At 40.0% G+C, this 119,905-nt stretch overlaps 1 protein-coding gene and 1 non-coding gene across 4 annotated transcripts; both read left to right on the forward strand.

Moving 5' to 3' along the window:
- The first annotated feature begins 31,513 nt into the window (after positions 1–31,513).
- Positions 31,514–31,620, forward strand: LOC117803926. The gene has a single exon (XR_004628041.1). It is a non-coding gene; the product is annotated as a U6 spliceosomal RNA (small nuclear RNA).
- A 3,084-nt stretch (positions 31,621–34,704) lies between these two features.
- On the forward strand, positions 34,705–113,573 carry GABRA5 (gamma-aminobutyric acid type A receptor subunit alpha5). 3 transcript variants are annotated; one of them, XM_019802399.2, is made up of 11 exons: positions 34,705–34,767; positions 36,314–36,373; positions 36,756–36,915; positions 50,469–50,590; positions 52,382–52,449; positions 52,559–52,779; positions 83,578–83,660; positions 101,947–102,090; positions 105,200–105,352; positions 108,087–108,298; positions 112,298–113,573. In XM_019802399.2, the coding sequence occupies exons 3-11, from the start codon at positions 36,830–36,832 to the stop codon at positions 112,598–112,600; spliced, it is 1,392 nt and encodes a 463-aa protein (XP_019657958.1). In that variant the 5' UTR covers positions 34,705–34,767; positions 36,314–36,373; positions 36,756–36,829; the 3' UTR covers positions 112,601–113,573. The 3 variants fall into 3 exon arrangements, with proteins under 3 accessions (XP_019657958.1, XP_002921879.1, XP_034523877.1); XM_002921833.4 differs by lacking the exon at positions 34,705–34,767 and adding an exon at positions 34,807–35,039; XM_034667986.1 differs by lacking the exon at positions 34,705–34,767 and adding an exon at positions 35,531–35,547.
- Positions 113,574–119,905: the final 6,332 nt, after the last annotated feature.

Here is a 119,905-nt window from a genome sequence, read left to right on the forward strand (position 1 = left end):
ATATAATACACACATATAATGTAAAATATATATTAAATATATACCATATATAAATATATATGGAGTTTGTGTGTGTGTGTTTGTGTGTGTGTGTGTATATATATATATATAATGGAATAGTATTCAACCATAAAAAAGAGTGAACTCTTGCCATTGCAATGACATGGATGGAGCTAGAGGGTATTATGCTAAGTGAAATAAGTCAGAAAAAAACAAATACCAGATGATTTCATTCATATGTGGAATTAAAGAAACAAAACAAATGAGCAAAAGGAAATAAAACAAAGAGAGAGGCAAACCAAGGAGCTGACTCTTAACTATAGAGAGCCAACTGATGGTTAAATAGGTGATAGGGATTAAGGAATGCACTTGCTGCAATGAGCCCTGGGTTTGTATGGAAATGTTGAATCACTATTTTGTACTCCTGAAACTAATATTCACTGGAGTTTACTTATTTTATTTATTTTATTTTTATTTTTTTATTTAAATTAAATTGACCCACACATAATACATCATTAATTTTTCGTCAAGTGTTCAATGATTCGTGAATTTAAATAAAAGTTTTTAAAAAAATGGCAGTGACCTTTGAAATCTCCTGGAAGTTACTTCAGCCAGAGGAACAGGGATTTGAAACAATAAGGGCAGTGCAAAAGCTATGGCCTCTACTTTTTTATTGGCACCTCTGTGATCAGAAGCAGCAATCAAGATCAGAGTACTATCCTCAATATTTGGAGGACATGGTACTCTTTGCCCATCATGGCTCTTGCACGCTGCGTGCAAGCTACGACTGGAATATGCGCTTATGCATGCCATGTGGCTGAGGGATGGGAGATGAAATCTCCTTCTGTGCTAAGAGATGGATTGACCAAAATTAACCAATATACCAACCAAGTTTTTCCCTAGAAATTGCAAGTCTTCAATCAACTCCAGAGTTCCAGAATAGTTACATCAGACAGACTCTGTCAGTTCTTTTGAGTATCTGCAAAGAAAGATTTCTGGTACTTCCTACTCTGTCATTTTCCCAGAATCTTCTTCCCTTAACTGAATCTTTTAGAATCAGTTCTCAAGTCACATACATGCACACAGCCTGTTGGCATTTTGATTGGGATTGCATCGAATTCTAAAGTACTTTGGATAGAATTACTCTTTTACAATGTTGACTCTTCCAATCTATAAACATGGTTTATTCCTATGCTTATTTGTGTCTTCTAAAATTTGCACGAATAATATTTTATCACTTCTATATGAAGGCTTTACACATCTGCTATGTTGATTATTGAGTATTGGAAAAAGAATTTTCTTTTTAAATTTTGTTTTTTAAATTGTATTGCTGACATATGGAAATGAAAGCTAGATTTGTCTTTTACTTAGCAAATTTTTAAACACATTTATAAATTATAATAATTAATATTTAGATATTTTGGATTGTCTATGGACAGATAAGTAATGACAGTTTTATTTTGTATTTTCTAACATTTTAATTTTATATTCTTGCCTTATTGCATAATGTTTAACAGAAGTGAGAACAATGACAATTCTTTTATTACCCCTCAATTTGAAGGAACTATTTTTATCTAAATATGAAGTTTTCTACTGTTTTTAAAGAGTTTACTTCAAGTTAAGTAAATTAACTGTTTTGTTTTCTCTATTCATTGAGATAATCATATAATTTTCCCACTTTCTCTATTATGAAGTGAATTACACATTGACTGATTTTCAAATGATATGCCCAGTTAAATTCTAGAATGTTTCAACATTCAGTATTATATTGAGTTATCAAAGTCTAAAAATAATTGGTATATTTGCTTTTTTCCAGGCTGATGTCTACGGGCCTGGATTGACTGTAGGATGACCTCCTACCCCAGATTTACCTTGTATTCTTCAATTCTTCTTTATCTCCTTTAACTTTGCTATTGATACTGCACTATTAGTACCTTACTGCATACTACTTTATCCTTTGTCTGTTCCAGCTCTTTATTAGATAATTCTGTTATTTATAGTAGCCTCTAATTTAGGTGTGTGTGTGTATGAACAGGTTCATGATTTTTTTAATAATTAAAATGATGACATTAATGATAGGTACCAGTTGTTGAGTGCTTTCCATGCACGTGCCACATTTCTCAGAACCTTCCAAAAACATTATCCTGTTTGCCTTAATTTGGTCATTGAGATAATTTATTAGATCCTCTCATATTACTTTTTTTTAAAGATTATTTATTTATTTATTTGACAGAGATAGAGACAGTGAGAGAGGGAACACAAGCAGGGGGAGTGGGAAAGGAAGAAGCAGGCTCATAGCGGAGGAGCCTGATGTGGGGCTCGATCCCGTAACGCCGGGATCATGCCCTGAGCTGTAGGCGGACGCTTAACAACGCCGCCACCCAGGCGCCCCTCATATTACTTTTTGATAAGATAATTTAGAAAGCTGACAATTTATCTCCTTAACCAGGAAAGAAAATATGTTTTAGAACTGTGAAATGCTTTGCTTGCTTTTTGAAACCACTGTGGAAATTTTTATTTTAATTGGGATAGGATTACTCTATACAACCTTTTATCAACACAATTTTAAACATAAAAATAAGGCTATGAATTAAACTAAAATAATTTTCTTCCAAAATGGAACTAAATTAAAATAATTATATCTTAAACTGTTGCTTCAAACACACACACACACACACACACACACACACACCCCAAAATGGAACTAAAGTAAAAATAAGGTACAAAACTATTCCCAGGAAGCAAAGATCTGAACTCTGCTGTAGATGGAGCAACACCAGTCTTGGATAACTGAGTGACACCAGGACAGTTCTGTGTCACAGCAAATGTTTTCTGATGGTGTAAAATAGGAAAGGCCTTCTGCTCTCCACTGCCTTTACCTGCATGACTTTGTTGTTGCTGCTCCTTCCTCACTCGCTGAAAACAGGGGATCTGAGAAGGCAGATGGTATAAGAACTGTAAGGATTCATGACTGAGAAATGAATCTTACTCACCATGCCAGTTCTATAACCTGAGACCATGCAAGCACTCTTTCAAGAGTGTGCCACTTTGACCTGGCCACTGTTCAATAATAATTTAATAATAATTTAATTTCCAAAGAAGCATAATGCTTGGAAGGGCTGAAAAGAGCTTTTTTACAGAATAAAGAGCAACTAATTTTCTTCCTATATATTTTGTTAAAAAATAACAAGGTCTTTGTCTTCAAGGTTTTGTTTTCAACTCACTGCTGTGTATGAAAGCATGATAAATGTTTTCCTTTTGTTGTTAAGACTAACCAGAGAAAAGGATTTTGTCAATTTATGTCATAATTTTTCATCTTGTAACTTGAAAATATTTATTTGGTATTTTCTTTATCTGTAATAGTTATAGACAATTAAATGCTTTATTTCTCTTAATATTACAGGGAATCTTTACTCAAAGATGTATTCTCACAGCCCAAAGTGATCAAAGACCTTACTTTTGTTTTTTTTAAATAAGATCTTGCACCAATGATTTTAATTTAAATCTAATCCTCAACGTCTCTAGAAGTCAAAGTTGGGCATCTCTAAAGCTATGGTAAAGGAGGGTCTGCTGAATACCTGTTACTCTGGGGAATAAGGGAATTCTATGAAGTATGTTGCTGCAATGCAAAGAGGGCTTAAATCTCCAGGAGAGCGCAGAGCACCAAAATTGGAGAAGAGATAGGATGCCAATCACAAGATTTCCAGGGATTGCCCTTGGGCTTTATCTCTACAATCATAAGCCTGAGTATGTTGAGTGCAAGCATGCAAAGCATGTCAAAGGGTACACAAACTCACAGAGCCATGTTTTAATAAAACTAGACACAGAAAGGGCAGCTTGTCCAACTGGCAGCAATCACCATTGGTAGTGACACAAGATGGGGTCACCAGAGGGCACAGGGAAGTCAGAGAGGGGAAGTGGAAAATGGTAGATTATCTGATTGATGAGGAGCCACATAAGGGTCTCCAGATATGGGCAGTGGTGCTAGTGGTCAAAGTCAGAGCCAAGAAAAGACTTGGTGACTGTTCCTGGACACTCTTTTGACCCAGGGTAAGAACAGCCTGTGAAAATGTGCATGACAGCCTGCTTTGTCCCAAACTGTATTATCTTTATTTGTGTATTATAACATTTTACTCCTCAGAGAATGGCTCTGAAAGTAATTTAATGATTTCTTAATGTAGGCATTCCTCTCAGCTAATTTCTTGTGTAGCACTTTTTTTTAAAATCAAAATGTATCACTATTCCCCATAATAGAAGAGTGTACATAGAAGTCCCCAAGAGAAAATGAATTAGTAACCAGAAGCTTAATCAAGTGCTAAGAAAAGACTACCGTTCTATTTGGTATATTGTTGTGTCTATTTCTCTCAATCTGTTCCTCAGTCCTAAACCCATTCAGAGTTTGTTAACCATCCTTATTTCATAGCTACAATTCCTTTATGGCATGGGGTTAGTGATGTTATTCAGTTCACCAAGGCACTGTCCAGCAAATGCTTATTCAAAACACTTGTCATTAATACCCATAATTTTACAGTTATATGGAATTCACTATATTTTCTAGCAGAGAACTGTGTTGCTTCTACACAATTATAGTTACATGTAATTATTTCCAATAATAAGTAAATGGTTTTCGGAAGGCACATCCAAGAATAGACTCTTCAAGCCAAAAGGAGCCCTGAGTTAGAACAAGGATGCATTCACCTTTGCCACATAACTCTTGTCCTCTTCTGCCTGCAAAGCAACTAGCCTATGCCCACATATGGGTAGTGCTTCAAAAGTTAAGGATTTATAAAGATTACAAATATTGTTATTTTTAAACACAGCTTCATATCAGTGGACTTATATAAAATTTGGGAGGAATTATTATTTCAGTGGTAGTAGACATTAAGATCCAGCACCAGCTCATGTCCATAAAAAGATGTAATAAATTAGCATGATCTATGAGAAACTCATTTGCTCCTCATAGAGAAATTTAACCTCCTCCCCAATTCTTACTACTTAATCATGTTTCCAGTCAAAAATTATGTAAAGTTCACTGGTACTTTATCTCATTGTCGGTTTTATGCATTTGTTGTATTATTTATTTTTATACCTTCCCCTCTCCCAGTAAAATTTTTGAGGTAGGGTCCAAATTATGTTATAAATTCCTATTTAATATTGATCATCTTCACTTTGGAAGTCAGATTTCATCTATGATACTATATGTGACATTCATCACAATGTATACCATGCTTTATTGACCTTAATCTAAGAGTTTTTCTAATCCTAATAAATGAGCATTTGAAAACTGAGAATGCTTCTCTTTTAAGTAGGTAAGTAACATAAACAGATCAATACAGGCATCTTTTATTCACATTTTAAAAGACACAACTTCTGGGAAAGATGACCAAAAAACACTAAAAGAACATATGGAAGACCAGGCTTTGGATCTGATCAAAGGTTTCCTGAGTCTTTTAGTTTCTTCTGTGTTTAGTATTTCTCAAGCATTTTTAGGTGGGAATTGCTTGGAAGGGGAGCTAAGATGGTGGTATAGGAGGAGGACCCTAGGCTTGTCTCATTCCTCGGACACAACTAGATAACTATCAAATCATTCTGAATACTCAAGAAATTGACTTGAAGACTGACAGAACAAACTCCATAGCTAGCAGGAGAGGAGAGGCCACATAGAGGAAGGTAGGAAGTATGAAGATATGGTTTGGGGGAGATAACAGGTGGATAACAGGTGCTGCAGAGGGAGGAAGCCATAGTAGTGGAAAAATATGAGAGAGAAAGAGGAGCACACAGGGAATGCACAAGGAGAACACTTCTCCAAAGCCTTTGGCTGGGAAAATGACAGGGGCTGATTTTCACGAGTTTTTGCAACCAGTGAGCAGGGCTTGAAGACTGAAGTTTTGGGGCACCTGGGTGGCACAGTCGTTAAGCGTCTGCCTTCAGCTCAGGGCATGATCCTGGCGTTATGGGATCGAACCCCACATCAGGCTCCTCTGCTATGAGCCTGCTTCTTCCTCTCCCACTCCCCCTGCCTGTGTTCCCTCTCTCACTGGCTGTCTCTATCTCTGTCAAACAAATAAATAAAATCTTAAAAAAAAAAAAAAAGAAGACTGAAGTTTTAAACGTTGGCAGGCTTGCCTGGGATAGAGCCCTGAGTGTGCAGCCCCACTTCTGGAGAGAAGGCAGGCAAATCAACCCTGGGCAGACAGCACAATCTGAGGAATGCTTAAGACACACAGGGGAGAGATTGTTCGCTCTTCTTGGAGTGCATCTGTGAGAGATGGCATTCACAGGGATGCCTCTTCTGGGATAAAAGAACCAGCGGACACCATTTCCCCCTACCACCCCTCAGCATATATGCAGAGCCACCAGCTGAGGGTGGCTTTCCCTAACACCGGCTGCCTAATCTGCTTGCTCCAAGTCCCACACCCCTGCAGTCTGGCACAACTGCTCTTCTTGATCAAACCTGCATCAGTTTCAGCACGGTGAGACCATTCCCCAGAAGACCCGCACTGACCCCCCATACACCACATCCTTAAAGTCTGGAGTTTTAAAAGTCAGCAGGTGTGCCTGGGATAAAGCCTGTAATATGCTGTGCTGCTCCTGGAGACAAGGCAGGCAAACAACATGGAGACAGATAGCATGAACATGAAGGTCTGAAAAATGCCTGGGATGCAAAGAGGGAGATTATTCACTCTTCTGGGAGGGCTTCCCTGAAAGCAGTAAGCACAGAAAACCCTCTCTGGGGTCAAAGTAGCTGGCTGGTGCCATTTCTTTCCCCTACCCCTTAGCATAAACACAGAGCTACCTACCTGCAGTAAATAGCATAGCACTGACACTGTCTGCCTAACCTGCTTACACCAAGTCCTGCCTCCTCGCACTCTGCCAGTACTGCCCTTCTTGGGCAAGTGTGCCCAGGTCCCAACACAACGGGCCCCTTTCCCGGAAGATCAGTGGAAACCCCTGCCCACACCATGTCTCCTGACCAGAGTTCTGCAAGGCTTCAGTTCTAGCGGAAATAGCATCAGGTCTCATTTAACAAGCAGACTGGAGCACATCCGTTAAAACTGGCAACACTCTAGCCAAGGTCCAAACAATGCCCACTGTAGGCAAGGAGAGCCTCTGCAGGTGATCTGGGTTGGAGGATAGAGCAGGCAAAACACAGTAGAAAAGTGCATGCAGCACACACCAGAGACCCTTCCTGAAGCTCCAGGCCCTAGACATTCTATGACCTCTTCTTCATAAAGCCATTAATCTCAAAGCAGGAAACACACAGAAGAAGACAGAGACTTAGATGAAATGCCAAGACAGAGGAATTCATCCTAAATGAAACAAGATGAGGTCACAGCCAGAGATCTAATATCTATCGATAGATAGATAGATAGATAGATATAATATGCCTGATGGAAAATTTAAAGCAGCAATCATAAGGATACTTGCTAAGCTTAGAAAAGCATGGGAGACACCAGGGAGACGCTTACCATAGAGATAAAAGAGTCAAAACAGTCAGAAATGAAAAATGCAATAATTGAGATTTGAAACAGACTGGATGTAATGAACACAAGGGTGGAAGAACAAGAGTAATGAATAAGTGATATAGAAGAAGAAATAATGGAAAATAAGGAAGCTAACAAAAGAGAGAAAGGAGAATTATGGATCATGAAAGTAGACAGGGAATTCAGTAACTCCATTAAATGTAATAACATTTGTGTCATAGGAGTCACAGAAGAGAGAAAAAGGGGCAGAAAATTTATTTGAGGAAATCATAGCTGAACACTTCCCTAATTTGGGGAAGGAAACAGACATCCAGATCCAGGAAGCACACAGAACTCCCATCAAAATCCACAAAAACCAGCCAACACCAAGACATATTGTAATTAAGTTTGTAAAATATAATTATAAAGATAGGAATTTGTTGGGAATTTGCAAATTTCCCTACCAACTACTTGACAGATTTTTAAAAATGTATTTAAATATTTGTTAAAGTAACAGGAAGTTGTATACATTTATAGAATTGCTCATTAAGTGAAATATGTATTTTCATTAATAAAGTAGGGATTTTATAACCCATTTAGTTATTTTAGTGGCATTTATTCTAAAAGGGTTTAGAGTTGAGCAAACTCAGGAAGATGGCAGGGCAGAAGGACATGAGCTCATCTTGTCCCATGTTTACAACTACATATCATCTACATCCAAGTCAATAAAGCAGAGAGCAATCCAACACTGGCAGAACAAACCCCACAACTAAATGTAGAGAAGATGCATCTGAAAGATTAGGAAGGTCAGAAAGGGGAAAGGACTTTGCCCATAGGAGGGAGGGAGCTATGACTGCAGAGAGGGTAGAGGAACAAGCCCTTGCACCCGGGAGCTTATATGAAGAAAACTAATCCTCACTGGCTTTAAAAACCAGAGGGGTTGAATTCTGTAAGTTTGTAAAACCAGTGGGACATGGAGCCTGGAGCTTTCAAAGTCAGCTGACTTAGCACTGGGTGATCTGGACGGCAAAAAGACAGCAGCCAGCATGGACAGGGTACACAAAAATGGCAATTCACACAATGCCAGGGGCAAATGGGAGATAGATCTGTTCATACTGATTTTGGAGTGTGTTGGGGGACTTCTTTGAAAATGAGAGAGCTGGCAGCTGCCTTTTTCACCCCCCATTCCCCAGGATAAGCGCAGAGCCACCTGCAGGAGGCAGGGCTGTGCAAGCACTTGAAGCTTCAACCCAGGGCCCAGAGCAAATTGTGTTAAAACTGTGAGCACATCCTGCCCAGCTGCAACACAGAGCCTGTCTGCACACCCCCAGCCATTGTAGTGCACCATGCCCAGCCACCAGGTGGAGAGCTGCCGTTATGTGCCATGTACAGCCAAGCACCACAGTCACCATCCCATGCTAGAATCATTCGCACTCAGCCATCACTCATGCTGCACACAGCCTCATACTCCCAGCCACCCCAGTGCAGAGCTTCCAGCTGCCGCAGTGCTTTGGGGAGCCCAGCATAGAACTAGTGGCCCAATGCAAATTTTGCTAACACTGCTGCTCTGCTCCCAAGCTCCCCAGTGGTTATACCCACTCAGAGCTGGCCTCCCTGGGTCCCACTAACACCACAGACAGCAAGCACAAACCACAACATGCAGACTGTCAGTGCAGAAGACTGCACTGAAAGGAAAACTGACTCAGACACCACAGCAGGGCATAAGAAACACACATAGGATACTCCCCTGATATGCCAGTTACTGGTGTACAGGGGACATGACACGGCAGGGCACTCCAAGACTTCTTCATAAAGTTACTATTTTCAGAGAAGACACGCCTGACTTTCTTAACACAAAGAAACAGATGCAGAGAGGTAGACAAAATGAGGAGACAGAGAAATTTATCTCAGAAGAAAGAACATGCCAAGGCCATGGCTAGAGATCTTAGTGAAAGAGATATTAAGTAACATGTCTGATTGAAAACTTAAAGCAATGATCATAAGGATACTCACTGGGCTTGAGAAAAGAGTGGAAGACATGAGTGAGACCCTTAACATGTGGATAAGGAATAACATAGCAGAGATAAAGGGACACAAAGGGCTTAATGAATGAAATGAGAAACATGCTTGATGGAATGAATAGCAGAATAGAAGAAGCAGAGGAATTAGTGACTTGGAGAAATGGAAAACAGTCTGTTGAAAAGAGAGAACAAAGAATTACACAAAAGGAGAATAGACTTAGGGAACTCAGTCATTCCATCAAACATAATAACATTCATATCATAGTAGTCCCAAAAGAAAAAGAGAAAGAAAAGGGAGTAAAAAATTTACTTGAAGAAATAATAGCTGAAAATTTTCCTAACCTGGGGAAGAAAACAGATATCTAGATCCAGGAGGCACAGAGAACTCCCACAAGAATCAACAAAAGTAGACACACACCAAGACATATTGTAATTAAATTGGCAAAGTATTGCAGTAAAGAAAAAAACCTTACAGGCAGCAAGACAAAGAGGAGAGCAACTTCTTTTTTTTTTTTAAAGATTTTATTTATTTATGTGACAGAGAGACAGCCAGCGAGAGAGGGAACACAGCAGGGGGAGTGGGAGAGGAAGAAGCAGGCTCCCAATGGAGGAGCCCGCTGTGGGACTCGATCCCAGCGGCCGAAGGCAGATGCTTAACAACTGCGCTACCAAGGCGCCCCAGGAGAACAACTTCTAAGGGAAAACCCATAAGACGGTTAGGAGATTTTTCAATAGAAACATGATAAGCCAAAAGGGAGTTGCATAATACATTCAAAGTGCAGAATGGGAAAAATTTGCAGCCAGGAATACTCTATTCAGCAAGGTTGTCATTCAGAATAGACAGAGATAAACAGTTTCCCAGATAAACAAAAACTAAAGGAGTTAATGACTGCTAAACCAATCTTGCAAGAAATATTTAAGGGGACTATTTGAATGGAAAGGAGAGACCAAAACTCATAATATAAATTTGGGAAACACAAAAGCAGTAAAAATGAATATTTCTCTAAAAAACCAAAGAACTCACAGGAAAAATAATGTAAAATATGACATGACACCGTATACCTGTAATGTGGTGAAGAGAAAAAAGTAAAGAATGGGTTCAAACTTTAATTATCATAAACTTAATATGCACTGCTATGCAGAAGAGGTTACATACAAATCTAACGGTACCCATATACCAAAAACCACCAATAAGCATTCAAAAAATAAAGAGAAAGAAATCCAAATATATCACTAAAGAAAATCAGCAAACCATGAAAGAGAGAAAGACAAAAAAGGATCAGAGAAAATCTTCAGAAACAGCCACAAAACAAGTAATAAAATAAATAAATACATATCTATGAATTATTACTTTGAATGTAAATGAACTAAATGCCTCAATCAAAAGACAAAGGATGAAAGAATGGATTAATTAAAACAAGACCCACCTATATCTTCCTTATAAGAGACTCATTTTAGACTAACAGATGCCAGCAGATTGAAAGAGATTAATTGGAGCAACACCTATCATTCAAATGGATGTCAAAAGAAAGCCAGAGTAGCAAAACTTATATTGGACAAAATACATATTAAAACAAAATACTGTGACAAGAGGCAAAGAAGGACACTATATAATAATAAAGGGAACAATCCAACAAGAAGATATAATAATTGTAAATATTTATGCATCCAACACAGGAGCACCTAAATACATAAAACAGTTAATAACAAGCATAAAGGAACTAATCAACAGTCATACAATAATTGTAGGGGACTTTAATGCCTCACTTACATCAATGGACAGATCATCCAAACAGAAAATCAAAAAAGAAACAATGGCTTTGAATGACACACTTGACCAGACGGACTTAACAAATATATTCAGAACATTCCATCCTAAAGCAGAGAATACACATTCTTTTCAAGGGCACATGGAACATTCTCCAGACTATATCACATGTTACACCACAAAACAAGCCTCAACAAATACAGGAAGATCAAAGTCATACCATGCATCTTTTCTGACCACAATGCTATGAAACTAGAAGTCAACCACAAGAAAAAAATCTGGAAACAGCACAAATACATGGAGTATTAAACAATACTACTAAACAATAAATGGCCCAATCAACAAATCAAAGAAGAAATAAAAAATACATAGAAACAAATGAAAAGGAAAACAATGATCTTAAACCTCTGGAATGCAGCAAGAGTGGTTCTAAGAGGGAAGTGTATAGTAATACAGGCTTCCCTTGAGAAGCAATAAAAATCTCAAATAAAAATCTAACCTTACACCTAAAAGAGCTAGAAAAAGAACAACAAACAAAACCTAAAAGCAGAAGAAGCAAGGAAATCATAAAGATTAGAGCAGACATAAATAATATAGAAACTAAAACAAACAGACAAACAAAAAACCACAATAGGTCAATAAGCCCAGGAGCCGGATCTTTGAAAAATCCCTAAAATTAATAAACCTCTCACCAGACTTATCAAGAAAAAAGAGAAAGGACTCAAATGAAATCACAAATGAGAGAGGAGAAACAACAACCAACACCACAGAAGTACAAACAATTCTAAGATAATATTATGAAAAACTATATGCCAACAAATTAGACAACGTAGATGAAATGGGTAAATTCCTAGAAACATATAAACTGCCAAAACTGAACCAGGAAAAAATAGAAAATTTGAACAGACCATAATCAGCACTGAAAGTGAATAAGAAATAAAAAAACTCCCAACAAACAAAAGTCCAGGACCAGATGGCTTCGCAAGTCAAGTCTACCAAACATTTAAAGTTCGTTAGTACCTACTTTCAAACTACTTCAAAAAACAGAAAAGGAAGGAAAAGTTCCAAATTCATTCTATGAGGCCAACATTACTCTGATACCAAAATCAGATAAAAACATCACACACAAAAAGAGAACTACAGGGTGATATTCCTAATGAACACAGATGTAAAAATCCTCAACAAAATACTAGGGAACTGAATCCAACAACACAGTTAAAAAAAAAAAATCATTCACTATAATCAAGTGGGATTTATTTCCAGGTTGGTGGTTCAATATTCCCAAATCAATTACTGTGATACATCCACCAATAAGAGAAAAGATAAGAACCATATGATCATTTCAATACATGAAGAAAAACCATTTGACTAAGTACAACATGCATTCATGATCAAAATCTTCAACAAAGTAGGTTTAGAGGGAAAATACCTCAACATAATAAAGGCCATATAAGAAAACCGACAGCTAACATCATACTCAATGGTGAAAAACTTAGAGCTTTTCCCCTAAGGTCAGGAACAAGACAAGAATGTCCACTATCACTATTTTTATTCAACATAGTACTGGAAGTCCTAGCTATAGCAATCAGACAACAAAAAGAAATAAAACGCATCTAAATTGGTAAAGAAGAAGTCAAACTATCACTATTTTCAGATGACATGATACTATATATAGAAAACTCAAGACTCCATCAAATAACTCCTAGAACTGATTAAAAAAATTAGTAAATTCACAGGATACAAAATCAATGTAGATAAATCTGTTGCCTTTCTGTACACTAATAATGAAGTGGCAGAAAGAGAAATATAGAAAACAATCCCATTTACAAAGGCACCCAAAATAAAATCATACCTAAGGATAAACCTAACCAAAGAGGTGAAGGACCTATACTCTGAAAACTATAAGACACTGATGAAAGGCATTGAAGAAGACACAAAGAAATGGAAAAACGTTCCATTCTCATGCACTGGAAGAACAAATATTGTTGAAATGTGTATACTACTCAAAGCAATCTATAGACTTAATGCAATCCTTATCAAAATACCAACAGCATTCTTCACAGAACTAGAAAAAACAATCTTAAAATGTGTACGGAACCACGAAAGACCCCGAATAGCTGAAGCAATCTTGAAAAAGAAAAGCAAGGCTGGAGACATCACAATTCCAGACTTAAGTTATATTAATCAAAACAGTATGGTACTGCCACAAAAATAGACACATAAATCAATAGATCTAAATAGAAAACCCAGAAATGAACCCAGAACTATATGGTCAATTAAACTTTGACAAAGCAGGAAAGAATATCCAATGGGAAATGGACAGTCTCTTCAACAGAAGGTGTTCGGAAAACTGGACAACAACATGCAAAAGAATGAAACTGGAACACTTTCTTACACCATACACAAAAATAAACTCATGGGTGTTTGGGTGGTGCAGTGGTTCAGTGTTTGATTCTTGGTTTTGGCTCAGGTTGTGATCCCAGGGTTTTAGGATCAGGCCCCATGTGGGGCTCTGCGTTCAGCATGCAGTCTGCTTGAGAGTCTCTCTCCCTCTCCCAGCCCCTCCTGCCTGTGTGCACACTCTCTCTCTCTCTCTAAAAGAAATAAATCAATCTTAAAAAAAAAACTAAAATGGATTAATGACCTAAATGTGGGACCTGAAATCATAAAAATTAGAAAAGAACACAGGCAGTAACTTCCTTGACATCAGCAGTAGCAACTTCTTTCTGGGTAAGTCTCCTGAGGCAAGGGAAAGAAAAGCAAAAATAAACTACATCAAACTGAAAAGCTTCTGCACAGTGAAGGAAGCAATCAACAAAATAAAAGGCAACCTACAGAATGGGAGAAGTTATTTGCAAATGGCATATCTGATAAAAGGTTAGTACCCAAAGTATATTAAGAATTTTTACATCTCGACATCCAAAAAACAAATAATCCAATTAAAAAATGGCAGAAGACATCAATAGACATACAAATGGCCAACAGACACATGAAAAGGTGCTCAACATCACTCATTATCAGGGAAATACAAATCAAAACTACAATGAGATACCACCTTACACCTGTCTGAATGGCTAAATCAGCATCATAAAAAATGACAGGTGTTGGCAAGGACGTGACAAAAAAAGAACACTTGTGCACTGGTGGTGGGAATACAAACTGGTGCAGCCACTGTGGAAAATGATATGGAGGTTTCTCAAAAAGTTAAAAATATAACTTCCTTAAGATTCAGCAATTTGCACTACCGGGTATCTCCTGGAAGAATACAAAAACACTAATTCAAAAAGATACATGGACCCCTATGTTTATAGCAGCATTATTTACAATAGACAAGACATGGAAGCATCCCAAGTATCCATTGATAGATCTATGGATAAAGAAGATATCTTATATATATACACAATGGAATATTATTCAGTCATAAGAAAGAATGAAATCTTGTCATTTTCAACAACATGGATGGAGCTAGAGAGTATATGCTAAGAGAAATAAGTCAGTCAAGAAAAGATAAATATACCATATGATTTCACCTATATGTGGAATTTAAGAAACAAAATAAACAAGCAAGAGGAAAAAAAAAAACAGAAGAGAGAGGAGACAAACCAAGAAACAAGCTTAATTATAGAGAACAAACTGATGGTTACCAGAGGGGAGGTAGCTCGGGGGATGGCTTAAATAGGTGATGAGAATTAAGGAGTGTACATGTTGTTATGAGCACCGGGTGAAGGACATAAGTGTTGAATCACTAAATTCTATACCTGAAAATAATATAACAGTGTATGTTAACTGGAATTAAAATAACAGTTTTAAATAATAAAAAAATAAAAGGATTTAGAATTGTAGTTACCCTTTATATAGTTGGAAAGTGACCTCCAGTCAGATTCAAAGTATTAATACTAAGTCCTGGGCAATTCGTTAGATAGAATTTTCATTCTACAGATGAGAATAACCCTTAATAAAATGTTGGTTTGTGTGCAAAATAGAAACACAGTTGTTGGGGCGCCTGGGTGGCGCAGTCCTTATGCGTCTGCCTCCGGCTCAGGGCTCAGGGCGTGATCCCGGCATTGTGGGATCGAGCCCCACATCAGGTTCCTCCGCTGGGAGCCTGCTTCTTCCTCTCCCACTCCCCCTGCTTGTGTTCCCTCTCTCGCTGGCTGTGTCTCTCTGTGTCAAATAAATAAATAAAATCTTAAAAAAAAAAAAAGAAAGAAACACAGTTGTTGAGGTTTCTGTCTTGCTTTTTTTTTTTTTCTGTTTTAAATTAGCATTCTGGGCTAATAAGAAGCAAACTTTATCTGTGTGCTACCTGCTAACTGTCAGGCGATGAACAGTGAGAGAACTGTCACCTGTTTGGGCACAGGATGGATTGGACACATGAAAGCAATTCTGTGATGTCACAGCTTAAGATTACAGATGGTCAGGGCTCCTCACAGAGGGTCCATGTTTGGTCTGCCCTTTGCTTGTTAGGTGATTGTGATTTTTGGTGATTAGACAACACTCAAAGTACAAAAAGATAATAAATTAACAGAGTACATATTGATGACCAGTGGTTTAAATTCACAAATATATTTCATGATTTTGAATACTATAGCAAGTTATTAGTTATGAAAACCCCCAAATAATCCAAGATAAAATGGTCTATGAACATGAATGGGTGCTGTGAGTTTGACAGCAATGTCTTTACGTTTATATTTTGCCGTATAACCTGTGAAAGGGCTTTCATATACAATATTACATTTGATCTTCTAGGAACCTGTATGGAACAGGTGTGCCTTTCACTTTTACAGAAGAGGTGGTGGAAAAATAGAGAAATTAAGTAATATGTTCGAGTTTTTGAGGTTAATTATCGGGGGGAAAGCCTGCACTAAAACCTGGGTTTTTCTTTGCAAATCAAGCGATCTCTCTACTACCTTATTTTAAATGACTTCTTCAGACTAGGTATAATAGAAATACTACCTGAATTAATTTATTATCCAACATTCTGAATTCACGAAATATGCTCCCCTCCCGGGCCCCTCAAATAAGACAAAGAAAATGAATCTTGAACATTTTATATAATTAAATGAGGATTGTCAAAAATTCTGTATTTCCCCCAGCATATCTGGGTAATATCAGAGATGAATCCACTACACAGAGAGCAAATACGTACAAACTTTTATCTATTAGAACAATTCAAACTCAAGCTCACCCCCAACCCGTAGGCATGTATGTACAACTTTGTTTTAGTTTTATCATTTATTTTGTTGATGAGCCAGTTTGACTTGGGGATAAAACAATAAACTTAGATGTCACCAGATTTATTTTCACTAAATAAAAAGGAAAAGAAAGTTTTCCTTTTTTTATTTTTCTATAGCATAGAATCATAAATGTAGTCCCTGCACTTGAAATGGCATTCCAGGGGTTTCAAGACCCAGACTTCCCGATCTTTTCAAGGTAATTCTGATAATGGGTTATTTTAGTTTCCAACACCTAACGTACTTATATGGTAAACTGCTGAATTTGCCATTCCACCAAAAACTATCTTACAGTCAAAATTTAAACTTCAAGCATTAAAAGAAAAAAGAATTTATCTAGTGTTTATGTCAGACAGGAATGCATTTAATCCTTCCAATCACCTTACAGTAAAATATACTTAATCCAATTTTAACAAATTGAGTACAAGAATCTGAAGGCGGTAAGACCACCTGCCCCAAGGCACATAGCTGTCACTGGCTTTGGAGTCCTTCCCTCTTGTGCTACATCTAGTCCACGCTCCTGTGGGAACAGACTCACAGTGACTATGGCAGGTCCAGGGTCTGAAACTTAAATGCAATGGGTTTGGATCACAAATTGCTGACACTGGGGAAGAGACAGAGTCTGAGAAGGAAACAGCAACCCATCAGGTCAGGGTAGATACCGACTGAGAATCAGACTAGTACACATATCCAAGAGCAATCACTGCCCGGCTGGGTGATGATTCTCCCAAACAGACTTTCTGAGCCAAAATTTTAGCAAATGTATTCTTCCCTTCATATTTACCTGAATTTTAAAATGTAATTGCAAAATTCACTGGGGAATTCAGCAGCAAAGCTATCTTCCAATAACAACCTCCACAACGTCATGGGCATGTACTGAAGAGAATTCCACTAGAGCAGGCCTTTATAAATGTGCAAAACTATCTTTCTGAAGCTCAAATGTGGCAGTCTAATATTTTTAAACATTCATATAAATGTATACCCATAAGAGAGAAAAGTGCACAAATCAAAAGCATATAGGATGATCACATCACGAAATAAAAAAAGAAAAATACCATGCAACCACCATCCAGACAAATAAGTAAAGTGTTAACAACCTGCAAAAGTCCTCCGGGACCTTTGCCAATCACTAATCCTTCCTCCCCAAAGGAAACCACTATGGTGACTTCTAAAATTGTGTTTCACATTTGTCTGTTTTTGAACTTTATGAAAATAGCATCACACAATAAATATTGTTTTGTGCCTGGTGATTGTGCAGACGATTTTTGCATGCTGTTACATGGAGCAGTTAGTCATGGCTGTATGGTATTTGACTGCATGAATATACCATAATTTATTTATTCAACCTTTTATAGATGGACATTTGTTTCCAGATTTGTCTATTATAAATAATGTTAGGAATATTTTTGTGCCTGTCCTTTGGGGCAAGATGCACCCATTTATATTGAGTATTGAAAGTATTGGGTCATAGAGTGTACAGGTGTTCAATTTTGGTAAATTTTAGTAAATAATGTCAAGCAGTTTCCCAAAGTAATTATACGAATTTATATTTCAATTAGTATATAAGAGTTTCAACTGAAACACATCCTTGTTGATGTTTAAGATTGCCAGTATTTCTAGTGTAAGTCATTCTCAGGCTATAGAGTGGTCTCTCACTGAGGTTCCATGTGTATTTCCCTGGCTACTAGCGAGAGACACAGAACATCTTACCAGATCTTTACTGACCATTCAGATTCCATCGGTGGTAAACAAACAAAGACCTCCAAAAACCAAAAAACCTAAACCTGTTATAACTGTTACTGTTTTTTTTCTATTAATTTTAGGAATCTTTAATGTATTTTCCACATAAGGCTTTTGACAGCTAAAATTATTGTGAATATTTTTCCTACTCTTTGACTTTTCATAAACAAAAGTTCTACATTTTAATATAGTTCAATTTATTGGTCTTTTGTGCCTTGGATATACAACTTATCTGGAATTGATTTTTGTGAGTGCTATGAAGTAGGGAGCAAGTTTCTTTCAATATGAATGTCAAATCAAACCAGCAACACTTACTGAAAAAGACCCTTTTCTCCACTGCACTACAGTGACCCTTTGTTACATACGAGGTGATTGTGTATCTCGGTTCCCACTTGTCTGTTTCTCTGCCCTTGTGTCAATACCCTATTATATAAGTTACTCCATTAGGGGTTGGGGTTCAAGATGGTGAGGTAGGAAGATCCTGAATTTACCTCCTCCCATGAACACACCGAATCTACAGCTATATAAAGGACAAGTTCCTCTAGGAAAACACACACACACACACACACACACACACACACATACGCACAAACTGGCAGAACAACCTCTTTACATCAGGCAAAAGAGAGGGAAACCACTCTGAAGTAGGAAAGGTAGGAAAGGCTGAGTCACAATCTTGCTAACCTTCACCCCCCACACACACACGATAACCCACAATCTGAAGGAAACTCATAAAACCAGAGCTTCTCTCTGAGGAATGAAAGGTTTGTACACCACATCAGACACCCCAACTTTTAAGACCAGTACCTGAAATAGAACCCTGAAACATCTGTCTTTGAAGATCACAGGGTTGTGCTGAACTGAGCAAAAGCTCTTAAAGGGCCAAAGGGGCAGTCTAACCTGCCCCAGGGCACAATGCAGAATCAGCACTTTGAAAAGCACCCAGACTCCCTGTGAAAGAGAGCATTGGTCTGAGGGGCAGAGGCCTGCTGGGATATTCTCTGGGATCTGGGGTCAATGTGCAACATCTTCCTTATGTCCCTCTGACTTGCTAAAACTGGTGGGCACCATTTTTTCCCCCTGTCTCTTCTTTTTAATTTCCCCTTTTCCTTTTTTCTTTTCTTCTTCTTTTCCTTTCTTTGTCAGTTGCCATCTTGGTACTCTTCCTCTGCCTCACTCCAGCCGCTAAGCGCCACCTTTGTACATTCCCTCTGTTGCACTCCAGAGCTGAAGTTATCTCCCAGAGGGGAGCTTCTACACATGTCTGGAACCCTGGTTTTTATGTCTGGTGACCCAGTTTTTATGGCTGTTCCTCAGAGGACACCTCTTGATTGTCTGACTCTGGAGGCCAAGCAGTCTTGCATTCCCTGTCCTACGACTGCAACAATCAGAGAGACAGTTCTTGGCAGACTCCCACTCCCAGGGCACTACACAGACAGCAGACTGAAATACACACCAGTATTTCTGAGAAAGAGGCCTATTTGTCTGTATAGGAGCTTTGACCTCAAGGGCAGGCTTCCAGTTTGGCAAACTTCCAGGAGCTCCTGGAGGGGCTCTAACAGAACGAAGACCAGTGGCCATATCTTTGCACTGTCCTTCTGCCTCACGTTAGCTCATTGGCATCTTCCAGAAAGGAGCGTATGCCTTTGACTGGTGCCATGATTTTTGTGGCTATCGCCGAAGTAAACGTCTGCATTGTCTGGTTCTGGTGGTTAGTGGGCTTATGTTTGTGGGTCCATAAGTCTGTCGCCTACAGAATAAAAGTTCTGTAAGTGGTTACCAACCCAGGGAAGAGCAAGCAGCAACAAACCCAACAGCTCAATCTTTCTGTGAAAGAGGCCTATTCACTTATCATCATGGCTGCAGCCTGAGGGACAGGCTTCTCGTTAAGCACACATCTAAGGGTCGCCTACAAGCCTTCCCTGAGAACATGGAGGGTGGGCATTATCTTCACTAGCTCCTTCTGCCATGTTCCAGAGAGCCACTGTCTCCTAAAGGGGATCTCTTATATGTGCCTGGTACTCAAGTTTTTATACCTGGTGCCCTGGTTTTTGTGGCTGCTGCCCCGGGGAATATTCCTTGATCTTGTGGCTCTGATGGCCAGGAGGTGAGCTTGCAATCCTGGGTCCCACAAGACTGTAACAACTGGAGAAGCAGTTGGCAGGCTACTACCCCCAGGGCATTGCGGAGACAGCAGACTAAAATACACTTCCAGCATTTCTGTGAAAGAGGCCTACTTGCAGGTCCTGGAGTTTGGGCCTTAGGGGCAGGCTTCAGGTTTGGCACACATCTAGGTGTTACAAAAGTGCTCTCAGGAAATGTAGGCTGAGGATGCCACCTTTGCATTTTCTCTCTGCCTCACTACAGCTCACTGGTATATCCAAAAAAGGAGCTCGTACTCATCTGGAGGCCCATTTTTTGTGGCTGTCACTCAGAGGACAACTCCAGATTGCCTGGTTCTGGGGTCTAATGGGACTTACGCTTGTGCTCCTACTGGACTGCATATACTTGCATTCTTTAAAAGCCGCTGCCTGAGGGTTGGGCTTCCAGTCAGCCCGAATCTAGGTGCTCACTGAGATCTTTCCTTTTCAGACACCAACTGGTCTTGGTACACCTGAACTACTCAGAGGTATTAAAAATGAAACAGGCTGCTTGGACAAGCACAGGGTTTAAGAGACAACCAAGAGCTAAGGCAGGGTTGAATGAGAAGTTTCATCTTCTACACAAGGCTAACACTTCAAGACTAGGAGCCGTGGTTGTTTCATCTAATGCATAAAAACCAACACAGAGAGCCATGCAAAATGAAGAAATAGAGGAGTATGTTACAAATGAAAGAACAAGATAAAACCTCAGGGAAAAAACTAGAAATGGAGATAAAGAGTTCAATGTAATGGTCACATAGATGTTTACTGAACTCAGGAGAGGAACAGATGAACACAGTAAGAATTTCAACAAAGAGATAGAAAATATAAGAAAGTTCCAAACAGAAGCCACATTACTGAGAGATACAATAACTGAAATTAAAAAAAAAAAAAAGCGACAACAAACACTAGGGAGATTCAGCAGCAGACTAAATAAAGCAGAGAAAAGAATCAGTGAACCAAGGACAGGGACTCACTCAACCAGAGTAGCAAGAAAAAAAAAATGGAAAAAGAAGAAAGTCAGCTTAAGAGGCTTATGGGACATTATGCGTACTAATAGTCACATTATAGGGATCTTAGAAGAAGAGAGTGAGAAAGGGGCAAAAATGTATTTGAAGAAATAATGGCTAAGATTTTGCCTGATATGGGGAAAGAAACAGACATCCTGATCTAGAAATCCCAGAGAGTCCCAAATAAGGTGACTCCAAGGATACCCACACCAAGATATATGATAATTATTTTCGTCAAAAGTTAAAGACAAAGAGAGAGTCTTAAAAGAAGCAAGAGGGGAAAACAACTTTTTATGTACTAGGGAACCCAAATAAGACTATCAGCAAATTAAAAAAAATATTTTTATTATGTTATGTTAGTCACCATACAGTACTTCATTAATTTTTGATCAGCAAATTTTTAAGCAGAAACTTTACAAGCCAGAAGGGAGTGGCATGATATGGTCGAAGTTCTGAAGAAAAACATAACTCCAACTAAGAATATTCTACCTAGAAGAATTATCACTCAGAATTGGAGAAGAAATAGTTTTCCAGAAAAGCAAAAGCTAAAGAAGTTCATTACCACTAAACCAGTTTTACAAGAAAAGTTAAAGGACCATCTTTAAGTTGAAAAGAAATGGCACTAATTATCAACAAGAAAACATGTGAAAGTATAAATTGCACTTGTAAAGGTAAATATACTAAAGGTAGTGGATTACCCAGTTATAAAGCTAGTATGAAGATTAAATGACAAAAGTAGTAAAAATAACCTTAACTATAATAATCAATCAAGGGATACTCACAAGTTAATAATAAATAAAATGTGACATTGAAAATGTAAAACATGGAGCAGGACAAGGAAAAATGTAAGACTTTAGAATGCATTCACATTTAAGTTGTTATCAATTTAAAACAGACTATTATAAATATAAGTTGTTATATGTAAGCTTCATGGTCACCATCAGGCAAAAACTTAGAGTAGACACACAAAAAGTAATGAGGAAGAAATCTTTACAATTCATACCATAGAAATGAAAGGATCATAAGAGATTACTATGAACAATTATACACCAAGTTGGAAAACCTAGAAGAAATTGATAAATGTCAAAAAAACCATACAACCTTCCAAGACTGAATCATGAAGAAATAAAATACTCACAGACCCATTACTAGTAAGGATATTGGATCTTAATAATAATAGTCCAGGACCGAACAGCTTCAGTTGATTTCTACCAAATACTCAAGGAAGAGTTAATACCAATCCTTCTTACACTATTCCAAAAAACAGAAGAGAAGAAAACACATCCAAACTTATTTTTGAGGCCAGCATTACCCCGATGCCAGAACCAGAAAGGACACAAAAAAGGAAAACCACAGATCAATATCCCTGATGAATATAGATGAAAAAAATCCTCAACAAAATATTAACAAATCAAATTTAACAACACATTAAAAGGATCATCCACCATGATCAAATGAGATTTATTCTAGACTTGCAAGGATGGATCAAAATCTACAAATCAATCCATGTGATGCGCCACATTAACAAAATGAAGAATAAAAAACTTATGGTATCTAAGGATTCAGAAATAGCATTTGACAAAATTCAACATTCATTTATGATAAAAACTCTCACCAGAGTGAATTTAAAGAGAACATTCCTCAACATAATAAAGGACATGTATGTCAAGTTCACAACTAACATAATACTCAACAATAAAAAGCTGAAACCTTTTCCTCTATGATCAGGAACAAGACAAAGATGCCTACTCTCACCAATTTTATTCAACATAGTATTAGACGTCCTGCCATAGCAAATAGGACAGAAAAATAAATAAAGGCATCCAAATTAGAAAAGAAGAAGTAAAACTCACTATTTGCAGATAACATAATACTATGTATAGAAAACCCTAGGGGCGCCTGGGTGGCTCCATCATTAAATGTCTGCCTTCAGTTCAGGGCCTGATCCCAGAGCCCTGGGATGAAGCCCCGCATCGTGCTCCTCCGCTGGGAGCCTGCTTCTTCCTGTCTCACTCCCCCTGCTTATGTTCCCTCTCTCACTGGCTGTCTCTCTCTCTGTCAAATAAATAAATAAAATCTTATATATATAAAAAAACACCTAAAAACTTTACCAAAAAAAAATCCAGTTAGAATTAATGAATAAATTCAGCAAAGTTATAGGACAAAAAATCAATATACAGAAATCAGTTGCATTTCTACACATTAACGATGAGCTATCAGAAAGAAAAGTTGTTTTTTTTAAATCCATCTACAATCACATCAAAAAGAATAAAATACCCAGAAATAAATTTAATCAAGGAGATTAAAAACCTATACACTGAAAAATATAAGACATTGATGAAAGTAATTGAAGACACAAATAAATGGAAAGGTGTTCTATGCTTACAGATTGGGAGAATTAATATTGTTAAAATGTCCATACTATCCAAACTAATCTTCAGTGTAGAGTCAATGCAATCCCTATCAAAAGTCCAATGGCATTTTTCACAGAACTAAAGGAAATTATTATAAAATTTGTATGGAACCACAAAAGTACCCTAAGCAATCTTGAAAGAGAAGAACAAAGCTGGAGGTATCACACACCCTGATTTCAAACTATATTATAGACCTATGTATTCAAAACAGTATGGTATTGGCATAAAAACAGACTCATAGATTGGTGGAACAGAATAGACAACACACAAAGAAACCCATGCATCTGTGGTCAACAAATTTATGACAAAGTATCCAAGAATAAACAATGGGGAAAGGAGAGTTTCTTCAATAAATGGTCTTGGGGAAACTGGACAGTAATATGCAGAAGAATGAAACTGGAAAACTATGTCCATACGCAAAAATTAACTCAAAATGGATTAAACAATTGAATGTAAGACTTGAAACCATAATGGGAATAGATGTTTTCTTGTTTTTTTCCTTGTCTGATTTTCTAATTTTTTTATAATAATTTATTATGTTATGTTAGTCACCATACAGTATATCCTTAGTTTTTGATGTAATGTTCCATAATGCATTATTTGCATATAACACCCAGTGCACCATGCAATATGTGCCCTCCTTAATACCCATCACCAGCCTATCCCAAGAAAACATCTATTCCCGTCAGGCAGAAATTACCACCATCAACCATTTGGTAAATCTCATTTTAGACCTTTTTTTTCTGCACATGTTTTTATGCAAACATGTCATTTTTTTAAAAAAAAAATTTATTATGTTATGTTAGTCAATATACACTAGCAAACATGTCATTTTCTAATCAAATAAAAGAACAGTGTACATATTATTTGGAAAAGTAAATAAATTCTGTCTGGCAAAAAAAAAAAAGAAAAAAAAAGACTTGAAACCATGAAATTTCTAAAAGAAACATAGGCAGTAAACTTGTTGATATTAGTCTTGGTTATGAGTTTTGGGATTTATACAAAAACAAAGTCAATAAAAGCAAAAATAAACAAGTGGATCCATATCAAATTAGAAGGCTTCTTCACAGCAGAGGAAGCCATCAACGAAATGAAAAAGCGACCTCCCAAATAGGAGAAGATATTTGCAAATCATATAACCAATAAGTGGATAATCCATTAAGTGGATGATCTGAACAGACACTTTTTCCCAAAGAATACATACAGAAGGACAACAAGTACATGAAAAGATGCTCAACAGCACTAATCATCAGAGAAATGCAAATCAAAACCATAATAAGATATCACCTCACACTTAGAATGGCTATTATCAAAAAGGCAAGATAACAAGTGTTGTTGAGGATATGGAGAAAAAGGAACCCTGTGCACTGTTGGTGAGAATGTAAATTGGTGCAGCCACTATGGAAAACAGTATGGAGTTCCTCGAAAAATTAAAAACAGAACTACCATAGGATCCAGCAATTCCACTTCTAGGTATTTATCTGAAGAAAACAAAAAGACTAACTCCAAAAGAGAGCTGCACCCCATGTTCATTCCAGCATTATTTACAATAGCCAAGATACGGAAATAAACTAAGGGTCCATCAACGAATGGATAAAGAAAATGTGTATATGTATACACACACACACACACACACACACACACACAGCAGAATATTATTTAGTCCTAAAAAAGAATGAAATCTTGCCATTCGCAACAGGATGGATGAAAATAGTAATGTATCTTCTCTTTCTTATGATTTCCTTTAAAGCATTTTCTTTTCTTTAGCTTACATTATTATAAGAATACAGTATATAATACATTATCACACAAAATATGTGTATTACTTTTTCTATATACATTAATTAAACCTTCTAATCGAAAGACAGAGACAGAATAGGTAGAACATATAAAAACATGATTCAACTATATAGTGGCTACAAGGGACTCATTTTAGACTCAAAGACACAAATAGGTTGAAAATGAAAGGATGGAAAAAGACATTCTATGAAATAGTAAACAAAAGAGAGCTGAGGTGGCTATATTAACATTAGAAAAAATATACTCTAAATTAAAAAAAGTTATGAGACAAACAAGGTCACTATATATTAATACAAAGTTAAATACAACATGAAGATAAAATAATTAAAAACATTTATGAACCTAATAACAGATCCTCAGAGTATAAAAAGAAAAAATGATGGTATCGTAAGGGGAAAAAAGACAGTTCTTCAATAATAATTGGAGATTTCAATACCCACTTTTAATAACAGATGCAACAACTAGATGTTGGAAAGGAAACAGTTTTTCCAAAACTTTAAGATTCGTCTAGCTAGTCTAATAATTAAATTGACTGAATTAAATAGATTAAATTAAATGGGACAAATTAACAGGAGAAAAAAACAAAGTTTAATTACATACACACAGGGAACTAACAGTGAAATTGAGACCCAAAGAAATAACCAATGCAGGTAGTTTTTATTCTTTCTAGACAAACAGATAGTACATTTGTGACAAGTTGACAGGAAAAAAATATATACATATGTCTAGGAGCTTCAATTGGTAAGGAATTCTAAACAGAATTTGGGTTGGGGTAGTAAATTACTAAAAAGTTACAAGGGTTGTTTATACAACCTTCTTAAATCTAATTTCCTATCTCTGGTGATAAGGATGTCCCTTTACCCCCTGGTACAGGGAGGGTATCTTTCACATGGGAGATTTATTTCCTGCTTTCTGGAGACAGAGGCAGGAAAGTCAGAGTATTCTTCTTGCACTGGCTTTTTCTTTTGTAACTTTTAACTCAAAATAATCAATATACCAAAGTGGGACATTTGGGGCAGCCTGCCCTTGGCCTCTACATACACAGCACATAAGTAAGAAAATAGAGGACTTAACACAATAAATCAACTACATCTAACAGCAATATACAGAACACTCTACCCAACAACAGATTGTCTCCTGTATATGGGCATTCTTCAGGATAGACCACAAATCAGGTTAAGCCACAAATCAAGGCTCAATAGATTTTAAAAAGATAGATGTCATAAAAAGTATCTTCTCTGACCATAACTGGATGAAATTAGAAATCAATAATAGAAGGAAAATTGGAGAAGTAAGATACGTGTGGAAATTAAACAACACACCTTAAAACAACCGATGGTTGAAAAATAAATCACAGGGGGCGCCTGGGTAACGCAGTCCCTAAGCGTCTGCCTTCGGCTCAGGGCGTGATCCCGGTGTTACAGGATCGAGTCCCACATCGGGCTCCTCTGCTGGGAGCCTGCTTCTTCCTCTTCCACTCCCCCTGCTTGTGTTCCCTCTCTCGCTGGCTGTCTGTCTGTCACATAAATAAATAAAATCTTTAAAAAAAAATCACAAGGAAATTTGAAAATATTTAGAGAAAAAATAAAATGGAAGCACAATATCTCTAAATTTATGGGATGCAATGGATACAATACTGACATGAAAATTGATAGTCCCAAACACTTACTTTAAAGATTTTTTTTTTTATTTGACAGAGATAGAGACAGCCAGAGAGAGAGAGGGAACACAAGCAGGGGGAGTGGGAGAGGAAGAAGCAGGCTCATAGCAGAAGAGCCTGATGTGGGGCTCGATCCCAGAATGCCAGGATCACGCCCTGAGCCGAAGGCAGACGCTTAACCACTGTGCCACCCAGGCGCCCCCCAAACACTTACTTTAAAAGAGAAGAAAGATCTCAAATCAACATGCTAATTTCACAGCTTAAGAAATTTGAAGAACAGACTACCCACAAAACTAGTAGAAGAGAAGAAATAAAGATTAGAGCAGCGATAAATGAAATAGAAAACAGAAAAACAGAAAACAATCAACACAACCAAAAGTTGACTCTTTGAAAAGATTAACAAATTCGATGAACTATTAGTTAGACAGACTTTTAAAAAATTAGAGAAAGGGAGAACTTAAATTACTAAAATCAGAAATGAATATCATATGATTTCTCTCATCTATGGAACATAAGAACTAGGAGGATCAGTAGGGGAAGAAAGGGATAAAGAAAAGGGGGGTAATCAGAGGGGGGAATGAAACATGAGAGACTATGGACTGTGAGAGGCAAACTGAGGACTTCAGAGGGGAGGGGGTGGGGGAAGGGGATAGACTGGTGATGGGTAGTAGGGAGGGCACGTATTGCATGGTGCACTGGGTGTTATACACAACTAATGAAGCATCAAACTTTACATCGGAATCTGGGGATGTACTGTATGGTGATTAACACAATATAATAAAATAAAATTAAAAAAAAAAAGAAATGAAATGGAGACATTGCTACCAATTTTAAAGAAATAAAAATGATTATAAAAGGGCATTATAAACTATTGTATATCAACAATTGGATAATTAAATGAAATTGTCAAATTCCTAGAAACACAAAATCTACTGAGACTGAATCACAAGAAATAGAAAATCTGAATAGATCTATAAGCAGTATGGGGATCAAATCAGAAATCAAAAACTTCTAAAAAAAATAAAAAAGAGCAACTCAGGATCAGATAGCTACTCTGGTAAAATATAGCACACACTTAAAGAACTAACAACAATCCTTTCCAAAATGTTCCAAAAAGTTGAAGAGGAAGGAACACATTCTGTGAGGCCAGCTTTACCTTAATACCAAAACCAGATAAAATCCCTAAAAGAAAATAAACTATAGACCAATATTCCTTATGAATATTGATGCAAAAATTCTGAACAATATACTAACAAACCAAATTCAGGTGCATATTAAAAAGGATCATATACATGACCAAGTGGGATTTATTCCTGGAATGCAAGGATGGTTGACATCAATCAATGCAGCACACTAAATTATCAGAATGTATAAAACAAAAACAAAACAAAACCCCGTTGGTCATCTCAATTGATGTAGAAAAAGCATTTGACAAAATTCAACATCTTTTCATGATAAAAATACTCAACAAACTAGGAATAGAAAGAAACTACTGCAACAAAATAATGGCCATAGATGAAAAACCCAGTTACCATCATACTCAGAGATGAAAGACTAAAACTGTTTTTCTAAGATTAGAAACAAAACAATGATATTTACTTTTGCCCCTTCTTTTCAGCATAGTATTGAAAATTATAGCCAGAGAAATTAGGAAAGAAAAATAAAAGGCATCTAATTGGAAAGGAAGAAGTAAAATTATCTCTGCTCACAGATGATATCATCTTATATTAGAAATACTAAAGGTTACACACACACACACAGATAAATTGACAAAAATATTCATCAGAGTTGCAGGACATAAAAATCAACACTCCAAAATCAGTTGCATTTCTATACAATAACAATGAAAAATCTGAAGAAGAAATTTTTTAAAATTCCATTTACAATCCTAACAAAAATAATAAAACATTTAGAAATTAACCTAATCAAAGGTGTAAAAGACTTTACAAAGAAAACTACAAAATACAGATGAAAGAAATTACAGTGGACTTAAATCAAGGGAGAAACATTCCCTGTTCAGTGATTGGAAGACTTAATATTGTTATGCTGTCAATTCTACTCAAAGGGATATGCAAATTTAATGCAATCCTTATCAAAATCCCAATGACATTATTTTGCAGAAACAGAAAAACATTTTCTCAAATTCACATGAATCTCAAGGAGCACTGATTAGCTAAAACAATCTCGAAAAAGAAGAATGAAGTTGGAGGACTCACACTGATTTGTGAACTTACTACAGAGCTACAGTAAACAAAATAGTGTGGTATCGGCATTAAAAAAAAAAATCCTTAAAAAGCCCAGAAATAAATCCCTGCATATATGGTCAAATGACTTACCAAAGGGTGCCGAGACCATTGAGTGAGAGAAAAAAATACTTTTCCACAAATAGTGTTTGGAAAACTGGACATTCACATGCAAAGGAACGAATTTAAAACTTTACCTAACACCATAAGCAAATATGAACACAACATACATTAAAGATGTAAATGTAAGAGCTAAAACTATCAAACTTAAAGAAAAAAACATAAAGGAAAGCTTCACGAGTTTGAATTTTACATTGATTACTTGGAGATGACACCAAAAGCATAGGCAACAGCAACAAAAAACAGACAAATAGAATTTCATCAAAATTTAAAATTTTATGCATCAAAAGGCACTATCAACAGAGTAGAGAAGCAACAGAAATAATGGGAGAAAATATTTTCAAATCATATATCTGGTAAGGGATTAATATCCATAATATATTTAAAAAACTCCTATTCAAAAATGAAAAAAAGAACCCATTTCAAAACAGGTCAAATCTGTGTAGACATTTCTTGAAAGAAGGTATACAAATGGCCAATAAGCACATTATGTGATGCTCAACATCGCTAATCATTAGAGAAATGCAAATTAAAACAACAGTGACTATTATAGAAAACAAAACAAAAGTTGGAAATAGGTGTTGTTGAGGGTGTGGAGAAATTGGAACTCTTGCTCTTAGGAATGCAGAATGCTGCAGTCACTGTGGAAAGCAGTATGCCGGTTCCTCGGAAAATTAAACATATAATTACCCTATGATCCAAAAATTCTACTTTTGGGTAAACACAGAAAAGAATTGAAAGCAGGGGCCTGAACAGGTATTTGTACACCAATGTTCATAGCAACATTATTCACAGAAGTTAAAAGGTGGAAACAACCAAAATGTCCATAGACACATGAATGCATAAGCAAATTTTGGCATATACATAAAATGGAATGTTATTCTGCCTTAAAAAGCAATGAAATACTAATTATAGGCTACAGCATGTATGAACCTTGGAAACATTATGATAAGTAAAACAAGGCAGACACAAAGGGAGAAATATTATATGACTCCACTGATATGAAGTATCTAGAACAGTCAAATCCTTTAGTGACACAAAGTAGAGCCGTAGTTACCAGGAGCTAGGGGTAGGGAGAGTTATTTAATAGTTACAGAGTTTCAGTTGGGGATGATGAAAAAATTCTGGAGATGAATAGTGATGATTGTTGCACAACAACATGAGTGAACTTAATGCTACAGAATTATATACTTAAACAAGGTTAAATGTAAATTTTATATTATGCATATTTTACCACAATTAAAAAAGGATAATTCATTGTTAATTTAAGGGATAATTGAGTAACAATCAACCTATGTAGAATTAACGTGTGACAACAACAGTAAATAGGATATGAAAAAAAATAGAAGTATATTGTAAGGTTCATATACCATACATGAAATGGTGTAACGTTACTTAAAGGTAGACTATGTAATACTTTAAAGGTGTCTATTTTAAACTCTAGAACAACTAGTAAGAACAAAATAAAATAGATATAACTAACAACCCAGTAATACAGAAAAAAATGAAATCAGAATAAAAAATTGTAAATCTTTTTAAAAATCTCATTGCTTCAATTGCTGAGTAATGTAAGTGAAGGGGTCAGGTAAGTGTAAAAATAGACTACATTGTTCAAAGAAGCTCATTCCCAATGTTAGTGGAGTGGGGTAGGGTGAGAGGATGGGAATGTATGCCTCTTATTGCTAAATCTGCTTTCAATTGTTTTCTCTTTTAAGAAAAGCCAGAAATCTAGAGTACTTACTCATTCCTTTGTTTACTTACTCATTTATTTATGTGAAACCTGGTTTTAATTGTTGTCTCTAATTTATTTTAAAATGGTCCTGGCCAATTAAAACATGGTCATAGTCTATATGTAGTCTTCAGATGACTACTATGAGAGTTCTAATTTAAATATGGTGAGGGCTCTATTCAGCAGCACATATACCAAAATTGGAATGATACAGAGAAGATTAGCATGGCCCCTACACAATGATCATACACAAATTCATGAAGTGTTCCATATTTAAGAATAAATAAATAAATAAATAATTATGTAAGTAAAAATAAAAGAAATAAATGATGAATTAAAATTCAGAGTATGCTTTCTGTGAATGGAGCATTTATTACATAGCACACCCTGTTCCTTCTACCCTTATTCCTACTCTTTCTTTTGTTTTTTTGATATTTTCTGTCCAAATACTTTTTCAGAGTCCAAATCAAGTGCCGTCTTTCCCTAGGAATTGTCCTTCTTTTTCTAGTCAGACTTGACCTTTCTGTTTTCTTAACAATCAAGACTCTCTTGTTTCTCTTTGGGCAAAGCACTTTAAAATCTGCTTTGAATACCTGAGAATCAATCAGTTTATAGTTCCATTAATGAAATAACTCAAACATTTGTTAAATTCCTGCCATGGGCTGGCACTGCAATGTTCTTGTCAGCTTTTAGCCTGGATTTGCTTCCTCCCAAGACTCTTTTTCTATACAGTTAGCAGGGTGAATCTCTTCTGGAATCATGTCCTTCCCCTGACCAACAAAACTATTCAGTAGCTGCTTCTTGTTTGTAGGAGGAAGTTAACTCTTTCTCCATATTCCCTGTCTTCTTGTACCTGGCCCCTGTATATCTGCCTCATCTTACCTCTTGCTTTCTTTAGCCTGATTCTTCATAAATACAAAATCACGTACAGTCCCACAAAATTGCCTTATTCTATACAAGTGGGCTCTTGGTTTAGGACATCCTCCACTCAACTTCTCAGGTTCTGCTTCCTCATGGTTTCCCTTCTAGCCATCTCTACTACACCTACCCACATGAACAGAGCCTCCCTTCTCGGTCTCTGTTTTGGATGGCACAGAGTGGGTGTTATTAGGGCAAGTGCTCCACCCATTGCCCAGTTTCCCCAAGTTCAGCTATTTTAGGCTCTAATACTGCAAACTAAATTTTTATGGAGACTGGTTAACCCTGAGGTTATGTGGAACTGGGGTGCCCTCTACTGCTTTGCAGAACTGGAACTATTTTGCTTTATGTCATTCGATAAAAGGGAAAATGCTAATGGAACAAATGGGAATTCAGCTGATAGACCACTATTTTTCAGGGCAAACACTGAATTCTATATCAAAACAAACAAACAGTATTAAAATGGTAATAAATATTCTTCTAAATATGAATTTCTATATAATTTTGATATGTCATTATTTCACTATCCCTTCAGGTCCATCTAACCTAAGGCTCTGTTATATGCTCATAAAAATTAAGAAGAGAGTAAATACAATTTTAAAGATCAGATTTTATTTAAGATAATTTCCATATGTTCAATAACATGCATTAAAATTAAACTGACAGAAAACTTACTCAAAACACGGAAATTTTAAAATTAATTCACCAAAAGAACATAAATTCACTTACAGTGGATATTTCATTATCTGTCAATGATACCTTGAAAAAGTATTACTGTGAAGATTTAATGTCCATAACTCTCACTAATCCAAAAGTAATCTCTGACTTGTCCACATTTTCTTTTTTTGCAAAAATTTCTGAATGACTTTGTCTCATAATGTGAAAGGCTTTAAATTCACTAGTTGTTTGAACTCCTTCATTTGCCTTATGCTGTTTAATCCTGAGAGAAAAGTAGTTGTCATGGGTATGTCTAAATCTAGAATTTTAACACCTAAAAGGTGAAAATTACATTAAGTTGATTCTGATTGTTTTTAATTTAATGATTTCGACTGTCAACAAGCCTTATCTCAGTGATAGGTCTTTTGAAAAATTAGAAAATGAAGAAAGGTATGTGTTCAAGTTAACCAGTTTGGAATCAGAAAAGCCTTTCAAATGAGCATCTTATCTAATTTATATTTCATGCAGAACCACTAAAATTAGAGTTATTTAATATTGTGGCTAAATGTATATCCAGAGTAACACCTCCTGTATATTTGCAACATTCATACATTTTTTATGTCCTGTTCAGAAATATATTTACAGTTATTCATTTTTGGAGAATCTCAGACTTTTTGAGATATGCAAAAGTACCAGCAGGTAACTTAGATTTGGAATACACGGTATTAGGCACAACTGAAGAATAGAGTAACTTCACACACTGAAATATTAAAGATCCTTTCTGTAACAGAGGTAGAGATTTGCCTTTCCCCACAATTATTCTGTTGAAAGTGACTATGAACAATGCAGTGTCACAAAAGCTGTGGAACAAAAGTATAAGGCTCATCATTTTCTTGGTGGTTTAACTTTAAATCTTGATCATTTTTTTCCCGGATGTCTTCATAGTCAAGACGCATCCACCTCCTGAGGAAACAAGATGCTGCAAGCTTAAAATTAAGGACTGCGCTTGCTTTTGCATCCAGCTTGTTTGTGCTCCTTGAAAGGGACCCTATTTCCTTCCAGTTGTCGTTAGTGCCACCTCTCAGGATCTGCACCACTGAGACAGAGACAGACAACCCCAGAACCCCAGTACTGAAACCCACGTGTGCATGGGTACCAGCGGCAGTGCAGCGCACCGATGTCGATGTCTTGGTCCCAGGAGCTCTCCCTGGGGGAGCTTCTGCCGCTTAACCCCAGAGCTGCTCTCAGGTCATCAGACCCACAGCCCCTTGCTATGGACACACGGTTTCTTGCAAGAAATAACACTTCAGGAAAAAAAAAAAACAAAAAAACAAAAAAACCCCAAATGCATATTGCGATTAGGTAAGGGTTTAATTCTAATCTAATCCAGTTTTGCTCTTTCCCTCCCTTAGCAATGAATTACAGGTAAAAAAGAAGCCTCATAAAGTAGTTTCTTCCTTAAGAGAATAGGAGATGAGGGCATGCAGGAGTGTGTTGAGGACTGAGCAAGAACACCGGGTTAGGGAGGTACTCAAGGTTGGACCTAAAGAGAAAAACTCAGAGCAACGGCCTCTGGCTACCGCTTTGCTGACAGTCCCCCTCCACCTTTGCTGTAAAAAAAGGAAACCAGTGGTTATTACGAGAGCCACCAAATATGCTCCTGAAGGCCATCAAGAAACTTCAGATCTATGGCCTATCCCAAACCAGGCCAAGCCGCGGGCCCTGAGCCCTCCCCCTCTGCTGAGCCGGCCCGAGGGCGCATTTGGTGAGAGTCTGGCGGCCTCTACCGGAGCGCCTCTGCAGAGGAACGTTCCTCAAACCCAGAGACGACATGTGGCGCTCAGGAGAGGTGAGAGCGAGCGCGCGAGGCACTGGGGGCGCGGGGGGATCTGCAGCGGGGCAGCGCGCGGCCTCGGGCGCGGCGCAGAGCGGAGCCGCAGGGCGGCGGCGGGAGCGCGGGGCGGCGGATCCGCTCGGCCGGGGAGAACTGGGCAAGTTCGCGCTGGCAGCATGTGGCGGTGACGCCGCACCGGCCTTCCGCGCCTGCCAGCCAGGCGAGAGCAGGCGGCGGAGGAGGAGGACGATGCACCCTCGCCGACGGCTCGCCTCCCTGGCAGTGGGGTAAGAAGATGCGGGCGAGGGTGAGAGGAAGGGCGGCCCCGGCCCGGCGCGAACCCCTCCCCTCGGGGCTCTGGAGCCGCGAACTGCATGGCCCCGGAGGGGAGGTGGAGAGCGGGCGGGGCGCCGCGGGCGGCCGGGAGCGCAAACTTTCCCCCGGCGGCTGCGGGGGCAAAGCCAGCGCGGGAGGGCAGGGACGGCCTGAGCGGTACAGCCCGGCCGGACGGGGCACCAGGGCTCACCGCGGGCCGCCTGGTAGGACTTGGGGTGGGGGACACCCGCCGCCGCCTTCCCCGGAGCCAGAGGGGAGAAATCGCCCACCTGGGGGCCCCGCCAGCCCCGGGGCTTTGAGGCGCGCGGCGTCCCAGCGCTGCTTGCGGGGTGGGCGCGGACTCCGCGGAGGTGTCGCGGGTAGGTTGGGCGGGCTGCTCGAGGCCGGGGGTCTCGGAGCCGCCGCTGCACGGCGCGCTCCTCGCGGAGGAGGTTCAGACCTGAGGCTGGAGCAGTGGAGGTGTGTGAGGGCCAGAAGCGAGCGGGGAAGGGTCGGCGAGCGGGAGGCGCTGGTTGCGCTGCTGCGGACAGGGCGGGAGGCCGACGCTGCCCGCCCGCCGGCGCCAGGTTGGTCAGGCTGCGGCTCCGCAATGCCGCCCCCGCGCCCACCTGCGTCCGCAAGCCCCCGCAGTGGTCAGGGGGCGGTGGGAGCGGAGCCTCTTTTGGGGGGTCCTGGCTCAGGGCTGAGGGCAGCAGGAGGCGCCGCCCTGGCTTCCCGCATGCAGCGCCGAGGTCTCGCCTCCCGGAGTACGACCCGGGTCAGGCGACAAGCCCCAGGACGCGCCCAGGCGACCACCGCATGGCACCCTGCCCTTCCTGACTTGAGGGCTTTAGCTTCTGAGGTGGAAGTACCTGTTGTATGTTTTCCAATCCCGGAGTTTGCCTGGGGTCTCCTTGGCAAAATGTTCCTTGTGAACACGCGGTGTTCCTGTATCATGTGCACCTATTTGCGTTATGCGCATATTGAGAAATATGTGCCTTCGCTAAGGTTAGTTGCAGAGCCCAGGGACTATGCCTGCCTGGACTTCAGATGCATTAATTAGGGCCCAGCACAGAGATGAGAGACTTCCCCAAATGCGGTGATTATTAAGTTATTTAGTTATGGGGACAGAATGCTGAGAAAGTGGCAATCCTCTCTTACAAGCAGTTCTTGTATTATCGTGATCCTGTAGATTTGTTTCTTAAATGTGCCTTTTTTTCCCCTCTTTCCTCATACTTTCTCTCAGCACCTTGCAGAACAAGGAGTAGCTTGCTGGCTTTGAACGCGTGGCAAATATTTCAGAAAGGTAAAATGATTCCACTTGTGGATTTGACAGATGGAAAAAAAAGTTAATCAGATAACTTCAAACATTTATTCTAATAATAGGACTAATGGATCATTTGATAATATGCTGAAAAGTAAAATAAAGTATTTAAAACGTGTAAAAAATAAATTAGAATGAGTCTGCATTCTGAGTAAAAGCGGAAATTAAGCCGTATTGTAACTCCTTTTCATGCCCCAACTTACTGCCCAGTGGACATAGATAACGTGATGTGGACCTGTGCTGGGGAAGGACTGCCAGGTTCCTTTTTTTGTAAATTGTGCGTGCTGGCAGTATAATTTGATTTCAGAAACTGTGACTCAAAAACATTCATGTTACATGCTTTCCCCCTTTGTGTACCTTTCAGCTTCAAGATCAAGTTGGAGAAAGGAACAGTAATTCTTCCAAATTCATCTGCTTCAACTATTATTCTCATTGGGAATGGACAATGGAATGTTTTCTAGCTTTATCATGATAAAAAACCTCCTTCTCTTTTGTATTTCCATGAACTTAGCCAGTCACTTTGGGTGAGTTACCATCTATGCTTTTATTTTATGGGTTTGGTGCACAAGTGCCTCTAAGAAACTTTGCTGACTTGTATGTACATCAGCAAACCCTCACTTGCATCTTTGCAGTCCCTTGGCCTTCCATTTGTTGTATATAAACAGAGTCCTTGCCCTACCCCACACTCTCATTTTGAGCAGGGCTGTGCCACGTGTGGGGTCTCTGAAGTGAGTCAGAGGAAAGAGGCAGATTACATTTTCAGAAATGGAAACAGAGGTGGTTTCAGAGTCAGCTGTATTTTTTCCTACTCAGGTTAAAACAAGATTCCTGAGTTTGCATGCATGAAGGACAGTGACTGATTGTTAGACAAGACTGTTCAATGTTTTGGTTGCCCTCCTTGGTTCCATTATGCAAAGGAATTGCCTTGAAAGCCAAATCCACACTATGTGTCACTGACGAGGACTTGCAGTGGTCCTGGCCTGAGCCAAAGGACTTGAACAGTGGCCATCTGAATGCAGGAGCAGATACTAGGAACTACACGTGTCTGAAAATCTGCAAGACACATCTGGGCATCAGGCGTTATCGACTCCTTTGAGCTCTTTCACACTGATATTTAGTATCAGTGTACTGATTCTAATCTTTTGTGTTGTTTTGTTTTCATCAAACTAGGGATAACCAACATTCCAGGCAAATGTTCTTGTAGGTGCTGATGTTCCTCCTCTCCTCCTTCCTCCCCACAATTGTTCTGGCTAATCAAAAGGATTATAACTTGAAGTTGATGGAGTATAATTAAGAAATTAAATTTCATGACAAAAGTTGCCAACACTTGTTCTGTAAAAATCGGTTCCAGAAGTTCCACAGTGTACTCCATGCTCATGTAAATCATGGAGGAATCTTGTGCACACAGTGGATCTCCTACCACCCAGAGACCCCGTCTTTCTGGCCAGTAAGGAGGACCCTCCCAGGTACATGACATTCTCTGTCCTGTGGACATTTTCTGCTCTTCTGACCTTTCCAGGTCTCTACAGAGGAGAGAGACTGTGACCATCCCCAGGTGCCATGGCTGGTAAATGCCCACACTGGGACTGTAACCCAGGTCAGCAGGGGCATGCCCATACCTCCGCACTGTGAGGGGGACGGCACGTGCATGCTGACATGCACAGCCAGAGTAGTCCCTTGGGACAGAGCATTCATTGTACTCTTGCCTTGCTGATCATCTTGACTTGACACCCTATCCTGCCTTCAGTTTTTATCTGTTCAATGAAAATTTTCCATTCCAAAGTCTGTCTCCCAGCCGTCAAATCCTGTGAACTATGATGTTCTTGGTGTTCCCCTGAATGAAAACTTTGTAATTGAACTCATACACAGTATTCACATTTCCAAGTTAATACCTTAGGTAGTCAGTATGTTTACTGACATACTGCATCTATTTAGCAATATTTCAGAGGTGAGGAATATGCTAGGATTGGAAACATTTTCTTTTTGAGATTTTGGTCGAATATATTATCGTGAATTTGCATTCTGTAGGCATGAAGTTTCTACACTCCCTGGTGGCTGCAAGTCTGAAATACGAAGTAATGTGTATATATGGAGGTTAGCCATTAGGCACAGCTATGCTTTATTTCTTATTTAATTTGGTGGATTGCTGAGGTCAACTTCAAAACAGAGAGATAATTGTTAGTTTCCAGAAGCTAACAAGGAACAAGTGATATAAGACCCTTCAACCTCTCTAGAGAATTAGCCATGGGAGAAGTTTTGAATTTTAGATATATGCTCAACAGTCCGTCCTAAAACAATGCCTACTAACTGCAGAAAATCTGTGAGACACAGAATATCACATAAAAAAAGAAAATGTCCTTAATTCCACCACACAGAAACAATCATCTTTTATATTTTGGTGTCTTCTTCCATTTGCTTCTATGCATATTTTTATACAGTTGGGATCATATTGCACCTTCAGTTTTGTACTGTGCTTTTTTCATGCTTTTTTTGTTATTACAGTTTCTTTAAAATATATGATTTAAAAATGGATGAATATTATTACAGTGCATGAATTCTTCATCATCTGCTACTCCTCTAATTTGGGGTGTTTACATTCTTTCTGATTATGCTGTTATAAATTTTCCTATAGCGAACATATTTGGCTTTAACTGTTTTAAGTATTTGAGACCATTTCTATTAGAAGATATTCCTATAAGTGGATTTTACATTAGGTTCCCTGAGTGCTTTTTAACTCATGACCCTCTGTGTCCAGTTGCATTCAGTGAAGTAGGGTCTCTAGCAAAGTGGAAAGCTGGGTTTCAAAAAGCCTGGCCAGCCACAAAAGCCATTTTAACATCTGGGAGCACAAGTTTCTATTGATTTTCCTTCTTATACAAGGCTCCTCTCACTTGCTTATTACTTTAAATGTACTTAAGAATGACTTTGTTAAATTGCAAAGAAAGTTTCACAACACTCATTTGGCTTAAAATCTTGACAAAATAATAGCTCTTGCAATATGGAGCACTTATTGCTAGTTATCTGTTTTAGGTAAATCCTAGGAGGAACCTTATGAGCTAAGCACCATTAGCCCAGTTTTAGAGTCTGGGAAGGTAAGAGGGAGGGACAACGAACCCAGCCAGGAACTGCTGGGGTTTCTTACTTAGCACTCCTCAGTGATTCAGCCCTGGTGGTCCTTGGCTACATAGAGCTTGCTGGGCAGGTCTGAGTCAGATCAATCTACAGAGGAGAGGAACATAATTCTGGAAGGCATTCTTTGCGTTGGGGTAGAGAGTTTTCTGTTCTGAGATTAGGGGAAAAAAGAGTGGTGGTAAGCTCTGTCTTTTCCCCCTACAGAAAGAATTTGTTTGATTGGGTTTCAGAGAAAGATGAAAGGGGAAGCATGCAAGGCCCTAAATTTGAACATTTCGGGGCAAGAGAAATACTGACTCCTGCATTATGTATAAAAGAAACCAGACAACTGGTGGAGGGTAAAAAGGGTTACAGAAGACTAGTCAGGGAGCAAAAGGAAAGAGGCAAATGTGAGCTTTTGTGCATATACTCAGTGTTTGTGACAAGTCTGTGGATTTGGCAATCAGAAAATTTATAAATGTGATAAGTAAAATATATTTTGTGATTACATAAGATAATTAATGTGAAATTGCTTGAAAATATACTAGTATTGTTTCTTTTGCTTCTCCCGATTTGATCAGAGTCACCAGCAGCTCATTTTCAATAGCCTTTATAATTCTTTTATTAGTTTTGAGTTACATAACAGAGCATGAGTCAAACATATAATAGGACAGAGGCCTTATTTGACTGTCAGCCTTATGCTATGTCATGTTCAAAGACATGGTATTATTTGAAGCATTATAATTATTTTAACAAGACCAGTAATCAGAAGTACACAGTATCGAAAAACCAGCACAGAAGCAATATTTGAATCAATGTAATGTCCAAATACATGATATTAAATTTAAACTGGAATTAACTTACTATGATTTGAAAAATCACACTTTATCGGACTTGACTGACCAGTGATAATTATAAAATAAATTTGAGGATTATCAACTTAATAATAAGGTAAAATCTGTTTCCATTCATTTATTTGTATTAATATTTTAGGGCTTTATCTATTGGAAAAGAAAAACTGCATTAGAATTTTATTACATGGGAGCTACAATTCAAATATACTTTAGAAACCATGTTTTATAATTAGCAGTTAAAAGCAGATTCTTGTAGAAGTAACTTATGAACGCGAACAGGTAAAGTTATTCTTTATCTGTCCATATGAGTGTGCTAACCTGGGCCTTTGGTTTCACGAAGAGAGCTTTCTCATACACAGTCTCAAGGACGGTTCTTTTCTTTTAACTGGAGCAGAAAGTACGTTCTCTCTGAATCATTCAAGTACTCACAATGTCTTTTTAAATGGCAAGTTCTCATTGTGAATCCCCAGATGGCAAGTTCTTCCTGCACTGTAGCTGCAGGTTCATGAGGCCCAGGACAAACGGTCATTGTAACAATTATAAAAACACACGGAAGCACCGCCTAAGTAGTCAGAACGCCTGCAGGTGGTGGGACATCTAGGTGGAGGCCACAGGAATGGCCAGAGATCAGAAAGGTAGTTCTCACTTAGAGCAAAAATTTTAGGTGACTAGGACCCTGCTACAGAGTAATACCCAACATTTTTTTAAGGTACCAAAAGAAAATACTTTCAAATTGCATGCTTTAGAGAGGAAACTTTTTGCATGTTTGTCATGCCAACAGGCAGTGAGCTAAGCAAAGCTTAGAAGGACAGTCGGCCAGCGCCGACCCAGCCGACCAGGTCTGGCGATCAGCTCCAAGATGAGTCACTGGCTTGGTTCAAGGGGAGAAGGAGAATGTAGGCTTTTGGATTTTTACAAAGGCGTAATTGCATAACATGCATATTTTAATTGGTGTGAAATTTCAGAGGAAAATATTAGAATCAAAAGTAAAAAGAAATCTTAAAGAACTCTGTTGGTATAGTAATTAACAATGTTTATATGGGTATATCTCCTTCATTTCTAGAAGGCCATTGTAAAAAAATGCACTATTTAATTTTCTACTACGAGAAACTCCTTTGTAGGTGAAAAGAGTTCAGGCTGATGAGCATAGGAAAATGTGTCTAAATTTCATGGGAAAGTGGCAGAATCAGGATCCATATCCGGGGTCAGGGCCTGGGCCAGTGCTGTCTGTCGTAGGACCTTCTCCAGAATGTCCTGATTTGTAAGGTGCAGTCTAAAGGGAAGGAATGGGGGTGGAAACCTACACATCAGAAACAAAAGAATGTCCTAATCTAGAACTCAAATAACACTGTTCTAAAGATAGTGTGTCTACCATTGCTCGAATAAAATCAAACACAAAATATGTCCTATGAAATAAAATATTATAGAGAAGCGATCATATGAGGAAAAGAAAGATATGCTAGGAAACAGGTTTTAGTGGTTTGTTGAAAACTCTATTTTACTTGTATTTATTTAACAATTCATTTTGAGATCCAAAAGCAAATCTAAAAATAAATTAAATCCAGGACCAGATTATTTTCAATTTTAACAAACAAAAAATTGGGCCATCACTCTACAATAGAATTGGTTCCTGTTTTAGGACCCCTGTCAAGTGTGTAGGGATAGCGCTAGGTATCACTTTGACAGAGAGCAGTTAGGCTGCTCTGATCTCTGTTGCTGCACACTTGCTGTGTGGCTGCAGAATTTCTAAACCTGCCTGTAACTCAGTTTCCTAGTCTCAAAGTGGAGTTAATAATGGATCCCACGTCACAGGGCTGATGTGAAGGGTATATTGCTGAATGTATGCGAAATGCTGAAACAAGGCCAGGTAGGGAGCGGGTCTAAGTATGGGCTAGCTATCTTTTCGGGTGTTGTGACCAGGAGGCACCCAAGTTTTATTAGACCTATGGGGCAAGCATGATGCTGGGCCTGGGACAGAGCATGGGAAAGTCAATAACGTTAATTGCGTCTGCAGAGCCTCCCTTGCCATGTAGAGTAACACATCCACAGTCACAGACTGGGATTAGAGTGTGAGCATCACAGAGGACATCGCCTTGCTGCTGCATCAGTGTGCCAGGCACTGTTCTAGGTGCTGAGATCCTGCAGTCGGCAGAGTAGAGCCTGCCTTCAAGGAGGGTGCCTTCTCCTATGCAGGCAACAAATACATGTCCATTAGGACACAATTGCTATGAAGAATCATTCAGAGTAAGAGACAGTGAATGTGCTGGAGACAGATGCCTTAGCAAACATCTGAGGGAGTGAGGACATGAGCAGTGCTGTGTGGAGAAGGTTGAACAGGTGAGAGGAGCAGCGAATGCACCGACATGCTTGGCATGGAAGGGACAACAAGAGCCGTGTAAGGAAGGGGAGGATAGGTAGGAGGCATAATCAGAGAGGCAGTGGGGAGGGGAGAGGGTCAGATAGTAAAAGACCTTGTAGGCCATGCTGGGTAATACCAGGAAGAACAGTTGGCTGTTATTTTGTAGGTCAAAGAGGGTCTTTGAGTGGTTTTAAGTCAGAGTGAATTATGATCCAATTGAGATGTGACAATAATGTGACTTAAAGTTTAAAGTTTGCTATAGCTGCTGAGTGGAGGATAGAATAGAATCTGGAGTGGGGGTGGTTAGTAAAGGAAGGAGCAGTGAAGGCAGTTGAGAGGAGAATGCAGTGACCCAGGGGAGGGATGATTTCAGACAGCAGGATTTGTTGATGGGTTGATATGGGGATGAAAGAAAGAAGTCAAGGGTGACACCCCCTGCCCCCAGGTATTTGACCTAAAAACATGATGGGTTCAATTGCCTATCATTGATCTGGAGAAGACAGCAGGACTGAAAGTTTTAGCAAATATCCTGAGTGCAGTTACGGACATGTTAAGCCCTGTTAGATATCCAAGCGTCCAGACAAACTTTTGGACATAGAAGTCCAGAGGTAAGAAAAAACCTGGGCCTGGAAACATGAATTTCAAGTGTTCCATCTATGGGGAATATTTAAAGCCATTAGATTGGGTGAGATGAATTAGGATTGACTGTAAACTGAATAAAGTTCCCTGGACTGTGCCCTGTCTAAGTTTAGGAAGGCAAGGGGGTGAGGGCAAGCAAGAGGAGGAGGCCAGTGAAGATAGGAAGAGCGAAGAGGGTGGTATCCTGAGGCCAGGTGGAGGAAGTGGTGTAAGAAGGGAGACGTGGTCAGATGAGAACTGAGACTCTTGGATTTGGCAGGTTCAGTAGCCTCCAAAAGAGAGGCTTCATTGGGATGTAGGCAGTGAAAGCCAGACTGGAGTGGGTCCAAGAGAAGGGAGGAGAGGCAGCAGAGGTTTCTAGTGTAGACAACTCTTCAGCGAGTTTTGAGAAGAGGGACAAAAATGGAAAAATAACTGGAAGGGAATATAAGGTGAATGAGAGATGTTTTAAAGATCTGCTATGTTACAGCAGATGTAATTACTGATGGGATTTGATTAGGAAGGGAGAGAAAGCTATGTGAGATAAACACCAGGATGGTTTGTGTGCAGCATAATCACACATATGGGGCTTTCAGTGTGGTTGGGAGAATCTAGGGGAATGGGTAGGGTTAGATAAGGCGGGTGTGGTCTGCAAGATGGGACACCTGTGTTTTACCTTGTAGGCTGTAGGATTCTGAGCTGGGCTGCAGTGATAGGGACAAGAGTAGAGGCTATATGAAAGGTGCAAGCAGGGGTAGGCTGGAGCACTATGTAGGGAGGTGACAGGCAGGACTGGAAAGTGAGACCCATGGCAGTGGGAGCATGCTAAGAGTTCTGGCATACTGTTCCATGGGCATGACTTTGTCCACATGAGACACATATCAAGTCCACGTTTCCACCGCAAGAGGGGATAACTCTTATTTGGAAACTTGGAATTGCCTTTCATTGTCTAGCTAGTGTCCACCATGTTTGTTATTTTATTTACGTAGTTTTTGAAACGGTTTAAGTGGTGTACAATGGAAATTTCAGAAAAACATCACAAAATGGTGCCACTTAGAGGTACTTATTCAATGAACTGAAAGTGACAAGCAAATAACCTGAAGATCTATTTCTCAGAAGTAATTAAATACGGGGGAAAGAATGCAGAAATGCAGTTTAAGAAGATGGAGAAGCTGCCACTTAAAAGCAATCTAGTTCAGTTCCCAAAGTTAGTTCATTGCCATTATTGATCCCGTTTTATGTAAATCAAAAATGGCTGTCAACATAAGCAGAGATAATATTACAAAGAAATGCATCACACCTCGCCCTAAGTAGCAAAGGATTTGTGGTATAGCTCTCAACAGATGTTTCTAAACCCCAGAAATGATGACATAACTGTTGAACTTGTACTCTTTTAAATGCCAAAATTAGATGCCATCAGGCATCATCTGATAAAATGAAGTACCTTTAAAGCTGGAATCAGCAGCAAATTGTGATTACTATAATTATTATCATTAGAAATTATAATATTGATAGATAAATAGATAAAGTTACGTTGGAGTAAAATCCTTCACAGTTCCTCAAAAGAAGCTTACTCTGAGATTGAACTAATAATACAACTCCCCTTTCAGAGTAATGCATAGATTCTACTGTGGGGTTAACTCTGTGTGGTAACTGGCTAATTTGGGGGATAGCTTGCTTGGGATTCCCTATCCTGCTGTACTCAGGCTCCTCCCTGCATCCCCCCTCAGAAACCTTGCTAATGGCCCCATCCATCTCCACCTCTGTTACCATTGCCATGGCTGGAGTAACTGGCTTCTATGCCTCCAGCCTTGCCCCTGCCAACTCCATCATCCACAAAGTGCCCAAGGGCCACAAGGAAAGAAAGTGCCCCTGTTTAAATGCTTTGAAGCTCCCACTACCTTTAAGACTGACCCTAGGAGTGCAGCATGGCATATGAAGTCCTTTGTGTTTTGATGTGTGCTGTCTCTCCACTGGCAATGCATTACTTTACTTACCGAGGTTCGTTCTTAACCTCGGCCAACATCATTGCTTCCTTTCCCAAGGCCACTGCTCACAACCCCTTCAACTTCCCCTTCATTGGCTTGTGACTCAGCCCTCAGGCTTGAAAGCTCAGGTCAGTTCTCCTTTCCACTAGCCCCAGAGAGAGCTCCATCTCTTTCCTTTGGGTTCCTAGAATGTCTTGTGTATCCCATAGATCTCTACACTTAGCATGTTCTATTGAAATACTCTGAATATGACTGATTCTTTTAGAACACAACTATGCCCTACAGGTTGGGGATACTATCTTTGTCATCTTCACTTACCCAGTACTCACCACAATACCAGATACATACATGGTTGACATTCAAAATACAATTGTTGAGCTGAGCTGATGGAAAAAGCACTATGCCCAATCATATAGCTTCTTGAAGACATAATGGAGGAGAGAAGCTCTCTGATGTCATTTAGTCACTCTGGCAGTTGGCTACAGAGCAGCCTTTCCATTTCTAACCTAGATAGGCTTAGAATCACCATGGCTGGGTATGAGGATCACTGAGGTACCTTAAAAAAATACCAGTCCCTATTTCTCCTGGATCAATTAAAGCCAAGTCTCTGGGGCCGAGAAATCAGAAAGAAGTTAATGTAGGAGTCCAGAATCAAATGCCTTGAAGAAGCCAGATACAAGACAACAGGGAGGGGTGGGAAGTTCACACAATTGCAAGAGTTTACTCTTTCTGAAGACATTCATACTGATTTTTCTTAAAAACTCTGTTAAATCCATTAGTGGACCAACTTTCTTGAGCTTCTCATTCCCCACTCCACCTTATCAGAAGTCCCTGAATGGCCCAGAACATCAAGTCTGATGGAGTGCCATTGCTTAGCTTTTTTGAGAGGCCCTTCCATACCTCCAAGCTTCGCTCCTCTGCCCTACTGCCCACCCATGTCCCTGCACATTTCACAGCCACCACCTTCCTTTCCCAGCTTAGAATATGGGGCTCAGTGGCCTTATTTCCTTATTTTTCAAACTAAAATCATTGTAAAAGAGTTTAAGTTTAGTGATTAAGTCCTTGTGTCTTTTGTATGGACCAATATTTGAGCAAAGAAATCTCAGGATGTTTTAAGAAGAGTGTTTGGTTCTACATTTCCATTTCCTTTATTTTATTTTTCAAAATTTTTAAAAGATTTTATTTATTCATTTGAAAGAGAGAGAGAGATCAGGAGCAGGGTGAGGGGCAGAGGGAGAAGCAGACTCCCCACTGAACAGGGAGTCCAATGTGGGAATTGGTCCCAGGACTCCGGGATCATGACTTGAACTGAAGGAAGATGCTTAACCGATGGAGCCACCCAGGCACCCTGTACATTTCCTTTATGATCCCCTTTCTGGAACATCAGTAATCTGGCAGTGTTGGAACTATTCACATGGACTAGATGTGACATGTTTTTGTAGACAAAATGCACTAAATATAAGGAAACAGTTCATATTTTAAGAGAACCTCATTAATTTGGATTAATACTGAAGGGTCAGCCACCAAACTTTTCACATATTTCTAACATGTTCAAGGCTATTGTCAGTAATAATGGGGATCTGGCCTCAGCTCACAAAAATCCACTGCCCCAGAGAGCTGAGCCTGGGGCTTATCCTTGAAGCAATTGTGGACTCACAGTTGACCTAAGGATCAGCAGAGCTCCTTGATTATAGTCCATACAGTCAAGAAAAACCGAACTGGAATGTTGGCAAGCTGGAGCCTGCCTTCTGAACCTAAATGGAGTGAGCGTTCAAAGAGATGAGGGCATCTGTGCTTCCATCTGCAGGCTTCATGGATGTCGCTGTGCATTATTGCTCACTGAAGGCACAGCCCGGTGTTTCTGTATTGTTTTGTTTTTCAAGTGGTTTCAACTAACCAAAATGGAACAAAGCAAGCTGAAGTTACTCTGTACCTTAGAGTTACTTCTGCCCTCAGCATCCTGCAGCCCTTAACGACTATGCACCTTGAGAGAGGCACACGTAAGTCTGCCAAACATCTGTGAAATCTCCTGTGTGCAGGCACATCACGTGCATTCTCCGTGGCTGTGGAGATGGTGCATTTCATAACCACATGCTGCAAATTAACCATTTTTGAGGATGATCTGTGACCTCGTAGGGCTTCCCACTTGTTCCTGAGAGAAAACCTCAACTCCTGCCCTGAAAGCATTTTCAGAGATTCTTTTCAAAATTTGTTTCCCGCCTCCTAGGACCTAAGTTCTGTAAATACAGAGAAGTCACAGCAAATCCCCAGGCATGGCCTCTATTGTAAATAGGCCCACAAATAATTACAAGAAGCAGCTATGGCAGAACAGGGTAGATATTGAAATTGATCGATAAATGGAAGGTGAGATTTGGAATTCTTGAGCCTTGCATTCATTGCATTGCTATTGGCAATGATTTGGGTACTTGTGAAATAGGATTCAGAGCCAGATGGTATGGTGTTTCTTTGAAATCGTGGTGAAGCCGAGCACCAGGGGCCAAGGGAAGCAGTGGTCATGAGGTGACCCCTGCAAGTGCACAGTGTCCGGAACATCTTGGATGGTCAGTGTTGTAGTCAAGGTTTGTCTCCTAACAGCCAGCCCTGTTCAGATCAAGTGTGACTTAAGAACACTTCACAACACATAATAAATAGCTTAGAAATATACTTGAAACATTGATATGCTTTTTCTTTTCTCTTTTTCTGATTCATAGTGATATTTTTATTTTTTAATTGAAAAATTGAGATGTAATTGTATAATGTGTTGATTTGATACATTTATATATTGCAATATGATTACCACTGTAGCCTTAGCTAACACCTCCATCATTTCACATAATTACCATTTCTTTTGGGGCTCCTGAGTAGTTCAGTCAGTTAAGTGTCTGCCTTCAGCTCAGGTCATGATCCCAGGGTCCTGGGATGGAGCCCCGTGTCAGGCTCCTGGCAGGGAGTCTGCTTCTCCCTCTCCCTCTGCCTGCTGCTCCTCCTGCTTGTGTTCTCTCTCTCTCTGTCTAATGAAATAATTAAAAAATAATAATCATTTCTTTTTTGTGGTGAGAACATTTAAGATCGAATCTTTTAGCAGATTTGAAGTTTATAATATGGTACTATTGACTATAATCACTATGCTGTGCATTAGATTTCCAGAATTTATCCATCTTCTAGTTACCAGTTTATACTCCTTGACCAACATCCCTAGAATTCTCCACCCCTAACCCCTGCTGACTGCCATTCTACTTTCTTTTTCTGCAAGTTTGTCTTTTTTAGATTGCACAAGGAAGTGATATGCTTTTTCTGCTAGTGTGTATGCTCTCCCCTCTATTCTAAGTTAAAGAAGCAGTGAAGCGCCCCCAAACCAGACACTTAAACACTTAAGCCTAGAATTAAGTAACCAAACTTATTGTTAAGAGTTGTGAACACCATAAGAAGTGGACAGTGAGGCCAGATTTAGTTTGAGCAGTTTACTCAGCTGGGCAAGTACAAAATGTCAGTGTTTCTTTCTCTCACAAACCCAGGGGACAGTGTTAAGGCCTTTTGTCCTGGTATTAGGTCTGTGAGGCTGAGTCCTTCATCGTTCTAAAGTGTGAAACTACAGTGAATGTCAGAGAAAAGGGAATTTAATATTTTTAAACACTAAGTCACAGAGTAAAAAAATTGTGTCTGTGGGCTGCATACGAACAGGACTGAATTTTAGCTTATTAGAGTTTCCACTATATGCTTTATTATGATGTGAAAATTAGATCAAAAGAACTTTATACTCTCTCATTCAAAAGAGAATAGCTTTAGAGCAGTAAAGAATTGATCTGTTTAGATGCAATCAATACAGATGCCCAAGTTTCAAGAACTGGGTGGGGCAGGCATACATCGATTCTGCCCTCAGCATCCAACTGCTGATGGCCGGTCTCACTCTCATTTCAGACAATTTATACCCCATTAGTAGAGCTGGCACACCGTAGGAGGGACTTCAGGGGAATTCCAGGGATCTCCTGTTCTTCTCCCAAGTGCCCAGGGTGCTAACTTCTTGGGACCCACTGTTGGCTTTCAGCTACATAAGTTCTACTTGAAGCCAAGCCGTATGTATAGGTCAAGTTCTTGGTAATTCCAAACGTCTTGCTTTTTGCAACATTTGAAAGCAGCTGTAGAAACTTGTGGTGGGATACATGTTCTTGAGGCGTATTACCGTCTTCTAGACTTAGGACTTTCTTTCCCTCCCAAATAACTTCCTCAGTTTGCCCGCATATCCTCAGGGCAGTTTCTCATTTCCGTCTGCTCCAGATCACCTACAGAAAATTTGGGGCCTGGATAACTGCACTGAATTGGACAAACCAGGACTGGTCTTGGTTTTTCTTTGAAGGTTCAGCCTACTCTTCTTGGGGTTTTACTGTAAGTCTGACATGCTTGGTCATTCAGAATACTGTGCTTCCTGAGTCCCTGATCTGAGGTGATGCTGAGTAAATCCTAATAAGGTTTTCAGATTGGTCTTTACAATTCATGGCCCCTGGGTCATGTCTCTTGGTTGGAGCTGAATGTGCCAGCAAGAAGCAGTGTTGATGAGTGAGGAAGCCCAGAGACATTTCTCAAACTTGATTGTTTCTATCACCATATGCTCTCATTCTGGCATACTACTCATGGCACAAATGCTTCCAATTAGGGATGCGGTGAAATTTGGGCCCACCAGTCTTTCACATTGCAGCATCTTTGAACATCCTCTCCACACCCCACTACTGCTCATTACAGGTGATTCGTTAATAATATGAAGACTCAGTTTTTCTGTGTTTAAACCAAACTTCTGAACTCCCCTAAGAGTGGATTAGGCTCTGCTAGTCTATGTGTAGTGGCTAACGTTTTTTAAATGGCTATAATCTTAATATAAACTGTGCCTCAGAATTAGGGAAAGACAGAGTTTGAGCATCACGTTAGGTTGATGGATGACCAGCCCAGAGCCAGCACACTCTATGGAAATTCAAGAATTAAGGCTTGTCTATGAACAACAGTAGCGTAGATTAGTAGAGGAGATTGTTTTCAGGTGCCCTCCCTCCAAGACAAGTCACCATATTATTTTCTGGTTTCTATATTTTGAGAAGAATTTGTAAAAAAAAGAAAAAATATGCAATGCAAGTTCAAATTCTTGTTTCTCTGTTAAAAAGCTTTTCACAGATGCCAACCAGTTCAGTAAAAGATGAGACTAATGACAACATCACAATATTTACCAGGATCTTGGATGGCCTTTTGGACGGGTATGACAATAGACTGCGGCCTGGCCTTGGTGGTAAGTAGGTTCTCCTCAGCTGCAGCCCACCAGGTACAGGCTTAAACTCAGTCTCAGGCTCATGTCTGCTGTGATTCAGACAATTCATTCAAGAGCTTCCTTGCCAGGAGTGTGAACTGACGTTGTTGCAAGGCGTCCTGCATCCTTTATTGTCATTTCCCAGGTACAAGAAGCTGGGGGATGTGGTCTCTCTGCAAACTCCCTTTTCCTCAGATCATCCATCCATTCTGCTTCGCTTAGGGAGGAACCAATTCTTAGGTGTTACTAAAGCCAAGATTACCTTCTGTTAAATAATGCATCATCAACTTCCTGCTTTTGTATTGATGCAAATCCTTTTCACAATCCACTGTTTAATGCAATTGCTCTTTATATCTTTATATATTATGTTTAATTTTTTCACTAGGACCATAATCATTGTATTTACTTTAACCTCATGGAAGTTGATAAAAAATAAGTGGATAGCAAAATGCGCTTTCAGGGCGCAATTAGAACAGCTTAGTTTTGTGCTGAGACTCATGTGCTGTTTCCAGGCATGTGTAGTGCCCTTGGCTCTAGCTGATTTAGATGTGGTGCATTTGAACTTGCTCCATTAGGTAAGTTAGAGACCCTCTAGCAACTACATTCCTAGGGGAAAAAGTTATTTTCCATTATTGCATTTTTAACAGGGTGATTCACTTGAAGCATGAATTGCCATTCTCTACCTTTTTGGCAAGGAAAGTCCACAGAGCCTCCTTGACTGTCTTACTCCACCCTCTGAGCCTGGGTCTCTAATGTCCAGCAGCCCTTGTCCCTTTGAACACATCCACAAGGATCAAAGAATGTAGAGATGAGTTGCTGCTATACAATATTCTCTCATCCACCTGGCATGTGGCACACTTCTGTGGGGCAGGATCCTGTGAACACCACAGACAGCCAAAGGGGCTGCCTGCTGGGGCTGGCACCTCAGCGGGCACCGAAAGCACACAGCATCATACTAACACCTGCATACACATAAACACACACCATGCATGTATATGATTACCACGCAATGAGATGTCCAGGGAGAAAAGTCCCCGCCGCCCCCCCCCCCACTCCCCGGCTGTGACTCAGCAATGCTACCAGTCGTGTGGCCTTATTTATAGTGAACTGTAGTATACTGTGAATGGTCCCCGTTCATGACCACAGGGGGTAGCTAATTTTATTGCTTTATAAATTTAATAATCGTAACTGATATAATAGTCTGTCATGATAAAAATTTCTAACAAAATGCAACATAAAGTGAGATGTGTCTTCTCAAACGGTCCTGTCCCAAGCCACACTGTGGACACTTTCTCATACAGCCTTTTGCCAGAGACCACCCAGTGCTGCAGTTTTGATTAGACATTCCTTCAGCTCTTATCCCCTCATCAGAACTGCCTAACCGTTTTAAAGCCGGTGATTGTGGGGGAGCGGGTTATGCGTTGTGAGGCTAGAGTATTGTTCCAGGTTTAGGGAGGAGGAAACTAAAGCCCACCCGAGGTCCCACAGCCAGGACCCCTTTCTGCTGTGTTCATGACTGATCCTCACGGGGCAAGAAGTACAATGAGAGCCAACACCCTCTCCTTACACGATGGGCATTTTATTTCCTGCTATAGTTTGGAGCAGTTTGGCTTCATTTGGTATTTCTCAAGTTTTCCAAATTCAACAGACATTATTAAAGCCCTGTGATTGCCAAGAGTGAAATTGGTTCCTAGACTAAGGACATAAAGACGCTGCCATGGGTGGCTCCCCGTGAGCTCCGTGCCCAGGCAGGAACCTGTGTCTGTGTTTCAGAACGAATCACTCAGGTGAGGACGGACATCTACGTCACCAGCTTCGGCCCTGTGTCCGACACGGAAATGGTAGGTCTCAGGGCATGGACCCACCCAGACCCTTCTAAATAGGCACTGAACCAACTCCATAAGGGCCTTCTCTACTGACACATCATCTGGTTGCCTTCCTTTGCATTAGGAATATACCATAGATGTGTTTTTCCGACAAAGCTGGAAAGATGAAAGGCTTCGGTTTAAAGGGCCCATGCAGCGCCTCCCTCTCAACAATCTTCTTGCCAGCAAAATCTGGACCCCAGACACATTCTTCCACAACGGGAAAAAGTCCATCGCCCACAACATGACCACACCCAACAAGCTGCTGAGGCTGGAGGACGACGGCACTTTGCTCTACACCATGCGGTGAGCACGCACAGCTGTGGGGAGAGGGCGCAGCGCCCAGGGCGGTCGCACCGGGTGCGCACTGCGGCAGAGGTGGGGCGGCCATCTCCGCGACTGGCCAGGGGCGCAGCGCAGGCCGCATGCCGCCACTGTCTGTCCTGCCCTGAGGGTCCTACGGCCTAATGGGTTCAAAGATTGCTTCGTGTGTGTGAGCACATGCGTGTTGGGGGGTAGTTTTTACCTTTTGACCTGTCCATACCGATGTCCATGTAGATTATTTACCTGAGCTGCTATAGGCCCACGTGTTTGCTATCTATACTTGTTGGTTCAAGACAGAAAGCATCTTTGGAATAGTGACCTAGATAATGTTAAGTTACAGAAAATTTATTTTATACAAAAATTTATTTAAAAAGCTCTAAGGGAATCCTTTCTTTTATTGCAGTTGTGCACCCTTGTAAATTTTAAGCCCATTTCTCATGTGTTTGTGTGTATGTATGTTTTTTTTAAGATTTTATTTATTTATTTATTTATTTATTTATTTGACAGAGAGAGAGGCAGTGAGAGAGGGAACACAAGAAGGGGGAGTGGGAGACGAAGAGGCAGGCTCCCAGCGGAGCAGGGAGCCTGATGGGGGCTCAATCCCAGAACGCTGGGATCGCGCCCTGAGCCTAAGGCAGACGCTTAATGACTGAGCCACCCAGGCGCCCCCATTTCTCATATGTTTTGGTAACCGTCCAATGCTGAGGTTAAATTTTAGTATTTCTATTTTTAAATGATCGGTAGTCATTTCTTTTTAAATTCTGAATTATTCATTGCATTTGAGTAAATCAATACATTGACTCGCGAGAAAGGCCTTTATAGCTTTTCAGTTTCCATGGTGGGCCTAAGTATTTTTCAAGAAAGATTTTTTTTTTAAATAAAAAAAAGCACTAAAGCTAAGTTAAATTTAAAAAGCAACATGTATTTGTATGGGCATTATGGGAATTTTTCTCTCCACCTAACATGATTCTTTAGAATAAACTATGTTTGAAAGAAGTAATCATAGTGGAAATAACATTGATGCTGTCATCTTCTGAGGCTACATGCCCTAACATATGGTCTGAGGAACGTTTTGATACATGTGTCCCAAACCTATTTGACAATAGATCTCAATTTTTCTCATAACAGCCCAATAAGGATTCTGATAAATGAACCTATAATACACACCTAAGCATTTTGTGCTATTTCTCCTTCCTTTTCCCTACATTGGTCTTGAATATGTTTTGCCAGTAGATGGAAACATGAGTTGTGAACATCAGTGCTCTGGGTCAGCACATTCTCCATTCTCCATGCAGAGAAGTATTTTGAAAAGCTACAAAAGATCTCAAGTGTTGAAAACTAGCCCTTGGTCATCATTCTTGTAAAAGGGAGTCAGTCTGTGCATTGAATCTAAGGGTACTTTGTTCAGGCTTGTGAGCAGAGAATGGGGAGAGTCCCAGGTCTTAGAAGATGCTGGTTGGGGTGAATGATTGGACGCCATTAACGTGGGGGCACCGTGTGAGTCTGCTGTGTGCCTTCGTTCTGTTCAAAGAGTAAAAATATCCCTAGTCCCCACAGATTATTGACCTTGATTCACATCTGGTTTCTAACACTAAAAGAGTGTATTTAGGCCCAAGACAGTGGGATGCTTTAATCTTGGTGCATGATTGTTCGAACAGGGTTAAGTAGGCCTTGTTTAGAAGGGGAAGGGACGGCAGAGGGGCCTCTTACTGAGTATCTATGTACCTGGAAACTTCACAAACAGCCTGGCCACTACGTGATACCATTTCCATTAACCAACGAAGAGAATGAGGCTCAGAGAGGTTTGGTGATCAGCCCAAGGTCACACAGCTAGTGTGAAAGGCAGTAGGAATTTGAATTCAGGTCTAAGCAGTTTCCTTGTTTAATCCACCACACTTGAAAATTGGAGGATGCAGCCTTACTAGACATATACTAGCCTTTTTCTTACTCTTCTCAGATGTTACACCCTGAAGGAAGATGGTGAGAACCAGAGCATTGTCAGCAGTAATTTGTCCTTGTTTATTTATGCAGAGGAAGTCTGCTAATGATTTGCAAAATTGATAATGAGTTTTCTCTTGCAGTCATATGCATTTGGGAAGTGTACATAGTTCCACTTGAAAGTGTTGTGAATTTTATGTGGTAGAACTATAGCTATAATTTGATAGCATTTTACCTATTGATTTAGCAAAGATAGTATATGATAGGACTAATCGCACAGCCATTGGTGTCTCAGCGCCCCCACCCTGTCATTGTTAGAGCCTTTCTGTTTAGCATCTGGGTCATTCCTGTCAAGCCTTGGAAAAACAATGATAGACGTAGATCTGGTAATTCCCATGTGATGTCTGTCTTAAGGAAATAATTAGGAATATAGACTAAGCTTTATGTACAAAGATTTCTATTATTATGTTACTTACGGTACCAATCATTGGAAGGAATCTAAAAAATTCACATTTTCCAACCAAGACTGTATTTTTACATTTTTTAAAGAGAGAGAGTGTGAACGTGCAGGGGCAAGGGGGGACAGAGGGAAAGGGAGAGAGAGAATGTTAAGTAGGCTCCATGCCCAGCACAGCGCCTGATTTTATGACCCTGAGATCACGACCTGAGCCAAAACCAAGAGTTGGATGCTTAACTGAATGAACCAATCAGGCGCCCCTATTTTTACATTTTTATCCAAACTTTGGACTTAATGAAAAAGATGGAATATGAAAGTATAGAACAAACTAGGGTTCATGTGATGCACTGAGACAAATGTCTAATAAAATACTGTTACCAACTTCGAAAAAGTAATTCCATAAAGATTATGGTACAAGGATGGGGTTTATTTGTGTAAAATCCTCACCATCTCCAGAGATCATTTAAAGTAGCGTTCAAAGATACACACCATTCTTAAGATGGAATTCTTTAAATAAGTGATTCCAAAAAAGCCAAGGGAACATAAGCTATTGCTGTCATTTGCTCCCGAAATGTCTGCCAAAAAGTCTTAGGTGCTTGCCTGGAAGTCATTGCCAATTTGGCTCTGAAGAACTTTCTGCTACCAGTGGGTCATCGGCTTATAGGATGTAAAGAAAATCACCAGCTGCCCGAGATAATTCCATAGAGAGCAACAGACATTTCCGGTTGGACCCTTAAGGAGATGAGACTTACGGAGTACGGAACAATTTGTTGAGGACAGTCTTCCAGCAAACAGAGTGATACATTTGACAGAACCGTCTCCAGAGTTGTGCTTCAGACATTAGACAGGTAGCCAGGAAACCTCACAGGGAAACTCAACACAGCAATTTCCTGGGCCTTCCCTTGAAGGGCTGGAGAGAGGAGGTGCAGAGCCCAGACACTGACATCTGTCCATCTAGGGACCGAAAGACTTGTCCTTCTGGACAGCCTTGCTAATTGTTTGTTTGTTTGTTTGTTTGTTTTTACTGGGTGGAACTTGTGGTTGTCATCACATAGCAATGGTCCCAATTTCATGCCCAGGCAAGGCCAGGTGGTATAGGATGACCATGTCTCTAAGGGAGCATGCCAAATCAGATGATCCATTTTCCTTTATGAGCACGTGAGCTGGGATACAATGCCCTCCTCTCACCTCCCTGTTCCCCACATCTTCTAATAGTGCAAACTCTTGTGAGACCCACAGTGAGGACCACTTTAGGGCATATTTCCCTGGTCTTTGGGCCTCTAGCAGAAGAGCAAGTCTCTCTCAGTGTCTTGTGTAGGAAACCACTCTAGGCAAGAAAGATCTTTCTAGAAGGCAGGCTCTGCTAGAACCACACAGTTCTGTCTGTCTCAGAAAACCTGGCTGCCATTCTATCCAAGATCATCTTGCAATAGACCTGTAATAGAGATGTCCAGGCAAATATTTTACAGTGCTATTGGGCCATTGGAGGGGTCATAGAATGCACTGTATGTAGTAAAAATACTGGACAGATTCATGCACTGCATGCCACTCTACATTGTCGCTTTCACACAGCAAGTATTTGCCTGTGCTATTTTTATTTGAGAAAGGCGTATTTTTTTACAACTTTTATAAACATCTTTATTACGTGTGTTTTTTAATACTACTCTAAATGCATTTAAAAATGGCAAACACATCTCTTCACTTAAAAAAAAAAAACGCTGTTCTTTTCCTACCAAGCAAGTACAGAACTTTTAAATTTAGTTATTACAATTGTTTTTAAACACTTCTTCACATGCATTATGGAAGATCTGTCATCTGTTCTGTGAAATAACACTGTTCTCAAAGTTTATCTCATAATCATCTTTATTACATGTGCTTTTAGCACTTGTCTTAATCGAAAGGGGTATCTTTATCATTGCTTACACCCCATTTAGATTGTCATCGGTGGACAGCACTACTTTGAGTTGGGGACTATGATGTAGTGAAAAGAGCACGTGCTTTAGGGTTCAAGTCCTGACTCTGTCACTTAGTAGTCATGAGTCCTTGGTCATTTTTATCTCTTAAGGCCATTTTCTGTTGTTGCTTTTCATTTCTTTTCTTCCTAAGCAGCATAGCTGTAGTGTCTGAGAATGTAGGTTTGAAAACTGGTAGTGTAGACACTTATTCCTGGAATGGCCACTGGGAGGCAGCATAGTCACATTTTTGCATAGTCATTGGCCACCTCCGTTAAAGTTAGAAGACAATAACGAAGGAAGTTGTATGTATATTATACATGTTTGACTTGTGGATAACCTATTTAAAGGAAATTATACATTTATAAATAGAAGTTTTTCACAGGGTACTGATATGTATACGTACCCCTATATACACATACAGTCATCTATATATCTGTATTTATACACACATACACTACACCAGGGTCTAGATAAAAATGTGTTTCATACCAACAGATATGTTGGCTAAATCTTGCAATATTTAAGATAACATTTATTTTAATGACAAGGATAAAAATATGATTTAAAAATTTGTAAAACATAGAAAATCACCAAGTATGGAATACAGCTATGATAACACTCAGACCAAAGAGAATCAGCGTTAGAAGTTTGAAGTGATCAATTACATGTGTTTGTGTGTGTAGACATGTGTGCACACCTGTGTATATCTGTGTATGTCTGCACACATACTTTCCTGTAGCTTTTGAGTGGTCTTACTCTCTGAAAAGTGTTTTGTAAATGGCTTTTATGATTTAAAATATATTGAAACCCCCTCATATCATTAAACATCATTCTGAAACTTCATGGTCCATCACATTCCATCTTGTGGATATCCTGTCATTATATGGTGTCTAACAAAAATTCATGTCATTTCCATTTTTCCTCTGTCATAAGCAACATTGCCATGCAAACTCATAATTATATCTTTGGGGTAAATTCCAAGAACTGGCCAAAAGATGAGACTTTTGATACCCACTTCCAAGTTGTTCTTTAGAAAAACTACCAATTTCCCTTTTACCAGAAGTGGGAGTGGAAATCCTCTCTATCACTTCCTCCTTCACACTTTATATGCAAAGATGAAGACAGACTGTTGCCCCTTTTGGTACACAAGATGTGATTAGCAACCAATGTCTAAAAGTTGACTCAGCCTGAGATTTCTAGTAGCATTGGCTTTCTTCTTTCCCTTTGGGAAATGACTCCCACAGAACAGCATGTGCACTGTCTTGACTGAAAACGATCTAAATCTGGGGACGTGCAACCTGACCTATGCACCACGCTCTGATCTTCATCGTCCCATCACACACATATCCACACCCTCCCTCAGTTTCCTCAGCCACGGAAAACCGAGACTTCCCCAGGACTTCTTCCCGAAGTCTCCTCCTCTCCATCAGCCTGTTGCACCCTGACTCACCTGTGGGTTCTCTGTGTGTTGTGGCATCCTGAGTAATCTCGTTGCCTGCGCCTGGCACCTGGGCTGGCCCTCAAGAGGAATATCCTGCATGTTTATGCAGGGACAGTGATAGAGGAATGCATGACACTGCCTTCTCTTAATTGAGGGCCTCCTAATTCTCAGACCTTAGTCTGAGGAATTGAGACAGGAGACCTGCAGAATTCCTCTTTCACAACCGTGCTCAGTGCATAGGTTTCCACCAGTTTATAAAGATTCAAGTTGATGTTTGGCTAACAATTTGTACTTGTGGGATACAAGTGAGGATATTTTAATACATATTTCTTGCATATTTGGTTTGAAAACATGACTGAAATTATCCTGGGTCAATTCAATCCAGTTTGGACTGCTAGGCACATACTTCATGAAGGACCATCTCATCCTTTGCAAGTGGGCCATCTCCAGCACATTTTTGTCTTCTGAGGTCCTGACCCCACAGAGGCTGTCAGACACTGTCTACTAGTGAGAGAGAAGCCAACCTCCTGGTGCAGCTCTTCACTTTCCTGTCCAGGCAGGGACCTTCTTGGAAATGAGCAACCTGCAAGCTCAGGGCCACGTCTTCAAAAGGTCTCCAGGAATCTCTAATGACTACTCTTTGGAGGTGATGGTTGCAGGCTCTGGGTGGAAAGCCCCAGGCAGCTGCTGGCTGGGGTCTTGGCTCCAGGCCCCCAGCCCCAGGTCCCCAGCCTCACAAAGGTAATACCTGAAAAGAAAGAATCACTTAGGCTGGTCTGCTAATTACTTTTCAAAAACATATGTGCTGTGCTTCAGAAACGTAGACTCCTAACACCCTAAGAATTTAGGACCATTTTATGCCCATTGATAGATGAGGTATTAGACTATCACTAAAGCCCAAATGCCAAATCCATCTGCCTGTATCCATTTTAATATAATATCTAAGAAGTAGACAATCAGAAGCTAGGCACGCATTTCTGCCAACGCGTGTGAAAATAATGTCCACCAGGTGGTGCTATGCCAATTTAGGATAGAGAGTTGCTGAGTGCCCTGCTAATTCACAGATTCAAGTAAAACACTGGTTTCACTAAAACACTGTCAGGGGAAAATAAACTGTTGCATTTCTGGGATGTGTTGCCGTGGAAATGTAGTTGGCATATCTGCAACAGATCTGAGGATGCTCAGAGCCAAGAAATCCACCCTTAGCCCCACACTTTCCCCAAGGGGTAATCAGATTGAATCTACCACCAAGTCATTGGGTCACCAGAGTGCTGACTTAACTTCAAGGGGATGCTGAAAAAGTCCTTCCCTCCCTTCACCTGGAAAAAGTTAATAACCAGCCCTCCTATTATCAACTAAGATTATGGTCAACCGATGCTGAAATTGGTCATCTCATCTCATGCACACTCTCTCCATGTTTTCAGCTTGAGATGATCCATAAATACTAGCCAAATATCTTGGGTAGTATTAAATTCAGAGGAGTCACTGTCTTGGTAATATGGCTAATGCAGTGAGGATTTCTGTATTTACCCTGAAAATAATTAGGAATTTGCCTGATGCATATGGAAAGGAAGGAAAAGTGATGCTTATGGAAAAGAAGGAAAAATACTTAAACTTCTGACACTTAAAATATTTCCCAAGTAGCCTGGAGTCATGAGTTTTTTGTTTTTGTTTTTCCTATAATGTGTGTTGTCCAATACCATAGCCTATAAACACATATGGCATGTTAAACTTAAATAAAATTTGAAATTCTGTTCCTCAGTTGTATTAGTCTATGTCAAGAGGCCAGTGGCTAGAAGTGGAGTAGCTTCTGTATTGGACAGAACAGATATAGGACATTTAGGTTATCATGGAAATTTCCATTGCAATCAGCCTGGTTTAAGAGAAGCAAAAACATTTTCCAGTGGTCATCTTTATCCACTGGCCCTGATCATATTTGCACACACAGCACTGTAAGCCAATAGGGATGAAGAAAAGACAATGGTCAGAGGATGCCGGGACTTCTCAGACTCCAATAACATTTTAAAAGAGTTTAAGGGTAGTTAAAGCATTTATGCTACAATTTTTTTACTTACATATTTATTTTTCAGGCTTTCTGAGATATAATTGACACATAACCCAGTGTAAGTTTAAGCCTACAGCATGTTGAGATGATACACTTACATATTGCAAAATGGTTGTCACCTCCATCTTACCACATGCCTACCTTTTTTTTTTGAGAATGTTTAAGACCTACTCTCTTAGCAACCTCTGAGTATATAATACAGCATTATTAACTGTAATCGCTATGCTGCATGTCAGACTCCCAGAACTTATTCATCTTATAAGTCTATACCCTTGACCAAATCTTCCCATTTTGTACACCAGCCAGCCCCTGGCAACCACCAACCTACTCTCTATTTTTATGAGTTCAGATCTTTCAGATTCTGCATCTAAGTGATATCATATAGTATGTGTCTTCTCTCACTTATTTCATGTAGCATAATGCCCTCAAAGTTCTTTTATGATAACCTCAAATGGCAGGATTTCCATTTTTTCTCATGGAAAATATTCTATTTTATAAATATGCCACATTGTCTTTGTCCATTCATCCATAGAAGGGCACTTAGACAGCTTCCGTGTCTTGGCTATTGTGAATAATGCTGCACTGACTATGGGAGTGCTGTTATCTCCTTGAGATCTTAGTTATATTTTATATTTTATTTGGATATATACTGAGAAGTGCGATTGTGGGATCATACGGTAGTTCTGTTTTTAATTTTTTTGAGGAACCTCCATACTGTTTCCATAGTGGCTGTACCAGTTTGCATTCCCACTGACAGTGCACAAGGGTTCCCTTTTCTCCACATCCTTGTCAACACTTTTTATCTCTTGTCTTTCTGATGATAGCCATCCTGACAGGTGTGAAGCGATATCTCATTGTGGTTTTGATTTGCATTTTCCTGATTATTAGCAATGCTGAGTACATTTTCATATATCTGTTAACCATTTGTATGTCTTCTTTGGAAAAACACCTTTTCAGTGCCTTTGCATATTTTTTTTAAATTGATTTTTTTGGTATTGAATTATATGAGTTCTTTATATATTTTGGAAATTAATATCTTACCACATATGTGATTTGCAAATTTTTTCTCCAGTTCCAAGGTTGCCTTTTCATATTGATGAGTATTTATTTTGATGTGCAGAAGCTTTTTGGTTTAATATAGTCCCACTTATTAATTTTTTCTTTTGTTGCTTGTGCTGTTTGTTGCCAAAAATCATTGCCAAGACCAGTGTCAAGGAGCTTTTCCCATGTGTTTTCTTCTAGGAGTTTTATGGTTTCAAGTCTTATATTTAAGTCTTTAATCCATTTCAAGTTATTTTTTGTGAATGGTAAAAGATGGGGTTCCAATTTCATTTGTCTGCTATTTTCCCAACACTATTAAAGAGACTATTTTTTTCCCAATGAGCTTGTTTGGCTCCTTTGTCAAACATTAATTGATTATAATATGAGGATTTCTTTCTGGGCTCTTGATTCTGTTCCATGGGTCTCTGTGATTATATTTAAGTCAGTATACCGTAGTGCTTTGATTGCTACACCTTCACAATATTGTTGAAATCTGGACGTGTGGTCTTCCAGCTCTGCTCTTCTTTCCAAGGACAACTTTGGTTATTTAGGGTCCTTGGTGATTCCATATGAATTTTAGGATTGTTTTTTCTACTTATGTGAATAATGCCATTAGAATTCTGGTAGGGATTACATTGAATGCATAGATGGCTTTGGGTAATACGGACATTTTAACAAGGTTCATTCTTCGATCCATGAACACAGGATTGTGTTTGTTCTCATTTTTTATTCATTGTTTCTTTCATCAAAGTCATGTAGTTTTCAGCGTACACATCTTTAACATCCTTAGTTAAATTTATTTTTAAGTCTTTTATTGTTTCTGAATACTATTGTAAATGGAATTGGTTTCTTTATTTCATTTTCAAATGTCCAATTGTTAGTGTAGAGAAACAACTAATTTCTGTGTGTTGATGTTGTATCCCGCAGCTTTACTGAATCTGTTGATTCTAACAGTTTCTTGGTTGGGTCTTTAGGATTCTGTCTATATAAGATCATATCATCTGCAAACAAAGAGGAGTTTTACTTTTTTATTTCTAATTTGGATACTTTTTATTTATTTTTCTTCACTGATTGCTCTGGGCAGCACTCCAGTACTGTGTTGAATAGGAGAGGTGAGGGTGGCCACTATTGCCTCGTCCCTGATTTAGAGGAAAAGCTTTTAAACTTTCACCATTGAGTATAATGTTAGCTGTGGGTTTGTCATATGACCTCTTTATGTTATGTTCCTTTTATTCCAAATTTGTTCAGTGTTTTTATCATGAAAGGATGTTGTATTTTGTTAGTGTTTTGCCTCTATCAAGATGATCATATGATTTTTATCTTTTATTCTATTAATGTGGTGTTTCATATTTATTGATTTCTGTATATTGAAACATCCTTGAATCCCAGGAATAAATCCTGCTTGATCATGATGTATGGGCCTTATTTTTTAAGTTTTTATTTAAATTCTAGTTTGTTAACATTTCAGTGTAATTTTAATTTCAGGTGTACAATATAGTGATTCAACACTTCCATACATCACCCAGGGCTCATCACAGCAAGTGCCCTCCTTAATCTCCATCACCTATGTAACCCCTCCCACCACACTCCCCTCTGGTAGCCATCAGTTTGTTCTCTGTAGTTAAGAGTCTGTTTCTTGGTTTGCCTCTCTCTCTCTCTTTCCCCTATGTGCCTTTGCTTTGTTTGTTAAATTCCACATATAAGTGAAATCATAGTATTGTTTTTCCCTCACTGACTTATTTTGTTTAGCATAATACTGTAGAGCTCCATCCATGTCAGTGCAAATGACAGGATTTGATTCTTTATAGCTGCGTAATATTCTAGTGTGTGTGTGTGTGTGTGTGTGTGTGGTGTGTGTGTTTAACACACATCTTTTTGTCCATTCATCAATCAGTGGACACATGGATTGATTCCATAATTTGGCAATTGTAGACAATGCTGCTATAACCCTTGGGGTGCATGTATGCCTTTGAATTAGTGGTTTTGTATTCTTTGGGTAAATACCTGGTAGTGCAATTGCTGGGTCATAGGGTAGTTATATTTTTAACTTTTTGAGGAAACTGCATAATGTTTTCCAGAGTGGATGCACCAGTTTACATTCCCACCAACAAGGCAAGAGGTTCCCCTTTGTCCACATCCCTCACCAACACCTGTCGTTTCTTATGTTGCTGAGTTTAGCTATTGTGACAAGTGTGAGGTGGTTTTGATTTGTATTTCCCTGATGATCAGTGATGTTGGGCATCTTTCATGTGTTTGTTGGCCATCTGTATGTCTTCTTTGGAGAATGTCTGTTCAAGTCTTCAGTCCATGTTTTAATTGGATTATTCTTTTTTGGGGTGTTGAGTTTTGTAAGTTCTTTATATATTTTGGGTGCTAACCCATATGTCATTTGCAAGTATCTTCTCTTATTCCATAGGCTGCCTTTTAGCTTTGTTGATTGTTTCTTTTGCTGTGGAGAAACTTTTTATTTTCATATAGTCCCAATAGCTTTTTATTGCTTTTTGTTTGCCTTGCCTTAAGAGACATATCTAGGGGCACCTAGGTGGCTCAGTTGTTAAGCGCCTGCCTTTGGCTCAGGGTGTGATCCCAGGGTCCTGGGATCGAGCCCCACATCAGGCTCCCTGCTCCGCTGGGAAGCCTGCTTCTTCCTCTCCCACTCCCTCTGCTTGTGTTCCCTCTCTTGCTGGCTGTCTCTCTCTCTGCCAAATAAATAAATAAATAAAATCTTTTAAAAAAAAAAAGGAGACATATCTAGAAGGAAGTTGCTAAGGCTGATGTCAAAGAAGTTACTGCCTGTGTTCTAGTCTAGGATTTTTATGGTTTCATGTCTCACATTTAGGTCTTTCATCCATTTTTAATTTATTTATGTATATGGTGTAAGAAAGTGGTCCACTTTCATTCTTTTGCATGTTGCTGTCCAGTTTTCTCAACACCATTTGTTGAAGAGACAGTCTTTTTCCCACTGGATATTTTTCCCTACTTTGTTGAAGATTAATTGACCATATAATTGTGGGTTTATTTCTGGGTTTTCTATTTTGTTCTAGTGATCTATGTGTTTATTTTTATGCCAGTATCATACTGTTTTGATTGCTACAGGTTTGTAAATATAACTTGAAGTCTGGAATTTTGATGCCTCCAGCTTTGCTTTTCTTTTTTGAGATTGCTTTGGCTATTCAGGGGTTTTGTGGTTCTGTACTGTGGCCCTTTTACTATAGTTTTGAATTGAACTAATGTTTTTTTTTGTGTTTGAATTTTTACATCTGTATTCATCAGGGACATTTATCTGCTCTTTTCCTTTCTTATGGTGCCATTGTCTAGCCTTGATATCAGGATAATGCTGGCCTTGTAAAATGAATTTTGCAGTGTTCTTTCCTCTAAGATTTTTGGAAGAGTTTGAGAAGGATTGGTGCTAATTCTTCTTTAAATGTTGGCAGATTTCACCACTGAAATCATCAGGTCTTGGGCTTTTCTTTTTGGAGGTTTTGATAGGTGATTCAATCTCCTTATTCCTCATTCATCTGTTTAGATTTTCTTTCTTTCTGATTCAGTCTTGGTAGTTTGTATGTATCTAGGTTTTTATTTATCTCTTCTAGGTTATCCAATTTCTTGGCAAATAGTTATTATGTCTGTTGGGTCCATTTGGTCTAAAGACGTTCAATGTTTCCTTATTGATTTTCTGTCTGGATCATGTATCCATTGTTGAAAGTGAGGTATTCAGTCCTCTACTTTTATTTTTATTTTCTATTTCCCCTTTCAGATCTGTTAGTATTCAATTTAGGTTTTACATGTAGTATTACAGTTAGCTTTTCTAGTGTTGAGTGCATATATATTTATGATTGTTATCTTCTTGATGTATTGACCTCTTCATCATATAATGACCTTCTTTATCTCTTGTTAGGTTTTTTTTTTTTTTGCCTTAAAATCTATTTTGTCATATATAAGTATAGCTACTCCTCCTCTCTTTTTGTTTCCACTTTCATGGACTTTTTTTTTTTTTCATCTCTTCACTCAGAGTCCATGTATGTCCTTAAGTCAAACTGAGTCCCTTGTAGGCTGCATGTAATTGGGTCTACTTTTGTTATCCAGACAGCCAGTCTATGTCTTTTGATTGGAGAATTTAATCCATTTGTATTGAGTAATTATTGACAGGTAAGAACTTACTAATGCCATTTTATTAATTGTTTTCTTGTTGTTTTGCAGTTCCCTTGTTCCTTTCTACCTCTCTTGTTCTTTTCCTTTGTGAATTGATATTTACATGAGGCTTCCATAAAACACCTTATAGATATCACAATCTATTTTATGCTGGTAACATTGTATCCTCAATCATATACAAAATCTCTACCCTTTTATTTCCCCCTTTTATGTTTTTAATGTGAAGACTGATCTTTTTATATTGTATGTCTATTAATGAATTATTGTAGCAACAGTTATTTTTAATACTTTTTTTCCCTTTAGCTTTTATTAACACACCACTGTATTACAGTATTATAGTGTATTCTGAATTTGGCTATATACTTACTTTTATTGGTTTGTTATATATTTTCATATTTTTTTATATTATTAATCAGTGTCCCTTAATTTCAGCTTGAAGAACTCTTTTCAACCTTTCTTGTAAGACAGGACTACTAGTGATGAACTCCTTCAGCTTTTGTTTGCTAGGGGAAGTCTTTAGGACACCTTCATTTCTGAAGGACAGCTTTACCTGGTAAGGTAGCCTACATTGGCATTTTTTTGTGTTTTGTTTTTTGATTTAGTGCTTTAGGTATATCATCTCGTTCTTTTCTGGCCTGCAAGGTCTTTGCTGAAAAATCCACTGATAGCCTTGAATGAGAGAAGCTTTTTTCTTGCTTCTTTTAAAATTCTGTGTCTTTGATATTAGAGAGTTTCATTATAATTTGTCTTGGAGAAGGTTATTTGGAATTGAAATTTTGGGGTGACTTATTAGCTTCATGAATTTGGATATCCAAATTTCTTTTTTTTTTAAGATTTTTATTTATTTACTTGAGAGAGAGAGAGAGAGCAACAGAAAGAGAGCACAAGCAGGGAATGGACAGAGGGAGAAGCAGGCTCCCACTGAGCGGGGAGCCTGATGCGGGGCTCTGTCCCAGGACCCTGGGACCATGACCTGAGCCACAGGCACTTGCTTAACCGACTGTGCCACCCTGGCATCCCTGGATATCCAAATTTCTCCCCAACTTTAGGACATTCTCAGGTATTATTTCTTTAAATAAGCTTTCCACTCCCTTCTCCCTCTCTTCTCCTCTTTGATTATAGTACATTTTCCCCTTCATAGTGTCCTATAAATTCCATAGGTTTTCTTCATTCCTTTTCATTCTTTTTTATTTTAACTTCTCTGATTGGATAATTTCAACTGATTTATCTTCTAACTCACTGATAATCTCTTTTGCTTGGTAAGTCTGCTGTTGTAGCTCTCCATTGAATTCTTCAGTGTAGTCATTGTCTTCTTCCGCTCCGGTGGTTCTGTTTTTGATTCTTTTCCCCCCTATGTCTTTGCTGATCTCCTCATTATGATCTTGTATAATTTCCCTGAAGTCGTTCAGTTATTTATCTGTGTTCTCCTGTAACTCTCAGAGTATGCTTAGAACAATTATTTTGAATTCTTTGTTGGACAAATCCTGGATCTTTGGGGCCAGTTACAAGAGGTTTACTGTGTTCCTTTGGTGGAGTCATATTTCACTGATTCTTTATGAATTCTGTGGCAAGCACTACCACAAGCGGCTGTAATGGCTATTGGGTCCTTAGCGGCATCTCTGTGGTCTGCAGCTAGGGACCAAGGCAGGTGGCTATGGTGGCTAGAACCAGTGCTGTGCACCCTTGGTTATAGAAGCCAGCTGCAGGTGCCTGTGTCGTGGCAGCGGCTGGCTGCAGGCAGTCAGGAGCCAGGGCCAGCTGTGGGCTCACTGGCAGCACAGGCGCCCTGACTGTCTGTGTGCACCACCGTGGTTGCTGGGTTACACCACAGCCACATGGTAGTGGAGACTGGTGACAGGGTCCGGGCTGGGGCATGCTTGTGCACATCCAGAAGGGCTAGCTGCAGTTCCTGTGTTCAGGTGGGGGCGCCGTGGGGAGGGACTCCGGCAGCTGGCATCAGTGACTGTGACTACCTGTGGGGCAAAAGCTGGCAGAATCCGCAGGGGTTCCATGGTGTCTGGGCTAGCCGTTGGTTTCTTTGGTAGTAAAATCTGCTGGGTTTGTCTGGACAGCGGATTACTATGAAGGCTCTTGCTCCTGCTGTGTGGCTGCTTCTGGCAGCCCCTGTGTTTGTTCCTTGCTCTTCATCACCTCTTTCTGTGTCAGCTCTGCCAGTCTTGGTTGGGTATAACCTGAGCGGGAACTTAATATGGTGCCTTGAAAGGCCAGGGAAGCTGGTCACTCACTCAGCTCTTCCTCTCCTGGGGGGTCCTCTTTCTACCTGGGGAGTGTCCTCTTGGCTCTGAGTGCTGATATCGTTGTGGGGGAGGGATGACGGAGCAAAGGGAAGCTGTCTTCCTTTCCTTTCCGCGTGGTTATCTGCAGGCTTTTGTTCCACGGTGTCACTAAGGTTTAAGTGGACTCCAGTTCTGTAGAGCTGTTTTTGTTCGTGGATAGCTAATTGTTGATCTCTGTGGGGTTACAGACGCTGGGCTCTCCTAAGTTGCCTTTTTGGGGATAGTACTTCCTTACAATCTTTTAATTGGGGTGATTTTTTTTGAAAAGCATTTTAAAAGTATGAATAACCAAATAAACTATAAATATTTTAATAGACTTCTAATAAGAAAATAGTAAACATTGCTAATCTAGTTTTTATTATTGAAATTATTTTTGTTTAAAATTGAACCTAAATTTTTTTCCATAATGCTTTAGGCAATATTAATAAGGTCAATAAATACACACTATTAAATGTAAGCCTAGGAAATGTTATTTTTCTGTTAGCATTGAGACACAAAGAAGAAAAGAAGAAAAGAACATGGGAGAATAATAGGAGGGGATCTTTAAGTCACTTTGCAATTGTGGCTAGAAGGATGAGGCAGCATTGGGTGGGTAAGAAAAGGGCTGTGAGTAGATGTGCAGAGCTCAGTATTTTTAAGGAAGCAAGGGAAGGCTAATGTGGGGAGTGAGGTCCATTCTAATGCATTGGGGACTTCTATTGTGGTTTAAGCTTAGGAATCTACTGCCTTGTGAAAAAATATGGCTTAAAGAAATCAGGCTTCCAAGTGGCATCAAGGAGCTGTTTTGGGGTGCTTGCCATACCCAGGTAGGAGATAAGGACAACTCTGCCAGAGGCAGAAGCCATGGGGAAAAAAATGGACAGAGTTCTTTTGGAGGGAGAACTGACAGGATTTGCTGATGGAACTGAGATAGAGTGATGTATGAGAGGTGTCCGAAGTGATTCCCAGATCCGTCTTGCAGAAGTTGTGCTATTCCTCAAGATAACAGTTTGAAGGAATGAATGAATGGGAACACTTGAAGGGCACCAGGGTTTCTTGAGAAGGTCAGAGAAAGGTTGAATTATGTTTTAAATAGCTTGAGCTGTGTAGTCTCTGAGACCGCTAAGTGAAGATATGTAGTGCAGACAAAATGCAGTCAAATGAGATGTTTTATGTTTGGCTCTCAGCATATTACTAAACCCTTCCCCTGTGTGTGTGGGGCAGCAGAGACCAAGCTCCAGGCAGCAGGCAGTCAGTGCGCCGGTGCTCATGCCTGGGGGGATGGCAGAGAGACATGAACCTTTCCTGGAAGGCTCTGGGTGGTGTCCACTGCATTGTGTTCACCTGCGTCTGGTGCTCTGTTAGGCCCCAAGCATACAAGCTATACTTTGCTTACCTGAATAACTGAGAACCTCAGATGCTTCTGAAGGACCTATTCCTTCTCCCTCCCTGCTCTGCTTTCTTGATGCACAACTGAACTCGTGGGAACATCCTTACTGAAGATGTCGGTGCTGAAGTTGGAGCAATGTGTGGGCACATGTGTGTTGAGGGGCGGGAGTAAGGGGATAGGCCTTAATCTCCCAGCTGAAAGTATGTTATTAAACAGGGAGAGGAGAGTCAAGACAGATCTGTTTGGACAGATCTCCCTGAGTGTTAATTTAAATAACTAAGCAGTGACCCCAGGAGCTGACCCATAGTCTGACTCCTTCCCTGCCTTCGCTCAACCCTTCACTTAACCATCATTTTCTCTCTACTTGCTGCTTCCCTTCATCGATATAAAATTCCTTGCAAAAACTGTGCATTGAACACCATCCATAGAACCTGGATGTCACCGAGATGGAGGCTGGCAAATTTGGGAATACAGCAGTGAGTGAGGGGAAGCCCGGCTTTGTAAGGGAGGGGGGTGGGGGGGATAGGCTCACTGAAGTCGTACCTGAGCTGAGTCTTGAGGAGATGCAACAGTTGGGGTGCGGGGCGGATTTGCAAGGCTGTTCCAGACATAGGGATGAACATGTACAAGTGTGAAAGTAGCAGTTGAAAAGTGTGTCCTGCAGCAGGAATAATACCTAAATGGTGGACAGGGACTGATTCAAAAGATCCCTGTATTCAGAGCTCATTACTTTTGCTTTGGGCTGCGGGAAGTTTTAGGAAAAAGATCAGAAGAACCTTTCCTGACCACCCACATAGGCCACATGTCTACTTTCCTCCTCAGATGTTTGTGGAGTAGTAGGAATCACTGTTTCCGTTTAACAGGAGAGGACATCATGAGGTCAGAGGCCACGTCAAAGCCACCAAGTGAGAAAGTCCTGCCCCACACACCAGGGTGCAAGAGGCCTGGACACCTGGCCTGGGGACCGCCATGAACACAGCTACGGCATTCACTTGGAAAAAAAAAGTTTAAAAACCTTCTGGAAGGGATCCATGTCTCCACGTAATGCCTACAATTCTCTCCAAACACTTGGACTACTTAAGGAGAGACTAGCCATGTGTCTGGGGCATAAACCTTGTTCACCAGACCGGCTGGCAGGGGTCTGGCTCTGCCACTTCACCAGGTGCTGTCATCTCTCAGTCTCAGCTCCCATCAGGGAGACGAGAACCATCACTGTAGCATCTCCTCGACCTGGGGGATCGTCAGTGAGATGGTGCAGGCAAGGCTCCTGGCACAGCACCCCCATGGGCTGCAGCCTCACACAGAAGGTGCTTCTGTCTACACTCCCGTCCTACACGTGGCAATATATGTTTTCTCATGGCTTTGGACTGTTGCACTTTCTTTGTCACCTACTTATAATAGCTGGTCCAAGGCTGGCACACATCTTCTCCTGCTCACATCCAGTTTTCCAGGTTTTCCTTCATCTTCATCTCCTGGCCTCCCAAACACTGGGACACTAAAGCATTTGTTGTCCTTCACTGCATGAGCCTTTCTTTTCCTGTAACCTCCACTCACCTGCAGCGTTCCTTTCCTCACTCACGAGCAAGGATGCTAAAACGTGATATTTGTGGCCACTCAAGGTATGTTGTGTGTGCTCTTGAAAGGTGGTTGGGGATATATTTTGCCCTGTGTTGTACATGATTGAACTGGGACTTGGCCACATGGATCTAAGACAGAATAGGGTTCCTCCCATGTTTTGTCTTCTGGCATCACTCTTGGGTTTCTTCTCTGAAAATTCGTCTGCTTCTTTGGGTCCAACTACTGTCTGTCTACCCATATGCTTTAAAACACAGTCAAGCCCTGATTAATGGCATACAGGACATCTCCTCATGCACATTTCACCAAGGTTTGAAACTCATCCCAGTGTTCTCAAATAGTGACTGCTTCTCTAGTTCTTCGTTAACCGTCTGGTTTTGAACATACTGCCTGCTTTTTATTATTTCTCTACCATATGGCACTGGCCCTTCCGGGGGCCACCATCAACCCAGCTAGCACGGTGCAGACCAGTCATCACCACTTGCAGGGCATCCGCTATGTACTGGGGACATGACTGACCCATGGAGGAGATTTTACTGCTTTTTTTTTTTTTTATCATACTACTGAAAATAATGCACCATTTCTAAGTTGATGACCCTTTTCTGAGTAGCCTTGAGCTCAGTAATTTGAAGAATAGTGAGAGAAACCTGAAACCTTTCCTGATTCACAGAAACTCCAGATAGTCTAGCCTATTTGTCTGGCTTTGTGGGAATGATGGGCTGCCACAAAATGAGTTGCTATGGATTCCACATGTAAGTGAAATCATATGGCATTTGTTTTTTTCTGTCTTACTCATTTCACTTAGCACAATACCCTCTGGGTCCATCCATGTTGGCACCAATGGAAAGATTTCATTTTTTGTTTATGACTGAGTAATTAATATTCCCTGATTCTTTATCCACTAAAAAAAAAAAAAACAAATAAACAAAACAGAAACAAACTCTAAATACAGACAACAAACTGGTGGTTGCCAGAGGGGAGGTAGGTGGGGGAATGGGTGAAATAGATAAAGAGGATTAAGAAGTACAAACTTCCTGTCATAGAATCATGGAGATGAAAAGTACAGCATAGGGAATAAAATGAATAATATTATGATAGCTTTTTATGCTAACAAATGGTAACTACATTCATTGTGGTGAGCATTTCATAATGTATAGAATTGTTGAATCATTATGTTATGCACTTGAAACTAATAAAATATTGTATGTCAACCATACTTCACTAAAATAAGGAGGTCGCCATAGTAGAAAATAGAGCATTTTGAAATGTCAAGTGTAAGGAAGAGATTGAGAGTCAAACCATAGTCATGGAAATTGAGAGCAATGATGCTGATTGGCAGTTCTAGATAGAAAATCACTGTCAAGTCTCTGAGTATTGAAAAGGAAATCCTCTCTGCTCAGAGAATAAAGGACAACAGAAAACTCAGTGCAAGTCCTTGCATTATGGAGAATGCAGGCTGCCACTCTGATGTGTCTGCCCTTGGGTCAGTTTTCTCAGCATCACTTAGTACATCAAATATCTGTGTACCCACCTGCTACAACAGGTGTCATCATTTGAAAGATTCTGGGTTGTTAAAACATGTTAAATAAAAATCTAAAGCCAGCTAAAATTTCCCATTATTTATAGCATTCGGAAATCTGGGAGAAGAAGAAATTCGGGAATTGAAAACAGCACCATCTGTAGTGTGGAAGACTGGCAGTGGGATTGGGGACCCTGAGGGCTTTCACATCACTACTTAGCATGCCCTATGCCTTAAGACTTCTTTGTAAGCCCAGTGGGCTATTGTTTTTTCTGTTCTTTATATAATTTATCCTGTCTAATATTTCTTTACTTCAATTAGTTTCAGGTTTAATTTGCTTTTCTTAATATATGAAATTAGGTTGTTTCTTCTTTTTTAATGAAGGCATTTATAGCTCTAAATTTCAATCTAGGGGCTGTTTTTGTTGCATCCCATAAGTTTTGGTATGCTGTGTTTTTCATTTTCATTCATCTCAAAGTTATTTTCTGATTTCTCTTGTGATTTAGATTCATTTGTTACTTAGGAATGTGGTTTAATTTCCACATGTTTATGAAGTTTTCACTTTTCCTTCTGTTACTGATTTTTAGTTTTATTCCACTGTGGTCAGAGGAGATACTCTGTGTGATTTCAATATTTTTAAATTTATTGAAACTTGCTTTGTAGCTGATACATGGTCTACCCTGGATAATGTTCCATGTGCCCTTAAAAAAATGTATATTCTGCTGTTGTTGGATGGAGTGTTCTGTATATGGTTGTGTGGTCTGGTTGGTTTACAGTGTCTTCTGTTTAAGTCTTCTATTTTCTGATTAATATTCTGTCCAGTTTTTCTAGCCATTATTGAAAGTGAGGTATTGAAGTGTGATTAATGTATGTATATAATTTCTATATATTCTTGATACTTTGAGCCTTTTATCATTATATAGTATCCTTCTTTGTCTCTTATAACAAATTTTGTCTTAAGTTCTCATCTGGTTATGGTTTGAATAGAATGTCTTTTTCTGTCTTTTCACTTTCAGCTTCTTGTGTTTTTGGAACTAAAGTGAATCTGCTGTAGACAGTAAGGTTCATATTTCTGTATTGATTCTACCAGTCTCTGCCTGTTAATTGAAGTTTTATTCCATTTATATTTAATACAATTACTGACAAGAAAATACTGCCTTTTTTTCTATTCACCTTCTATATGACTTATTTCTTTTTCGTTCCTTAATTCTTCCATTAGTACCTTCTTTTGTGTTCAATTGATTTTTTTCCTAGTGGAACATTTCAATTCCATCTCATTTCTTTTACTGTATATATCTTTAGTTATTTTCTTAGTGCTTACTCTGGGTATTTAAATTAACATCTAAGTTCATGACAATCAAGTTTGAATTAATACCAACTTAGTTTCAGTGGTATACAAAAACTGCTTGGATAACTCTGTTCCCTTATATTGTTATTGTCACAAATCACATCTTTTTACATAGTGTTGCCACTAGCGTAGATTAATAATTCTCATCTTATGCATTTGTCCTTTAAATCATATAGGATAAGAGAGGGGTTATAAACCAAAAATATAATAATACTGGCATTTATATGTATCTATGTTGTTAAAATCTGGAACAGTTCCCTAAAAATGAAAACTCAGTCTTTGCGGATAAGTTCTGTGTGTGTTGGGGTGCTCCTTCAGTGCTTAGCCAGGCAGTTTACAACTTCCATAGCTTTTGTGTCCTGCTTTTGCAGTGCTTTTAGCTCAGCTGGAGATGAGAACTTAGTCTTCTTGGGACTTTTCTGAGCATGCATCCAGCCCTGGGCATGCACATATTTTTCTAGATTTTCTGGACTATGTGGAGCTTTCAGCCCTTACTTCCCCATTATCTCTTTCCCTAGCTTGTCCTTCCTAGACTTTTCTGTCTGTTTGTTGCTTGCCCCAGCTGTGTCCATTGCCCCATGGCTGTGGTGAATATATTTGTGTTTAAATGTTTTGAACAAATGGTCCCTTAGAGGACATCTCAGCCTTAGAAAACTCTGAGTCAGTTGAAACTAAAGCAAACCCTGAGTCAGTCCTTCAGGGATCCACCTTCAGCTCCTTCAGTAACCTGCAGCAGGAATATGGGCTGTCATTTTCGAGGTCACTGCAGAGCTAGAGAATGGGGACTGATAACAGTGTAAGTTCAAATGCCACAGAGCTTGCTCACTGAAATTCACATATTCTTTGTCTTCACTAAGCATTCTCCTGGCTGTTATAACTTCTTTATTAGATTCCAATTCTAAAAAAAAAAAAAAGATGCTGACAGTTTTTGTGAGCTTATTCATTGCTTTTGTGGATGTTTCCTAATTCGCCACTTTCACTGATGTCACCTTTATTTCTTCCCTAGCATTTTCATTTTTAAAGCATCTATAATGTGTTAGGTATTGCATTACACATTTATATTCAGGACTTAAAACAGCACTGTAAAATAAGCTTTAGATCCCCTTTAGAGGATAGTTTGGGCCCAGGAATGCTGAGTAACACAGCAAGTACACAGAGCCTGAGATGAGAGTTGAAACAGGGTCTATTTGATTCTAGTGCCTCTTCTCTCTGCTTTCTCCTGTATTACAGTATTGATTGCCCTATGTTTTATGATTAAAGACATACTTGAATTTCATTTTGAGAAAGGAACATATTCGCATATTTGTGCTGTTCCTTTTTTGCAGCATTTTTTTTTTTTTTAGTTCAGTCTTGTCTTTATTTTCGTACATTTGATCTAATAAGAATTATTGCTGGGCATGTGAATACATATAAAAATTTAAACAAAATATTTCCACTCTCAGGTAAATCATTATAATACCTTCCTGAGAAACATAAGTATTAAGAATAGATACAGCCATGTTAATCACAATAGATCAATAAAGTTTATGTTCCCTTTTGATAAGAAGTATGCCGACTTTGGGAAGAATTATCACACATACACTAAATTTCTCAAAATAAATGAGAATTGCTGACATCTTTCCAATAGCTGAGGAGGAATGCAAAGTTCAGAGAATATTTTTAGCCTAGCATAATTCCAGTGGGTGGTCTCATGTACATTCTTATTACAATAAGAGTACAAAATGAATTAATTAGCTTTCAACTAACTGTTGAAATCTGTAATTCAAGCTTGAAGTAAGTTGTAGAATTTGGCTCCATTGCTAAAAAGAAGACATTCATTCTGTTAAAACACATTTTTTTTAAAGCGTGGAACTCTAGATTGCATAAATCAGAACATTCATCATTTTAGTATATTCTTATTTGAACTTTCAGATAGTTTCCTAATTTCTGCTTCTTACAAGGTTGCCCTTCACTGAATTTAAATTCGATTACATTTTAAGCAGATCACTGCACACTTTATTCTTTTAGATCTCCGTTGACTACTCCCCATTCCCCTACCTCACTAACTCCTGAACTTGGTATTTCATCTATTCATGATCACAGGCAAAACCCCTTCCTGTGATTTGGGTAGGGCCAGGGTTAGTGCTATGGGGAAGATCCCTTAGGAGGTTGGCTAACCAGAACAAGCACAATGGCCAGGTGCTGAAATTAACAAGGCTTGAAGTTCTTGCCTGGACCACACACAATTGCAGGGACCAGTACACACATTACAGTTAATAAAAAGGCAGGGGAATGGATGAGCCTGGCATCAGGAACCTTTGGGTTCCAACATACACTGTTCCCAACTTGACAATGTTTAGATTCAAAAAGTTCAGTTTTTATATAGTTGACTGAGTTTTAGAATACATTTTTCCTCAAAACATTGTTATAAATTATAGTTAGGTTCCCAAGAACTGGTAATTCCTAACTAACCAGTAGTATGCATGGTATCATGTTAGTGATTGTTCATAACAAGACAAATGCTTTGTTGCATTCTTTTATTTAATGAAAAAGTTTACAGTTTTTTTCCTGAATGCAGGCATACAAGGGAGAAAGCTCCAGTGGGGCAGGGTTTTAGCATCAGGAAGGTATCAAAAAGAAAGTTCTGAAGGAGAAGGACGGCTAAGTGTATTCCTAGCACTAGTAAATTATTAAATGTACATAATTTATACTTATAATAATATATTTACATATTTGTATTAATAATAATGCCAGTTCTTTGTAATTGAATACATGAATAAACTTCTCTTCATTTGCCAATCTAGAGGTGAGTCAAATATAGGAAGAGGAGGCATATACTCCTCAGAGCTGGGCTTCCTTTCAGACACCCCCTCACAGTAGAAAAGCTACTCCTCACATGCAGTGTCAATCTACAGTTCCATCAACAAAGAGGATGTGATTTAGCTACAGAGAAGGGAGAACTCTCCAGCAGCATCCCTACTGAAGGGTTGGAGGAGCCCTTCATGCGCCCATGCAGGTGGGAATAAGCCAGAGGCATCCCAGCGAGGGTACAGTACAATAACAATGCTGCCTATGGGAATGGCAGATCAGCTGCACCAGCTTTGTTCTGTCTCGAAACCCTGCAGCCTTTCAGATGGGAGCAGGTGTGGTAAGTAGAAAGTTGTCTGCATTACGCATTCATCTGTTCCGTACAAGGACTCATAGGGTTAGAAGCCTATCGTGACCAAGTTAAGCCTTCTTTCTTTCCCATAACACCAATCATTAGATGCTATGTTAATGTTTAATTCTTAGAGTTCCCAAATAAATTTCATATATTGCCTGAGAGTCACTGTAACATCTTTAAAGAGAGATTGTTTCCACGAGTGAATCTAGCTGAGGCATGGTGTATGGCTCACAAACTGACCAAGGCAGGACACTTAGCTAGAGATGCTATTTCATTAGCAAGGTCTGAATTTTCATTGTGGCTAACGCTTCGTGAGCTGTTTATAAATTGGCTAATATTACCAAATTTCTTTCTTAACTTTGGGAAATGATTTCAACATATACATGGGCCTGTTATTCAGCACACTAACAACTGACCATTTGACTTCTAATACTATTTTTTTAAGGGAAACTACTGTATTATTTTTCTATTGCTGCTGTAACAAATTACCACAAATTTTCTGACTTAAGACAACATACATTTATTATTCACTGCTCTGGAGACTAGGAGTGTGAAGCTTTTGGTAAGATTGTGTCTCTTTCAGATTCTCTAGGGAAGAATATTTTCTTGCCTTTTCCAGCTTCTAGAGGATGTGTGCATTCCTTGGCTCATGGCCCTGCCATCACTCCTTCCATCATCACATCTCTTTTTCTCTGACTCTGACACTCCTGTTTTTCTTCTTATAAGTAGCCTTATGATTACATTGGGCTCAGCCAGATAACCCAGGATAATCTTCCCATTTTAAGAGCCTTAATCCTGTCCTAATCTGAAAAGTTCCTTTTACTGTGGTAGGTAGAAAGGATTAGGACATGACCATCTTTAGAAGTTATTATTTTGCCTACCACAATCTGTCTTCTGGTCCTCCCCAAAACTCATGTCTTTCCCACATACAAAATATATTAACCCCATTCCAGTATCTCCAAATGTCACAACTCATTACAGCATTGAATTAAAGTCCATAATCTCAGCTAAATCTCAGCAGCTCAAAAGTTTCGAATATCATTATCTAGATCAGCTATGTAAGATGATCGGGGTCTGATCTACCCTGAGGCACAATTCCTTCCCATCTGTGAATTTGTGGAACTCAAGAAACAAGTTTCTGCTCCCCAAATCAAATGGTTGGACAGGCATATGATAACAGTTACAGATATTTCCATTTGAAAGGTGAGAAAATTTCAGGAAAAAAATGAAGCACTATTCCCTCTCTCTGTCCTTTTCAGTCCAAATTGGCATTGTGTCTGCTGGTATAAAATTCTCAAAAATTTTGTAGGTCTCCTATGTGTCTCAAGAATTCACACCACTAGACAAGAAGCTCCTACTTAAATCTTTCATGGATAATCTAATCTTTATTCCTGGCTTTTGCTTACATGGTTGAGGGGTGCCATGAGTCACACACCTAATCTCAGAGAGTCTAATGTGTAACTGAATACTCTGACCCTTTGATACTTTTGAGGAGTTAGCAAAAGTTTGTCCAACCACACCTTTGTCTTTATTTTAAGAGCATTCTTTCCTGACAGTTAATCTCCTAATTACAGCATCTTTTGCAACCTGAAAAGGCAGAATTTCCCAGATGAAGTCCTGGTCCTTCATCCTATCTTTTTCTTCTCACATTTTACTATAAGCAGTAGGAAGAAAACAGGCCACAACTACAACACTCTGCTTGGAAACCTCATCTAAGTATCCAATTTCATCATCATATCAGGTGCATATAACACCCAGAATTCTTTCTGGATTCTCTAGGAGAGAATCTGTTCCCTGCCTCTTCCACCTTCTAGAAGCTACCCACATTCCTGAGTTCATGGCCACACTGCGCTGATCTCTGCTTCTGTCATCACATCTCCTTTTCTGACCCTGATACTCCTGCCTCTCTCTCATAAGAACCCTTGTGATTACAATTACACTGGGCCCATCTGTATAAACCAGGATAATCTCCCCTATCCCAAGGGCCCTAATTTAATCACATCTGTAAAGTTCCTTTGCCACTTAAAGTAACATATCTAATAGTTTGGAAGTGTGGGGAGTTAGGACATGGGCATCTCTGTAGGACCATTTTTCTACCTGCCACCACTATACCTTCTGCTGCACTGATGCAGTATTTTCATGTAAGTGAAGAAGGCTCCAATCGGAAGAAATTATTAGGTAGACATCTGGAGACTAACCCCCTTTGCACACTTATCAACTTTTTTTCCCCAGAAAATAAAAGCAACTGTTATTATCTTTCTTCTTCAGAGGGGAAACTGGACCAGAAAAGTTAGGCAGTTTTACAAACTGTTCATTAGTTAGTTAGTTTATAGTTAGTTAATAGCAAAGCGACCCTAGAATTTGGCTGTTTTAACCATCTTAAAGTGATCTCCACTGTGAGCTACCCACTGGTCAAGCAGAGACTTCTGTAATGAGTTTAGGACCCTAAACCCTTGATTAGTATGATATAAATCCAAGTTGAAGGAAGTAGTTTATCTCACAAAATGCCCTTTCCTGACCCCAAAAATAAAATGTTGTTGAAAATTGGGACATTTGTTTCAGTAAGTAATGCTTGAATGTCTTAACAGAAATGGGAAGAAAAATAGAAAATTGACCTCTGGGGGGGAAAATGCTGGATTCTTCATCTACCAGTAATTCAGTGAAGTTTTTCCATAAGGGACATTTCTTAACCTTTTAGATTTCATTTCCTTCATCTGAAAAGTGAAAGTTTCTAGTAGGTAGCCTGGCTGGCTCCTTTGAGCTATGACAATCTATTATTCCTTAGAGTGCTTTGATCTCAGTTCTGTATGAAGGAGGTTGGTTATATATCAAGGCATTCTACATTTCAGGGAACCCATCAATGGAAGGTTTCCTCTTATCTAGAGATATTTTTTGAGGATTATAAAAGCATTGCCATTTTTGAAATGTTCAAAGAGATCAAAAATTTAAATGTTGTTCCCCTACTGAGGCTGAAACATTTGCTTTTAGGGGAGTTAGCTGAATAATACATTCATCCTTTAGAAGAAAGTTGCTATCATAGATGTATATTTTTCCAGTGTTTGGAATTCTACTTCTAAGGAGGTCTGTTAAAATGGGGGAACAATCCATGAGGCTTTAATGATAGCACTTATTGAGATGGTAATTGCAGAATTACTATTTTTTTAATGTTTTTACTGGAATTATTTCTTCTTTAAACATATTCTTCTTTTTAGATCCAGCTAAATTCTGTCCACCGGTCTCTTCCCACCATCACTAAACCCTCTGTTCCTGCAGCTTTATGCGGAAAGCAGACTCCTTAGTGTATAATCCTTACCATCTTTAAATGTCAGTGCAGTAGCTTTCAAAAGGTAACCAGTTCTCAGGGCCAAACAGCCATAATAAAGCAGGACATGAGATGAACTGAGCAGGTAAGAAAGACCACCAAGACAGAAAGGAAGACTTCTCGTCTCTCTTATAAATACATGGTGTTGGCCAAGAAAGAAGGAGGGCATGAGGAAAAGGGGGGAAAGCCAGGAGTGGGCAGTGTGTCCAAGATGGGAGTTCCAGTCTCCTTGAGGGGATGTTCTCTGACAAGTAGGGGCAAACAATAGAAACGTCAGGTGGTGGTGCCTCCTCCAGTGGCCATGGAGATGGAAGGAAAGTACCACATGGAGCACAGAGAGAAGAGGAATTAACCATGATTCACGACACTGCCAAGGACTCAGCCAGCACATCTGGCTTCAAGTCAGCCTCCACACCCAGTGAGCAGTAGAGTGTTTTCTGGGGTCAGAAGCTCAGTTATATGAGCTGGCAGACATGGCTGTGTCTAGAGAGAAGATTCCTCCATGGAGAGACCATCTCCATGTCACCCTCATGATGGGAGTGGGGCCTATAAAGTTGTCAGCATTTTGGGAGGGCAGCTTGAAAACTGCAGTGCTGGTTCAAGTGTGCAGTGCTGGTTCAAGTGTGCAGCTGGTTCAAGTGCTGCACACTTGAAGCATCCCTGCTTACTCCCTACCTCACACTGCTCCCACTGACTGAGCCCAGGGTCTTCCATATACCTGCATCCATAAACTGTTTGAACAGAGGCTGTAGACCAGCACAGAATCTCCTAATCTCCTAATCAAAACTATTCTCCTTTAAGCTCCTACAGCACTGTTATTTTGCGTGCTTATTCTCACGTTTATTGCTTTGTACCTGGCATTGCAGCTTTATATATACTTCCTATCTTCCTACTAAAAATTTGCTTCTGAAGAAAATTTTAGATTTTAGATTTTCTGAGCTCATGTGGATTTATTCTCTAAAACATTTTTGACTCTTTTAAGTTTTTTGTCCCACTATTTGCTTTACTTTAAAAATTTCTTAAATTTGGTAACAAACAACTAAAGTTAACATTATTTTCTTCTGTGTTGGCTAAATGTTCTCTTCACAGACTGTGATTTTTTTTGTCATAAGTTTCTTAATTCTAATAAGTACCTTATCCACTTCATAGTCTCTAATAATAGTCCTTTTACATAATTTTTTTTCAAGAGGTCCACTGCAGATTATTTATCATGTAAAACAATCTATAAGTCTAACAATAATTGCTTTAATATCTTAAATAATATATCCATTATTAATAATAGAAAATGGAATAATTAATCAAATATAAATATTTATAATATATCTGTTATTATGTTATCTTTAAACATAGTTGATTTAATATTGTACATATTATATTACATATGTATATATATTATATATATACTATATGTATATGCACATATTTAGAGCCCACACATCTGTATCCTACAATTAAATAGTTCGTCTTTCAAAGTCATGATTATGTAGAGATTTTCACATGGAAAGTACCCTGTTCTTAAGATTAGGTATATGAAAGACTGAATTTTGTATACCAAGAACAAAAAGAAAATACATGTACGTGTCAAAAAACTCTGGACAAAATTTATGGGTGAAATTATAAGTGAAATGATATCTATTTGTAGTTTTCTCCTTTACAAGTCTCCTGTACGTTCCCATATCCTTCAATGAACATATACAGTATATCATTTTAAATGAGTATGATACTTAGGTGCTATGTTCTAGTCTATGTGAGCTCACACCTTTGAAGCATTACTCCATCCTTGGGGGAATGGCACCTCAAACCAGAGGCAGCAGAGGATTTCTTCTCCTTGACAGACACAGACCTTTCTTGCACTGAATCACATTTTTGTGTCATTCATTCAGAGAATACATACATTAACTACTCTGTCTGCAATCATCAAGTTTGTGAATTCTGTGCCCAATTTAATAGCAAAAGTTTACTCTGTTTTAACAGGAGGAAGTAGTGAAGGCAAAAATGAATGTTTTTACATTTTTATTCTCACCCTGGGCACATAGCCAAGATCCAGACTCAATATAAGAAGGAAGGACCAATAGTGCTAATATCATGTCGAATTATTATTTGTCTAAAAATGTAATTATAACATCTGTTTAAAGGTGAATGTTTTATATTATGATTTCATTCTGTGTAATTTAATTTAGTTTTAAATAGTAGAATAAGAAACTTAAGAAACAGAAGATTAACTCATTAATGAAATTTAGATTCGCTACCTAATTAGTAAAGGCTGTAGAGAAATAAAAGCATGACAGTGTGGCAGCTTTGGAGGCGTGCAGAACCCATTACTACTTGGTATGTGGAGGATGTGCCATTAGGGAGCCACAGCAGTCAGGGGCCGGGGTTCAAATCATGACTCCACGACTTACTAGCTCTGCATCCTTGTCCTGATCCTTTAATATCTGTGCATCACTTTCCTGCCTTGGCTGGGATATTAATAGTGGCAAATCTCATCATGCTGTTCTGATTAGATGTGTTAATGCAGCTAAGCATTTGACATAGTGCCTGGCATAGACCTGGTGGATATTATGTCCCATTACTGTTTGAGTCATTGGTGACAGTGGTAGTAGATGGTGGTGTTATTATCTGGAAGACCAGACTTGGATTAAAAACAATTAGGTTGTACCAGAAGATTGCAGTCATAACAAATTTCACCTACTCTGCAGTGTCATGTCATCAGTCCAGTACACAATAATCATAGCCAGCTTCCGGTCAAAATTTGGACTGAGCATTTATTACACATTTATATTTTTTGAGCTTATAAAATATTTCAGAAAATACATACATTTTCAGCCTTGACAAAGGAAGTTTTTAGATTACTCTGAGTAAGGGATGGGAAACAAAGAATAAATCATTTTTAAAGGCATCTGAAAATTGCTTTACAAGTGGTAATGTATGTACAGACACACACACTAAGCCACAGAACTGAGTAGATGTGACTTAAGTCTTATTTCTAAATCAGTGGAAACCTATATAATTTGGTGAAACAGGTTAGACAATTTCATGAAATATGGTAATTAAAATAATGAGTGAAGTGCTTAACACGGCTTTATGGAACATGGTGGCTGCTGAGTAAATAGCCAGAATTGGAGAGTCATTTAAAGGTCTTCATCTCTTACTTTTCAGCTTGACCATCTCCGCAGAATGCCCAATGCAACTTGAGGATTTCCCGATGGATGCCCATGCTTGCCCTCTGAAATTTGGCAGCTGTAAGTTATTTTCACAAGTAAGAACCATGGATATACTTTCAGAGTTATTTCCACATTCATTCAGAATTTAGGTTCCATATGTGAATAAGCATGGTATGGATAGCAGTCTGCTTGTCAAGACTGGAATGCTGTGGATTGCTTATACCTTTGTCCTCACAGACTAGTTTCCTTATCTATGAGAGAATGTGAGTGGAGGCACAAGCCATCTAGAATGTGATCCTGGAGAAGTGTTTCCAGACCTTCACCTGGCAGTTTTTTCTTATTTTCACTTCTCAGATTGCAGGTTGCCTCCTCCAAGGGACCAAACTTCAAGACCCACTTTCCAGTACCCAGCTAGTATCTTTTCTGTTGCATTGTAGTCGTTGCTGTCTTAACTCACTTCTTCTAGAGCGTTCATGAGAGCAATGACCTTGTCGTATTCACCCTTACTACTCACCTTGTACACATATTGGGAAACTCGTTGCTTGAACAAATAATTATTCATTAGGCGAACATCTCTCTGAATCTAGTAGAAAGCCTTCAATTCCAGCCATCCCAGACAGTGGAGTGATGATACTGGTCCCGACATATGCCGCAACCTCATCCTCGCTTCTGAGATGCTGGAAGGCAGGGTTAGAACCAAACTATTCCCTTCTTTATTTATGCTCTCCATCTGTGCTCATGCTAGTGAAGTTTTCATTTTTGAAAGCAGAAAAATGTGCTTTTTGAGATTGAGCATCAGATTTGTATTAAGGTACTATATTTTTTTTATAATTGATGAACCAATATTGTTACATTATGTTAGGCTTCACTCTTGTGTTGTATATTCTGTAGGTTTTGATAAGTGTATAATGCCATGTATACACCATTATATTATCATACCAAGCGGTTTCCTTAGAATCCTTTGGACTCCACTGATTCACCCTCCCTTGCCTCAGTCCCTAAAAACTGATCTTTTGACTGTATCCATAGTTTTTCCTTTTCCAGAATGTCATACAGTTGGAATCACATAGTATGCAGCCTTGTCAGATTGCTGCTTTTACTTGGTAATATGTATTTATGGTTTCTCCATGCCTTATTTCCTTTTAGTGCTGAGTAATATTCCATTGTCTGGTTGTACCATAATTTATCCATTCACCTGTTGAATGACAACTTGGTTGCTTCCAAGTGTGGGCAATTATAAAGAAAGCTGCTAAAACTATCTGTGTGTAGGTTTTTGTGTGGACATACATTTTCAACTCCTTTGGTTAAATATCAAGAAGCACCAATGCTGGATCATATAGTGTGAATATATTTAGCTGTGTAAGAAGTTGACAAATTGTCATTCCCACTAGCAAAGAATAAGAGTTGCTCCACATCTTCACCAGCATTTGGTGTTATCAGTATATGGGATTTTATCTATTCCAATAGGTGTGTAATGGTATCTTATTTTAATTTATAATATCCTTATGTCGTATGATACTGAATAGCTTTTCATATGTTTATTTGCTATCTGTTTATGGTGTTTTGGTGAGGTGTCTGTTCAGGGCTTTTGCCCATTTTTAATCTGGTTCATTTTCTTATTGTTTGTATATTTTGTGTATCAGCTCTCTATCAGATATGTGTTCTGCAAATATTTTCTCCAAGTCTGCAGCTTATCATCTCACTTTCTTGACAGTGTCATTCAATAGCAGACATTTATAATTATAATGAAGTCTAGCTTATTAATTCTTTCTTTAATGGATCATGTCTCTGATGTATCTAAAAACTAAGGCTATCTTGATTTCCTTCTGTGTTATCACCTAGGAGTTTTATAGTTTTGCATTTTTTGCATAGGTCTGTGATCTATTTTGAGTTAATTTTTGTGAAGATATAAGGTCTACATCTAGATCCTCTTTTTTTTAATTTGCATGTAGATGTCTAGTAGTTTCAGCACCATTTGTTGAAAAGACTATCTTTAGTCCATTGTATTGCCTTTGTCAAAGAGCAGTTGACTTGGCTTGTGTGGGTCTATTTTTGAGCTTTTTAATCTGTTCCATTGATCTATTTGCCTATTCTTTTGCCAATACTACAATGTATTGAGTATTATAACTTTATACTAAGTCTTGAAGTTGGGTAGTGTCAGTTCTCTGACTTCGCTCTTCTTCAATATTGTGCTGACTATCTTTTGCCCATCCACATAAACTTTAGAGTCAATATGTCAATATCTACAAAATAACTTGCTGGGATTTTAATTGTTATTGCATTGGATCTATAGATCAAGTAGGGAAAAACTTATATCTTGACATAATTTAGGCCTCCTGTTCATGAACGTGAAATAACTCCATTTGTTTAGATCTTCTTTGATTTCTTTCATTAGTGTTTTGTACTTTTCTCTTTATAAGCCAGATTACCTTGGCACCAAAACCAAAGATATTGCAAAAATGACAAAACTTTGGATCAATATCCCCCATGTAGAGAGACAAAAAAATCCTTGACAAAGTATGAGTACATTGGATTCAACAATAAAATGAATAATACGCAATGACCAAGACCAAGCAGTTTATTCCAGAGATGCAAGACTGAGTTATAATCCACTATTTTAACATGCTAAACAAGAAAATTAACATAATAGGGGCACCTCGGTGGCTCAGTCGATTAAGCATCTGACTTTTTGTTTCAGCTCAGGTCATGATCTCAGGGTTGTGAGATTAAGCCTTGTGTCAGGCTCTGACTGGGTGTGGAGTCGGCTTGGGATTCTCTCTCTCTCTCCTCTCTCTCTGCCCCTACTGTGCTCACATACACTGTCTCTCTAAAAAAATAAAATCTTTAAAAAAAAGAAAAAAGAAAACTAACATAGTAATATCAATTGATGCAGGAAAAGCATTCTCAGAAAACTAGTAATAGTTGGGAAAACTCCTCCTGCCTGACTGCCTTGATCAGGACCATTGGTCTTTTCTTGCCTTTGGATTCAAAGTAAAACAGCTCTTGGGTCTCTGGCCAGCCAGTTCTCAGACTGGAACTACACCATCAGCTTTCCTGGGTCTCCAGCTTGCTGACTGCGGGACTTCTCAGCATCCATTTTCACATGAGCCAATCCCTCTTAATAAATTTTTTAAAAAGGAATATCTAGCTATGTTCTATTGGTTCTCTGGAGAGAGATTTTCTCTGGAGACTAATACATATATTGGTTCTGAGAAGTGGGTGCTGCTGTAACAAACACTTAAAAATGTGGATGTCCCGCCCCCCAAAAATAAAAGAAAATGTGTAAGTGTCGTTAGAACTGGATAATGGGTAGAGAGGCTGGACAGTACTGTGGTGCATGATATAAAATTCAACACTGCTTGAAGGGACTTGGGATTCTGGTGAGAGCTCAGAAGGAATAAAGGAGAACTGGAGAGAAAGCCTCCATCTTCTTAGAGAATCCACAAATAATCATGAACAGCATGCTGGTAGACATATGGTATGAAAGGTCTTCTGATGAGGTCTCAGGCAGAAATGAGGGGCAGGTTATAGGAAACTGGAGGAAAGGCAATCCTTGCTACAAATTGACTAAATTGTGTTCAAAGAAGTTGGCTGAATTGTGTTCTGGTGTTTCCTGAAAGGTAGAACTTGTGAACAATGAAATTGGATATTTAGTTGAGATTTCTAAGCAAACTGTTGAGTTTCTCATCACTGCTTACAGCAAGTGATGAATTTGAGAAGGAATTATTTAGCAAAAAGGAACTAGAACTTAAAGATTCAGAAAATCTTTAGCCTGCCCATATTGTGAAAAATGAGGAAGCTTGTTACAGAAAGAACACCAAGGGTGTGGCTGGACAATTGCTTCATAAAATTGACACCCTTGATGTTGATCCGCCCTCTCAACAGAAACCAGGAAAAATAGACTCCAAAGGCAATTCAGAGATCCTAGGTGCTGCCAGTACCCCCACAGGCCTCAGTTTCAAAGGGCAGAGTCCTTGCAGAGAGCCTCGACAGCAGCACCCCACAGAGTAATTGGGGTGATGCTGCCACTCTACCAGGCCTAGAGAGCTGAACATTGAATCAAAGAGGAAGATTCTCAGGCTTTAAGAATGTGCCTTGCTAGATTGGGGACTTGCTTGGGACTCCATCATCCCTTTCCTTTTGATTTCTTTTTTGGAATGGAAATGTCTATCCTCTGCCTGTCCCACCATTGTATTTTGGAAGCACATAATTTGTTTGGGTTCACAAACTTACAGCTGAGGAATTTTACCTCAGGGTGAATTGAGTCTCACCTATATCTGATTTAGATGATATCTAATGAGACTTTGGACTTTAGATGTTGGAGTTGATGCTGGAATTAGTTAAAATTTTGATGCTATTGAAGTGGAATGGAAATATTTTGCATGCAGGAAGGACATGAATTTGGCAGGGGCAGTGGCAGAATGCTATGTTCTGAATTGTGTCTTCCCCCCCCCCCCCCCCCCCCCCCNCCCCCCCGCCCCATTCCTATGTTGAAACCCTAATTCCTGATGTTTCTGCATTTGGAGACAGAGCAATTAAGTGACAAACACTTAACACAGACAGAGATTAAGTTTAAGTGAAATCATAATTCAATAGGATTGGTGTCCTTAGAAGAAGAGGAAGAGGGAGAAATTTCTCTTTCTCTGCAAACACATGCAATGAGGAAAAGCCATGTGAACCCACAGCAGAAAAGCAGCCATTTGCAAGCTAGGGAAAGAGCCCTCACCAGAAACAAATTTGCTGGCACCTTGGTCCTGGACTTCCCAGCCTCTAGATCTGTGAGAAAATAAATCTTGGTAATTTAACCACCCAGACTATGGTGTTTTGTCACGGTAGCCCAAGCATACCAACATAACTGTAAAACTGTTTGGTCTTTCCTTATCTCTATTTCTTTGCAGAGACCTTATAATTTCTCATTTGTTTGAAGTATATTTGTAATTGGTCATTGCAGCATTTTATGATGGCTGCTTCAAAAATTCTTTGTCAAGTAATCCTAATATCTCGGTCATATTTGTTTTGGTATGTATTGATTTTTTTTTATTCAGTTTGATCTTCCTAGTTGTTGGTATGATAAATAATCTTCTGTTGGAACCTGGACATTTTGTGTATTGTGTTATGAGACGCTTATTCAAGTCTTCTGTTTTAGTTGGCTTTTTTTTTTTTTTTTTAACACGGCTCTGGCAGGGAAAAGTACAGCATAACCTCCTTAGTGCCAGGAGTGGGTAGAAGTTCAGGTTCTCCACTCAACACTCATGGCAAAGGGTGCATGGGGCTCGTTGTTCCTGCTGGGTGGGTGCAGGATTTCCAGCTGCATACTGGGCCTCCACTAACACCAAATGGGGTAGGGTGGCCTCACAAGCACTGTGCAGTGCCAGAAGTCTCAATTTTTACTAATTCTCTGCTGGCACAGCTCCAGCAAGGAGCAGGAGGGATCTGCTACAGCTGGATTAATGTGGACCTCCAGGCTCCTCACGTGGCTGCCAGCACACAATAAGGAATGGGTGTCATTACTGCCTAGAAGGAATGAAGGTGCTGGTTTTCTCTTATGCCACTACATTGGTGGGTTGGGCATCTGGTGAGAGTGGAAGTCTGGGCTCTCCATTTTCTTTTTGGTCTGTGGTCAGGCAGGACTGCCGTTTTTCTGTGGTCTGTTTGACTGGACTTCTCCAGTTATTGTCTAAAAGTTTTCTGACTTGATAGGCTGACCCTTTCCTGTCCTTGGGCTAGAGGGAGCACAGGCTTCTGGTGATGGTGTTACTTTGTTTTGTCTATGCTCATTGTGCTTTTGGGTGCTAAGCTTCTTGGGCTTCCAGTCTGGGATGTATATGGCAAGAAAAAAACCACAGAACTCACTACTGGGTCATCTCCTGGGCCCCAAGACCCCAAGACCTGTCTGCCTTATTCTTTCTAGCTTTCAGATTCTTCATATATTTTATATCACGTCCAGGTTTTCTATTTATATTTAGTGGGGGGAATAGGGGAAAACACATCTCCATTTTTCTGGCAGCAGAAATCCCCTTATAGGTGTTTTTATTTTTATTGGTACTTCCTAGGGTTTGCTGAACCTCTTGAATTTCTAAATTTGTCTTTCATCAAATTTGAGGAATACTGGCCATTGTTTCTTCTAATGTTTTTCTGTTCCATCCTCCTTTTTCCATCCGGAGTTCTAATTATATTCATTTTTTAAAGAATTGTTTTCTTTATTCTTTATATTGGATAATTTCTATCACTCTATCTTCAAGTCCACTGACTTTTTTAAAAAGATTTTTTATTTGTTTATGAGAGAGAGAGAGAGCACGAGAGAGCGAGAGAGAGAAAACGAGGAGGGGCAGGCTCAGCAGGGAGCCTGACTCCCAGCTCAATTCCAGGACCCAGAGATCATGACCTGAGCTGAAGGCAGATGTTTAACCGACTGAGCCACCCAGGTGCCCCCAAGTTCACTGACTTTTATGTCATTTTCAGTCTGCTGCTAAATTCATACAGTAAATTTTTTATTTAGTATCTTTGTCAATTTTAGAATTTGTATATGGCTCTTTTAAATAGTTTCAATGTCTCTGCTAGACTTACTCTTGGTTTTTCATTACAGAACATTATTTTCTTTCCTTTACACTCTTAAGCATAACCGTTTAAGCTGCCTTAAAATCCTTGTGTGTTAAATCCAGGATTGGAGTCCTCTTGGGATCATATTTTCTCTTGAGTATGGGTCCTTTTTTCCTGTTTCTTTTACATTTAATATTTTGAATTCTTTACTGGATATCTCAGTGTTATATTGCAGACTGGATTCTGTTAAATTTAGAGTGTCAGGTGTTTTTGTTTATTTGTTTTTTGTTTTTAGCTAATTACTTGACCAAAGGAAATCTCCAAACTCTGTCTCTCCTGCAGTAGGCAACAGCTGAAATGGTCAGGTGGTCCTCTACCTTAGATGGGCTGGTAGGATTATGCTTTATGTATGTGTAATTCAGGGGTAAGTATACGTAGTGTAGAGTTTACATACATCCATTACATCAAATTTGGGGCTTCTCTGTAGCTCTTTCCTTTCTAGGATTTTACACCTCATTTTTCAGATGTGCTATATTGATAGCTCTAGACTTTTTCTTTTGATTCTTCAAGCCAGTAAGACTAAGGGATGTATCTAAGCTTTAGTCACTTCACAGCTCTGACTCAAAGCTTTTTAAGTAAAACGGCATTCCCTTCTTCCAAGTGGCAACTCCCTCCAGTTTCTTCCTCAGTTCGTTCACTCTCCAGGGCCTTCAGGGAGTTCTCTTTTCTATGGTACTCAGAGTTAATAGGTGTTACCTGATTACAACCACTGGCAGGGAAATTTTTTTTGACTGAGGGGGTTTCCTTTTGTATCACTTCTATCTTTTCAGAGAGATTTTTGGAATTAGGAGAGGTGACTGTGTGTGATGAGCCAAAAGTTTAAGTTGGATGGAAATAATATATACATTTTTCAAACTATGAACTTTAAATGCCACGGAAAAATTAAACACATGTTTATTTGCTGGAAGCAGTATAATGGAAGGGGACTTTCACCAGGATTTATTTAAGTCATTTGTTGCCACGGGGTGGCTGTGCACATCAGTACTTGACAAAACCTTCGAAAGATCTCTATGGCATCTTATTTGGGGATCATGTCCCTAAAGGGAAATGAATTGTTCATGTCCCCAAGAGGAAAATGAGTTGTATGACTTCAAATTATACCCCTCTTTGCATATGAAAATTATGCTCTTGATTTGATCAAAGGCAAAACACTGAAAGTGAAATTGTCATTTTTTTCATCACTAGTTAAATATGTTCAAGTTAATGTGATGTTCAGATATAATGACAATGGTGTGCAGTACAGACAGCACAAAAGCAATTTTTGGTGAAAGAAAATATGTGACCCTCTAAATCCTTCTTCACTAAATTATCTCATATTCAACAGCCAACCAACTGCAGTGAAGTCATTTATTACATTCAAAGATAAAATACACACCTGATAGGATCTCATCACTTCTACAATCAGTCACATCAAATGAGATCAATTAGTGCGTGTTATATGTGTATGTGTGTATACATATATTTTGAACTCAGTAGAGAGCCCAAAACCAATATAAACATTTCTTAGACTCAGTAGAGATTTTGAACTCTCATGCTAAATTTCTTTTTTATCTGCCTGATATTTTGAAGATTGGTTTTAGATGTTGATTGTTTCTTTATATCTGCTGTTAACATCATTACTATAATATACAAAGCAATTGGAAGGATTTTATTTTTTAAAGATTTTATTTATTTGAGAGAGAGAGCACAAGGTGGGGGTGGGGAGGAGAAGCAGGATCCCTGATGAGCAGGGAACACAATGCAGGGCTTGATCCCAGGACCCCAGGACCATGACCTGAGCCAAAGGCAGACACGTAACTGACTGAGCTACCAAGGCACCCCTGGAAGAATTTTCTTAATATACCATGTTTATATACAGTAGTCCAAGGGCAGAAACTTCACCTTTCCTCAGTTTATATGGTCTCAGCACAGGGCGCAATAATTTTAAGAGAAGAAATGTTATTTAATTGTTTTTCTTTTTTTCTTTTTTTAAAAGATTTTGTTTATTTATTTGACAGAGAGAGACAGCCAGTGAGAGAGGGAACACAAGCAGGGGGAGTAGGAGAGGAAGAAGCAGGCTCCCAGCGGAGGAGCCTGATGTGGGGCTCAATCCCAGAACGCTGGGATCACGCCCTGAGCCGAAGGCAGACGCTTAAGGACTGTGCCACCCAGGCACCCCATAATTAAGTGTTTTTCTTACTTGTCTTTCATCTTTTTGATTTACTAAAAATAGATACTTGGCCAAGTAGTTCGCTTATACCATGGGCATCTAAGCATGGTGCAGAGGCTAAATGTGATAGTATAATGAGTTTCAAATTATCCAATCCAACAGTTCTCTGCTATTAGGAGACAAAGGAATGCAAATAGGTGTCATTATTCTAATGAGCCACATGCTCTGGCTTCTCTGCAGAACTGAATTAACAGACATTTCTGTTATTGCTATCTCTACTCAAGAATTCAAGCAAATGTTGAAATTAGCCCTAGTTTAGAGAGGGATGTTTCCTAGTCCAAAAGGAAATTCCGAGAAGATAACGGCATGGCTTATATTTGGAAGCAAGTGCTTAAATCAAGACTTTTATAAAAGAAAAAAAAAACTTAATTTTTTTGTTCCTTTTATTTGTGGAATGATGCATTAAATAGTAGATTAAGTCATGAGACAACATCTGGATTCATGAAAATATATGCTAAATCAGATACAGATGCCTCTTTAGTAAACATCTTGTGGAGAGAATTTCACAAAATCAGGGTAAATCTCACCGTAGTGAGCTATTAGTTCATTCCAACATGTGGAATTATGACACTATTAACTGCATTCATCATGCCCAGCATGTAGGAACTCAGCATGAGTGTGGGTGATCTAGAACACAGATTTCAGAGTATCTAATGTGCTTATGTTAGTCTGTGAGGTCTTAGAAACATATTGAAGTTCTGTCTGTGTTGTGTCTGAGTTTAGATGCACTAGTTAACCTTGGCTACTGTTTAACAGACACACTAGGTGTGTTCTCCTTTCTGCTAGGTGCAGTGAAAATCACAGAAGCATGAGTGCTGCTCTGTTCCCAACAAATTGATGGACACGTTACATAATAAGGTTAAATACCATTGTACAGCTGAAAGCCATTTGGAATTCAGACAGGGAAACTCATCATGGGGATGATATTTTAAACTGAACCTGGAGGAAGGATTTGAGTAGAAGACATAACCAAAATAAGGGCAGAGCACAAAGGACCAGGGCTCAACTAGTGGAGGGGATGAGCACCTCCTTTGGGGAAATGACCGGATGGCATTATGACTCAAATGTGAAAGTGTAAACGTAGTAGGCAGACTGGGAGATGTTTGTGGAGCAAGTGGAGAATGTGCTGGATTCACTATTAGAGAGGTGACACCAAGAGCTAGGAATTGCCCTGAAGCAGAAATGCTGAGAGTTGAGAGTAGGGTGGTGGCCAGATGTGACAAGTGGATATACAGGATCAAAGGGGGAACTGAATCAACAATGGCATTATGATTTTAGGACTATGTAACTTAGGAAATCTATTTTCCATGAGGAAATTGAAAGTAATTAGAAGGAACTACTGGCTTCAAGGTTTAAAAAAGCTGATTGGTTTATGAGATGGTGGGAAATTACATGAAGGGATTTCCTCCTAATGTTACCTCTACCTTTTGCTCTGCTTCTCACTCCTTTCAACAAGGGGAGGGTCTTTTATGCTGGGTGGGTGATGGTCCTGAGTCCTTCTTTCCTAATTTGTTCCCATTTAAATCTATGGACATGGAGAGTGCAGTCTTTTTGATTCTCTTTCTGTCAGACCAGTCAGGGAAGTGACTCAATGTAATTTTACAGACTGGACTGTGGAGAGGTTATGGGCCATTTGACTAGCAAATCTCAACCTTCCACTGTAATTCCTCAACTCCATCTGTAGATAGCTGTCCTTATGTCTCAATTGATTCGAGGCAAAGAAGAAAGCATGGCAAAACCCCTTTGATCTAACTTTTACCTGATGAATTGAAAGCAGGGATATTGGGTATTTGGTAGGCTGTTAGAGATAATGTATCTATATACATTTGTACCTTATGAAGTCTGTAATCTAGATTATGCAATTCATAGGTCAGGGGTTGACTTGGAGTTCAGCTCATAATACTGAGGTTTAGGGAGATTGAGGATCCTGCAGAAGGTCACACAGGTGATGGGTAGTGAGATTTTCTGAGGCAGTTTATTCTGCTCATCTCCACCTTCCATTTCAGAGGAGAGAGGAAGGCTGAGGACATGGCTGTCAGAGAACTTAAATTCTGTATGTTTTCAGATTACCGAAATTCTGCTTTTGGGGTACATCCTAATCTGTGTTTCTTCTAACATCATAGGTAATGAATTCACTGAGTAAAACAGATTTCCTACCTTGTTATTGGCAGTTCCTGGGCTCTCAGGTGTCCAGGTAGTCTGGCAGATAAGGCTAACCAGTGGTCTTCACACATTGCATTTGCTTATGATTGACAGAAAGTGAATTCGGGTAGAAAGATCTTTTCATAGGACTGGATCTGACACACACCAAGAATCCTTCCCACTAAATGGGTACATTCCTAATATTTATTAAGGACCTACTGTGTGTCAGGCATATGCTAAATACTTGACATTGATGAATATACTTTGTCCTCAAGAGTTAGGGGTTATTGCCCCTAATCTACAGATGGGGAAATAGAGGCTTCAATTGTATATTGGTTGTTGAAGTTCAGAGTTATGTCACCATATTTCTCTCATAATTTGGCAAACAGTCATTGCTTTTGAAAGGCCTTGTACATAAGGATTAATAGTGACATCGCCACGTCCTAATCAGGATTTGCAAAGCTCGACCTCGAAAAACAGAAAGTGTCAACCCAGGAGAAGGAGCCACTCAGAAAACTGTGATGAATTCCTAAGTCAGTTAGGAGTGAAAACATTTCAAACCTTCCTGCCTTGCTCTGCTGATAGATGGTTGACAGGAGGCGAGCATTACGTTTCTGGAGCTCTAAATCATGACGAATGATAGCAGAACAAACCTGATTGCCTCATTTACTATTGTGTCTGGCTAAGAGATTGAATCCCACACAGCTGACACAAAGAGAAGAATTTAGTGCTGTTAAATACCCAAGATGAAATGCACATGAGTGATCATTTATTGCGCACTTAATTTGATGAAGAGAGCAGAACTCAGCAATGCTGAACTGACATGCCAGAGACCACACTGCCTCTTATTGTTGTTATTATTAGTGCAATTAACATTATCAATATCAATAGGCCATTTAATACTAACAGTTTGAAAAGTAAGATGATATGAATTATTAGTATGCATTGTGACACTCATATATCTCTTTGTGATTTTAAGTAACTATTATCTGGTTACAATTATTATTGGGTCCTTAATATAGGATGACTGTTATTACACACACACACACATACACACCCCAATGTGTGTGAGGCTTACATGTCCAGCAAGTCTGCAGAGCCAGCTTTGTCCCCAGCCAGTGATCCCTGCAGCACAGACATGCTTCCCTGGTCAACATGCCATGTAGCCTCAGAGCCCTAGGAGAGCCATCGGTGACTGTGTGCCATCTCCAGTCTCCCCATAGGAAGTGATGTCCAGCACTGCAGTTAGGAGAGCAGATGGGGTGGGGTATGTGCCTTCCATAGGCCTGTCCCAGTCTCCACACCTACCTCAGTGCCTACACCACCCCAGGACTCTCATCTGTTCGGCCTCCCTCCAGGCCACCACAGGGGACACTTGCCCCGCTAGACTTCTACCACTCTCCAGAATGCTCCATGTTTTCTGATGTCCTTTCTCTCCTGATTCTTATATGCTCTTTGCTTTCTTTCCCTTCTTTCTTGAGCAGATCTGGCACCAAGGAGACAGCTCCATGAGGGAAGCATTGTTTCCTGTGTTCTGTACTCTTTGTACACACATCTGTGTTCCTAGTTCTAATTCTCAGAATGGACTCTGGTCACTCTGACCTGTTGCGTTGAGATTTGAGTTCCCTTGTGAGCTTTAGCATTCACATTTTCCAACCTAGTCATATTTCCCAAGGGTTGGGTGGGAGGCCCTTCTCTTGACCAGAGTTCAGACTCACAACTCCCCTGTGGATTGGGAAATGGAATGAGGAGGTATTAATGGGACATCTGCAGCCCTCCTCACTGGAAATGTAGCCATAGGGAGGATGCGGGGACAGCTTCACAGGGCAGTAATTCTCTCCAGTATGAGGCAGGTGAACTGGGAATAAGATACAGGGCAGGTGACAGAACAATAGAAATGGAAGCTGCCTGAGTCAGTCTGGGGACAGTAAGAAGCCAGGGGATCCTATCTCATCACCATCTACTGTCTGCTCCACACTCACAGCCTTGGCCAGAATCCAGCAGGGTCCTTTGCTCAAGTCCATGTCTGAGTGCCACGGCTCTCTAATATTCAGGGTCCTATAGCATTTACACAGTAGGAAGGAGATAGAAATCTCACTGTTGTCTATGTGGAACTCAGGGCCCCTTCAGAGTGTTAGCATATGCCCAGTGGTGCCTATGACCAGACATTTGGAAAGCAGCTTGCCAAGGCAGAGGGCATCATCAGCCCCCATGTACATCCTCAGCACCCAGAGCCACCCATTTCCTCCATCGAGAAGGGAAATTACAACAGAAAGCACTTTTGTCAGGGGAGCTCCAATGCTGCCCATGTGAAAAATACACTTCTATATTACTTAAAACTTGAAAATAGAAGGTCATATTAATTTAAAAAAAAACCCAAAAAACAAGAATACCACTCAATATTACCTGCAGTGTGGGTTAAGTCTAGCATCCATGATATTTCATCAACTGCTGTAACAGTCTATTTACTTCCATTTCATATCATTAATATGTAAATCTCAGAATTGTATCAGTAATTCTCATGGTTCTGACCCCGCCCTTGCTTAGCAACTTTCTGATAAGTTGGCCTACCATTTGGCCTTTGCTCAGGGACAGGGTGCACTGGTTATTAGAGAAGAGTATTAAGTATCACACATCTAGGGATAGAACATCTAGCAAAAGATAGAGAATGGTACAACTGTATTGGAAAATATTTCAATATAGAAAACTCTTTTGGGTGGGTATCACCCTAGCAACAGTGATGCTGTCAGCTAGGAATGTCTGGGCACTTGCCTGGCCGTATTACTCATAGTGACATTTCTCTGAGCAGAGCCAGTGCTGGGGTGGGATCAGCCCTGTGGTTCTCATTATGACTGTAAGATGTGTCTCAGCAACAACCATCAGGGAACTTTGACAAAACGTGTATTGTTCACAAGCCCTGGAAGGTACACTGCATGCCTGGGGCCACTCGACGAGGTCACGAGTTAGAGAGAGAGGGAAAGGGAGAGTGCAGACCTAGGGTTCTTCCTTTATTGGCGTCTAGGTTGGGGGGACTAGGGTTTGGTAGTTTCACTGTTTATTATTGTCAAATTTAAAACATAAGAGCAAGAATTAGGGCACAGGAGGGGAAAAGTGGGTGACTCCAGTGGTCAGCTATCTAGGTCACCCCAGGCTTTCTAAAAGGGGAACCTCGGCGGTGGGGCGGCCTGGCTCTTTATTTAGTTATGTAGCTGCCAGTGTGATCAAGAGGGATGTCTTTGAAGGGAGTGCCTCTGAAATCAAAAGCTCAACATCAGGTGCTTATATTATAATCAAAAAGCTTACTGTCAGGCACTTTCACTACGAAAACCTAAATATGTGGAGAGATACATCATGTCCATGATGAAAAAGATGCAATACCAAAAGATGTCATGTCTTCCTATATATAATCTATAACATATAGATCCAGTTCAGTTCCAATATAAATCTCATCAGAGTATGTTTAAGGAAACTGATTCCGACATGTATCTGGGTGAACAGAGGACCAAGAAGAAAAGAGGGGGGCCTGACCCTTCCAGCTATTGGTGTCTCTAAACAGGATAGAAAAAGGGAGCACAACAGAAGATCCAGCAAAGAGAAGACCTGTGCATGACGGAAACCTTACTTGGCAGAGCAAACCCTGCAATGAGTGGGTGGGAGAGACGGCTTGATGAGGTCAGTGGCAAAACAGAAAACCACATGGAGAAAATGCCATTGGATACCTTTTGTTTGGAAAATATAGATAAATACAATCAACTCCTGGTGATTAAGGCCCGAAGGGTAAAGGATGATGCATTCAAACTTTGATTATGCACATGTGGTATAGTGTGACCTCAGAACAGGGAGGGCCTCTGAAATAAGATGCAGAGAGATGAAAAGATGGATACATTTGACTAAAATTAATGTTTATCAAAAAAGAAAAAAGCCATCAACACAGTGAAATAGCCACAAATTTGAAGATATGTGTAACACATAGAACAAAATGTATCAGAATATATAAAGGAAACAAAAATCAAATGGCTAAAAACATGAACCAATTTCACAAAGAAAATATAGGCAAAGCCAAAAAAAAAAAAAAAAAAAAAAAAAAAATTTTTTTTNAAGCTTTGTTTAGTGACTTCTGCCCAGAAAGTAAAACTACAAAGCAAACAATGCAGTAGTTTTCTTAAAATTCAGAATACCACCTTGTAGGGAGGAGGTGAGCTTTCAGTGATGCACAGAGGGTCTTGAAGCTTCTGCTGTTTTCCTCTGTATTAAGCTCGGTGTTTCAACATACATGCTGATTGCATTATGTTTCAGCTGTTATGGGTACTCTTTTGCTCATAAATGAAGAATAAAGGCAGTGATGTACATTAGCAAAGAAACTTCCACACTTTTTAGTAGAACTCTTGATCATTCCTGAAACCATTCCCCTGGCTTCTATCTATTAAGGTCTGTGATCTAAGAAGATAGTTCTGCTGGTTCAGCCTAACTGCTGCAGGGATATTTCATGGTGCAGAGGGCTAGCCCCTCCTGGTGGAGAGTCCCAGAGCATGCTGTCCTACTTAGGGAGGTCTCCCTGCCAGCAGGGGCAGCGGACCTCTGCATCTCATCCCTCATCTCCTGAGACACCTGTAGCTTCCTCACCTGGGAGGGTGCATGGTTCCTTTCAACCTGGAGTGACGGTCTTGCTCTGTTCAAGCAGCTGGGAGCAAAGCATCCAGCTTTGTTCACAAGGTGTCAGAGTGGTTGGATGTGGCATCTGTTCAGACTCGTGAGCTTGATTATGGGGCAGATGTGCTGGTTTACCTCCAGGGGCCTCAAGAGACAGCTGGAACAAATAAGCCTGTCAGTTCTTCAAAGCCAGCTGCTCTTGCTGAGATGGCCACATCCCGTTAGGTCTTGGGGCCACTCTTGAGCCATCGTCTGAAGCCTGTGACACAGGCCTCCCGAACAGCACTTTCCCTGTGCCCTCCCACAGCAGTGCCTGCTGTTCCAGTGGCTTTGCTGTTCTCCCCTCACCTTCTCAAACTTAAGACCCTGCAGCACCTAGGAAGGCATGTTCCACCCGCTCCTTTTTTCCACCAGCACTCCTCATGTGATCTCACCAGCCTGCCCTTCAGTTGACATCCATAATCTGGTGACGTGGGAGAAGTCACATCCTCACCCAGGACCATTCCCATGACTAACTTGTATAGCCCACTATCTGCCCAGGATCCCCAACTAAAGTCCTTGAAGGTCTCAGTTCTCACACGTTGGTACCTGCACTGCTGCTCTTTCACCGGAAGCCAGGTCCTTCCAGAATCTTTGCCATCCTCCTACGTGCAAATGACTTGTCCAGATGCCCAACCTGGCCACCTTCTTCCTCTCATAGCTCACATGATTGATTAGTGACTGGATGACCCTCTTTCATTTAACAAGTATCCCTAATTTCTCCTCTTTTTGCCCCTACCCACCACTATCATCTTCCACCTGGATTATTTTAATATTGCCCTAGGCAGTCTCCCGTTTCTGTCTGGTTCCCACCCCCATCATATTCCCCCATCTCAGCCAGATGGATCCTTTTAAAGCATACGTTAGAATATGTCACTTTCTTGCTTAACCCCTCACCCCCACTTCTGTGTCTTCTGACTAACTCAGAGCAAAAGTCAAAGGCCTTAAAATGGCCTTGAGGCCCTGTTTCTTTCTTTTTTAAAGATTTTATTTATTTATTTGTCAGAGAGAAAGCACAGGCAGGGGGAGCAGCAGGGGCCCTACTGAGCAAGGAGCCCAATGTGGGACTCGATCCCAGGACCCTGGGATCATGACCTGAGCTGAAAACAGACACTTAACCCACTGAGCCACACAGGCGTCCCGAGGCACTGTTTTATCTGGTCTTTTCCTCTCCCCTCTCCCCTCTGCCCTCTTCCCTGTCCAGCCACAGTGCCTGCTTGCTTCTCCTCCGGCGTTGCAGGCACGCTCCTGCCTCAGGACCTTTGTAGCACCCATTCCTCGGATGCTCTTCCTCCTGACAGCCACGTGGCCAGCTAGCTCTTGCACATTTCTTGGGTCTCCTAAGTTAGGCCTTCCCAGACAATGCCATTTAAAATTGTGCTTCTTCCCTCTTCATAGCTTATAGTTCTCTCTAGCATTAACAAACCCCGTTACATGTTTTATGTGTATTCGTCTCCCTCCTCTGGGAGACAGTCTTTCTTTGTTCTCCATCTACTTGTTCTAGTTCTCTATTGCACCATCACAAGTTATCATGAACTGAGCAGTTTAAAGCAATACATCACATGTAACTAGCCTTATTATGGCAATCATTTCACAATTTATACATATACCAAATCATTACATTGTACACCTTAAGCTTACATGTTACATGTCAATTATATCTCAATAAAGCTGGAAAAAAGAAAAAAAGAAAACAATACCTTTATTGTCTTAGCATTCTATAGGTCAGAATGCAGTGTGTTTGCCTGATGTCTCTGCTGGGTCCCATTAGCCAGAGTTATAGTGTTGGTGGGGCTGCATTTCTTTCTGGGGGTGAATCTACCTCTAGCTTCATTCAGGTTGTTGGCAGGATTCAGTTCTGTGTGGCTGTAGGTTTGACGTCCCTGTTTCCTGCTAGCTGTCACCCGGGGAGATCATTCTCACCCGCCAGAAGCTGCTCATACTCCGTGGCCCCTTCCTCCATCATCAAAGCCAACAATGATGGTCAAGTACTTCATGGTTCAAATCTCTCTGAGCCGGGTCTCTGACTGGCTCCAGCTGGAGAAAGTTCTCTGTTTTTAAGGGCTCAAGTGATTATATTGGGTGTACTGGGATAATCCAAGATAATCTTCTGATTTAAAGGCCCATAGCCTTAACTCCATCTGTACAGTACTATTTGCCATATAAGGTAACAGTCATAGGCATGATACCGGGGGAGGAAGTCTTACCTCCCACCAGGACAGCATCGGACAACAGGACAGTAAGTACCAGTTGCAAAGTGGAACCTTTGTCATAGCTGGTGCACTCAGGTGCTGCTCATGTGCTCTACGCATTAGGTCATTATGGAGCTTGTATATTGATAGCAGGAGCCCTAAGAAGTAGCTGCTGTTCCCGCCCCATTTTACAGATAGAAGAGCTGAGGCACAGAGCATAAGTGACTTGCCCAAGACCACAGAGCTGGGAGAGCCCCGAGCACTGTGCTCACAGTCCATGCAATAGTACACCCTACAGAGAAAATGCATGCTAGGAAGGACCAGGCACTGATTCCTGACCGCTCAGATCTTTAGAAATGAAAAGGACCTGAACAGTGGTGACGTCTGCCCTAGTCTGACCACCCTGTGCATTCTTCAGGTCCTTTAACTTTGACCTTCCAGTCATCTCTCTTGCTACTTTTATAAACATCTTTGGTTGTGCCAGGCTGAAAATAATTCCATGTTTATACCATCTTCTGCCCCCCCCATACAGATGCATATCCTAATTCCGAAGTTGTCTATGTCTGGACTAATGGCACCACTAAGTCAGTGGTGGTGGCAGAAGATGGCTCCAGGCTGAACCAGTACCACTTGATGGGGCAGACGGTTGGCACCGAGAACATCAGCACCAGCACAGGTGAGACCAAGTGCATGCAGAATGCCACATCCTGGGAGAGCTCGGTGCTCCTGTGGCGTGTTGGTGGGGAGGATGCCCCCCAGGCTCACCTCAGTTCTACTTAGCAATCTGGGGCACGGCTGTCGTTGTGCAGTGCTGGCCATAAGGATCCTTCCAATTCAGGTCCTAGTCCCTGCAGCGGCACACGGAGGCACCAGCTGCAGTGGCTGGCAGTATTAAAGGCCATGGGAGGTATTAATCTCAGGTGTGTTTGCCTTCGTGTGAGCACACCCCTGTGATTGCATGCTGTGCCTGGAGGCCGTGTGAACCCGCTTATGTAACACAGCCCCTGCTCAGGCACTGAGACACAGAGGCAGTAGTCTCTGCAGGAAAGGTAGATAGCTTCCTGCAGGTACTCCTGTTTACCTGCTCCCCTACCTCCTGTTTTGAACATTTCTAAGATTTCCCAGGGGTTGAATTTTGGAAAGCACACCAAATAGCACAGAAATAGCTGAGGCCTCACCAAGAAGGAAGGGGCTCTCACTCTCACATGCATAAGGCTGGGCTGAATACCACAGGCCCAATACAACCTGACTTCACCTGATGCAGAATGGGTGAGGTGTCCAAAAGAACAGAGTGTCTTCTATTCTCTGCACCTGCAAGGTGTGTCTTCAGTCACCTCTTGGACACAGGAGGCCCAGCCTTAGCAGTCAGGAGGCTTGGCTGTTAGCAGAAGAGAAGACTCCAGGGTCACAGAGAGTCTCCACAGCAGAGAAGAGAAGTGTAACAGGGATGGAGTGGGCTCTGTCATGGGGATGAGTTGTGAGCCCCAAAAGGTACCCTGGTCAGCATCACTCTTTGTCAGCACTGCCAAACCTCAGGGCTGGCAGGAAGCTCATGGACGTTGAGAGCATGCCTCCTCTACATACAGGCTCCCAGAGCCTACCCACTGGGCTTGTGCTGGGGAGAGGGGGGAGAGTCTGACAGGACTGGGAGGGTGGTAGCCTAGTTTTATGGGAACAAGTGAAAAGGTGACATGGCAGATGTGTGGGGTAGAGCATTGCCATGCTAATGGAGGATGCTACAGTTCGGAATTGTTTCATATAGTTCTTTAAAAATGTATAAATGGGGTTTCTACCCCTATTCGTATTCTGAAAAGGTGGTCTTTTTAAAAAAAACCATTATCTGATATTGCTATCTTCAACTCAAAAATAAAACAAATGAGAGTGGGGTGAAGGGATGGGCAAAATGGGTGAAGAAGAGTGGAAGATATGGGCTTCCTATTACGGAATGAATAAGTCACAGGAATAAAAGACACAGCATAAGGAGTATAGTCAATGATATTGTAATAGAGATGTATTGGAATAGATGGTAGCTACACTTGTGGCAAATACAGCATAATGCATAAACTTGTTGAATCACTGTGTTGTACACCCAAAACTAGTGTCACATTGTGTGTCAACTACACTCAAAAAAAAAAAAAAAAGAAAGAAAGAAAGAAAAAGAAAGCCAACAGAATGAAAAGAACAATGAAAGCATTTTAAGTAGGAGAGTAATATTAAATCCTACTGCAGAGAAATAGAATGGCATTTCCCCTCTTCTCAGATGTTAAGGAGAGGCAAAATTGGATCATTACAAAGACCTGGTCCTGGCTATTAAACATATCTCATCCTCCTTGTCTTCGTCGCAGTTTCTTTCTGCTCTGATGTAGCCTGCTCAGCCGCTCTGCTCTGCTCTGACCTGCCTTGGAACTGTGGGGAAAGTGGCCTGCCCCTGCTGGCATGTTGCAGACACTGCTAAGAATTTTGGGCTCCTTTTCTTTAAGGGGGCAGATTTTGCTGCATGTGATCTTAAAGGTTCCCTCTGCCTCTGACATCTGGCATGCTGTGAGAAAAGGCACGTAGGGACACATCCACAGCTGGCCATGCTGAGCTCTGGGCTCTGATTCCAAAAGCAAGCATCAGAGCTCTGTTATCTGGCCCAGACATCCCAGCACTCCACATTGGTCTCCAGCAGACCACCCGCTAAATAGATGGCTCCCACCGGATCTGCTTTAGGGGAGGCCTCAAGCCCTTTCTCCCCACTTTGCAGTTCCACCGGCCACATTGTCTACTTCTTGCAATTCAGTGAAAGACCTCTTGTCCTCTGATCAGCTTAACTCTGCCTCTGCTTCTCAAAGCAGCCTTCCTATCTCCCCAGATAACAGTCATGGAGATGACCGGTACAGCACAGGGAATAGTCAATAATATTGTAATAATGTTATATGGTGATCGATGGTGGCTACACTTATCATGGTGAGCACTGAGTAATGTACAGGATTGTCAAATCAATATGTTGTACACCTGAAACTTCTATAACACTGTATGTTAACTATACTTGAATTAAAAAAAAAAATTCTAGCACTGGAGACTCTCCAGCTGACAGCCATTCACACACCCTCCGACCACAGCCCGTCTCAGCTCCTTACCAGTTCACCATCAAGGCAGCGTCATTCTCAGCAATGAACGGAAGGTCCCCGCTGGCCTCCCACACTGCCAGGCAGATCCAGAGGAGGCACTGGGGCATCGCCAAGGAAATGCCCCAGTCTATCTCCCTGGTAGGCGGCGGGCGGGAGGGGCTGCCAGGACCTGTAGCCTCCTCCAGCTGCTGTTTCTCACCCTCCAGCTGGGTCTGGCAGGGAGCACGGAGCAGGGGGTGGTCACCTCTAGCTTCTTCCAGCCTTCCCTGGCTGGAAAATAGGGGGAAAAATTCTCCACCCGCAACGGGGCTCTGTGATGTCCTGAGTTATATCTGGAGAGGCTAAATCCTGAAATCCTGATGGCAGCAGCAGCGAGGGGGTGGGCAGAGAGTGGCACAGATTGTGATCAGGGATTAGGAAAACACACAAATCTGATTTTCCCCAGGAAAACATCCACCACCAAAGGCTCTTCAGAGGCTGTGGCTCAGAAGACTTATAAAATGACAGTTAAGAAATCCCTGCATCCTCCATTCTCTCCTTCACTCCAACCATACAAACTAATTGTTTTCCAAGGGGAAGGTGCGGAGAAGGACCACCTCTGGTCCAGGAGCAGGAATGACAGGCAGGACTCTAGGACATGTGGTTGTCCTGCATTAATTTGCTTATTTGCAGGCGAATACACAATCATGACGGCTCATTTCCATCTGAAGAGGAAGATTGGTTACTTTGTCATCCAGACCTACCTTCCCTGCATAATGACCGTGATCTTGTCACAGGTGTCCTTTTGGCTGAACAGAGAATCAGTCCCTGCCAGGACAGTATTTGGTGAGTGTCCCCAAGCCAGACCTGCACTGCTGTTTTGGGACTGCTTCTAACTACCCCCAAACAACAGCAGCCTCTAAACTCCTAGTGACTACTGTCTCTTCTGTGACGTGGAAAACAGACCAATTAGTTAAGAATTCAATGTTAAGGATAGGATTTAGGATGGCTCTCTAACAAGGGTTTAGGAAATGATGCCTGGTCTGTTTGATCATTGTTTCCGTTTTGAAAAGCCTTTGCTGGTAGCCTTTTTTGAGGTTTGAAACTGCCAGCAATCTGTCTTATGTGAGATTTTGCTACAGTATTTTCACACTTCTCCTAAAGTACTACTTTGTATGTTATTAGACACTTTTCTTTGAAATGTGAGTGCCACTTTAAAATGAACTCCCAAGGGACATTCAATCCATCATATGTTATATGGTAATGATAAATTACATATCTATATATCATACATACCATCATATTTATCAGGTAGATGATATGAATAAATGGATATTTGCATATGTACATAATGCATATATATTATACATACATATGCACACACACACACACACACACACACGATAAGAATCTAGAACACCATCATTCGATACCCCTAAGACATACATTAGGTTTAGCAATATCTAGTTCCAGAGGTACCTCAGCAGAGCAGACATAGTTGAACATTTAACTCTTACCTTGAAGCTCTGCTTCCTCATATTTGAGTAGCGATACTAAAGGTAGTTTTGCACATCAGTTGTGGTAATGGATGCTGACACATTTCTAAACTATAAGGTACACTTCATGCCTCAGCTGTTACTATTGCAAAGAAGGAAACCATGACCTGCATTTTATGTTACCACTCCCGTGTCTAGGGAGCCTGAGAGCCCAGGGAGTCTCTAAGTGATGGCCCAGGAGTATTTCTGTCAGACCATCTCTCTACCTACATGGCCAGTTTCACTTGCGTTGCTTCATCTAGCTGGAGGAGTGTTTCAGAGGAGTATGGAGGTTGGTTCATGGTCAGGCAGTGCTTCCCCAGTTCTTTAGGGGAATATTAGTAGGTGGGCAGTGAAAAAAAATTAGTTTGGAGAAAGCTGCATGTTAGTTTCTGTTTCTTCTGGGAGATTCCCAATGCACATTGGGATGTTAAAGGACCCAAGAAGTTGCAAAAAGCCCGTTCAAGGTCATGCACAGAACACTTTCCCCCAGCACAATGATTAAGTGGATTTCTAAGAAAAATCAAAGATGCCTACTGATTTTTCACTAAGCATTAATTCCATGCATGGTACCATGCTCAGTGAGCACATATAAATACTTTTGAAGGATGATGACGTTGGATGAAAACTCAGCTGCTGTGACCACCAATGACATGACGTACTTGGTGCTCTACTGATTTCCTAGGGCTCCATAACAAAGTACCATGCCCTGAGTGGCTTAAACAATGGAAATTGTCTCAGTTCTGGAGGCTACAAGCCCATAACCAAGAAGTCAGCAAAGCTGGTTCCTTCTGAGGGCCGTGAGGGAAGGGTCTGTTTCAGGCCTCTCACCTAGCTGGTAGTTCCTTGGCTTGTGGCCAGTAATTCCAGTCTTCACACGCTGTGTGCGTGTCTGTGGTACCAGTCATATTGGATCAGGGCCTGCCCTAACAATCTCATTTTAACTTCATTACTTCCATAAAGGCTGTATTTGCAAGTAAGGTTACATTCTGAAATTCTGGGCTTTAGGACTTCAACATATGAATTTGGGGGAATACAATTCAACCTGTAACAAGTGCATTGCACCCACACCCCAAGCACATAGGTGCACCCTCGTGCAGACAAAAGTGCGATAAGGAAGAAGGCACAGAACATGTGGAAGCTGTGTGGTCTGTGAAGGGTCCTGCAGACCTGGGTCCGAATATGGGTTCTCATTTGCCAGCTAGTGAAATGGGGTGCATTGTTAAGTATTTTTATATCTTTAAGCTTTTTGCCTGTGAATTGGGATAATGACACCCACCCAGAATGTGGCTTAGATCAGTCTGGCACTTATTGGATACTAGAGAGATGGCTCATAATCTGCCAGTCCTGAACATCTCCCTCTGGCCTTGCTGCATGGTCATTGCAGTGTTGCCACAGAAGCCAAGGCAGACAGCTACAGGCACCTCTCACAAGGGCTTTGAGGGGACATTGATCCCTCTTGGATAGAGTGAAGTGCTGAGATCCAGATTGAGACACAGTACTATTGCACTTGGCTCTGCAGTTCCTGGAAGTCTGCAAGTTGAGTTAATCCTTGTAAAAGCAAGTCTGTCTCTTCAGTTTGCCTTGAGCCCAGTACTCACAGGATGCATAGCAAATTTTATTGAAACACCTCACTAGATGCCATGTTAATGTCATTACCAGTTCTCACTTGGGTATTGCCCCATTGCCACAGAGGAATACCACCTATTCAACACATCCTTGTTGGACACGAGCTTTCTGCTGGGCTTGGTTCAGGACAATGGGGATACAAATCATGTGTATATATCAGATCCAGTCCCTACCTTCTTCAGTTTATATTCTAAAGGAAGGAGCCAATTAAGATAAATAAGCAATATTATAAATGCTAGAAGTGTGTTAAGTGGTAGGAAAACAGGAGAGGGAAGGTTCTGTCTGGGGATAAAAGTAACCAGTTCCCTTCCTGTCTTCATCTGTCATGGTCAAGGGTGTTATACTGGGGTCTGGGTGCCAGTACTGATTCCTTTTTCCATTTTCCCTGACTGACCCCCCATCACTGACAACCACAGGGGTGACCACGGTGCTGACCATGACGACCCTCAGCATCAGTGCTCGGAACTCTCTGCCCAAAGTGGCTTATGCGACAGCCATGGACTGGTTCATAGCTGTGTGCTACGCTTTTGTGTTCTCCGCGCTGATCGAGTTTGCTACCGTCAACTATTTCACAAAGAGAGGCTGGGCCTGGGATGGCAAAAAAGCCTCAGAAGCAGCCAAGGTCAAGGTAAATTTACCCCCTTCATTTCCCCCCTTCCTCCATAGAAAATGTGCCTGATATAAAATATCAAACATAAGACAGGTGTTTCTCCTCCCTATCTCCTACCCCCAGTGAAAAAATGACCCCTTTCTTTATGTTCGATGTCCCTGTCAAGTCTTATTGCAACAGGTCCTGTTTCAATTTTGTTTTGAATCATCCGCTTTGATCAAGGAAAAGGTCTGATGTCATATGAATGGCTTGGGCTTGTGTAGACTTAGGCCTATTACTTTTGCTTAAGTACCTCCTGTCTGTTCAGTGATTACTTGTCCAGTTTTGAATTATACATCCTTTTGTTCACTCTTTTGTCACTTCACCAAACAGTAGATCTTCTGCAGGGTGGCTTAAAGGATGCGAGGAGAGCATGTGACCTACTGGAAGGAGCAAAACATACCCAGTTCTACTGAGGAGATGATTTGGTTCCCTTAAATGATGCACAGTGATTGTGGAAAGTATTACTCTGTTCAGAGCAATTAGATGTAGGGTGTTCAGAGGGTGGTTGGTGTCTAAATCTAAGGAATAGTTGAAGAAAAGAGGTTATACAGAATTCCAAGCTGAACCATGTCCTTGGGGAGATGAGAATAACATATATGGAACAGAAAATAAAACAGCACATGATAAACTGCTAATTATAGCAGGTATTAAACAAATAGGCAAAGCCTTTGCTCTGAGAGAAGAGCAGACCAAAGTTATCAGGGTAGACTTGAAGTCAAAATCTGTCCTTGAAAATCAAAAAATCTGTCCATGAGAACTCAGCATGAAGGGAGTCCTGGAAGGTGTTATAGAAGACTGGAATTGTATGGCCTGACCTCCCAACCAGGGCCACAAGCCAGAAATGGCAACCCAGGACACTCTTTTTGTTGAGGACACTCAGCCATGTCTCATTGATGGCCTCATGTTTGCTTTTTGCATGTGACACAGCTATTTCCTTTCCTGTGTAAAGTCAGAGGCTCTGACTTAACGGGACCCATCCGATTCTTCCTACTTCCAAGTACCAGGAGTTCCCTCCCATGACAGAGTTTCAGTCATGGAAAACACATTTCTGAGTCCAGCTTCTCTAGTTGGAGGAACGCCTAGTGGGATCCATGCGGGGCCCTCTCAAGGCAGAAGGGACAGGAGGGCAGGAGGGCCTTGATAAGTAGCAACCTCAGGAGTGGGTGTTTTGGGGGTTTGGGACAGAGTGAGGGAATAAGAGTGAGCTGACCACAGTGGATGATTGGTGGCAACCTGGGACAACATTTGTAGAGGCATACTGGGGATTCTTGACCAAAGCATCTGGACTTGATGATGAAGACCAAAGGAGCCATGGAGGAGGTTTGTGGGGGGAGGAACATGAATGGAATTGGGAGAAAGCACTGTGTTGCCAGAAGTTAAATGATTGCTAAGGGCCTGGGTCTTGGTGGCCATGTGATGGTGGACTAGAGATAGCCAAGTCCGAGTAGGAAAGAAGATGGGAGCCTATTATAGGAATTCAGGCCTCAGGCTCATATCTATGTCTAGGAGGAAGGGACGAATGAAGAGCACCAAAACGTCGGGTTGGCTCACCATCCTTGTCAGCCACCACTTTCACACTTGGCTTTACTGCTGTTACTACTTGCCATAGATCCAGACCTGAAGGAAGAAGGAGAGATGAAGCTAACATGGATTGCCTAGTCCTAGATTAGCACTGATCTTTTAGAATAAGCAGCACACGTCAGTGTCTTGTGCAACTTCAAGACTACATGTTGTTCCCCAGCTGTGGTGCTGGGGATCCCACCCCTTAGGCCTGAAAGGAGCTGTGCAGTTGAAGCATCAGGACATCTAAAGTCATTCAGGCATGCAAGTCACACTGTTAGACATGGATAGTACACATGAATTAGTAAACATAGTATTAGCCTACTCGCATAAACCTACTTTTACTTAGAAGTAGAGAGCTTCGGGGCGCCTGGGTGGCACAGCGGTTGAGCGTCTGACTTCGGCTCAGGGCGTGATCCCAGGGTTATGGGATCGAGCCCCACATCAGGCTCCTCCTCTATGAGCCTGCTTCTTCCTCTCCCACTCCCCCTGCTTGTGTTCCCTCTCTCTCTCTGGCTGTCTCTATCTCTGTCAAATAAATAAAAAATCTTAAAAAAAAAAAAAGAAGAAGTAGAGAGCTTGAAAAATAGACTATGTTCACCATTGTTACATGTTGGGATCTCCAGAGGCAAACTTCAGGTAAGAGTTTGGGGTGCAAGGTATTTTTAAGGATGAACAACAGTGAAAGAACAGATACTATAAAGAGCAACACTCAGTAGAGGAAGAAGTTGAAGTCAACCCTGAAGGAGTAGGAGTTGGAGGATGTCTCCCAGCCACTCTCCTTGCAGCTGGGCAGCAAGTCATCCTGGAAAGCAGACCAGGGCACATCTCCAGGAACACTACAACCATTGTGACTGTGCTGAATCCTGTGCTGCCGCTCATCACCCCAAATAAAACATGCATGACCAGGACAGATTACTATCTTCTCAAGTGTCTGTTCTTTTCTTGGCCACACCAAGAAATAGGAGCCATTCACAGTAATAAATTCATAGTCAGTTTCTTCTGTCAGACCAGTGTGGGTGCACACATGATCACTGGTATATGGAAGAGCTGCAGTATTTATGAAGAGTGGCAGAGAGCGTCCCTACTCTGGCCCAGGACTGTTGTAGCCTATCTCAGCAAGTCTCCAGGTGGTCACCACGCTCTTTGTATCTGGTTCCACGTTTACTCTACCTCTCTCTTCACTTGCTTCCTCTTGCTTCTTGCTCCATGTGTTTCTTTTCTACTCATTATCTTTTCCATAGTTTTAATGGTTGATGTATTTCTTTTAATTTTCTTTCCTGTGTTTTCTCAATTAAATTTTACTTAATGGCACTATATTAATGGAACAGAATTTTGCAAGGTTTTATTACGTACATTTGCAAACTGACAGCAATGTTTAAAAAATCTCACAATGAAAAATCTATTATGAACATTTTACTATGCATGTGTCACTATTATCTGTTTGTCCATCATCTGTCTATCCATGCATTCACTCATCCTCAATCCATCTTATATTCTTATCCATTTCAAAGTAAATTTTAACACCCATCACCGGGTATTAAGGAGGGCATGTATTGCATGGAACACTGGGTGTTATATGCAAACAATGAATCATGGAACATTCATCAAAAACTAATGATGTACTGTATGGTGACTAACATAACATAATAAAAAATTTAAAAAAAAACAAAGTAAATTTTAAAGGACAGTACATTTCCCAGTAAATATATTTATATACATGTAAATTTATGTGTGTCATTAACTAGAGTTCAGTATTTGTTTACAGTTTGATTCTTTCAAAGAAAAATTTGCATAGTGTAACATACACAGATATTAAGGATACATTTGCTGCGTTTTTTTTAATGTTTTTTTATTATATTATGTTAGTCACCATACAGTACATCCCCGGTTTCCGATGTAAAGTTTGATGATTCATTAGTTGCATATAACACCCAGTGCACCAAGCAATACATGCCCTCCTTACTACCCATCACCGGTCTATCCCATTCCCCCACCCCCCTCCCCTCTGAGGCCCTCAGTTTGTTTCTCATAGTCCATAGTCTCGTTTTGATGAACATGTTCACCTGTGTAATGCAAATCCCTATCAAGATAGAGAACATCACGAGCACTCCCAAAAGTTCACCATGCCACTTCCCAATCAACAGAGCCCTTTCCAGTCTCCACCTCAACAAAGACAACTACTGTTCTGATTTTTTTTTTTGGCCATGAATTATTTTGCCTGTTCTATAATTTCTTATTCAAGACTGGCCATGTGGAGTTGTAGGCTTAGAAGTCTGTGGAGAACTGCCCTCCCCAGAGCTAAGCTGATGTTTCTCTATCTCTCTTTTGAGAGATAAACCTTTATAATCTTCAAAAATGAGTTGACAACTGCCTGCAAATGTCATGCCCTTACAATCTTATTATATTTTGCAGAAAAAGGAGCGGGAACTCATACTAAATAAGTCAACAAATGCTTATACTACTGGGAAGATGACCCACCCCCCCAACATTCCAAAGGAACAGACCCCGGCAGGGACCTCAAATGCATCTTCAGCCTCAGTAAAGCCTTCTGAAGAGAAGACTTCGGAAAACAAAAAGACTTACAACAGCATCAGCAAGATTGACAAAATGTCCCGAATTGTATTCCCAGTCTTGTTTGGCACTTTCAACTTAGTTTACTGGGCAACGTATTTGAATAGGGAACCAGTGATTAAAGGGGCTGCCTCTCCAAAATAACCCACCGCATTCCCAAACTCCAAGAGAGCCATACTTCCAGCAGAATGGTACCAAGGAGAGGTTGAGCTCAGAGGGATTTTCCATATTCGGGCACTATCTTTCAGGAAATTTTTGCATGTTTAATAATATGTACAAATAATCTTGCCTTGATGTTTCTATATATAAAGTCAGATGTTTCAAAGACGTCACATTGATAAATAAAGCAAACAACTTTCTAGAAAAACAGGAGACAATGGCTCTGACACTCAGATACTCAGTATCTTACACTGATAGTTTACAAACAAGATAAGTATATTTTTAACTGTTCCAAGTGTTACCTAACAATGTTTTTTATACTTCAAATGTCATTTCATACAAATTTTCCCAGCAAATAAATATTTTAGGAAATGCTCCATGATTATTACTTGACCAACTCTCTTGCAAGAAACAAAGATCACAAAGAGCACATTTTTCATTAAAAAGGAAACTGTGGGCATTTATGTACAAAACTAATTGCCTTTGATAATTCTTACTGTTCTGAAATTAGAAAGTGCTGCATGACCTTACATTAAGAAATAGATTAGGCAAATATTTATGCAGATAAATTTAGTAACAAATATATGGTATGTTAGATTAACAGATAAATTATTTCCCCAAGGAAAAATTTAACTGCTTTAAAAATCTTTTTTTTTTAAAAAAGAAACATTTATTTCCCCCCCACCCACCTCCCCACCCAACTGAATACTGATCAGAGAAAGAAAAGGAAGTGTTAAAACAAAAAGTGATGTGATGACAGTCTTGACGTTTGGCCCATGAATTCACTGGCTGAAACATTGACCACCTCTCGCTGCAGCCAGCGTGTAGTGCTTCAGTGGTGAGAAATTGTAATTGAGTTATTTTCCATTTTATTTCCTTGTACTTATTTCATGATTGACTTATTGCTCTGTTAGCTTTTGTATATGAAACTTAAATGTTCATTAAAAAATAAAAAATGAACCGATCTTGTGGATAAATGTCATTTTTTGAAAAAAAATCCATATTTTGGTGGGCTCATTTCCTAAAAATGACATAAAGAAAACCAATCATGAAATTGCTTGCAAAAAAACTCTTGGTGATTCATGTCTGTTTCAATCTAATTCTCTAGAGTAGGGAAGTAAAGAGAAAGCAATTCCAACCACAGGGTAAAGAAGTAAAACCAGAAATTCATTGCCATCACATATCACATGGGTCTCTACCTGATAGAATCCTACATGAGGGGTTCCCACAATGGGTGCTTGCTTTGGACAAGGTAACTACTCAATCCTTGCTCCTTACTTTTGTTGCTTATGAACAGTGATGCAAAGTACTGCATTTGGACCATCTACCTAGTATTGAAGGAAGTATCCAGGAATGGATAAAATAAACACTTCCTGCCTCCTCTCTGACTCAGTTGGAATTATAAAAGGGGAGTTGTGATGGTTAGCAAACAGTATCAAAATTAGGCCTGCTTAAATTGACTACATAATAGTACATTGTTCTTTAATAGCAATTTACTTCACTGTGTTTGGTAGATAGAGCCGTGGCCATGGCCATGGCCATGGACACACACATAGGCAGATATTCATCAATATCTTTCATCTTGAATAACCATGTACATGCCCCTAACATCCATTCACTGAGAACTCCAAGTATTTATCCTGAAAAGGCTTTTCATGTGATTCACTTATCATATTTAATCAGAGTAGTATGAGAGATCATTTTGTTCTTTAAAAAGATGGGTGCCCATTTTTCATTATCTCTGCCTGGTTTCAGGATATCAAAAGTAGAAAGGTAAAGGTCAACAAAAAGGTGCTCTTAAATCTTTAAACAAGAAGCATTTCTTGATTACAAATGGTGCTATATTTGTAGAATTAATGTGTATGCTTTTCCTTACACCATAGCATAAAATCTGCCATAACAAAAGAAAAACCTAGCTCAGTATGAAGCTTCCATTTTATCGATTGTTTAGTTATAGTCTGCCTATATAGTCTTCACAGTAAAACACTGCATTATAGTTTGGAGAAAAATATACTATAATCTAGGTCTAGATGGCTATAAATACAGACACCTTAAACGTCTAATGGAAAAACAATGTCTTCCATATCAAGTTGCAATAATTTTCTTGACAAGTTCTAGCCTTTGTTACAGAGAATCCTAGGAGCTCTGCTGGATGAATTGTTTGAAGATATGCCTATTGCATTTACATACTGCTCAGTCTTAAAAATGATTAATGTTTAGTGAAAAAGATCACATTCGTTTTCTGCTCTCTGATTTTGTACTGTAGATATTTCAGTGTTTGTTATTTTTAATGAGGACATAATAAAGAATCACCTTGGGAAGAATGATAACAAGGCAAGAAATAAAAATTTTTGGAAATAATTATATATTACAGTGCCCTACTTTAAGAATTAGGGTATGTATTTAAATGTATCTCTTTTGACAATATCATAAATAGAATATTCTAATAAACCAGCCATCAGTATTACTTCTGTATTTCTCAGGAATCTATGGATCTATCTAGGGCAGGCTTTGGCTAAAGTTGGCCTATATGCTTGTATAAATAATTGGGTTCAAACGCTTCTAGAGCAACCATCAAAGTTAAAATGGTATACCAAATGCTATCCCACCTCATTGAAAGTTGTCAAAGAGGTTGTAAATCTTCTAACCTATTTGTATGGGAATGCCTTAGAAATAGTGTTCTATGTCCCCTATGGAACATGTTATGGGAAATAGGTATAGTAAGTGAGAAATCTGTTTTACAAATAAAGATATTGAAACCCAAAGAGGTTAATCCATTGGCTCAAGTCATATCAAATGTTAGAAGAAAATGCAGGCCTAGATTTTAGTTCTCATAGTTCCTAACTCTGAGTTCACAACACCATGTGATTGCTTTCAGATGGAAGTTGATTTAGAATGAAAATGTAACCTAATATGAAAAACCTTGCTTTGTGCTCTGGTTGAATGATTATTAAGAACACCTCAGAAGGTACTTTTGGTTTGTTGTTTTTGTTTTTGTCACTGAAAGCATGACCTTTTTTTTTTTTTGCATATCAGTACTGTATTTTATTTATTACACATTCATACATAATAAAATTATAAAAAGATACAAGAGGAAAAACAGTTGATGTGTAATAGTGCATACGTGGGAGGCAGGTGAGGAATGGAATGGGATAGAATTTACAGAAGGTTTTAACTGGATCTGTAACTTTTAATTTTTAAAATGTTGAGGGCCACCTTGGTGGTTCAGTCAGTTAAGCATCAGACTCTTGATTTCAGCTAGGGTATGATTTCAGGGTCATAGGATAGAGCCCCTGTCAGGCTCCATGCTCAGCAAGGAGTCTTCAGATTCTCTCTCTCTCTCCCCCTCTGCCCCTTCCCCCTGCTCGTGCTCACTTGCTCTTTCTCTCTCTTTCATTTTTTTTAAATTCAATTAGTTTATTACTTTTAGAGGTAGAGGTCAGTGATTCATCAGTTGCATATAACACCTAGTGCTCATTACAGCATGTGCCCTGCTCAATGTCCAGCACCCAGCCATCCCATCCCCCACACCCCTCCCTCCAACAACCCTCAGTTTGTTTCTATGATTAAGAGGCTCTTGTGGTTTGTGTCCCTCTCTGATTTCATCGTGTTTTATTTTTTCCTCTCTTCCCCATGATCCTCTATTTTGTTTCTTAAATTCCACATACAGTGAGATCATATGATAAACATCTTTCTCTGATTGACTTATTTCGCTTAGCATAATACTCTAGTTCCATCCACGTCATTGCAAATGGCAAGATTTCATTTTTGATGGCTGAGTAGTAGTCCATTGCATATATATACCACATCTTCTTTATCCATTCATCTGTAGATGTACATCTGGGCTCTTTCCATAGTTTGGCTATTGTGGACATTACTGCTATAAACATTGGGGTGCAGGTGCCCCTTCAGATCACTACATTTGTATCTTTGAAGTAAATAAGTAAATACCCAGTAGCTGAAAGCATGACCTTTAAGCCTGTTCCTTTTTATATAAAAATTCTGTGCTTCTGTGATCTTAGAAACTCCTTTTGATAGAATGGACCTGTCAGTGTAGCACTCTTTATCCCACCTCCTCCATCTAAAAGACAGAGAAACAGCAAATGGGGGAGTTGGTAGGCAGAAGTGGTAAGAAAGGAAGAGGCAAGGAGCAAGAATGGGTGGAAGGAAGAAGGGAGAGGAGAGAGAAGCCCTGATTGACCGGAGCCAAGTATCTTGACATGATTGCTCCTTCCAGAGTACTGATGTAAATGATTACAGTTACTGCATTGGCCAGAGTCTACCTCAAGGAGAAAGCATAACTACAATGATACCAAGTCTTCAATCAACATTAGCTCCCATTGTAAGAACTAGCTTCAAATCAAAAAGAACTACTTTTGAAAATTGGAAATGCCATAGTTCTCTCAGTGAAAACAGTGTTTTAAATATTTAAAAATTAGTCTTAATGTCTTTTTTACAATACTGGCACATCTGGGACAATCAATGCCATGAGAAAACATGGTGAGAATTTGAATATGAATAACCCTGATCATTGCAATTACTTATCAGGTTTGCAGTGATATAAGGTAATACATTTGAAGTGTGCAAAATGTTCATTTCATCAAAGATTTGCATGATTATCTGTTTGTCACTGTCATTTTCAATAGACTGTCTCAATCCCAAAATCAGATGCCCTGTATCTCATCTTGAAATGAGCATGGGTTCTTTATGGAAACCTATGATTCAAAAATATTAACTGCTTAGAATTTCCCTAATATAAAAGTCTGAAGAAATGAATTTCTTTAGGTTTTCTGAATTCAAATTGAAAGACAAACAAAACCAAAGATTGGATACTATATTTTATAATGTATAATCTTAGAAAGCAAATTTTGAAATGAGCTGCAATTGACACAATACTAATTTAAGTCCAATTTATTCTACATTCTTCACTTTGCTACCATGGCCTCTCTAGCAGCCAACACTATTCCTGGGCAGTGACACGTGCTCAGTGAATGTGACCTGATAGAGGGAATGAATACTAGAAAGTGGATGGACTTGATGTCATGAAACCTCTATGGGTAGATATAGTTGTATCCCACTCAAGGAAAATATTTTCTTAAGAATGTACAAAGTAAAAATTGCAGGATTTTTATGAACTTATCCATATTTCACATAACAACACTACTGGGAACACATCCCCACATAGAAACAACTGGCTTGGTCTGAATAACAGGCTGACCCCTTAGGTAGAGTGACTGTAAAATTTATTGTCTAAGGGTGAAACTTCCAGACGGTAGAGTGAGTACCTCCGTAAATTATCTCGCATCAAAAATGACAACACTGGCAAGATTATCAAAAGCAATCATTCCAGAAATCTGGAAATTTAACCAAAGACATACAACAAATTAAAAGTACTTATTGAATAAAAACTGCTGAACCTAAATTGGAACAGAGAAGTCTATGACATTTTAACTTAGGGGTACTCCCTTCTCTCCACCAACTCTTTAGAATGGTAACATGAAGACCAGAAGCCTTGCTACCACCAGAGGGAGCTAATGTGATTTGGAACTCCACAAAAAAACCCTGTCCCTAGGGCTTTGCCACTATTTGTCCTGACTTGGAGCTTCATGGAAAAACTTTATTCCCAGGGTGTAGTCGATAACAGTAGAAACCAGTAGTAGTCAGGGAAGGTACATAGCATGGCTTCATAAGGCTGTGATATCAACTGGGCAAGAAGGAGCCCAAACAAAAATTTAAAGGGAAGATCTACCTAGGTAGTTACATGTCCACAGTGGGCTAGGAACACCTGTGACATACTCCTGGGGGATCTGGAATGCTGTTTACATGTTCAGGGTTTTATGAACAGTAAAGAAATTGCAGAGAGAGCTATGCTGATGCTAGAATGACACCTAAAAAGCCAGGACTAAAAATTAACCAGGAATTAACACAAACAAACAGAGACTTCACACTACATGGGATACAAACACTACTAAACTGGTCCTGGGAACTCACTAAACAAACAAACAAAAAAAAAACAAATCCCACTCCTAATAATAAAAAAAGTTCAATAACAACAAACTGTGGGGAGGTGGAAGGATGATTTCAAAGTTACTAAAATATACATCTAGTATGTTCAGTTTTCCATAACTATTGGGAGATATTCAAAGAAACAGTGAAGTACATCCTGCATACAGGAAACAAATAAATCCAAAGAAACTGACCCTGGGGGTGCCTAGATGTTTGACTTAATAGGTGGACTTTAAATGAACTTTTATAAATATGTTCAAAGAAAAGGAAACTATAAAGAAACGTGGGACAATAATATTACACCAAATAGCTAATAGAAATACAGAGAGAAATCATTTTGAAAAAGAATCAAATAGAAATTCTGTAGTTAAAAAAAAACAATAATTGAAATAAAAAAATCACTCGAGGGTCTCAATATCAGATTTGGGCAGGCAGAAGAAACAACTAGCAAACGTGAAGACAGTTTAATAGAGATTATTCTCTGAGGAACAGAAAGAAAAAGAATGAAGAAAATAAAAAGAGCCTAAGATACCTATGGAAAGCCATCAAATGGACCAACATGTGCATAATGGGAATTCCAGAAGAGGAAAAAGATAAAGATATTTGAAGAAATAATGGTCAAAATTTCCTAAAATTGATTAAAAACATTAATCTACACATCAAAGAGGCTCAACCAACTCTAAATATAGTAAACGTATCAAAACCTGGACACATTATAATCAAGCTGTTGAAAGCCAAAGACATAGAAAGAATCTCAAAAGCAACAATTGAAGAGACTTCTCATGTACAAGGGATCCTCCATGAAATTAACAGGTACTACTCATCAGAAACCATAGAGGCCATAAGGCAGTGTTAAAAGGAGTTTAAATGGTGCAATAGAAAATATCTAATACAGGGGTGCCTGGGTAGCACACTCGTTAAGCGTCTGCCTTCGGCTCAGGGCGTGATCCCAGTGTTCCAGGATCANGTTCTGGGATCGAGTCCCACATCGGGCTCCTCCGCTGGGAGCCTGCTTCTTCCTCTCCCTCTCCCCTGCTGTGTTCCCTCTCTCGCTGGCTGTCTCTCTGTCACATAAATAAATACAATCTTTAAAAAAAGAAAAGGAAAAGAAAATATCTAATACAAAAGAAGGCAAAAATCAGTAACCCAGGGACAAAGGATATAGGAAAACAAATAGTAAAACAGGAGATGTAAATCTAACAATATCAATAATAACATTAAATGAATTGTATTTAGTATTCCAATCAAAAGGCAGAGATTGTAGAGAAAGGGGGGTAATCAGAA

The sequence above is a fragment of the Ailuropoda melanoleuca genome, chromosome 9 (genome assembly GCF_002007445.2).
Source record: "Ailuropoda melanoleuca isolate Jingjing chromosome 9, ASM200744v2, whole genome shotgun sequence".
In the NCBI taxonomy this organism is placed as follows: domain Eukaryota; kingdom Metazoa; phylum Chordata; class Mammalia; order Carnivora; family Ursidae; genus Ailuropoda; species Ailuropoda melanoleuca.

Bases quoted from the DNA above. Each gene is read 5' to 3' on its own strand.
- GABRA5 (XM_019802399.2), top strand. From the start codon at position 36,830: ATGGACAATGGAATGTTTTCTAGCTTTATCATGATAAAAAACCTCCTT. The intron at 52,780-83,577 runs GTGAGCACGCAC...CTTACTTTTCAG, and splicing joins ACTTTGCTCTACACCATGCG to CTTGACCATCTCCGCAGAAT. The intron at 108,299-112,297 runs GTAAATTTACCC...TATATTTTGCAG, and splicing joins CAGAAGCAGCCAAGGTCAAG to AAAAAGGAGCGGGAACTCAT.